The sequence below is a fragment of the Callorhinus ursinus genome, unplaced genomic scaffold (genome assembly GCF_003265705.2).
Source record: "Callorhinus ursinus isolate GAN/ISIS: 27379988/994484 unplaced genomic scaffold, GSC_fseal_2.0 scaffold52, whole genome shotgun sequence".
Classification (NCBI taxonomy): domain Eukaryota; kingdom Metazoa; phylum Chordata; class Mammalia; order Carnivora; family Otariidae; genus Callorhinus; species Callorhinus ursinus.
The window spans coordinates 5,266,803-5,383,348 of NW_027397114.1; the positions used below are offsets into that span (position 1 = coordinate 5,266,803).

The 116,546-nt window shown below is 56.5% G+C and overlaps 4 protein-coding genes across 7 annotated transcripts; 2 read left to right on the forward strand and 2 right to left on the reverse strand.

Annotated features, from left to right (window-relative positions):
• The first annotated feature begins 2,302 nt into the window (after nucleotides 1-2,302).
• On the forward strand, nucleotides 2,303-18,504 carry PPP1R9B (protein phosphatase 1 regulatory subunit 9B). The gene is made up of 10 exons (XM_025859453.2): nucleotides 2,303-4,179; nucleotides 8,092-8,224; nucleotides 9,411-9,531; nucleotides 11,355-11,459; nucleotides 12,517-12,652; nucleotides 13,241-13,393; nucleotides 13,487-13,540; nucleotides 16,029-16,258; nucleotides 16,598-16,694; nucleotides 16,895-18,504. Exons 1-10 carry the CDS (start codon nucleotides 2,803-2,805, stop codon nucleotides 16,946-16,948), a joined length of 2,460 nt encoding a protein of 819 aa, XP_025715238.1. The 5' UTR covers nucleotides 2,303-2,802; the 3' UTR covers nucleotides 16,949-18,504.
• A 3,322-nt stretch (nucleotides 18,505-21,826) lies between these two features.
• SAMD14 (sterile alpha motif domain containing 14) lies at nucleotides 21,827-38,280 on the forward strand. Of its 2 annotated transcripts, none has more exons than XM_073883760.1 (10): nucleotides 21,827-22,331; nucleotides 25,706-25,760; nucleotides 31,898-32,064; nucleotides 32,544-32,832; nucleotides 33,588-33,675; nucleotides 33,774-33,848; nucleotides 33,955-34,114; nucleotides 35,298-35,417; nucleotides 35,502-35,657; nucleotides 36,541-38,280. In XM_073883760.1, exons 2-10 carry the CDS (start codon nucleotides 25,718-25,720, stop codon nucleotides 36,694-36,696), a joined length of 1,254 nt encoding a protein of 417 aa, XP_073739861.1. In that variant the 5' UTR covers nucleotides 21,827-22,331; nucleotides 25,706-25,717; the 3' UTR covers nucleotides 36,697-38,280. The 2 variants fall into 2 exon arrangements, with proteins under 2 accessions (XP_073739861.1, XP_073739862.1); XM_073883761.1 differs by lacking the exon at nucleotides 21,827-22,331 and adding an exon at nucleotides 24,746-24,922.
• A 270-nt stretch (nucleotides 38,281-38,550) lies between these two features.
• On the reverse strand, nucleotides 38,551-54,167 carry PDK2 (pyruvate dehydrogenase kinase 2). 3 transcript variants are annotated; one of them, XM_025859390.2, is made up of 11 exons: nucleotides 53,931-54,167; nucleotides 51,911-52,052; nucleotides 45,547-45,618; nucleotides 44,967-45,151; nucleotides 44,349-44,438; nucleotides 44,075-44,152; nucleotides 41,342-41,421; nucleotides 41,151-41,249; nucleotides 40,882-40,989; nucleotides 40,219-40,332; nucleotides 38,551-39,627 (listed from the first exon to the last, which is right to left on the reverse strand). In XM_025859390.2, exons 1-11 carry the CDS (start codon nucleotides 54,046-54,048, stop codon nucleotides 39,487-39,489), a joined length of 1,227 nt encoding a protein of 408 aa, XP_025715175.1. In that variant the 5' UTR covers nucleotides 54,049-54,167; the 3' UTR covers nucleotides 38,551-39,486. The 3 variants fall into 3 exon arrangements, with proteins under 3 accessions (XP_025715175.1, XP_025715177.1, XP_025715176.1); XM_025859392.2 differs by having other exon boundaries at nucleotides 41,342-41,418; nucleotides 53,931-54,166; XM_025859391.2 differs by lacking the exons at nucleotides 51,911-52,052; nucleotides 53,931-54,167 and adding an exon at nucleotides 50,750-51,858.
• A 5,638-nt stretch (nucleotides 54,168-59,805) lies between these two features.
• On the reverse strand, nucleotides 59,806-87,261 carry ITGA3 (integrin subunit alpha 3). The gene is made up of 27 exons (XM_025859448.2): nucleotides 87,126-87,261; nucleotides 86,488-86,695; nucleotides 78,854-78,981; nucleotides 78,459-78,538; nucleotides 76,468-76,717; nucleotides 75,106-75,192; nucleotides 74,515-74,722; nucleotides 73,877-74,073; nucleotides 72,148-72,236; nucleotides 71,883-72,019; nucleotides 71,633-71,719; nucleotides 70,419-70,486; nucleotides 70,210-70,346; nucleotides 69,432-69,581; nucleotides 69,237-69,334; nucleotides 68,722-68,869; nucleotides 68,370-68,438; nucleotides 67,455-67,534; nucleotides 67,267-67,344; nucleotides 66,646-66,748; nucleotides 66,320-66,502; nucleotides 66,001-66,120; nucleotides 65,094-65,207; nucleotides 64,034-64,132; nucleotides 61,263-61,388; nucleotides 60,708-60,850; nucleotides 59,806-59,964 (listed from the first exon to the last, which is right to left on the reverse strand). Exons 1-26 carry the CDS (start codon nucleotides 87,226-87,228, stop codon nucleotides 60,740-60,742), a joined length of 3,258 nt encoding a protein of 1,085 aa, XP_025715233.2. The 5' UTR covers nucleotides 87,229-87,261; the 3' UTR covers nucleotides 59,806-59,964; nucleotides 60,708-60,739.
• Between the last annotated feature and the right edge of the window lie 29,285 nt (nucleotides 87,262-116,546).

Here is a 116,546-nt window from a genome sequence, read left to right on the forward strand (position 1 = left end):
AGCACTTATGGCTCCATAAAAGCTTCTTCGGGAATTCTGGCTGGGGGTGTCGCTGAGCTAACCAGGAGCCCATGAAATAATAATCCCACTCATTAGCCTCAGCCATTCAAGCTCAGGCGACTCCACCCTCCTGCATCCCAAAGCACTTAAAAGGGTTTCTCCTTTGGAAGTCTCAGGACAAGGGAGATCCAAGTATCCCAGCAATTCCTGTTCACCCCAAGCTGCTGCTGGAGGTGTCTGGGGTCCCAGGGTCACTGGGCCTGACTGCTGGTTCTCAGCTCCTCCCCCCCACCCTTAGGAGTTGGCTTTCCCACCTGGCCAGAAGCGTGGGCCCAGACCCTTGGGCTGCGACCAGTTAAGATGACTCACTAAAGGGTGTGGGAGATTCTGGGCAGAACACCCAGGGGCCTGCGCCCTCCTCCAGTCCACACAAGAACTTCTGGGGACAATGCCCAAACTCCCATTCCTCAACTTAGTGAGGTTTCTGTCTCCCCCAAATTCCACAGTGGGGTTGGGGGGCCTGCGGGGGAGGCAGGTTTCAAGCTCCAGACTTTGAACTTGGAAACCCAAGTCCCAAAGCTTGTTCCTGAAAGAGCTTCTAAAAAGGGTTAGGAGGGAGGGGGGGGTTGAGGATGGCTTCTTCAGTCTGTCCCATCCCAAAGTATAAAATCAGGGAGGGGGAAGCGACCTGCGCAGCTGGGCAAAGAGGCAGGTGGCCCGGGAAAGCCTGAGGTCTGGGTTCATTTCCGGTCTCTGCTCAGAGCCCAAATCTTCCCTCTCCCTTAGCCTCAAGATCCAATCCGGTGGTTCCAGGCCCCTCCCCGTCCCAATATTCAGGATTCCCAGGCAGCTTCCCACACCCCATCCCCCACACTCTTTTGCACGTGCTAACCGGCTTATATCCCGCAAAACCCACAGACACCCCTACAGTGGAGTAGTGGGAGGATTCCCTACAACAGCAATTCTAGGCAAGCTGGGGAGAGAGTGGGAGATTGGGACGAAGAGGAAGAGGATGGAAGAGAAGAGGGCGGGGGAGGAGGCAGAGACCGCAGGAAGGCCCGAGATGCAGGAAGCAGCTGGGAGTGGGGGGAGGCTTTGTGCCTGAGTTGTTCTCTGGGTCCTAGGGTCCACACTGTTCATCATTTCCTGGGCTCTGTGGAGTGAAGCGGCGCATCTGGACCTGTCACGGTCTAGGGGGTGGACCTTAACTCCCAGCCCTGGCAGCTGGGGACGGGTAGGGGGCGGCCCCAGGCTCCCTGCTGTGTATTATATGGGGGTTGGGGAGAGCATCACAACAGCTTTCTGGGTTGCCAGGACAGGGGATGTGTAGGTCACTACTATCTTTCCCCCTGCCTCCCTAACACACACTTGCAGAACAGTGGCCAGGAGCCTTTAGATCAGAGACCCAAGCTAGAGCTCTCACTGGTGAAACTTTGGCCCCAGGCCTCCAGAATTCCTCCTCCCAAACTCCTTCCTGTTTAAGAGGCAAGAGTGCCCAGGTAGGGGCTTGAGGACAGGGATTCCACCCCCTCCCTGGGTGCAGGGCAGGCTGGCGACAGGACACCCCCCCTTCAAACTGCCAAGGGGCAAAGGCCAGCTTTGGGCTGCCGCCTGGGGGATGAGGACCATTTCCTTTCTCTGTTCTCCTTCCTCCTCCACCACAAGGCCAGCAACCCTGGGCTAAGCTTTCACACCTTAGAAGATTGCAAAAGGTTCTCCATGAGAAATTGTTAAATGCAGATTCCTGGGCCGGTCTCTGAGATTCTGCTTCCCAGAGTTTGGAGGAGGGCCCAGAAATCTGAATTTAAAAAATTTTAAAGTGCCCAGCGATTTTGAGGCTGATGGTCTTGAACCACACTAGGGAACTCCAAGGGCCTGGAAGGCAACGATCCTTTGCCCCGCCCACTAATCTCCCTTCCCATTTGGGGAGGAGAGGGGCCCACACTGAGACCACTGGGGGTGGATTGCCTCCCCCAATATTTGGTGGGGCTGTGCTTTTGTGGGTTGTGATAAGCCGCAGTCAGAGGTTGGGATGGAAGGGCTGAAGAGGACAGGCCAGGACCGGAGGGGTCAGCGTCAGGCAGTCGAGAGGGACGGGCAGGGGAGGGGATACATTCGGGAGGAGGGGAAGGGGAGGGCTCACAGACTCCGGCCCCGGAAATCCGATCCCTTTAGGACCCAGAGGTGCCAGTCCCCCAGCGGCGGCGGCGAGAAGGGCAGCCGCTCGGTCTCGGGCAGCCGCCGCTCGGGCAGAGCCAGAGAAAGACCGAGGCTCGGGGCGCGGGGGGGAGGGAGGGAGGGAGGGTGGCGCGGCGGTGGAGCGGCCCGGGCCGGCGGAGCAGCCATGGGCGCCGGGGTGCCGGGCCCCCCGAAAGCCGAGGCCCCCGGCCGGGGTGGGGGACGCCCGGGCTGCCAGCCCTGCTGACACCGCCTCGGACGATGTGAGCCGGCGCCTCCGCCGCTGCTTCGCGGGCAGGGCGCGCGGTCCCACCGGCCCCGGCCGCCGCCGCTTTTCTAATTTGGGTGGGGGCGACCGTAGTAGGCCGCTCGGGCTCTGAAAGAGGGGCTGGCTGTCTGTGGCAGCTGGATTGGGGGAGGCGACCCACACAGGGCGCTCGGAGATTCCCCCCCCCTTTTTAAGCGGGGTTAACTGTTTTTGGCAGCTTGGTTTGGGGGGAGCCTAAAAAAGGCCTTCCGGGGTTTCTTTTCTCGGGGGGAGGGGGCGGTGGTCCCGACTTGGCCAGCCGCCTGTTGGAGGGGGGGAGCGGGAAGCGAGGGGATGCGCCCCCGTCTCCCCCCACCATGATGAAGACGGAGCCGCGGGGGCCCGGGGGTCCCCTCCGGAGCGCCTCCCCGCACCGCAGCGCCTACGAGGCGGGCATCCAGGCGCTGAAGCCGCCCGACGCGCCCGGGCCCGACGAGACGCCCAAGGCGGCCCACCACAAGAAATATGGCTCCAACGTCCACCGCATCAAAAGTATGTTCCTGCAGATGGGCACGACGGCGGGGCCGCCGGGCGAGGCGGGCGGCGGCGCGGGCCCCACGGAGGCCCCGCGGGCGCCCGAGCGCGGCGTGCGCCTGTCGCTGCCGCGGGCCAGCAGCCTGAACGAGAACGTGGACCACAGCGCCCTGCTCAAGCTGGGCACCAGCGTGTCGGAGCGCGTGAGCCGCTTCGACTCCAAGCCCGCGCCCTCGGCGCAGCCCGCGCCGCCGCCGCACCCGCCGTCCCGGCTGCAGGAGACGCGGAAGCTGTTCGAACGGAGCGTCCCGGCGGCCGCGGGCGGCGACAAGGAGGCCGCGGCGCGGCGGCTGCTGAGGCAGGAGCGCGCCGGCCTGCAGGACCGGAAGCTGGACGTCGTGGTGCGCTTCAACGGCAGCACCGAGGCGCTGGACAAGCTGGACGCCGACGCCGTGTCGCCGACGGTCAGCCAGCTCAGCGCCGTCTTCGAGAAGGCCGACTCGAGGACCGGCCTCCACCGTGGGCCGGGGCTCCCCAGGGCCGCGGCCGCCGGGGCTCCCCAGATCAACTCGAAGCTGGTCAGTAAGAGGTCCCGGGTGTTCCAGCCGCCGCCGCCGCCGCCGCCCGCCCCGTCGGGGGATGTGCCGGCTGAGAAGGAACGCGGCCCCGGAGGGCAGCAGCCTCCGCAGCACCGAGTGGCCCCTGCCCGGCCGCCCCCCAAGCCCCGGGAGGTGCGCAAGATCAAGCCGGTGGAGGTGGAGGAGAGCGGGGAGTCTGAGGCCGAGGCGGCGCCCGGGGAGGTGATTCACGCGGAGGTGACGGTCCACGCGGCCCTGGAGAATGGCAGCACCTTGGCAACCACTGCCAGCCCCGCGCCGCAGGAGCAGAAGGCCCAGGCGGCCCCCGAGGAGGCCACGGCGACCGTGGCGGCGCCTGAAAGAGGGGTGGGCAACGGCCGGGCCCCGGACGTGGCCCCGGAGGAGGCGGATGAGTCCAAGAAGGAGGACTTTTCGGAGGCAGACTTGGTGGACGTGAGCGCCTACAGTGGGCTGGGGGAGGACTCTGGGGGAAGTGCCCTGGAGGAGGACGACGAAGACGACGAGGAGGATGGGGAGCCCCCCTATGAGCCCGAGTCGGGGTGCGTGGAGATCCCGGGGCTCTCGGAGGAAGAGGACCCGGCCCCGAGCCGGAAGATCCATTTCAGCACGGCGCCCATCCAAGTAAGTGAGCCCCCCTCCCCGCCCCCGCGCCGCCCCTGCCACGTGCACGCCGTCGCCCCCGCCTTGCCAGCCGGGTTTGGCAGGCTGAGTCAGCCCCTGCCACCCAGCCCCCTTCCCAGAAGTTACCACCCTGAGGGGGGCGTGGGGGAGTTCCAGCTGTTTGTCAGAGGGGGACGAGTTTCAGGCCCGAGACGAGGGCGGCCTGCCCCGACCTGCCCTCAGGTTCCTCTGCTTGCTGCCTCGCCCTGGCTCCGCCGCACCCGCATCCCGGACACCTGCTTCCCCTTCCTCTCTCCCAGGCTCTCTTCCTCCAGAGGCTGCCTGAGGCTGGGGCTTGGGTGGTGGGAAGATGTGTGTCTGTGTGTGTGTCCTCAGGAGACCCTCCCCCCATTGGTCCTTACTCCACTCGGGGGGCGGGGGGAGTGGGGGAGCTTAGAAACACCCCCTGCGTTCCCCCTATAGAGGAGGGAGGAGCCAAGAACTTCCTAAAACGAAGGTGTAGGGAACCGCAACCCTCCTCCATCCTGTCTGTAGCCCCCACCCCAAGTTTGCAGAAGTGAAAGAAGGAAGCAGGTCTTTGAGGGTGAGCTGAGCTGGGACCATGTGACTGGGAGTGGGGGAGAGGCCTGGCGCTGGGGCCCTGTTCCCTGGGGTCTGTGCTGGGCCAGCTGGGGAGGTGGAGGTGTTGGCTTCCGCAGGCAGCAGGCGTCTGGCCTGGCCCCTGAGGGGGCTGGGCCTTGGGCAGGGCACCGAACAGAGGGGTGGGGCCGGGAAAGCCCCCAGGATGCCCGGCAGCTGCCACATGCCTTTGCTCTTGGCTGCTCGGTAGGGCAGACTCCCGTGGCCTTGGCAAGCTCCAAGCGCTCTTGCCACATTCTCTGGGTGCCCTGAAGGACGGATGGGAGCTGCCCCCTTTGAGGGTCTCTTCCCCCATCCCCACCACCACTCTTGGCAATTGGTGGGTGGCTTGTGCCAGTGCCCTGAGATCCTCAGAACAGTGCCAGTGCGGGTGGTGGGGACATTCCCGGGAAGAATTAAGAGCCTTAGGTCACCCCTGCTTCCTGCCACCCTCCAATCTTGGCTGGCGCATCCAGCCTAGATGGCCCTTTCTCAGTGCCCCAGGCTCAGCTGTGCCCAGCACCGGGTCCGCTGCAGGAGGGTGTCCAGTCCCCAGACTCTCCTAGGCCTGGACCCTGCCTTTACCTCTCCACAGCCAAGCCCTCGTCTGTCTGCTTAAAGTTTCCATAACTGCTCCTGGACACTGAGGCTGCCCATGATGCCTCCCAGCCCTCCTGGAGTATCAGCGGCTGCCTCTCTCCCCTGCCCCCACCCCAGCCAAGGCCTGAAAGGTGCTACTCCGCCAGGCCAGCCCTCCCCCTTCCGGGGCTGCGACCTTATAAGTCCTTTCTCCCCCCTCCCTGTCCTGAGGGCTACGGGATCCTGGAGGGAATGGAGGATGAGGGTGTTTCTTGGGACCTGAGGAGTCAGGACCCCCCCCCCCCCCCCGCCCCATCACCAGTTCTCTGGGCGGCCTGATCCAGAGATGGAGTTTGTTGGTCTTTCAGTCCTGGGCCTCTGACTGTCTATATTTGACACCTTACCCTGATTTTTGGGTAAAAAATAGCGCATGATTTGGAGCAGTGCTCCCCGGCTCCCTGGTGACTCTTGCTCACAGGAGTGCGGGAGCCGGTGGTCTGTGGTGCCGCCTTGGCGTGTCTGACTTTTGACCTTGCTGGGGATTTCCTCCTCCCCACCCTGGACAGTGGATCCCTGTTTTTCCCCCTCCCTGCCCCCATCCTGCATTGACACTGATTCCCGGGTCTGGTGCCCTGCGGATGACCCAGTTGTTGCCTTTGTGGAAGCTTCTGCTGAGGACAGAAAGACCAATTCCATGTTGTCACTTGGGGCAGGGGACAGGGCCCAAGCCACTGATTGGCTGGGCACATCATGGTGGGCAATGTGAGGGGCGGTCTGGGGCCTCTGAGCGAGGCCTGGGTTTCCTGCAGGGGGCAGGATTTGATCAGCTGAGAAGAGAGGGGAGGGCAAAGCCCAGGGCAGGCTGGGAGGGTGTTTTGGAGGTCACAGTGTGTTCGCTGCCTCGCGCACACGCATCGGGGAGGGCATGACAAAGACTGAGGGATGAAGGGACCCTGTCCCTTGGAGCAGAGGGTGAGGGTCAGGGGACTCAGATGCAAAAGTGGGCCAAAGCCTATTTGCCAAGCCCAGGGCATGAGTGCAAGGGGGGGGGGGGGGGGGGTCACAGGTGACCCACCCACCAGGGCCCAGCTGGGTACAGTCTCATCCTGCCCTGCCACTGGCTGACCCAGGTGGCCATGGCAGCAGACCTGGCATCTTATGCTGTGTGCAAACTGGATGGCCCATCCCTCCAGGGGCTCGGGGGCCAATGGCCAGATGTCAGGAGGGCAGTCCGACCACTGCCCGACTGACGGCGAGCTCTAAGGGCCTGAGCTTGGTTTCTCTGATGTAGGGAAGTTGAGGGCAGTGAATGAAGTGACCACATAGGCCCCTCCCAGCTGCACTTCTAATCTGTGAAACCCCACCGTGGGAGCGAGGCTCTGGTCGGGGGGAGTGGAGGATGACACTGAGTGAGCTCAGACAAAGGCTGGGACACAAGTCTGCTGCCTGCCAGGGTGCCCATGGGCCTGCTCCTGGAGGAGAGCGGGCCCTGGCAGGGGCCTCGGGGGACACGGAGCTCCATTCCAGCTGCTCAGGCCTCGGGTCCAACCGTCTGATAGAGCTGCTCCCACCCTTTCTCGCCCCCGCTTGGCTCCAAGTGGTGCCAACCTGTCGCTGCAGGCAATGAAGCATGAACGCATCATGGTACCCCAAATGGTGCTCATTAACCTCCCACTGGGGGTACCCCTGCCTGGACCCAGAATTAGGCACTCCCACAGAGCCCCTGCCCTAGCCTCTCTGTTCTCTGGAGGAGGTTTGGAATTCCCCTTCTCACGGCGAGACACAGGAAGAGGACAGCAGAGGGGTACAGGAGACAGCAAGGTAGGGCTGGCCTTAGGGCCCCCATGCAGACTGGGTTCGCTGGGGACAAAGTCAGAGAGGCTGCCACCTCCCTGAGCTCCTTGCTTTCACCAGGGTCCCGGGCCTCTGGCCTGGGCCTTCTAGTGCACAGGGGATAAGGGGCACACCTCAGAGCCGCTTCTCGAGAGGGAAACTGAGGCCTGGTCATGCAGGCAAGGCCACGTGGGCCTGGCATTCTCCCCCATCCACCTCCTGCCACCTGAGGGGCACCTCAAGTGGAGGGCTGCCCTTTCTGCATGGGAGGGTGGAGGTGATCTTTTCTCTTCCCTCCCCCACCCTGGCTTCCACTTCAGGTTCAGGTCAGCTGGGTCCCGGGTGCCCCTGTCTTCTGTTCCTCTCTCTCTCTCCCCTCTTCCCTCCCCTGTCCCTGCGTCTCACACCCGCTCCCCCCTCTCTCCCCATCTGGCATCCTCCAGGATCTTCTCCACTCTTCCTCCCCTCCTCCTCTGCCCCTCTGCTCCTGCTCAGCCTGTTCTTTCCACTCTCCTGCCGTCTGTCTGGCTCTCTGGCTCCCCATGCTTCTTTCTGCACCAGGCTGTTGTTGGTCCGTCTGTCTCTGAGCCCGAGGTCCGGCTTCCTGAGTCGGCCACTTTCTCAGGGATTGCCCTTTCTTTCTACGGCGGCCCCGCGTGCGGCAGGTGGGGCTGCGGGGGGCGAGGGGGGCAGGATGGTGTGCGTGGGGCAGCTGCGCCCCTTCCTCCGGGGCCCCGCGGGCTCGAGCCCTGGAAGGGCCTGCCGCCTGAGCCGGGGTCACGCTGGGGCTGGGGGAGGCCCACAGCAGGAGGGGAACGCCGATGGGCGCCGGCCACCAGCCCTGCCCCTGTCCCTGCCCCTGACCGAGCGGCGCCCCCGCAGGTGTTCAGTACCTACTCCAACGAGGACTACGACCGGCGCAACGAGGACGTGGACCCCATGGCCGCCTCGGCTGAGTACGAGCTGGAGAAGCGTGTGGAGAGGCTGGAGCTGTTCCCCGTGGAGCTGGAGAAGGGTGAGAGGCCGGGGGGGGGGGGGGGGGGGGGGGGGGGCCAGGCCGCAGGGGCGGGGCGGTGGTGGTCGCCTCTCTGGCGCCAGCTCTGCCCTGGGCCCCTGTCCGTTGCCCCCAGCCAAGCGGACTGCGGTAGCCCCCCCCCGCCCCCGCCGCACCCCATACATCCTTCGGGTGCCAGGTCCCCAGAGCCACGCGCTGAAGGGGCTGTCCCAGCTCACTTGCATGCTGCGGTAGGTGCGGGGCGGGGGCCGGGGGGGCCGCTGGGAAGTTATGCTGGCCTTGAGCTCTGAAGATGGGAACTCAGGGGAGCATACGGGAAAGAGGGGAGAGGCTTGGCTGCATTTTCATCACGAGGGCGAAAAGGGTATGCAGGGCCTAAGAGCCCCTGTGGAGGACACTGTTCTCTAAGATGGACAGGAAACCATGACAAGGCGTGGGAAAGGTATTCTAGAAGGACCACGTGAGGCTGTGCAGGGGGGAGAGGGGTCGTAAGTGGATGGAGAGAGACCATAGTGTGGGCAAGATGATGGCCATGTGGGACGTGCGTGTACTTGAGAGATCCCTGGGGGGCAGGATGTGCAGGGTCTGGTGGTTATTTGGTTCTGGCTGAGACGGTGAGGGGGAGGGAGGAGTCCAGGCGACTCCCAGGCCCCATGAGGGAGTAGCAGACGGGAAGAGCCTGTTTGTGGGGAAGATAAGAGTTTGGATGTCAGAGACCCATGAGCCAGGAGGAGATAGCTGTGCGGAGAAAAGCAGGAGGTCTTGGGTCATGGAGACTCTTAAGTATGGGTCTGTGTAGAAAAGAAGACCAGCCCCCCCCCCCATGCCTTTCCATCCCTCTGGATCCCTCATCTGTGTGTACAGTAGACTCTGGCCCCCCCAAGACGCCTGGGCGCCCCTCAGCATGCCCTGCTGCTCCTTGGTTCTTGTGAGGGGCAAAGGGCAGGGGGTGACCCAGGAGCCTCCTGGTCGGCTTGGCAAAGAGGGGGTAGACAGAACAGTGTCCCTTCCCCAGTTGTGGACCCCCCCTAAGCATGGGGACTGCTGCCTGAGGTCGGGCCGTGCCCTGGGGTGAGATTGGGGGTCGGGGGTGTCTCTCACTTTGTCCCTTGCAAGCCCTAGGCTGGGACACCTTACCTCACCCCCACCTCCCAACACCAGCCTGTCCCGACTTTCTGCTCCACAGACTCCGAGGGCCTCGGCATCAGCATCATCGGCATGGGGGCCGGGGCGGACATGGGCCTGGAGAAGCTGGGCATCTTCGTGAAGACGGTGACCGAGGGTGGTGCGGCCCACCGGGACGGCAGGTACCCCCTCCCTCACCAGCTGTTAGCTGCATGCCAGGCCACTGAGCCAGGATGGGCCCCTGTTTGTGTGGGGTTCAGGTGTTCGTGGAGCCTTACCATGCCAGGTGCTGGTCCGGGGGGACAGCAGTGAACAAACCCACTGGGAACCCTGTCCTCATGGCGCTTACATTCTTTGGGGAGTGGGGAGGGGGCCGCATGGAGGCATTGTATGTCCTGGTTTTGAGCGTGTGTGGGCTGTGGGAGGGAGAGCATGGCCATGGAGTCTGTGTTCCGGGTGGATACATCTGAGCTTTTTTTTTTTTTTTTTTCCACTTAGCAAATATTGCTGGCTCTGTGGCGGGGCTAGAGCCAGGCCCTGGGGAGTCAGTGACGGCTTCCCTTGCCCTCGGGAAGCACGTGGTGTGGTGAGGCAGACAGACATCCAAGTAGACACGCAGAAAATGTGGGAAAAGCACAGGGTGGCATGAAGGCATAAAAAGCAGGACTTGCTCTCTCTGGATAGCAGGGAAGGCTTCCTGGAGGAAGTGATGTTGGGGCTAAGGCCTGAGGATGAGCAGGACTTAGTTAGGCTGAGGGAGTAGAATGTACAAAAGGTTCCAGGAAGGGGACTGAAAGCCCGCAGGTATGGCCGGAGCCTAGAGAACAAGGGGGGGATGCAGGCATGTGGTGTACCTGTGGAGGAGGCTGCTCCTTGTGTGAGCGCATGTGTGAGCATGTGTACTTGTGTTTGGCCTCTGAGGCTGGAGGGGTCAGAAGGTTCAGGAGGCCCTCCTGGAGCCCTGGGCACCCAGCGACCCCTCCGTGGGCCACTCCACTGTGTATGTATCACAGGGGGGAAGTGGGAAGGGCTCTGGGGCATCCCCAGCATTGTTGTAAGTTGGCAGTTGATATGAGAGGAGGCTTGTGGTGGCACCTCGAAACCCAGACCGACCCCCTCCATCTGACAGAGATGAGTGGGTGTCCCTGTAGGCGCTGGCTGGCTTTCGGGTCATGTTGCTAGAGCTTTTGCCTGCTGTGGCCCAGGTGGCGTGGGGGGTGGACAAAAGGCCGGTGACAACCCGTGCTCTTTCACTACCACCCCCCCGCCCCAGCTTGGACTTCCAGAGCCGTTCCTGTGGTCCCCTGTTGGCTGTTGGCAGCGTGGGGGGTGTGTGCACGTGGGAGAGAGTGCCCACGTGCACCAGGGGGTGAACTGCTCACAATAGGCCATTTCCTCCACTTCCACAGAGGAGCCCTGACAGAAGGCCTGGAGCGCGCAGGGGGGTGGCAGTGGAGGGAGGAGGTGGCCAGGGGGCCTGCCATCCCCCTCGGTGGGCCAATCTGGCCCACCCCCATCTCTGTCCTTCTGGGGCGGAGAACCAGGGCTTCTGTTGCCACACCTAGAACGTGGTGGGGGCTGCACCCGTCTCGGGGTGCGGCGAGCCCAAGAGTATATGCCATGGGGGTCTCAGGCATTTGGGAGAAAATCTTCAGACCCGTAAGAGGACTGTGTGTCACCTGTGCTTTGGGTGTGCGTGGTGGCCACGAACTCTGTGGGTGTCACACTACTCTGTCGGGTGTGATGGAGGAGGGAACGAGGGTGTGATTATCACACGAAGTGTGCTTGGTCCGGCCTATCTGTGTCGGATTTGCTTGCCCAGGTCTCACTGCCTAGTGGTGGGTCCAGCTGATCCCTGACCCTCTGGCCCCACGCATTTTATGCAAGTAGACAAAGTACCAGGACCCAGTGGGGATTGAGCCTCAGGTTCTGATGGAGGGAGACCACTGCTCCCTCCGCTCTAGTTCCCCTGTGACGGTCCCCTAACCAGTGTGGCCTCTCCCAGGATCCAAGTGAATGATCTCCTGGTGGAGGTGGACGGCACGAGTCTGGTTGGAGTCACCCAGAGCTTTGCGGCCTCCGTGCTCCGGAACACCAAGGGTCGTGTGCGGTAAGGGCCGGCAGGGCCCGGCTGGGTGGGGAGTGGGAGCAGACGGGGGGCCTGGCCCTCATCCCGCATCTCTGCCTGCCTGCCTGCCCACGCCCAGGTAAGGCTCTGGGTGGCCCACCTTATAGAGGAGCCTCCACGGCCTCCCTGCCGGAGGGAATTCTTGTACCCATAGGCCTGCCCCATGCACTGCTGGCCACCGGTGCTCGGGCTCCAAGGCCCATGGTCTGCTGCGCCTCCCAACCTGCCCTCCTTCCCCTGCCCCTCCGTGACTCAGTCACTGAAGAACCGAGACGTGCAGGGAGAACGCCACCCACATTGGGGTCCCCCCACCAGGCACTTCATCCTTCCCTCCTCACCAGCTGTGTAATCCCGGGAGGACTCCCTTCCCCGGGCCTGGCAATCGAGGGAATTGGGTTAGAGGCTCCTTCTGTCCCTCACTGGCATAACATTCAGGGACCACTCCCTGCCCTCTCTAAAAGGGGCACTGCCCCCAGGAAAGGGCGGTGGAGAGAAACAGGATGTGGGTGGCCACGGAGAGGAGGGGCTGGTGCCTGGAAGTTCCACTGTTTCCTCTCCATCCTAATCTCCACTCACCATCATCCCGCCCCTTCCTGAAGCCTGGGGGCTTGGAGCTCACTGGAGACACCCCTCCACAGCCCCACGGCAGGGCAGTGGGCAAGCAGGCTGCCGGGACGGGTCAGCTTCACCATTCCCCGGCCTCGTCTTCGCCCCTGTGGGTGGAGGAAGAGCCCCCTGCCTTGGCAGCCCCTGAGCTCCTGTCCCCTGCAGCGCAGCAGGGGGCTTGGCTGACATCACCCCTCCCCCACAACCGGCCGCGAGGGTTAGTGGGCCTTTCTGGCTGTCCAGGGGAGGAAACCCAAGAAGGGCCCCCAGCTCCCCCCATTCATTATTAACACTCCACAGCCTCTGGACTCAGCCCTCTCATTTCACCTCCCTTGGGAGGGTCTGCGTGTGGAGAGGGGAGCACCAGCCGGGAGGATAATGGTATCACCCAGGTGAAGACAGAGGCAGGGGGGTGACGCTCGTGCCCCTGCAGGTTTATGATTGGCCGGGAGCGGCCAGGCGAGCAGAGCGAGGTGGCCCAGCTAATTCAGCAGACCCTAGAACAGGAGCGATGGCAGCGAGAGATGATGGAGCAGAGATACGCCCAGTACGGGGAGGACGACGAGGAGGTAGGCACTCCCGGCCTGGCCGGCAGCAGCATCGCCCCCTGGTGGCTGGATGGAGCATCACGCCCATCCTCTGCTGCCGCGGCTTTCCCAGGCCTCACTAAGGAGGCCAGGGCACCTTTCCCTATCCTGGGGGAGTCCCCAGACTGAGGGAGGAGATGCAGATCCTTCCTTCAAAGAACTCTTAGTTTGATGGAGGAGTCACACTCTGTCTTCAGAGAGCCTTCCTGCTCCTACAAGGAAAATGCGGTTCCCTCCGAGTCCCTGCTCTGGGGGGAAGGCATAGCCTCTACCCTCAGGGGACCTAATCTGAGGAAGGAAGTGGCTCCAGACCTCAGGGGACCCACAGTGTGAGGGGAAAAGCACAGGCGGTTTCTTCAGGGATCCCAGTCTCATGGGGGACCTACCAGGCTGTTGAGGGAAGACACAGACCATGCCACCGGGGTGGCCCCAGCCCCCTGAAGCGTGACCCACAGCCATGGGTAGCTCCCGGTCTGACACGGACAGGCTGTTGCCAGTCTAAGCCCTGCTCTTCGGGACTCAGGGAGGCGGAGGTGGGCAGGGTGCACAGCCTCCCCGCTCCCTTCGCAGACAGGAGAATATGCCACCGACGAGGATGAGGAGCTGAGCCCCACGTTCCCGGGTGGCGAGATGGCCATCGAGGTGTTCGAGCTGGCAGAAAACGAGGATGCCTTGTCCCCTGTGGACATGGAGCCCGAGAAGCTGGTGCACAAGTTCAAGGAGGTGGGAAGAGGGGGTCCCTGGGGTGGCGGAGGGCAGAGGCAGGCCATGACCAACTCCAGCCAGAGCTGAGCACCTGCCTCTCTGCCCCCACAGCTCCAGATCAAGCACGCTGTGACCGAGGCAGAGATCCAGCAGCTGAAAAGGAAGGTAAGAATGTGGCACGGGGAGGGGGGAATGAGGGCTGGGGGGATGACTCCCCCCCCCCCACACCTGCAGACACTGACACTTGTCACCTGCAGGCAGAATCAGAACAAGCTACTCTGAGGCAGGGGAGCATAGTGTTAAAAGCTTGAGCTCAGGACCCCCGTGTGCCACCGTCCACTTGCTGCCCTGTGCCTCAGTCCCCTCCCCTGTAGAATGGGATGACGGTAGTGCCCACACTGTACGTTCTGTTGTGAGGATTAAATGAGATAAGGCATATAAAATCCTTAGCACAGCACCTGGCTCATAAAAGGTGCTGAACCAAAAGCCGAGCTATTAGCTACCAGACTGAGTGACACCAGGTCACTCTGGATGTCTTCACATCGCTCCTGTCCCCCACCTGTCCTCTACGAACAGGCTCAGCAATCCTTGTAAGCTACCCAGGGATACACGCACTGACACATGCCAACCTGGACCCCAGGCCTCCTCATCGGGATGTCTGGAGACACCCACTCTGTGTGCACACGGAGACAGTGGGCCGGGCTTCACGTGACATGGTACCCAGGGGCAGCAGCCTGGATATGTAGACTCCCTCCACGTTCATCTGCTGCGAGACACACAGGCACAGCCATCTCCCCGGAAGAGTGTCACAGGACATGTGCATTCTCACGCCCCCCGATGGTGACACTCATGACATACACAAACATGCACACGTACTCTGCAGCGACACCCCCTCGAAGCCCATCGGGTGCCAGTATGCTCGCAGGCATGCCGATACGCAGGCTTCATGTGACAGGTCTGCACTGGGCCCCTGCTGGGCCTGGACATTTGGTGTCCCAACTGCCACGGGGCTTCCAGTGTGGTCGGGAGACGGCTCATGGGGGCCGCATGGCCACAGGACCCCCACCACCCATGGAGAGAGGGGAGGTCCCAGCTGAGCCTTGGGGGGCAGGCAGGGTTTAGTGCCTGAGACTGAAGAAGGGCGCCCCCCGGGGGAGAGAGGGCTGAGCCTGGAGGAGGCCGGTCGACTGTGGCAGCCATTCCCTTGGGCACGAGATGGGAGGCTGAGCGGGCCTGCGGTGGCGGGGGTGGGGGGAGCTGCGGCTGGCAGGGTCCTGACTCCCCACGAAGGACTCTGGCCTTGGTCCCGCGGCCACAGGGGGACTAGAAGGGGGAAAAGGTCACTGCCCACGAGGTGGAAGGACATGCGGGTGGGCAGGACTCGGGGGCTGGCAAAGCATTGGTGCTGGCGGTGTTCTGGGGGGAATGGTTTCCCCGGTGGCCCGGAGTGCAGGTAGAGGGTAGGAGAGGAAGGGCAGGTTGGAGCTCATTTCTGAGGTTGAGATGATAGGCCATGCCCCCCCCCCCCAGGTGGATGCAGAGCAGGAAGGGGCGGGGGGAGGGGGGGCACAAGTCAAAGGTCTGTTCAGGCTTTCAATTTGTGGACGCCTGTAGAGTGCCTTCTGAGTGCCCCACGCGGTTCCAATCCCTGCAGTGTGCAGAAGCGGATTTGAACCCTGCCCTTGTACAGCTTAGTGTGCACGCTGATGTCTGTACCGTTATCAACGGACACGGGGCTCTGCGGGAGAGTGCGGGCTTGCTGAGCTCCTAGAGCCGGGGGGGGGGGGTGTGTGCGGGGGCGGGGGCGGCGGGGGGGGGGGTCTCAGGGGACTTCTCTGGGGAAGTGAGACACACTGAGCAGAGAGCGGAGGGGTGAGCTGGTGGGAAATACTGTGTCAACAGCGGGGAGGAGGTGGGGACGGAGGTGGGGACGTTCTGAGCAGAGGGAACAGGGCAAGTCTGAGGGTCTGCAGGAAGGCCCATGTGGCTGGGGCACAGACAGCAAGTGGCATTTGCAGCCAACGAGGTTAGAGGGGCAGGCAGGGGCTTACGGCTGAGCGCCGGTGCAGCAGTGAGATCACGGGAAGGAGGAATGGAGCTGTGTGCGTGGGGTCAGGTCTGGGGCATGGAGCCTGTGAGGAGCTGGGACACAAGGCGGGGGAGGAGCCAGCGTTGTTGAAGCCACAGAGACAGGGACTGGGCAGCAGGGCCAGAGCTGCAGAGGGGACAGAGGGCGATGGTGACCCTCCCCTGGCCCGCTCTTTCACATCTACCATCTTACTGGAGCCCCGTGAGCTTGGCAAAGCAGGGATCAGTGTTGTTTCACAGAGGGGAGGACTGAGGCTGAAGCTGGAAGTTGCCTTGCCCCAGGCCACAGAGCGGGTCGGTGACTCACCCGGGCCTCTTGCCTGCTAGGAGCATGGTACAGTGTGGGGACCCTGGCTGGGGGCTCTGCGGCTGAGCCCCCACCTCTTCCCTCTCCAGCTTTTAGTTCTCAGGCTCGGCCAACAAGAGTTAGCAGTTGCGGGGGGAGGGGGGCAGTGGGCTCCAAATCTGCAGGAGTCATCCAGAGGCTGGCCCTGGTGCCAGGATTGGGGCGCTCCTCGGCTCCCTGAGGCCCCCACCAGTCCATGGCTGCTCCTTCCTCCCTCAGCTGCAGAGCCTAGAGCAGGAGAAGGGGCGGTGGCGGGTGGAGAAGGCCCAGCTGGAGCAGAGCGTGGAGGAGAACAAGGAGCGCATGGAGAAACTGGAGGGCTACTGGGGCGAGGCCCAGAGCCTGTGCCAGGCTGTGGACGAGCACCTGCGGGAGACCCAGGCCCAGTACCAGGCCCTGGAGCGCAAGTACAGCAAGGCCAAACGCCTCATCAAGGACTACCAGCAGAAGTACGTGGTCAGGGGGCTGGGAGCGGGGCTTCCTGGCCCGGGGAGGACTGAGGGGCCACTAGTGGCAGCTCTTCCCCCACCCCCAGCTGAGTAGGGAGGCAAGGAGCACAGAAGGTGGAGGACCCTCTGGTGGGGGTACCTGGGCCCAGAATGACTGGGCACTGGAGCCAGCACAGTCAGGCCCCAGAGGTTTTGGGAAGAGCTGGGGCCTCCCGACTTAAGGGAGAGGGACAGAGCTGCCCAGGTGGGCCTAAGGACAGGCCTGAGGATCCTGAGACTCCTTGGATGGAAGTCAGACTACACACCCTCACCCGTGGTCTGTCCCCTGCTGATCCCTAGGGAGATTGAGTTCCTGAAAAAGGAGACCGCACAGCGCCGGGTTCTGGAAGAGTCGGAGCTGGCTAGGAAGGAGGAGATGGATAAGCTCCTGGACAAGGTAGGCCCGGGGTGCCCTGGGGGCCGGGGCCTATAGAGGGGGCAGCAGGTAAGCTCCCCTTCAGTACCTCCTCTGTGGATCCTGGAGGGAGAGAAGGAGTCATGCTGCTGGCTCTGGGTCATGTCCCCATTAGGGGGTCAGAAGGGGCAGGGCCCACACCTGGTATCCAGGCCTGACCCCCTTTCCCTTTTGTTTGCCAGATCTCAGAACTGGAAGGAAACCTGCAAACACTGAGGAATTCCAATTCTACTTAACAGGAATCATTCCTTGACCGGACAATAATTAATCCCCTCCCATTGTCCTCCCTCCCCTGTCCTCAATAATTCACCCCGCCCCCTACCAGCCTGGGGACAGGTGCCCCGACTTCCCCACCCTCCGCCCCGCCTCCCCCAGCTTCAGGGACCAGAGGGCCTGGGCAGACAGAGGTGGCTGGAAGGACGGCCTCCTTCTTGCCCTGTGGGGCTGAGGCACAGAGGCCAAGGGATGCCGATGGTTGGCCTGGGTGGTGGATGGACACAAGGACCTGCAGACCATACTGCCAGACTTTACAACCTCCAGCCTTTGTCTCTGGACTGGAATGGGGCTGGGGGCTCTCCCAGCATCTCACCACCTGGAGGCTGCTCCCTGCCCACGGGGCTCCTAGGCGGCCCCTGGGCCTTTTGACTTGAGATTCTACCTTCTTGGCCCTTTCCCTGTCCCCCATCATTGTGCTGTCTCTGTTGCATTCTGACCCTCCTGCTGGGAGGGGCTGCCTCCACACCTCCTCCCATCCTGGTCCCCCCACCCAGGAGGGACAGAGTCTACCCCTGAGCCTGGAGGCTGGGCCTGGCCCTGCACTGATTTCTCATGCATCCCTCGGGAAAAGGGGAGAGTCCAGGACACCTGGTCCCCAGCTCCCCCTTTCCTGGGGCAGCAGCCCTCAATTTTTCCTTGTGCCTCCCCACCCCCAGGTGCCAAATAGCCATAACCTCCTTCTAGAACTGTTCTGTGGCCTCTCTGGGCTCCAGGTTTCCTGGCCAAGCCTGGGAATGCCAGGGAGGAGAGGTCAGCTTAGGGGGCCTGGGTACAGAGCCCCTGGTCTTAGGCAAGGGGAACATTTCCCACTGGAGAGCCAGGCCCTGCCCTGCCCAGGGCCACACCTGGAAGCCTTGTACTAACATGGCAAATTCAGCCTCACTCCGCCCACACCCACAATTTTCCAAGGTTTTGACTGGAGGGCAAAATTTTACTACTCATCTTTTTGGAGACCAGGGCTGCCCAGCTGGCAGCCTGCTTTCTAAGTGAAATCCGCTCCGTTTCCCCACTTTAACCCCAAATTGGGGCTTGGACCAAGGGAGGTGAGGCCCGCCCCCCCCCCCCCCCGCGTCCCCTCCTCTTTCAGGATCCATCTCTCATTTTGCCTCTTCCTCCTGCCCCTGCCCCAGACTGGATTTTTGTTCATTTTTTAAAAACAGACAGCCCCCATCACATCGTTTGGGCTTCCCGTCCCCTGTAAATAGACCACGCCATCGATCAGTATTTCTCGCCCCCGCCCCCCCGCCCCCAGACGTGCCCCTACCCCCTGAAAAAGCTGGCTGTCTCAGTGCCCGGGCCCACGCGCTTCGCCTCCTTCGCCGCCGCAGATGGAGGGGGCGGGGGCCAGGTGGGCGGGGCCGCGGAGCGCTTCCGGTTTCTCCGGCCGGCACCGCCCCTGCCCTGCCCCCCCCGCAGGACTGCGTCTCTGTATATAATATATATATGTATGTATTGTTCCCGGTTTTGTACGGACCATGCCCTCTGTCAGGTCGTCCCCATAAAAGCAGCCCCCAGAGCCTCGCTGCCTGGTTTCTTGATTCGTAGGGGAGGGACAGGGTTGTCGGCCGCTGCCCTGAGGTCCCCTCCTACGGGTGCTGACTTCACTGTGAGGATCCTTCTCGGGGATCCTATATTCCCGCTTCCAGCAAACTCCTTCTTTGCCACCATTTCCCCCATCAGCACCCATGCTTTTTTATCCATTCCTCTTGGGCAGGGCTGGGGTTTCTAGAGAGTTCCTTAGCCCCATCGCATTTCCTTTTTAGGAGGCCTCTGACAGAGTTCAGAGGATAGCTAACCAGATAAGGCGAACCGCAGGTCCCTCCCCTGAGAAGTCTAACGTCATGGGGATACTCAGCCTCTACTCTCACAAGGCGCCCTACCTGAGGTACCTGAAGAATCAAAGGTCTTCTGGGGGTGGGAGGTGACACGTCAGAGCAGGTTTGTGCCTGGGGTCCTAGAAAATTTGAATAGCCCTAGCCCCCTGCTCTGTGCCAGCATGGGTGTGTGCTAACTCACCAGCTCTGATGGAATGGGTCTGGCAGTCCAGATGCCAGGGTTCTAAAGACAAGATTTGGTGAAGTCCCAGAGAGCGGAGAGAGCAAGGGGCAGTAGGACCAAGGCTCTGGCAGTCCCCTACACCAGCCTTGCCTTGCTCTGGGTGCTGGTGTGTGTATGTGTGAGAGAACAGAAGCATAAGGCACTCGTGCAGGAGAGTGGCCTGGCCCCCAAGGGGATTCTCACATTCCCCTTTGCCCGAAGGAATGAAGTACCAACGTCAGGCTCTTCGTGGTCACTCTGATGGGTCCCTGACAACACCTGAGATGACTGGACTCTACCAGAACTCCAGGTGGCAGTCAGCACCTGAGACAGCCACTCCCTTGAGGATGGTTTTGTCACACAAGTCTCATGTCAAGCCAAATTCAGGCTTCCAACCCCTTCCTCTCAAAAATCCAAGTTCTACACTGCAGGGCCATAGAGCACCCATCCAGCCTGCCGCCCACTTGGGGGGGCGTCTGGAAACCTGGGGATAGTGACCGTGCCTCCCAAGGCATCTTCCCTGGGTGGATCCACCTTGGGATGCTTCTGGGAAGAAAGATCCAGGTGGCTGAATCCCAAGATCAGAGACCACCAAGCCACAAGGCCACAGGTCATGGCTCCAGAGACAGAGGTCACTGGGGCCCTGCTTGGGAAACCTAGCCAAGAAATTCCAAGTGAAGTGGCCCGACCAACCTGGGTGGCTTGACTGGAGCTGTTTCCAGGGTGAGGTCCTGTCCCCCCCCCCCACCCATCTGTTTTGTGTATTATGTGAGGGGCCTGCACGTTGTATATTCCAAAAGGTTGGCTAGGTGGTTCCCAGTGTCTAAGCCTGAGTATGTTGTATGGCGGGGGCGGGGGGGGGGGTGTTATGTGTGGCTTTCCTTTGAATTTCTCAGGCCTAAGATGTGATATGACCATGAGCTATGTCCACGTTTGGGGCTATGTCAAGTGGCCAGGGGTAGGCCCATGTGAGGCTTGTCACCTCAGCCCTGCCCCGTCACCTGCTCCGTTCTTAGGAGCTTGAGCAGGTTTGCCACAATCCCAACACTTGCCATAGGAGAGGGAAATCAAATGAAGGGCATTTTCTGAACTCCCAGAGATTAGGCATCACTAAGAACAGGGGGTCCTCCCAGGTCCTATAGCCTAGAAGGCACCCTCCCACAGAACCTGTCCCTGCCCCCCAGCACTGATGTTACATACCCATGATTTCCCTATTCCCTACAGGGCCTATATAACCAACCCTCCCCATCAGATCTCACCAGATGCAGGAAAACCATGTCCTCTTTCAAGACCCCAGACTTAGCCCTGTAGGATGTCACCCAGAGTCCCCACCACCTCCCCGGATCTCCACAATCTGGCCAGCACATGGCTGCCAGCAGATTCTGAAGACACACAGAGATCCCCAGACTCCCACAGATTTCTTAGGATACCTTCAGCCCTCAAAGCTTATTAATTCAGTATTCACCCACAGCCCCAAGACCATCCTGGCTCAACATGCTCCCTCCCACAGCCTCTGTGACAACAGAGACTCTAGCCAGCCCTTGGGGAACTCTTTCCCCACAGGCTGCCCACCTCCCCGCTGAGCTCTGGACCCCTCCATCCAACCTGACCGTTTGCTCTTGAACAAACCACTTTCATTCTTTGAAGTCTCTTGTTTTCCCCTCTTAAAATGGGGGTAATAGAAACAACTAGGTTTATTGTGAGAGGGACATTGACAATCGGGAAAGGGCTTACTTGGTACAATGCCTGGACCCTGTGCCATCACTGTACGGTAGCTCTTGGTTGATTAGTACACTGTCTCCCCGGGCTGGCCTGCCACAACCTCCAGCTCACCACTCCCAGGGTGATCTCATCCCCGCCCCCCTCCCTCCAGGACTCCAGCCTCAAGCCAAGGCCTCCTTCTCCCTCAGTGGCCAGCAGTCCCCAAATCTGGTCAATTTCTTCCATTCTGTATCCTGAATAGTGCTCAGCTTGATCTGTGATCTTCATGCCCACTGCCCTCATCACTCATTAGCCTCACCCCTGCCTCAGGCTGCCCTCGCCAATCCACTCTCCACAGAGGAGCCAAAGAGTTCTCCCTAAAAAGCAACTCTGAGCCCCTCACTCCTCTGTTACTTTCCCCTCGGGCTCCCAGGGCAAACTGCAAGCCCTCCCTCCACCCCTGCACCTTCGCAGCCCCACTCCTCTTCCTCTCTCGCCCTCCACCCTCCCCCCCAAGCCCCACTAACACTTCTACCCAGCCCTGGCCTGCGGGGGTAGCCAACACAGCACCTCCACCTGGAAGGCTCCCGGGTCACCTCCACCCTCACCCACCCCCAGGCCGCTCCGGCGTCCTCCGGTGCGCTGTCTCGGCGCCGCCGAAGCGTCCTCTGTGAACCGGGGCTCCGGGCACCCGGGCTGGTGAGGGCCTCCCTACTGCCCTGTTCCCCACCCCCTCCCCCGCCCCGACAACGCCGCGAGCCCCCGACGCCTCGGCCCGGGCGGTTCCGTTCCCCGCGGTGCCCTCAGGCCTTGGCGCACACGATTGCTCGATGGAAGTCCAAAGACGGGATGAATCGGGAGCCCAGACAGACCTCGCAGATGAGGCGGAAGCCCGGTGGGTCCAGAGGCGGGGCAGCTCCCACCCCCCGGACTTCCGCGGCCAGAGTAGTAGCCGCAACTCGGAATCCCCTCGCCCGGCCGCCGCGCGGGGCCGCCTCCTCCCTCCCCTCCTGCCGCCTCCGCCCCCTCTCTCTCCCTCCCTCCCTCCCGCTCTTTGTCTCCCGGCGCCGGCCTCCCCGCCACGCGCCCCCCGCACCGCCCCTTCCCGGGAGACCCCCGCAGACCCCAGCGGACGCGACGCGACGCGTGTCGGCCTGCCCGGCGGGGAGCCTGCGTCCGGCGGGGCCCGGCGGGCGGCGGGGCGGGCGGGGAGGTGGTTCCCTCCCTCTCTCCCTCTCTCCCTCCCTCCTCCCTCGCTCACACGCACACACACAAACACGCGCACACACACGCGCGCACACACGCGTACACGCGCGCGCGCACGGAGCATCCTCCCGTCAGGGCTCTGGTCCAGCCCCGCCCGCGCCTCCCGCTCCCCGCAAACCCTCTCCTTCTCTCCCGCTCCTCCCCCACATCCCCTCCGGCTCCCGGACCCTCGGCGCCCGCGCCCTCCCCTCTCCCGGGATGGAGCAGCTCGAGCCCGCCCGCAGCCCCCCGCGGCCGGGGTGACGGCCCCCCGCCCCTCCCCGCCTGGCCCGCACCCCGAGCACCATGGGCCTGAGGGGCTCCCGCGGCGCCGGACGCTGAAGATGATTGATGCTGGAGGTGAGGACCCCGACGCGGGCGGGGAAGCAGAGCCGGGGTCACCGGGGCTCGCGGCGGGACCCTGAGTGGGGTCGAATAGGGCCTTTCTTCCCCATCCCTGGGGGGGCGCGCGGAGCTGGGGTGCTGGGCTGCCGGGGGAGGGGGCGGAGATAGGATTTGTGTCCCTAATCCTCTCCCTCCTGGAGAAATTAATTTTGAAAACCTGGTGTGGGGGGAGGGGGAGAGGGCTTAACTCCTTCCTGCCCGGCGCGGAGTTGGACGGCTGGACCGGAGAGAAACTAGCCGCCCGGCCCGGGCTGGGAGTGCGGTGGGTGCCCCGGCCTCCGCGGCGCTGGGAGCGCGGTCCCACTCGCCCGTCGCCGCATCCCGGGCCTAGGGGAGGGGGCCCCGCTTTTTCCAGCTCCCTACTGCCCCCCTGCCCCCAGCCTCCCCTCCGGCCTTTCCTTCCCGGTCTTTCCCAGTTGCACTTCTTTCTTGGTCTCTTTCTCCTCTTCCCTGGCCCCTTTCCTCTTGCCTGCCCCGCCGGGCCCGCCCCTCTCCCTACAGCCGCCCCTTGGCTCTCTCCTCGCAGCCCTCCCTGGGGCCTCACTCCCGGCCGGCCCGGCCCGAGGGAGCCCGGCCTCCAGCACCGCTTCCCCCGCCCCACTCATCTCTTTCCTGCTCTTTCTTCCCTCTCTCTGTAAGTCTGTGGACAGTCTCCACCAACCTGTCTGTCCCTGTTCCTTCTTCCCACTCCCCTCTGGGGCTTGTGCACCCTTTCTCTTTCTCCTTGCCTGGCTCTCAGGAAGCCTCCCTTCCTCCCAGAGAAGAGTCAAAGGTCATAGGTGCTACTCCTCTGGGAATTGGAAGCTTTGGGAGGAAGGAGTGGCCTGGTAGCACCGGTGCCCAGACTGTGTCCAGAGGGACAGGTTCTTTTCCACCTTGGGGCAGTTCCTGGTTAAATGTGTGCCCATGAGTGTGGGGGGGGGGGGGGGGGGTGGTTTCCAAAGCTCAGTTTTGGTGAGAGGGGCCCGGTGACCTCTTGGATGGCCTGCTTCCCAGAGTTGCCCATGGAACAGTGTAGGATGGCCCCCCCCATACACACCCCAGGGAGTTAGTGGTTGAGGGAGGGAAAAAAGCCATTTATGCTGAATCAGGATGCATTAGGCACAGGTGTGAGCTGGAAGGCCCAGCCTACCTCAGAGGATACCTGAAAGTGGATTCTATCCACAAGGGGGTCTTCACCCTGGACTGGGACTTTGAATAAAGAACACATGGGATCTCCATTCTCAGCTAATCTAAGAGAGGAGGCACCACTACTGACCTCAGGGAGCCTCCATTCTGTTGGGAGAGGCCCTTCTTATCTTCAGGGAGCCCCTAATCTGATGGGGGAATACGCTCCCTTCTCCTCAGGGAGCTCCCATCTGATGCAGGGGAGATAGGACCCATTTAGGGAATCAGTGAAGTATGAAAAATCCCTATTTCCCAGTGGTTGGGGAAGGGTGAATTTAGAAATTGTGTGGACAAATGGGAGGAAGACGGTTGTCTAGGCCAAAATTCTGGAGGAGGGGGCAGCCAGGTCCTGGTCAGATGAGGCTTTGTGATTGAATGAGGGAATTTCACTCATTCTCTGGGGCAGCCTCCCTTCCAAGATGGTCCTTCAGGCAGGAAGAGAGGTTCTAGAATTTCTTTGCTCCTAGCACCCAGAGTTCAAGAATGGCAAGAGAGTTCTTGGAGGGCCCACGTCCCCTGGCCCCTTCTCATACCTCATTTCCTGCTTCTGGCCCCAAGCATCCATGGAGCTTGGGGTGGAGATGGTTTAGAAGCTTCTCCCAGTCCTAGACAGTATGGCCAGCCCCCCTTCCTGTACTTTTCTCCCTTCTCCCCGCAGGATCCTCTCCTCATGCGTACCCTCCAAAACTGCAGATCATCCCCCAGGATAGCACTGGAGGGCAGGAGACAGGTGGAGGCTGAATTCCGCCTCTTATCTCCTGCACCTCAGTTTTCCCATCTGTAAAGTGGGGATGCTAAGGATCTCAAGCCCATACAGCTCAACCGTGAGATGATGTGTATGTAATATCAGGAGAGGAATGTTGGAAAAGACTCCAGCAAGCATGAGGCCCAGCCTTCCCATGCCTGTCAAATGCATGTCCAGCCCAGCGCCCTGCCCTGCTCATGGGCACCTGAGTGTTAGCAGTCATTGGAGATCATGTCCCAGCCGTGCTGTGTGCCTCTGCTGCTGAGCTTTCCCCCGTCTCCTTGGCCAGTATTCCCCTTCCCCTCTAACCCCCAGGCTTTGGCTTAGGGCCACTGCCATCCTGCATCTGCTAGGAAGCCTGCCCAAACTGGTTCAGCTGCGTACGTCCCGCTTCCCCACCTGCCTCCCTTCTTCCCAGCAAAAAGCAAAACCAAACCAAACCCCTACCCATCACACTTCCTGCCGGAACATACTTGCATCACAGATTTGGCTGTCCACTGTTGTGCCGTGGGTACTCCTCATACCCTGCATCTGTGAGTCTGTCTGGAACTGTGAGAACTGCGAGTTTGTCAAGAACAGGGGCCTTGCTGATGGTGCCAGCTTCCTGAACAGCTCATGTTCGGGAAGGCAGGTGGTGAGCACACCAGTGATGGGGGGTGGAGGGCAGGCAGGCCCGGGTGATGGATGGGAAGACGGGTGGGTGGATAGTATGAACTGATGGATGCAGAGATGGGAGGATGGATGGATGGATGGATGGTTGGTTGGATGGATGGGCAAGTGGATGGATGGCTAAATAGGTGGGTAGGTGGATGGATAGATGGTTGGATGGATGGATGGATGGATGTTTGGATGGATGGATGGATGCAAGGACCTGGATTCTGCTCCTGATTTTGCCATTGGCTGGTTATGTGACCTTAAGCCAGTCATTCTCCCCTCTGTTTCTTTATTTGGAAAATGAGAGGATTGGATTTAATAATCTCCCACGATTTCTCCCAGGGTTGCTGTTGGACAATTTATGATCATCAAACATTTTGAGGGAATGCTGATGATGGAGAGGCCCCAGACATTGAAGTCAGGGGGCGGGGAGTTCAGTGAGCCATGTGAATGCACACAGCAAATCAGCTTGGACCAAAATCCCAGGACTCAGCCTGTGTCTACACCCGGGATTTGCTTCTGCCCCTACTCTTTTACTTCTGCCTCCTGCCCCAACTCCTACCGTCTGGAGTATGGTGCAGACAATTTCTTTTCCAAGGGGCTGGAGGAAGAGTTCTAAGGGAAGGTGAGGGACCAGAAGGCCAGGAGCAGGCAGCCAGGGGTAGCTCCCTTGTTTCCCTCCACCAACCTGAACCTCTTACCCATAATCTCTCTCTCTCTCTCTCTCTCTCTCTCTCCCCCCCCCCCCCCCCATTCTCCTCAGCTCTCTTGAGTCATGGCTTCTTCAAAGCTACGAGAACCTGCGGATGAGGTTTTTGGTAAGTTCTGTTTGCTCTAACTCTAGCCAAAGCCACAGGCACTGGGGGGGGGATTCCCCTGGGACTCCAGTATGTGTCTTTGTGTGTGTGTGGATTGTGGCCTGGCAGCCTGAGTCTCTGTCATGACACTCTATGCCGATGACAACCACAACAATCACGGTCTCCATTTAGAAAGTGCTGTCTCACTAGGCTGACACCCCCATCTCACAATGTCACTTATGCCCCACAATAAGGCCAAGAGATGTGCCCATTGTACAGACAAGGAACCGAGAGCACAGAGTGCCGGAGTGACTTGCTTTAAAGATCAGGTGGCAGGTCAGTGGCAGAGCTGGGACTAGAAGTCCGGACTGGGCGGCTGTACACCTGAATCCCCGCCCAGGTGACAGCCATGGCCTCCACATCACATGGTAACGGCCCTCAGCCTGCAGGGTATGCGTGGAAATCAAATGCACAGAACACAGAGCCTCAGTGCCCGCAGGCCCACCCCAGCTCCGTACACACCGGGGGGCATGCACACGCCTGCCTGCGCCATCATGTACCCCCTGCGGTCTTGCTGTTGGGTGGTGTGGGGAAAAGCCCACCCTGGCAGGGCAGAGCTCCCAGCATGCAGTGGGGTGGAAAGGCTGGTTCCCAGCTGGATTTGGTGGAGGAGTCAGGGAGCAAGGGACAGGGAGGGTCATGAGGAACATGGAGGGAGAGGTGGAGACAGAAGCTGTTGCCCGAAGCCTGTAGCATGTGCGCAGACTCTCATGTTGATGTGCGCAGCCTCAAGGGGCTCCTGGCTTCTCCTTGTCTCTCCCTTCCCTCCCCTCCCCTCCCCTCCTCCCTCTCCCCAGCTCACCCCCTTCTCCCCTGTGCAGCCGTATGCCCTGGCAAAGCCAGGAAGTGCTGCCTCCCGGCTCCTGGGAATGCTGTTTTCCCAGCCTCCCTGCGGCCCATGGAATGGAGGGTTTGCCTCCAGGACTCCTCCAGCCTCCAGCCGCCTTTGGGCCTCAGACTCTAGGGTCCCACCATCTGCACCCGGGCCTGGCCTGACAGAAGTGAGCTCCCCCTGTCCTAGGCTTCTGGGCCGCCATTCCCACCCCCCAACCCCAACTCTTCCTGTGTTCCTTCTCCCGGACCTGCTGAGGTAGCTGGAGGTAGCTGGCCGCCTTGCCTGCTTCCTGATGTGAAAGGCAATGAAATATTCATGACTCCCCACTGCCCAGGGCTGGGGAGAGAAAGACAGAGAGACAGACCTGCACAGAGATGGAGGGAGGCCAGGGAGCCAAGTAGAGCAGGGGCCAGAGGGGAGGCCAGTCCCACCTTGCCTCGAAAATACCTCAGCTCCCTAGGACTTCCTTTGCTGCCTACACCCTCCAAGGTAAGCCGCCCCGAAGTCCTGATGTGGCCCAGAGTCAGGAGAAGGGCCCTTCTCCCTGGCTTTGGGGGGCTGGGCACCCGGTGAGGGCTGGAGGTAGAGGGGGTGTTCCACAGCTCCCTGCCCCGCCGCCCAGGACAGCGAGACCACCAGTCCGGGAGCCAGGAGGCCTGGATGCTGTCCTTAACTCCCTCTCCACTCCTGGCCAAACCTTTCCTCTCTGAGTCCCAGTTTCCCCACCTGTAAAATGAGGGGTTGGACTCACGACTCACCCCCATCTCTGCCTCAGAGGAGGTGTAGCAGGCTTGATGGTTACACACTGAGCCTCGGGAGCCAGACTGCCTGTAACGCTGGCCACTCTCTTCAGTGGCCAGATGCCCTGGGGCAGATTAAGGCTGCCCTGGGGATTCCTGGAGTGTCTTCCTCCTAGGGTTGTGGGGAGTTTAAATGAGCTAGTAATTGTGAAGCACTTAGAATGGGTGCCTAGCACAGTGAGAACTCAATAAGGATTAGCAATTATTATTCTGTGGTTCGGTCCTCAATCCTTGCTGCTTGCAGATAATGCTTGGAGATGCTGTGTCGTGTCGTTGGGGAGCCGGGGATGGAGGAGGGCTCCCTCCCTCAGCTCAGCCGCAGGGCCTGGAAACACCAGAAACAAAGCAGGGGCAGTGAAGGAGCTAGAGGAGTGGTGTCAAGCCTGGGGTCCCAAATAGCAGTCCTTTGACAGGCCCTCTCCCCTCGCCAAGGCCCCATCGCTGCCCCAGGACACCTGCACAGGCCCTGTGGGGGTCCACCCTCCCCTGCCCCCTGGGGCCAGGCCAGTCCCCTCCCCTTGCAGGCTCCACTGGCCCACACCATCCCTTCCCCTTAGAAAGCTCCTTCTTGTTCTTCCTACAACCTTGGCTCTCTCCTCAGCCTGGCTGCCTCATCTAAAATAGAGCCCCCAGCCCCTGCCTGTCTCTTTCTCCCCCTCCACAAATACCACGGAGCCCCTTCCGTGTGCCAGGCTCTGTGTGAGGACCCAGGGAGACAGTCACTGCCCTCGTGGGGACTGAGTGCCAGGGCGGGGGCAAGCAGGGGGCCGACCCTGGGGCACACATGACCCATGATGAGGAACATGTCCTGGGGAGGAGTGCTCCTCAGAGGGGCGCGGGGTATGGATGTGATGGAGTGTGGGCAGCAGCGCTTCTCTGTGCCTTGAGGCCATCTCTGCCTGGCTGTGCCCTGGCCCTGAAGCGTGACTTGGCTTCATCAACATCAACTGAGCCCCTGCTCTCTGCCAGGCCCAGCACCGGGCTCTCTCGGTCCCCAGGGGACAGCGAAGGGCTCGCCCCTCTGCAGTGCGCAGACTGGCAAACGGGATGGTCGCTTCTGACCAGATGTTGTGCCAGGCCTGCAGAGGTGCAGCTGTCCCGTGGGGCTGGGGAAGGAGGGATTTGAGGGGACAGACGAGGGGGTGGGGGGGCAGTGGAGCCGAGAGAGCCGCGCGCGGTCAGAGGCAGGAAAGGAAGGTGGAGGCCGGGATCCGGGAGTGGTCAGGAGCTTAGTGCCGCATGCCGCCCTGCGCCCCGGCAGCTCATGCCTGCTCATAGCCACGGGCATTCTGGCGAAGCGCTTTATCTGGGTTACCTTATTTGACGCTCACACAACCCTGGAAGGAAGATATTCCTCTTATGACCCCATTTTACTGATGAGGAAGCCAGCCTATAAATGTAAGGAACTTCTCCAGAGTCACCCAGTTGGCAAATGGCAGAACTGGACTCAGCCCTGGCCAGCTGGCTCTTACCCGTGGTCCTTGCAAGAGCATGCTGTGCTGAGGAGGAAATGTGGGGAACACAGAAAGGGGGAGCTGGGACCCCCCAACCCCGAGCCTGACTGGAGGGCTGAGGAGCATGCACTTTATGTTATTGGCTTTGGGACCCGCTCCCCACCCCCCCACCTCAGCCCTGCCATTATAGGACGCAGTCAGAAATGTGCTTTAGAAAGTTTCTTCTGGCTTGTGGGAATTGGGGAGGGAGGCAGACCCCGGAGGCAGGGAGCACAGGATGGCTGGAGGCTGAGCCATGCTTAGCGGGCAGGGCTTGGGGGAGGGCCTGGTGAAGACCTGAGTAAGGCAGTTCAGTCCGAGGGAGAGGAGAGGCCATGGAGAGGCCACGTTCCAGGGCTGTGAGGAAGGCAAATCAACAGAACTGTGTGTGAGGGGTTTTTTGGCCATTAAAATCATATTTACTAAGCACCTACTATGTGCCAGACACCACCCTGGGTTAGAGCAGTGAACAAAATAGAGGAATGTCTGCCCTCACGGAGCTGACATTCTAACGAGTGGAGAGACAATAAATTAAGTAAGTAAAATATACAGCATGCCAGAGAATGACACACGACGTAGGGAAAAACCAGGTTGGGGTTCTGGGGGGAACTGTACATTGAGTGGTCAGTAAGGTCCTCAGGGATAGAAAGCATTTAAGCAGAGGTCTGAAGGAGGCAAAGGAGAGAACCCTGCAGAGATCTGTGGCAAGAACCTTGCAGGAAATGGGAAGAGGAAGCGCAAAGGCCCTGAGGTACAGGGAGGCTTATGTGAGGAAGAGCCAGGAGGCGGCCGGGGAGGAGGGAGCAAGAGGGAGAGAAGTAGAAGCTCAGAGAGGTAAGGGGAGCACAGACTGAGTCTGGAAGGCCCCTGGGAGAACTTGGCACTTACTCTGTGTGAGATGGAAGTCCCCAGAGGGTTCTGAGTAGAGCAGTGACAAGGGCTGACATGTTTTATCAGGATCACTCTGGCTGCTGCGGTGTTGAAAATAGACTGTAAGTGGGAAAGGGAGGAAAAGGGAAGACCAGCCGGGAGGCTTTTGTAATAATTGAGGCAGGAGGTGATGGCGATCTAGACCAGGGAGGCTGCGTGTCCCCCTCTCCTCTCCCCTCCCCTCCCCTCCATTCCGCTCCTCTTCTCTCTTCCTCCCCTACTCTGTCTCCTCTCCCGCCAGTACGCGCGCACACGCACGCACACACACGCACACGCACACACACACACACACACAGAAACAGCAACGTTCCTGCCGGGAGTGAGGAGTACAGGGATGGGCCTGATGCATCCCACCGTGCGTTCTGCTACTGTCGCTCCATGGTCATCGGGTCGTGGGCAGCCAGCCATCTCTCCCCACTCCTGTTCCCCGGGATTATTTTGAACCTAATCCAAAACATCGTACCACCTCACCATCAATATCTCAGTATGTCTGCATACATTTCGAAGGTAGAGCTCACAGGAACTGTGGCTAGATGAGTGGGGGGGGTGGGAGGGAAAGAGAGTCCAGGGCGACTCCAGCGCTTGGCCTGAGCTGCGGGAGCAGCCAGTCACAGCTGGACACGGACGCCGACGCTGCCCGTGACACATCCAAGGGGAGGGGGCCAGGAGGCGGCGGGACTCTTGAACCACCAGCTGGGCCTGGGGCTGGGGGCGAACGGTAGCTCGGGGCTGTCTGCATTGGGTGGACAATGGGGCCTTTCATGGAGCCGAGGAACAAAGGGGAAGCCGGTCTGAAGCAAGGTGGTGGGTTCATCCCGATAGATATTTTGGGGACCCAGGTGCCTTTGAGACGGCAAGTTCCCTGGTGGGTGCTGAGGTGCCCGGGCTTGGAATTCAGGGAGGGCTTAGGGCTGAACCAATAGGTGATAGGGAAGCCAGGCCAGCAACTGGGGTGGGTGGCTTAGGGGGTATCTGCCGACAAGAATAAGAGGAAGAGGCAAGGCAGGGCCAGCATGAGGGATGAGATGGCAGAACCCCGAGATCATGGGGCGGGGGGGCGTGGGGAACAGAGGTCTTAACCCATTCTGAGGTCTGGGAAGAGACTCTTCTGTATGGAGACCCCAAGCTTGGGGACTTCATTCCCCGGAGCAAGTAAGAAGAGAACCTAGGAGCAGCAGGGTTTGTGCACGATCCATTGGGTTTGCCTACTCTTCTTCCATGTCTTCATCCCACTTCAACCCAGCCCCACACCACTGACCCCAGGATGGGAGAGGCAGGCCGTGTGGGGACTGGGGTTTTCTTGATGCCGCTGCTATGTTCCCGTCAGCAGGGCTGGGTCTGAGGGCAGCCCTGGGCATGGCACAGCAAGCCAGGGTCGCAGTGCGGCCAGTCTCTGGAGCCACACTAGTCAGGCTCAGAGCCAGCCTGGACCACCGCTAGCTGGTGGCTGCAGGCAAGGGACTGAACCTCTCTGAGCCTTAGTTGGCGCAGCTATAAAATGCGTAAAATGTGCATAATAGCTGTCCCCAGCTCCCTGGGTTGTTTTGAGTAGATGAGGTGCTGTATGAACATTCTGGCATGTAGTAGGCGCGTCTTAAACGGTAGCTCTTATTACCATGATTGGTCTGGTCTCATCCCAGCCCTCCTCTCCACAGACCTACCCTTCAGGTGCCCTGGAAGGGCCCCCCCCCCGCCCCCCTGCACTTCCCTACTTCCCAGCATTGCATATACCATCTCACCAACCGCCTCTCTTGTAAACTCCCACCCAGACCTTAGACCAGCTGTGGTGCTTCCTCCCCTGACCCATCCAAACAGGACAGTCCTGTGCTCCTGCGTGCCCGTCAGAGACCCCACCACACTGCTGTGTTTCCTGCCTCCGAGACTGTGAGGGACCCCGTTCTCCATCTCATCTGTACCCCCAGCGCGGGGCACTCAGAAACGTCTGCCGGATGTCTGGGGTGTGAGTGCGGGAGGCCTGAGGCGCTCACAGGCCTGCTGTCCTCACGTGTCTGGTCTCTGCCCCCTTCACCTGGTTCACAGACCTGGACTTGGCTGTGCCAGAGACCGTCAGACTGGACAGCAGTTTACACAAGGCCCGAGCCCAACTACTGGCCAAGGGCCGGAGACACCGGCCCTCCCGCTCCAGGCTTCGGGACAGCGCCAGCTCTGCAGAGGATGGTGAAGGCTCCGACGGGCCCGGAGGCAAGGTTGGGGCAACCCACCCAATCACTAATACCCTACCCACCCTCTCCGCCCCGGACAATCCCCCCAAACCCTTTTCCAGGGAAACCACACTCCCAGACTTCTGCCATAGTAATGCCAACAAAGATTACCTGCATTCACTCTGGCTTGGGTGAAACCTTTAAGGGAGGCATTATTATTCCCATCTTACACGTGGGGAAACTGAGGCTCCGAGCGGTTCAGTAACAAGGTCACCCAGTTAGGAAGTGAGGGAAGTGGGATTCAACCCCAGCCTACGTGGCTGAAGGCCCCCCAGCGCCCACCTCTCACTGCCCAGCCACCCCCAGGGGCATGAGGACAACCCTTCCTTCCAGGTCCCCCAAGGACCCGAGTCCGGGCTCCTCCCTCGGGGGGCTCCCTCGCAGTTTGCCGGGTGAAAGCAACTCCCAGCCTCTCGGGGAAGCGGGGAGGAGGGTTGGCAGTGAGCGGCCACCCCCTCCCCCAGGTGACCGACGGCTGCGGGAGCCCCCTGCACCGGCTGCGCTCGCCTCTGCACTCGGGCCCGGGGTCCCCGGCCGGGGGCTCTTTCTGCCTGGAGCCTCCGGGGTTACGGCGCAGTCTGGACGAAGACGAGCCCCCGCCCTCGCCGCTCACACGCTACCGGCCCCTGCACAACGCCGCCTCGCACGAGGGCCTGGCCGCCGCGTCCTGCTCGCCGCCGCGCTCCGCGCCCTCCTCGGACAGCTCGCCCAGCTTCGTGCGCCGCCACCCGCGCGCTGAGCCCCACAGCGAAGGTGCGCGGCCGTCGGCGCGGCGCCCCCTGCTGGCGAGTGCCGGGACTGCAGCGGCCCCCGAAGGGGAGGGCTGGACCAAGTGGGGCAAGGCGGCTTGGGCACGAGGGGGCGAGGGGGCGGGGGACACACTGCGGCTCCCGCCGTCACTTCCTGAGCACCTACTATGTACCAGACACTCTTGGGCACTGGGACTCACAAGTAAGGAAACAGAGGCAGTCTTTGCGGTCACGAGGCTTGCAGTTTTGGGGAGAAACAATCTAATAATTCCTCATAGTTTAAGGGAGAAGTGATCAAATAATCCCTTAATTAAATGTATAGTTACAAGTCATAATAAGTGCTATGTGAGAAACGTGCACAGTTGCGTCGGGGGTGCGGGGACACGTAGTGGGGGGTAAAGACCTGGTGGGGAGCCTCCTGTAAGGCTTCTCTGAGGAGGTGACATGTGAGCCAAGATTGGAAGGCTGGTTAGAAGTCAGGATAAAATGAACAGTGAGTAGTAGCGGTCCCTACTTTTTCATGGTTTGCATAAAACTTCCATAAATATTCCATGAAATAGGCAGGTGTTCGTGTGGGTCAGGGGTTATCCCCATATTTGAGATGAAGGAAGCTCAGAGAGGTAGAGTGATTTGTCCAAAGTCACACAGCTAGTGAAGGGCACCCGAGCCAACTTGCCTGCTTCTAAGTCAAAAGAGGCAGCGGAAGGAGGCAGGCAAGCCACCACAATGGGCTATTTCCTTCCCCCTCTTCCCCAAAAGATGACAGCCGGGATGCCAGCCCGCCTGAGCCTGCCAGCCCCACCATCGGCCTGGATAAGAAGACTCGCCGGAAGTTCCTGGACCTGGGGTGAGTGGAGAAGGGGCCAGAAGCAAAGGCTTGGAGCTTGGGGGTGCAGGGTAGCACAGTGGGCAGCACTGCCCCACTCCCCCCTGCCCTCCGCACAGGGTCACCTTACGCCGAGCATCCACTAGCAAGAGCCGGAAGGACAAGGGCAGCAACCGCTTGTCCATGGGCAGCAGGTAAGCCATCCGCGCTGTGCCTCAGCCACAGCTTCTGCCCGGAGTTCCCCTGGGGGCCCGGCCCTCCCCATGGTGCCCACGCCCGTGCTGGGTGCTCTCTCCACAGGGAGTCAGTGGAGGGGTCCGGCAGGTCAGGGGGCTCCCCGTTCCTGCCCTTTTCCTGGTTCACAGACAGCGGCAAGGGCTCGGCGTCCTCTGGCAGCACCACCTCGCCCGCCTGCTCCCCTAAACACGAGGGCTTCAGCCCTAAGAAGTCAGCTTCTCAGGTGAGTCCATGGCCTCCCTGCTCCCGTACTGGCCCCAGACTCAGGTGACATGAGGGGGTGGCACTTCCCCCTGGCTGGGGCTGGGATCCAGGCACTCCTGGAGTCCATTTGTCTGTCCATGGAGCCATTCAACGATTCATTCGTTCATCCGTTCTCTGAGTTCATTCGTTCGCTTGTTCCCTCGTTCATATTCTGAGTAGTTCCTCCATGGAGTCATTCACCACATTCAACACACTGAACACTAGTCCCCCCCTCGCCCCGTTATCCACCCAGCCTGAGGCCTCCTCCATGCACCCTAACTCTTCTGCCTGGCCCCCCACATCCTGAATCAGCCGCTGGGCTACCTGTGTGGCGGGGTGAGGCTTGGAGGGAACTGGGATGAAGGGGGCGCAAACTAGCTAGTGCTCAGGAAGTGGGGAGAAGTCGGGGACAGAAGCAGCCACAAGTGTGTCCTGCTCACGCCGCACTCTACACCATACAAGGCCCCAAGTGCTGCTTGTGCTTTCCCGTCAGAAAGCGCAGGCACGTGTAGCCCGGTTGTCCAGGTGAACGAATGAAGGCCAGAGAGAAGGGACTTGGCGCGTGGGTTTGCTGCCAGGCTCCAGGCCGGCTCTGTGGTCGTTCCTTATGTGCTGCTGGGGCAGAGGAGATCGGAAAGCTGGGAATATTCAGGGGAGAAAGAGTTCCATCTGACTTGGGACCTCCTGATTTCCTCACTCCCTGCACAGACTCCCTCCGTCTCTTCCTTCCCTCGTGCATGGTGAACAGGCAGCCCAGGGCCTCATGGAGCTTATCATCTCTGCCCAGGCACTTAGAAGCCAGGGTGCTAGAGGCTATGATGGGGAGGCACAAGGGGAGGACCCCTGACCTAGCCTCGGGGAATCCTGGTCGGCTGCCTGCAGGAGGGGACACCTAATCTGAGACCTCTGCCATCCCTGCTAACTATTCTGCCTCACTTCTAGCCCCACGACCTCCTAGAAGCCTTAACATCCTGCTGCCTCCCATGAGTCGCCACGTCCTATGTGCCTGCCCAGCTCCTGGTTTACGCACAGGAGGCACTGAGCAACTCCTGGTGCTCAGTTCCCAACTTCAGCTCCATTCAAGTGGGAGCAGTGGGTTGGGGGGACTCCCTTTGGCTTGGGGGTGAGCTCTCTCCTCAGTGGCTCGCACCCCTCCTCTCTAGGAATCCACCCTGAGTGATGACTCCACACCCCCTAGCAGCAGCCCCAAGATCCCAAGTGGGCCCCGGCAGGAGACCAAATGCTCCTACCCCTACCACACACTGTCCCAGTCTTCGGATGAGGTAAGCAAGCCCTGCCCTCTGAGCGTCGGGGGTGCAGGCCACGGGCCGTGTCTTCCCCCTCACCGTCCTTGGTCTCCACCCCAGTTCCTGGATGAACCTCTCCCCACTGTCCACCACTGGACCAGCCAGCAGGTGGGCCAGTGGCTGCACAGCCTCAACCTGGAGCAGTATGCCGCCGAGTTCGCTGCGCGGCAGGTGGATGGGCCCCAGCTCCTGCAGCTGGATGGAAGCAAACTGAAGGTGGGTCAGAGGAGCAGAGCCGTGACCCAGCCGGAGCCCAAGGCAACCTTCCAGGATTGGGATTCCCCACGCCCCCGCCCCCCCCCCCCCGGATCTTTCATTGCCTCTAAGGCCACTGCCCTGACCTCTGACCTCTGGGCAAGGTCCTCAGCCTGATCTTTGCACTCTAGCATGGGTCCCCCGTCGGACTCGAAACTCGAGCCCCATCCTTCAGTTTGACCTTCAAGCCCCAGCCCAAGTCTCCAGGTTAACATTGAACTAGGACCATCATATCACCTGGCTCTTGATTCTGAGTTACTTCCTGTCAGAGGAAACCGGGCCTCTCCTTAATCACCTTGCCTGATTCTCAGTGTTAGAGGCTGCTGGTAGTCAGGGGAGGTTTGGGGGGGGGCGGGGGTGCTCAAATCTCTGTGCTGGGAGGTTTCTGGCCTGTTCCCCACCCTCCAATACATTATTTAGGCAAGAGGTGGTGAGGAGAGGCTCCCAGGGAGTCTGTGGAGTGGGGAGGGGCCTCAGCCACTGTCTAGCAGTGTGACCTTGGGCAAGTCATTCCCTATCTGTGGGCCTCAGGGGGCTGGGCAGGATCGTGCCAAGGCTGAACTCCTGAGTGGAGGAACGGGAGCCGAGGATTGCCGGGGGTGGGGGCAGGGGGGCAAAAGTTCTCGTACACTCCATCAGCATCTTTCCCAAACGCTCGCATTCAGAATTCTTGCCCTGAGCATTCTGATCCCCGGGCCAGTCTGGGAGGTGGAAGCCACATTTCTGGGAGGACTGGCCGAGCTCCAGGCAGGGTACACCTGGGGCACAGAGAACCGGGGGCTGGGGTTGGCCAGGGCCCAAGTGCTTCTGGGGCTCTTTCCCTCACCCTTGAATTCCTCCCCAGAGCCTGGGGCTCAGCAACTCGCATGACCGGACGCTAGTGAAGCGGAAGGTAAAGGAGCTGGCAGCAGCCGCTGAGAAGGAGCGCAAGGCCCAGGAGAAAGCTGCACGGCAGCGTGAGAAGCTCCGGCGCAGGGAGCAGGAGGCCAAGAAGAGCTAGGGGATGGCGGGGGGGCAGGCACTGGCACCCAGGCGCTGGTGGCCGCCGGGCTCGGTGGGCACAGGCCTCAGTGGGCAGGCGGGGCCTGGGCGCCAAGCTTGGGCTGGCCCGGCCCCACACTCTCGGGGGGTACATGCCCTCTCTCACCCTGTCACTGTCTGGACCCAGATCCCCCAGAAAAGGAGACCCCAGGAGAAGGCCCAGGAATAAATCCAGTTTTAAGGACTTGTTTGGCACAGAATTCCTAGGGGAGCTGGCAGGTTATGGGCAGAGGACAGAGAGGCCAGGGCCAAAGCAAGTCTGGGAACCCTGAGGCACCTGGGTCAGTCTGACCCTCTACCCTCAGGCCACGGCGGTGCTGGCCGGCAGTGAGCTAGGACACCTGCCGGCCTGCCTGCGTTCTAGAGGCTCTGAGATGGGGCCCGGGTCCTAGGGCTTAGAGAGGTAGGAAGCATCTCGGCAGGAGCGGGTGGACAGAGTTGCTCCTCTCCAGCTCTCCAAGGGGGCTGTGTGCTGGGAGAGCTGGCTTCCGCTCCCAAGGGAGGCTGGTAGGCGCTGCAGCAACCTGCACTCAGGGTAGACTCCCAGTCTGCACTCAGCGGGAGAGCAGAGAGAGCCACATGGTTATCCCAGGCGATCTTTGCCAGGACTTTCGGAGCAGGGAGGGACGGTGAAAACGTCCTTCGCCTTCCCCTTCCCTGTCCTGTGGTCCCAATGGTGAGATGACATCCATACAGGTCTGCCCCTCCTGGGGCCCACTCAAGGCCTGGTCTTTGACCTGCTGTCTAACACAGGGCCCGCTTCTGTTGCTCCCTCGGAGGACAGCTGAGCCCTCTCTGGGGACAGAGCAAACTTGGGAGCTGGGGGGGGGGTGGTGACAGAGGACACCCCCCACCAATGCCTAGGTGGCACTGAATGGGTGAATCCTCACCCCAGCCAGGTAGAGAGGCAAAATCTGGGAGTTCCCCTGGAATCTACTGGAAGGGTTCATCAGCCTTCCCCCATCTGCTCTGGTCCCTGTCAGGGCCTCAGTGGGTTCCAGAACCGGCAGACCGTGCAGGCTCTGGTTCGGTGGGCCCCAAGGAAGGGTGGGTCAGGCCGCTGGGTGGGGGTGGGAATCTATCCCAGCAGCCCAGGGATGACACCTATCCTTGTAAGGAGGGAGCCTTCAGGTACCGTGCGGGCCCGCAGCTTTTGGAGGATTGGCCAGTGACCAATGGGGCTGGGGGCCCTCTGTTTAGAAGTCCCTCTCCACCTCCACCTGCCTGGAGTGGCGGACAGGACCCAGTGCATGCCAGCTCCCCTCGTTCCTGCTCAGGGGCTGTGGCTTCGAGGCCACCCCTGCTCTGGCCACGGTCCCGTCCCTGGGACTCAGCCCTTTATCCCTCTCTGCTGTCCGTGCGGGGAGAGGAGCTGCCGTGGAAACTGAGACATGGGGGCATCGGCACCATCGGGGCCTGTTGGAGGGGCTGGTGCGGAGGGTGGAAGGCACCCAGGCCTTTGAAACTATCAGGAGCTATAGGGGCACCCACCTGCATGTGAAGGGGGGTGGTACTCAATTTATTTCAATAAACACTTATGATGTGCCAGTGACCTCTGTCTGCCCCCACTGGGAGGCTGGGCCCTGAGTGTGTGGGGGGGTAACGTCTGTCCCCAGCGGCCGCCCTATCAGGTGTTCAGGACGGGATGGCTCTGCCTGGTGGTGTGCTCGTGGAACACACTGAGTCATGCCCCGGGCTGGGTGTCCCGAGCGCATCATATGGTAGTCACGGGGCCTGCACTCTGCGTGGTTTGTGCCTGCCCCCCCCCCCCCCCCCCCCGCTGCCGCCCCCGGGGAAAGCAGCCAGGCCACGGTCTCATTCAGTCTCCTTTTTATTGTGGATGTCACGGCCATCATCCCAGCCACTGGGGGGAGCACACAACTTTAACCCCTGTGTGCTGAGGGGAAGGGTGAGGGCTTTCGGGGCTATAAAACTAGGTATGTACATAGAGCCTTCTAGGGAGAAAGCCACCCCAAGCACGTGCGTGTCCAGGCACGGGGGGAGTGGGGGTCTGGAGCTCAGGCAGGACCGTGTGGGTGTGGGGCGGGCAAGTGGCCGTGTGCATGTGAGGACATGCTGGGGAAAGGTTTGGGAGGCACCTGAGGGGCTCTGAGCAGCTTGGCTGGGCAGCTGATCTCCAAGTCCTCCCAGGTTCCTTCACATTAAGGGTGAGCCCTGGGTGAGAACCTCCCCCTCCTAACCTTGACCTTCCAGCTTAGGGTGGAGGGAGAGGCTGCAGGACCAGGTCCCCAACCAGGGGCCCGAGGGTGCAACCCCCTTCTCTACCCAGGGACACCCAGCCCCTTGCTAACACTGACCCAGGGCCAGGGCCTGGGTGCCTGCACGGGCCGGGCGATAAGGCAAGCAGGGTGTCCACTTGGAAGGCCAGGGCTGTGGAGGGCAGTGAGGGGGACCCTGGACCCCTGGCAGAAAAGTGGCAGCTCTGGTCTCAGAAGGAGGACTGCCATGGAAACATGGCTCTGGGGACTCCCCCCCCCCATCAGGATAGAGACGTCCCCCATCCTTAGGCATCGCCCACAGAGACTGAGCAGCAGGGAGACCACCAAGGGATCTGCGTGGAGACGGAGACTGGCACTTAGCCCACAGACTGGTCACCACAGAGATTTTCATAGAAGCTGGTCGTCAGGGAGGGCCACTCCCCACCTGGGGGGGATGAGGAGGGGCACCGTGGTGGCCAGTCCTGGAGACAGCAGTCTCTCCTCTCCGGTGCAGGGGAGTCCGGCGGCCCTTAGCTGACACGGTACGTGGACGTGTTCTTCGGCTCTGTGCTGGGCACACACCAGTCGCCAGCCTCCTGGATGGTCTGGTAGTGGCGCCAGGCTGACTTGTTGTAGACGGGCAGGCGTTCCACCGAGTCCGTGGACAGGGCCTGGAGAGCACCGGGGTCAGCCGGTCCCACTTCCCCGTGCCTCACCCACTTCTCAGTCAGGCACCCTTTGCCCAGGGTGGGTTGTGGTGGTGTCAGACCGTGGCCCCCGCGTCCCACCCTGTGTCTGAGTCAGCCCAGCTAGCTGCCAGACACTGGCCGAGACAACGAACCCCGGCCCAGAAAGACCCATGAAAGGACCTGTCGCTTCTTTGCCTTGCTCCTGCCCATTCCAGAAGGCTACTCACTCAAAGAGTCAGGGAGGTAGAGGGAAGGTGGGCTGTGACCTTGAAGAAGGTCACCAATTCTGGGCCTCAGTCGGCCCCTGAGCTGAATGACAAGTTCTCTATGGTACCCCCCCTTCCTTCTGTGTATAAGAAGTCCAAGGTCCCCAGAACAGGGGTCTTAGTCATGGGCCAGGGACTTCCTTGAACTGCCTGCCGAGCTGGGAGTGTCTGCAGGCTGTGGAACTGCAGCTTTGCTCTGATTCCCAGTCTGGAATGAGGAAAGGAGTGCAGGGGTGGAGACGAAACCTACCAGCGGGCTGACCGGCCCGCACACCCCGCTAGCTGGGCCCTGCGCCAGGACCCTCACCTTGAGATAGATGACAGCGTCGGTCCCAAAGCCCTCCATGGAGAAGAGCTGCAGGTCTCCCTGGAAGTACTTGGCATAGAGGCGGGAGATGGGGAGCCCGTACCCGAAGCCAGCCTACAAGGGGGTAGGAAGGGAGCGTGACCAGGAGGCTGGTGCTGGGCTTCCTGGAGCCAAGGGACCAATGCACTGAGTTGGGGTCGGGCCAGGGGCTTCCCAGAATCCCCCGGGGGTGAGGGCAGTCAGTCTGGTGGGGCCAGAAAGGCGGAACAGTCCCAGCTGTGGGTGGTAGTCAGCGGGTGTGGACAGGTCACGGGGCTCCTGGGTCTCAAGTTCCCAAACCCAGCCCCCCCTGCTCTGCTGGGCGTGGCAGAGAGGTGCTGATGAGTGAACTTCATGGGGTACCAAAGGGAGAGGGAGAATTGAGGAAAGGTGACAGAGAGACACCGGCAGCTCAGGTGGGAAGGCAGCGGCTGCAGGCTCGCGGGGGTGTGAGGAGCAGAGGGGCCGGGACCCGGAGAGGTGACTGACACCACATACAGCCACACAAGAATGAAGACCATGCGAGGTGAGGCGAAAGATGGGGAGAGGGACAGTTTGATGAGAAGAGGTGAAGAGACAGGCATCCTTTAGGAGGTGGGGGGCACCGGAGGGAGACCATCTCACCAGTGGGGTCCCTCCGGTGCCGGGCTGGGGAGTGGGCGCTGTGGAGTACATGTAGCTAAAGAGTCGCTCGATCTTCCTCAGGGGAACTCCCCCACCTCGGTCACTCATCTGGGGGAGACAGACGTGGCTTCAGGCTCACGCCCCCCGCCCCCTGACACCCCTGAGCTCTTGGTCGTCCGCATCCCCAGGGTCTTCTCTGAGCCCATGTCCTGGCAGGAGGGAAGTCCCCGCCCCACTGCTCTCTGGCCCCCAAATCAAGCGTCACATACTTTGATGGACAGATCTTCCTCACCCAAGGCCACCATGACCTTGATAGGTGGGAGGACAAGGCTGGACTCGTGGCTTTCCACGGTTGCACGCATGGCATTCTGTGCAGGGAAAGGCGGGAGAGATGAGTCAGAGCGGCCTAGCCCTAACCAGCCCCAGCGCCGCGGAGGACCATCACCCCCCACCTCCTTACCTTGAAGAGTTCGAAAAGCATGTGATAGAGGTGGGAGGGGACATAGACCATGTGAATTGGCTGTTTGGAGTTGGATGCTGCTGGGGAAGTCAAGACCAAGGATCAGGAAATTGTCAAGAGGTCACCATTCAGCATTCACTGACTCAGCACCTAGCACCCAGCACTCAACCACCCATTTATCTTCCAGCCATCTGCCGGGCCATTCACCCAGCATTTATTCATCCAGCTATCCGTTCATTCGGTGTCCATTCAGCCATCTATCCATACAGTATCCATCACTATACAATGTCCATCCATCCACCCGTCCACCCCTCCATCCAACCACTATATCAACATCCACTAATTCCTCTATCTACCCATCCAGCATCCATTCAACCATCCGACTGTCCCTCAACTGTGCATCTGTTCAAACATCCATCCTTCTTCCCATCTACCCATTCATTCACAGAGTCCAGATCCGGCCTTCCATGTATCCGCTGTTTATCTAGCCCCTTCAACCATTCAAAAAATATCTATCCAGCCTATATTCAGCCTACTAGCATTCGCCTGGACCCCAGAACCCCTGGAGAGCTTTTTAATCCAGTGCGGAGAGGGGAGGGGTGCTGCACATGATTCTGACCCCAGCACTCGGCCTCTCAAGAATCGCTGTAGCCTGGAGAGCTTCCTGGTGTGAATGACTGCCTGTCTTCTCCTGGTGCCTGGCACACAGCTTTGTCTGCAGTGGGCGCTCGATAAATGTGCAATGGATTCGCGAATGAAGGAATCTCAGGCCCTGTACTGGGCAGTGGGGCATAAAGATGAATAAAATTCGGCCCTACCTGCTTGGAAATTCAAGTCTAGACAAAGGCACAACTGACTTTTACATTAAGTGCTGTACCCAGAGCTACGTGCCAGGCCCTGCGCTTGACCCTAGGGATACTGAAGTAACATGGCCTGTCTCTGTCCTTCCATCTCTGCCTCCGAGAAATTAATTAATTTAGTCATTTATTAAAAATTTTATTTATTTGACACAGAGAGAGCGAGAGCGAGAGAGAGAGAGAGCACAAGCAGGGGAAGAGGGAGAAGCAGACCCCCCGCGGAGCAGGGAGCCCGATGCGGGGCTCGCTCCCAGGACCCTGGGATCATGACCCAAGCCGAAGGCAGGCACCCAAACAACTGAGCCACCCGGGTGCCCCATACCTCCAAGCCATTCAGGCATTACAGAGGTACGCCCCAGGAAGCTGGGTGCCTAACCATTTTTTCTGGGAAGTCCAGGAAGGCTTTTCGGAGGACCTGGACTTGAATTGGGCCTTTCAGATGTGGGCAGCGTGACTTCCAGGCACGAAAGGCCTCAGGTTTCTGGCGCACAGGCAGGGGGTGGCTAAGGAGCAGGTGTGGGAGGGGAAGGGTAGAGAAACTTCCAGATCCCTGATCCCCCTTTCCCCTATGCCCCTGGTTCATCAGCAGGTCCTGACCTCTCTACCTCCAAGATATTTATCAAATCTACCCCCTTCTTTCCACCTCCGCTGCCTTCCCCTCCCCTGGATTCCTGCAGGGACCCCCTGACTGGCCTTCCTGACGTCTCGCCTGCCCCCTCCAACCTCTAAATATCTTTGGAATGAACGTCAGACCCTGGCATCACCGCTGCTTCGAACCCTTCAGCGGGCTTCCCCGCTGCACACAATGTCCCGGCTCCTGTCTGTGGCCCACGGGCCCTGCCTGCCTTGGCCTGTCTCCAACCCCTCTCTGCCCGTCTCCCAGCCCCCTCACTGGTCCTGCTGGTGCCTGCCCACCCACCCCACCCAAAGCAGGACCCCTGCAGCCATCCTCTCGTGTCCGTTCTCCCCCTCCTCTTGTCAGAGACACAGCCTCCCCCGAAGTTCTAACGGGCCGCTGGCTGCCCAGCTATAGAGACTGAATTGCCGGCCTCCCTGGCAGCTAGACCTGGCCAGGTGACTTAGGGGAGCGACTGTCCAACCCCTGGGTCCTGCCTTCTCCATCCTCCTCCCCTTCTCCAGCTGGGCCTGAGACATGAGGCTGGGGAGCCGGCTTTGCTGCTCCACCCCAGGGGCTGGAAAGAGGGAAACCTCTCTTTGAATGAAGCCACTGTTATCTGGATTCTGAAAAGGCAGCCAAGCTGATACCCTAGTAAATACACTGCTCCGCCCCATCACTGTCACATGACCTCATCTCGTTTCCTCCCTGTCCCTTGTCACCATCTGAAATTAGCTTGTTGGGGCGCCTGGGTGGTTCAGTCGTTAAGCGTCTGCCTTCGGCTCGGGTCATGATCCCAGGGTCCTGGGAGCGAGCCCCGCATCAGGCTCCCTGCTCCGCGGGAAGCCTGCTCCTCCCTCTCCCACTCCCCCGGCTTGTGTTCCCTCTCTCGCTGTGTCTCTGTCAAATAAATAAATATTTTTTTAAAAAAGAAATTAGCTTGTTGATTATTTGCTCACTGGCTAACAGCCCCCTTCCCCAGCCTCCCCAGAATGAAGAATGTAACCTCCATGAGAACAGGGACCTTCCTTGGCATGTTCACTGCTTAATAAATACTTAGCAAATAAATCAGTAATAATAGTGCTAATAATAAGTCAATAATAGCTCTGCTTCTGTCCCATCCGTTTCTTTTCCTTTTTCTTTTTTTTCCAGTTCCTTTCCTGACTCCCCATCTCACCTTCCTCTCCAGAGCCCTTAGACAGACAGACATGCACACGCGCATGCACACGCACGCACGCACACACACACACACTTGCTCACTATTGATCTCCTGGATCTCCAAGTCGGGCGAGGCCATGTAATACTTGTCACACAGGAGCTTGGCCATATCGTAGGCATCTGAGAGAAGAGAGGGGCCGTTCAGGGAATGGGTCGGTCCACCCAGCAGGCACTCCTCGTGCTTGGCACTGGCACAGGGCATCGCCAACATTAAACCCAAGCGGACGAGGCCCCCACCCACGGGGGGATGACACATCCTCAGGCCAGGCAGCTGGGAGGGGGTCTCTGGGGCTCCTCTGTGCTGGGGACGGCTTACCCTTCACCACCTCGGAGACATTGCAACTGGGGTCGATGCTGCCGATGTGTTTGGGGTGGGCTGGGTTGGTGCTGCCGTCAAAAATCAGGGCTGTGGGTGAGAAGGTAGGGAGCTGTTGGTGGGGCTCCCCTCGTGCCCCCAGGACTCTCCAACTCCATCCCTACATGTAACACCTCTTCTCCCATTCCCCGGGCCCCTCCATCCCCGGCTCGGGCCATGTTTGGACTGTCCACAGACCTGAAGTATTCCTCTCAGCGGGCCTAGTCCACCACACAGCCCACATGACATTTCTTCTTCCTTTCGCTACAGCATTTAAAAATCATTTTACTGTCCTGCATCTGAACTTATCTGAGCATGAGGAACTCCTTTAATCTTCAATCGGTTATAATTTCTCAACAATCACAGTGAACACTCCGGGACTAAGGAACTCGAAACAACAAACAATTTCTGAATATAACAGAGTTGTGACGAATACCACATTGAACGCTTTTGAAAGAGGCGATGTCATTTTGCCTTCTGTAAGCGTTCACAACAAGGCACTTCCACGCTGCTGCCTTCCTCCTCCACTGTGGAGCCAGGGAGGTGCTCTTGGGTCCTGAGCCCCCCAGCCCCGCTCACTGTGCTGGTTGATGAGCATGCGGATGGAGATGCGGCTGAGGTAGAAGCGGTCCAGAAAGTACTGGATGTTCTGGTTGGAGACCGGGTCGTCGCCATAGGTGTCCTTGTACTCAAGCACGCCCTGTGCCATGGTGGGCACCACGTCGTTGTGGCGGTTCCGGATGGTGACCAGGGCATCAGTGAACCTGCAGGGCACGGCAGCTGTTGGCCCTCACCCAGCCCCAACCCTGGGGCACCCTCAGACTCTCCCCTACTTCGGACCTCTTCCCCACACGTCTTCATTCACAGGACCCTTCCCAACCTGACAGACCCACAGTGCCCTCCCCACGGCTTCCCAAGCCCACCCTGCATCTTCCACCGCCTGCCCGACAGCAGGGGGCACTCCTCAGGGGCAGGAGCTTGGATCCCGCCAATCAGACTCAAGGACACGGAGGCCAAGGGTTAATTCCCCCTCAGACTAGATATCCTTGAGGACAGGGATCATTTCTTCCATCCTCCTGGCCATTTCTGCCTCAGGGCTGTGACCCAGTGCCCGTCACCTGCACCTGCCCTCCTGCCCCCCACTGGGGCCCTCACTCACTGGCTTAGGGTACGATGGTCCTCAGGGTCCTTGTCCAGAAACTCCATGATGTCCAGGAGACTTTGGACATACCTGTGTGCAGTGGAGGGGGAGGACATCACCTCAGCGCCAGGCCAGGCCTGGCCCCCTTCCCAACTGACTCAGCTGCCCCCACACCTGCCCCGCCCCTACCGTGGGCAGCGGCACACAGAGCTGCCCCCACACCGGCCTCACCCCTGCCCGCACAGAGCTGCCCTGCTTGACAGGCTACACCACACTTTTTCTCAATTCCTTTCATCTGTATGCGAGTCTCCCTGACAACACAGTAAGTTATGCAAGAACAGCTCTCATTTGCTGGTCCCCCTCATAGCACCTTTGCTGTGAAATCTAAGAATAGCAGTCTTTGAAGGGCACTGGGGATCATCCCATCCCTGGGGTCTCGTGGATTATTGACCAAGAGAGAAGGCTGGGGCAAGTCGCTTAACCTCCCTGAGCCCCTTCATGGAAACCGGTCCTAACATTTGTCCTGCAGGGTTACTGTTGCAGCCCATGGGGCACGGCTGGCAGAGTGACTGGCCCAGGGCACGTCACAGAGCAGGGGCTCAGTGAGGATTATAGCCTAACGCTCTGGGCCCCTAACCAGGGGCCGTGCACTCTGCCTAGGGAAGTGGATTTTAAATGGTGGGTGGGAAGGACACAGGAGCGGGGCAGGCATGGCCAGCTCTGACCGTGGGTGAGGCTGGAGCCCACGGAGAGCCAGGACAGCTCACTCCACTCCGAAGGCCCGGCAGGAGTGCGTGGCCCCCTGCTGTCCCCCCATCTGCAGGCCTAGTTGAGAGGCCGATTTCCCCAGGACCTAGAAGAGCTGCGGAACCAGGGGAGTGGTGGGAAGCCCCGAACTTGGGGCAGCAGGGGGCCAGCCTGTGCAAGGGAGTCAGGCTCACCTGTGGCAGCAGCCCGTGCCAACCTAGAGCCACTGTCCCCCTGCCCTGTGAGCCAGGACCCCCACTGCTTCCTGCTACCGTGTCCAGCCCACGGGTTGTTCTCCTGGGGAAGGCCACAAAGCCGAGCCTCTCTCTGGTAGAAGCACTTGTAGCCAGCAGGAAGGAGGGGCTGCCAAGAGCCCTGGGACAGAGGGCTCTGTGGCCTAATGGTCTTGCTAGAAAAGGCCCCTCCACGGTAGATGCATCCTATGGACACAGTGCTTTGACCTTGACAGGTAAGAAGGGCAGGCATTAGCCCCATTTCACAGGCTCCTCGACTGAGGCCCGAAGCAGTCATCAGGCCGGGAGGCAGGGTAGTGAAGACTCAATCCTCCGCACTCTTGCTACCCGGCAGCGCTGGCTCTGCTCAGAATGCTCACCTCCGCGTCCCTGCCGGTTCTCTGCCCAGAATACCCTTCCCCCTCCACCTCCCCCCCACACTGCTCTTCCCTCTCTCGCTTCAGACACTAGAGGAGCGGGTGGGGGTGCTGGCTGGGGGGCTGGCTCTGCTGATTCCTCCTCCTGGCTTTTCCACTCAGGGCTGTGTGGCCCAGGTAAGTCATGGAGCCTCTCTGGGCCTGAGTTTCCCCGTCAGGAAAGTGGAGGGTTTCGTACTACCGTACTACCGCTATCACTGCCTTTCAGTGAAGGTCAAAGGTCATACCTAGCACCGTGCCTAGCACGCAGTGAGCACTCTCCAGATGTGCACCCTTGCTCTGAACGGTGGTTTACATATCAGAGCCACAGCTAAGTGCATCCTCTGAGCCCCCACACGGCACCCGACACCCTCCTCCTGGTCATACCGGGCGTAGGCTCTGAGTCCCGTTTTAATCATGCTCTGGACAGCCACCATGCTAGGGATGGCAGGAATGGGGCCTTTCCAGCCCTGGTGCTCCCCGCCTGTCCTCCCCACCCAGCAGAAGAGACCAGCCTGCCCCGTCCCCCGCCCCCCATGCCTGCAGCCCCAGCAGACAATCACAGAGGCATTCTAAAGGCCAGGCCTCAAGCTCCCTGGAGAGTGGTAACAGGCGGGCTGACTCTGCTACGGAGTGATGAGGGCTAGAGCCTTCCTGTTGCCGAGTCTACCCAGGGTTTCCCATCCCCCAGCAGCCTTGAGGAGCATGTGGTTCTTCCCCTTTCTGTAGACGGAAACCAGCTCAGGGAAAGCAGGTGATACGGCCCAGGCCCCACGGTCAAGGGCCGTGCTGGGATTCGAACCCATGTCTGTCTGACTCCCAGTCCACACCACGCGGCCAACTGCTCACCATCCACACTGGTCCCAGCAGTGACATGACGGCTGCCGCCAGCGTCGGACAGGGCTCGGCTCTGTGCTTGCCTGGCCCCCTACTTTCGCCTCCGTGATACCCTGTGATGTGGGTGCTCCCGCTTCCCCACTCTACAGATGAGGCGGTCACCATGCAGAGCTGGGCTTCTCTCTCGCAGGCTATGTGCCCCCAAATCCCTGCCCCCCTCCCCCATGCCCAGGATAAATCTTCAAGGGAGAAAACCTGCAAGTGTGCAAGGCTGGGGTAGGTAGAGAGAGGAAGGGGAAGAAACTGGCTGGAGAGTGGGGCCCAGAACCCCTTCCTAAGATGGGGTGGGGGGGCAGGCAGGGAGGGAGAGGGTGGAAGCTGGGAGGCCCTGCCCGCTGCGCCAGGAGATGAAGGGGCAGGGACAGTGTCCCAGCGCAGGCGTAGGCCCAGCGCCCTAGCTACTGGCCCCACCCCTCCGAGGCTGCCTGCCGCACCCTAGAGAACAGAAGTGGGGCCTGGTCACATGGCCAGTGAAGTAAAGGGCGCCAGGACGGACGGACAATGGGCAGTCCCCGCCAGCACAGGCATTCAAAGGGCCGCCAGCCTCAGGCCTCGGTCTCCTGGACTATGAAGCAGCGTTAGGCCCCCTACCCGCCTCCCTCAAAGGGCCACTCCTGCCAGGGAGTGGGTCCACATGGGCTCTCGGGAGGGAGAGGACAAGATGGGAAGGATCTTCCCAGAGGACCCTGGGCCTGGCCTGAAGCCCGCTGAGGCCTGGTACCCCAGATGTCACCCTCAGGCAAGATCTGGTCCTACAGGGAGAGACACTGAGAAAGGAGTGACCCTGGCTCCTGGGCTGCTCCCACACTGACCACCAGAGAAAGAACTGGGCTCGGACCTAGGAGGCCCGAAGTAGCGGTGCACTGGCACATGTGGCATTGACTCCCCCCCTCCCCCGCAGCAGGCTGTGGGGGCCCAATATAGCTGCCCTAGGGAAGGCCTGGGCCTGCAGACCTCAGCAGCAAATCAGGCACCCAGGACTCCTGCCTTCTGGGGCTTTCTAGCCTGCCCAGAGCCCTGGATTTGGGAGGCAGGGGGTAGAATGTGGAGGAAGGTAGAGGGGCGTGTGCATGGTAGCGCGCGCGCGTGCGTGTGTGTGTGTGTGTGTGTGTGTGTGCGCGCACCAGCCACTAGTGTCCACAGCCACTGCGGATAAGGAGTGTGAACAAGGCAGTGGCCGTTTGAGGAGGGGGAGGTGGCAGACCTGTCCCGCGTCTGGAAGCTGCTCTCCGGAGGGGAGCCAAATGCAGGCCCTGAGCCGGGCAGACTCGGGCCCTGTGGCCGGCTGGGCCCTACAGAGGCCACTGAGCCGCTCCGGTACCCGGCTCGGAAATGGGGTTCACTGCAGTACCACTCTGACATCCTCAGTCTCAAGCCCGGTTATGGAAGGAGAGGCCAAGGGGTTTGGTGAGGATGGGATTCAAGCCTCGGCTCCATGCCTGGTGCGGCGCGGGCCACGGGTGCCACTGCCACGGTGCTGGTTCTTCTCAAGAGCTGTGGTTCCTGCAGGGTGGGGGTGTGGGTCCCTCGCAGGTGGGGGAGGTTCGAGAGAAGGTGCTGGCCCCACTGGCCCCTGCCCCTTTCCCTACAACCCCTGCAAGACCCTTAGTGACAGGAGTGACTCACTGTCATCTGATTCTACTCTGCAACTCTCGCTCAACCCCTACCCCCACCCCCCACTTTCTGGAAGCACACTCCTACCAGCTCCACGCCCTCCTCCGGCTGACTTTCTCACCTAGAACTTCTCTGTGGCTGAGTAACAACTCCATTCGCCTTCACCACGTCATTATCGCCACTACTGCGAACAGCATGCGTACCCGACTTTTCCATTTTCCAAACAGGAGCATTTGCTCCTTATTCGTCAGACTCTGAGGGTAGAGGCCCTCTTGCCAGGCTCCGTGGTACACTGTCCCCCTCCTCTCGTGCAAAGCCTACCCACCTCCACCACCTCCACATCCAAGCTGGTAGTGGGTTCTCCTGGAGGGGGGTCTGCACTAACAGGTGGCCACCTCGTCCCCGTCAGAAAGTCCCTCCTCCCCTCAGATCTCAGTCTCTCTTGCTGCAGCCGATGATGCCCATTCCCTAGAAACAACCTCACCAGGCTCCAGTCAGTGCATCAGGACATTCCAGAAATCCCATGGCCTGTTCTCCTCTAAGCTGAACCAACCACTGGGAAGTGCTCTCTCTTGTCTAACTTCGCTCTGTCCTGCTGTTGCTGGACATTACTTCCAAGCTTTGAGGAAAGAAAGACCAGGCCAAGCCCACACATGCGTAACTGATTTTCAGAAATGGCCTCCACTGGGGCCTGGGGGCCTTACAGGCAGTCCAGCAGTTCCCTGCTCCCCCACACCCTGACACACATCCCCCAGCTCTCCTAGGAACACAGCGTCCAGGGAAGGGCCTGCGAGGGCCTGTCCTGGCGTCAGGGGCCTGCTGGAGAGGTAGCCAGGCCAGCCAGCCGGGCAGAGCTGGAGGAGAAGCAGGCAAACAGATGGCACCTCCTGCCTCCTCCCCACCACTTCCCCACCACCCCGTGGTGGGAAATGCTGGTTGGCTCAGAGGTCTTGGACCTCCAAGGGCCAGGGCCCAGTGAGGGGTGACCTGGCTGGGCTGCAGGAATGCCAGGCCCTGCCCTCTCCCCCCGGCCCCCTTCGCAGCTTGCACCGAAAGCACTGCAGGTGCAGAGTGAGGTCGCAGAGGCCCTGGCTGGGCCCTTGCCTGCCTCCACGCCCTGGCACAAGCAGTCCCAAGGCCTGGAATGCCCTTCCCTCCTTTCTAGGTCTAAGCTCACTCCTGGCCCCCTGGAAGGCCCAGTGACGTGCCACCTCCTCTATGTGTCCATCTCAACTTCCCCACAACTCTGCTTCAACTGACATCCAGTGCGTGCCTACTGGGAGCCTGGCCTTGTGCACAAAATGCTTTCCTTACCGTATCTCATTACATCGGAGTAAGTTCTGCCTGTGCGGGTATCCATGCATAGCAACGGTGCTAGAAGGGCCCCACTAAGACCTTCTGAAACCCTACCAGTGTTTGGTTATGGCGTGGAGGGGAGTGGATGGCTTTCTCTTCTATTTTTCTGTGTCTTCCAGAAAATACTTCCATGATGAGTAGGAAAAGAACCCCAATCCATGTTACTTTTTAAATAACATTTTGGTTCTTTAGTAAGAGTAACTCTTCGGCAGCTCGCTGCTCCCACCACGATCTATGTAGCTCTCAGTTTACCCACTCTCCTGCTCCCCGCGAGCTCCCAGGCTCCTGGAGGGGAGCTGTGGCTGCCGCTTTTCTGCTCCGGGCATGGCACCGGGCTCACAGCAGGTGTGGACCCCTGCTCCTGAACCCAACAGTGAACCACAGCCATGCCACACCACAGCCAGGAGGACTGGCAAAGCCTTCCGGCGCAGGTGCCACCAAAGACCAACCAGGATTAACCATCCGCACGCCTCTCACACAGCAAACTCTTGTTTGTTCTTCATGTGACCGGCCATTGGTTCATGTCATCCAGTTACGTAACCTGGGACAGAGTTCTAGAGGGACCTTTACTGAGGATTTCCCCCTGCTACTGCTGCAACTTTTGGTCTTTGCCCCTCCAAAGTTCCTGGGGGTCGGTAGTGTGCCATCCCTGCGTCTGAGTGTTTTCCAACATCCAAAACAGTCCGACTTGTAGCTTGGATTAAAACATTTGGAAATTCATTTCTTCCTGTTTCTCTTTCCCTACAATGTTGCCCCCAGGTAAATATTACCCAGTAGGTGCTGGGTTTCCAGAACCAGAGCTGGTGGTGAATGCCGGTATTAGCATGGTTTGGGTTTTGGCTGCGTAAACAATTCCCCAGGTGGATCCTGGGTTTCTGGAGAAAGAAGAGTGGTAAGAATAGGGCCGGCCCACAGGCGTGGAGGCTAGGAGCTTTATCTTGGTCCCTGATCTGGCCTAGCGTTCCACCTGACCTTGGGCAACTCTCCAGCCTCTTGGAGCCCCTGTGCTTCCTCTCTGTCCCCACCTCTCTCAAGGCTACTGGGAGCACAGAGGCTCTGGGAGCCCAGGGGCATCTGGCAGCGGAGTGGGAGGTGCAGGGGCCTGGCCAGGGGTCTCACCAGCTCTGGACCAGCTGCACCGAGGGTGTGCTCAGCACTCGGTCTGGAAGCAGGTTGATCTCTTTCATGATGTTGGCCAGGCGCACAGGCAGCTCCTGCCTGAGGAAGGTGAATGAGGTTTTCTCACAGGCATTGCTGGACCCTGGTGGGAGGGAGAGAGACAGAGGTGAGCCCACAGAGCTGCAAACCCCTGGAGCCAGAGGTCATCTCAGGGGTCAGGTCGATTAAATCCTTCATTTCCTGAGGGTTCAGAGAAGTGACCGGGGGCACAGAGCAAAGCACCTCTCCTAATCCCCTGCAGGGCTCCCACCTCCATGCCACCCTGCCTAACCCTCTCCAAGCTTGCGTCCCCTCGCCCCCAGCCTGCTTGCCTTCAACCACAGGGGACAGGGCCACTCCCAGGTCCACTTGGGGCTTTCTCTGGCCTCAGTTACCTTACTTCTTCACTTTCTGTCCTTCCTAGCAGACACTCGCTTTGAGGGGTGGAAGGGGTAGGGTGGGGTGGATTGGGTGGGCAGAGGAGCCTGGGAAAACCACCCCTTCCCGGGTCTGGGCCTGGCTGAGGGGCGCTATGCCTGGACCATGGCAGCTGCGGGGTCCCAGGTCATTTCTGGCCCAGTCTGTCTTCACCCAGGCTGGTCTTGATGACAACTGTAGAGTTGACCCTGCATTAATGCCCACGTGGGAGGCGCACAGGACCCAAGGATGGGAGTCTAAATATCTTGGTCCTTGGTCTGGCTTCAAGATGAAGACGGAGTGGTAGACTGAGGCCATGGCCTAGAGTAAGAAGAGTCAGATGCTAGTCTAAGTTCTGCTTCCAAGTCTGCCACCTAGGGCATGTGACTACCCTTCTGAAGATCTGTTTTCCCCACGGCACTACAAGTGGACCAAATTCGACTGTGAACCCCACCCAGTCCATTTCTATAACTGGGGTCCAGTTTGGACCAGACAGCTACTGGTGGCTGGGAATGCGCCCAGGGGGCTTTCTTACATAGGACAGCTCAAAAAGGGCAGGGGGACAGGCAGACAAGTCCTGGGTAACAGGGGCCCTGTGTCCTAGATGCCACCTCCCCACCCCCTCCCATCAGTGACGCAGCTGTAACTTGAGCCAGACACTGTCTCTTCAACTCCTGAGAAACCTGGGCACCCCCTCCTAATCCCTAGCTGGCACCATGGAAATACCGCGTAGACATGGCCCACACAATGCCTGTTTCAATGGCCCCAGTGGCACGGTCTTGCTTCTGCTCCCAAGGCGCCCCCAGGGCGTTGCTGGTGGGTGATCCTGGCCCAAGAACCTAGGGACGGCCAAGGCTGCAAGCCTCCCGACTGCACCTCATGGTGCTCCAAGCCTCAGCCTGGGAGGGGACAGGGAGCCAGGCCCAAACAGATTTGCTCTTCAAGTGTCCTTGTGTACTGGGCCAGCTGGGGGTCAGCTTCTTCAGTGGGTGGAGGTATACTGATCAGCGACCTCCCTCCTGTTGACATTTTTCTGAAAGAGCCCAGTCCCCACCTGACCCCTGGGTGCCCAGCCCAGCCCAGGTCTCTTTCCAGATGTTTGCACCTCCTAATCCCGCCTTGTTACTCCCACCAGCGTCCCAGCCCCATTTCCTCTCCATCTCCTACTCATTGAGTCACGAGGACAACCACCTTTAACCCTTTCTGTCGGGATATACCCCACTCCCCTCCTGCCCTAACATCACCTCCTGGCTCTCCCTTACTCTCCAAGACCTCTCACAAAGCCCAGCAAGGTATTTAGACCCCTCCTTCTCACTGCCCCCACTTCCCATTGACAGCCCAGTATACAGCTCTTCCCCAGGATACCTTAACCCTTTCAGGGCCAGTCCCTGCCCCTCCCCCCCCGCCTTAACCCTTTCCTGCCTGTGCCCCAGCAACCCTTCCCTGTCACGCAGGGCCTCTCCTCTCCTCCGCGTTAATCCTTCGTGGCCAGAGCTCCCTCCCTCACTGCCCCCCGCGCCCTGCGGGCCCCCACGGCCAGCCCCCCCCCCCCCACACTCCATACCAAAGTCCAGAAACTGCTTTATGGACAGCGGGGACGGGGAGAACTTGCTGAAGTGTTCGATATACTTGGGCGCCCCTGCCAGCGACGCATTCTTCAGCAGCGCGCGGACCCAGCGCATGGCGGCGGCGGCGGCGGCGGCGGCGGCCGCAGCTCGGACTCGGGCTCGGGTCCCCCGGCGGACAGCGCTGGCGCTCAACTCGGCCCAGCCCGGCCCAGCGACGGGGACGGGCCACCTCCTCCCCGCCCCGGCCCGGGCAGTCCTCCAAACCCTGGCCAATCGGCTCGTTGCGACGCCCCGACGTCGCCAATGGCCGCTCACAAACAACGCCGGCAGAGCCAATCGCCTCTCGCCCCGGCACGTGGCTTTCCCCCCCCCCCGGGCCCACCCCCTTAACCCCGTCCTTGCCGGGGGCAGCCAGTTGTTTTCGGGAGGCTGCGCCATGAGCCCGCCTCCCGAGCGTTCGCTCCGCCCTTTCCTCCTCCAGGCCAAGCCCGGCTTAACCCCTGTCTCCCCAGAGGTCCGTCATTCCTTCTCCCTTTTCATTTCTTCCTCTCCCGCGCCCTCCCAAATCTTCTTCGCTCGCCTTCCCTAAAATTGTGCGGGTAGCTCTCCACGAATCCGTTCCCTCTCAAAGGGACCTGTTTCACCCGGCCTGATCCCCACTTGCGCTCCCTGAGGGGGACGATCTGGTGGGTTCCCAGTCCGGATGACAGTGACTCGGACTGGGAAAGTTTGCAAACTTCGGGATCAGGATGCAAGCCCATGTTAATCCCTCATACAGACGTGCACCCCACCCACTTCCACAAAGATCCAAGCGGCTCAGGAAAAGACCGCACCCAGAGTCAAAACCCTAACTAACGACTGGCGGCGGTGGAGGCAGCCCTTAACATCAGCGCTATGCGTGCAGTTCTCAAAACACTTTTATTATTCTCTACTCATTTGACCTGAGAAAGCGACCATCTTCGTACTGGGCTGCCTTAGAGAAAGGTCCTGCCAGGTGATCTGCGCGGGGGGCCGGGGAGCCTGCCCTTCCCCAGCCGCCCTGCGCCTCTTGTGGTGGAATGCGGTACGTCCTGATCCCCCCACCTCTCCCCCTCCCCCCAGTCTTGTCCCTTTGATGTTTTCGCTCTTTCACTGTTCAGTCCCTGGGCCCCACTGACCAAGTGCTCAGTATGTGCCGGGCTTTGTGCTGGGAACAGGAAACACAGAAAGGATAAGGAGGTAGTCTTTTCATTTCTTAGTTTGGGAGGTCGCTGCCGAAGTAAATAAGTAGTTACTGTGTAACAGAATGTGATTACAGTCAACACTGAGCTATGCGCAAGGCTTCCCAATGGAAGGGACTCTTAGCTGGATGAATAATAACATATGTGCCAGGCACTGTTTGCATGCATTATCTCCTTTAATTCTCCAGACGGCTCTCTGGTGCTATTATTATCCCCATTATATAGATGAGGAAACAGGCTCAGGGATCATTCTCAAAAGCAAATCTGAACTTGTTACTTCCCTTGCTCACAGACTTTCAGTGGCTCCCTGCTTCTTACTGGCGTCTTTCCAGCTCTTGCACGATCGGCTTTGGCTTAACTCTCCAGCCTCCTCTTTCCACATTCCCTTACTCAACTCCCAGCCATACTTATCTACTGCCTTGAACCAGCCTCCAGTCTCTAAGCCGTTGCAAATGCTGTCTCTTCTGTCGGAATCATTCTCTCTTCTCACCACCTATCCATTCTTCAAGTCTCCGACCCTACCAGGCCAGGTTTGGGGCTCCCTCTAAGGGCTCCTTAGACCTCCCCAATCTTAGCACCACTTGGCTCCTCTCACACTGAGTGGAAATCATCTGCTGAGTCATCTGTCTCCTCCACTAAACTTTAAGCTCCAGGAAGGCAGGGCTGTCTGTGTCTGTATAATTCACTGCTCTATCTCCAGCACCAGGCACAGCACCTGGCACACAGAAGGGAAAAGAGTGTGAAAAAAGAATTGGGACCACCAGGGAGACATAGCACAGAGTCATCAGGGAGGACCACCAAACACCCTTCCAGCTAGCAATTAAATCATTGATGATGTTGGTGAGTGTAGTCTTCAAGTTGTCCAGAAGAGCATAAAGGATATTTATGTAAAAAGCCCGGCCCTGTACCTGGCACATAGTAAATAATCAATCAATAGCAGCTATTACTATTGTCAAAATTTAAGTAAGGAGGGGCGCCTGGGTGGCTCAGTCAGTTGAGCATCGGACTCGTGGTTTTGGCTCAGATCATGATCTCAGGGTCGTGAGATCGAGCCCCATGCTGGGCTCAGTGGGGAATCTGCTTGAGGATTCTCTCCCTCTCCCCCTGCCCCCTCCCTGCTCTCTCTCTCTGTCTCTCAATTAATTGAATAAGTCTTTAAAAATGTTTAAGTAATGAGGAAAAGGCTGTAAACTCTGAGGCTAGGTGTAGGAGAGATTTCCCGTGATCCTCTCCTTAGTGCTGGACTTCTATATTGTGGCTCTGTGCTTGGATCAAAATTCCTTCTGCAGGGATTGCTGCAGGGTGATAATGGGAGTGGCATGGTGTGGTCAAGCTAAGTTAGAGATGCTGAGGTTAGACTCCTCCCCACCCCACCATGCCCAGATTTCCTACTCCATGTACAAGGCAGGTTGGTGGTGGGAGGGGGACTCTCAGGGACTCAGACTGACAGACATTTTATCTCAAGGCAGGCTTCTACAGCAGCTGAATCAGGAAAGCAGAACTGTGGGGACTCTCATCCAACATTTAATGGTCTCAGCCCAGAATTGAGGCACGTCCCTCCTGCTCACAACTGATTGGCCAGAATTAGTCACATGACCTCATACGCCCAGGAGGGCCCAGGAAGTGCAATCCAGCCTTGTGTCCAGAGGGGGAGAATCACCTTATAGGTCCTTTTAGTGACTCAAAAGCGAAAACCCTCTTTGGGAACGGTCTGGAGGTGCTACAGTTCCAAGGAGCTCCAGAAGCTTGACATTATTGAGGACCTTTTTATATAAAGTGGGCATTGCTGCATCTCTGCCATTGTTTCTTTTTTTTAAATAAAATCTTTCAAGATTTTTTAAAATTTATTTATTTGACAGAGAGCAGGAGAGAACACAAGCAAGGGAAGGAGCAGAGGGAGAGGGACAAGCAGACTCCCCACTCAGCAGAGATCCCCTTGCGAGACTGGATCCCAGGACCCCGCGATCATAACCTGAGCCAAAGGCAGCCGCTTAACCAACTGAGCCACCCAGGCGCCCCTACCATTATGTTTCTTTCATAAAAGTATAGCACCAGTCCTGAAAATGATTACTTATACTGCAGGATGTGTGTGCATATGTGTGTGTATGTGAGAGGGAGAGACTGTTCTCATCCAAGCATAAACAGTCTGTCACTCACACACACACACACACACACACACACACCCCAAGACTGGGGGCTGAGCCTGTGGAGCTGGCCAGAGGGATGTGTAGATCCCTAGATCCTACCTTTTTCTTAAGCAGGAGGTGTCTGCAAAGGACATGACTGAGCTGGCCTGAGCTCTGCTCAACCTGAGCTGGGTTTGCCAACCCACGTGTGGTATTACTCCTGACTGAGTGAATAACCCAGGTTTTGGAAAAGGACCTGGGGATTCTGATTACTGGTTCTGAGAGCGCCAGGTAGGGGCTGGGGTTTTCCTGGAGGAACTGGACCTTCCACTGTTAATAATCCACCCTGGAAAGGGCAGGCTCAGCACAGAAAGTGAGGGGCGGGGAGGTGTGGGCTCTGGTGGGGGTAGCAGAGGGCAGACGCTGCCAGGGAGGCAGGTTGGGGGACACCGAGGCAGACATCGGGAGGGGCTCCTGGGAGAATAGCCTGGGTCTGTGGGCTCTCAGAGCAGCTGAATCAAGGATCTGCCACTGGGCTTCTCTGAGTAGTAATTTTCAGCCTTCAGTGAAGTCTTCCAAAGGTCATAGCTTTGAGGACAACTAACAGAAGGATCTATGCCACAATTTAGGACAAAGAAGTTATGGGGGGAATGCAGCCCTGCTCCATCCTCCCAGGCCTGTGTGGAAGGGTGACCTTGGGAAGCAGAGGACTTGATCCAATGCTGTGGGCTATGGGGGCTCAGGACTGAGGCACCCTTGGAAGAATGGCCACAAGACTAGGACTCCAGGTACCCATGCCCAGACACTGGGGAATACCAGACCTTTCAATCTTTCCAGTCTCGGGTCACTGGTTCACCCCCTGATCTACTCATCGTGGTGTCTAGGGGTGGGCGTGGGGGTGGAATTAAGGCAGAGAAGCGGGCTTTTATCTGAATCCAGACAATGGATGGGGGCTCTTGGCTCTCCACCCTTGCACCCAGCCTCCCTCCACTACTATCCAGGACTACCTGCTTCTACAGCCAAGTAGCTTTCTGCCTCTTCTGGACCCTGCACACCACCACCTTTACCTCCCTCCTCCCTCCCCGGGGCCAGCACACTGTCCACCATTTTGGATTCTATCCAGTATACTCAGGTCTTTTCCCAGACTTTACGTTCTGGATGACCATCCCTTAGATCAGGACATCCCTGAGAGCAGCGACTGGTTTGTCCCGCATACATTTTCACCCTCCCAACCTCTATGATCCCTGCCCCTGGCTTTGTCCACCTAGGGGTCAGCTAGATGACATCACTATCCAACAGACTGAACTGGGGTTGGGATGGGGGTGAGGGTGGGGTGGTGAATGGAAGCCGATGCAGAGCATACAAACTGGGAGCTGTTTATTGGTTGCCGTGAGAAGCCTATATACAAAGAAGGCACAAGGGGGAGGAGGGAGCTCCCCTGCTACAGTACCGTGGAAGTGGGTAGGGACTGGAAAAGGGGACTGCCAAAAGGCAGGGGTCAGGAGAGGTTTCCTGGAACCAGCCTCGACTTCTAGAATGGGCCTCAGGACTTAGCCCGTGGGGTGAGGAGGCAGAGCTAAGTTGGTTCTGAAAGCCAAGGACCGCCAAGAACCCCACTTCTAGGCCCCTTACCCATGGGCAGTGAGGGCAGAGGAGGTTCCAGCCGATGGGGCAGGGACAGGGTTCCCTCCCCGTTCTACATTCAAGTGTCGCTCCCTCCGTGATCTTGGGGGGTGTGGGGTCTCTCCGGGCCTTCAGAGCCCTGGATAGTAGTGGTCAGTGAGAAGTAGGATCTCCTCTCTCCTTCCAACAGCTCCTTGGCCCAGGACTGGTCCCCTCCTCTGCTGAGCATTCCTCCATGCTCCCGGGGCCGTCCCGTCACAGGCAGTCTGCTGCGCTGTCCAGTGGCTTGTCCGTCTTTGTTCCTTCAGACTGCGTTCCTTGTCAGAAGGGAATCTCCCCCGAGGAGAGAGGCTTCACAGAGATCTGTGAAGGAAAGGAATCCTGGGGACCTTCCTTCTAGTCCACTCTGCTCTTGGGTCTGAGCATGCCAGGTCCTGCAAATGCCACCACTGTGGGCAACCTGAGGTGGGTGCCAGGAGCCATGGCTGGGGGTGCCTGGGGCGCTGTTCCCTGTGGTAGTAGTTGTAGTCTCAACAGCAGAGTCAATCCAGTGACTATGGCTCAAGATGGGTCCAGTGTGAAAGGTGGGGGTGGGGGTGTTACCACAGTGGGGGCCTTTTCCTCCTGGCTCTGGTGCAGGCCCTTTGGCTTGGTTTTGGCCCAGGCAGGGGTGGTGCCCGGCACAGTCCACAGGTGGCGGGCCCCCCGCGTGTCCAGGCCCACGGCCCCCGCGCTCCTGCGGGGAGAAGCCCGCAGCCAGATGCACATGCCTGTGCTAGCAGGGCTGTGTCTGCCCGGACTTGCTGGCGCCGGCCAAAGGCAGTGGCCCCTGTGGCCTGTCGGGGGCATAACATATGATAAATAGAAGGGGCACTGGGGGAGCAGGGGTGGGATCAGGGAGGATGTCAGTAGTATCGGTCCCGCGTCTGCCAGCTGGTCACCCAGTGCTTCTTGGTAGGCACGGTGCTCCCTGGGGGTGGGTAGCGCTCCTCCTCCCGGATCCGCACCGCGTGGTACTTGGGCATGATCCGGTAATAGCGGGTCCGCTTAAAGAAGTCACACTGCGGGGGGGGGGAGGGGCGGAGAAGAGGAAGGGCATCAGCATCCAGCCCTCGAGGTTGCCGGAAGATGTGCCTAGCCCCTTCCCCACCCCCCACCCAGAGGCTCTCAAAGCCAGGACCCCTGACCCAAACACATGCCATCTCCCTGCACTGTGACAGAGAGGGCGAGGTTGCCCACCCTCGGCCCCAGAGGAAGGAGGAATTGAGGAAGGCAGAGAGGAGAGGGGGAGGCAGCTGGAGACAGAGGGACAGTCACTGAGGTTGCTGACAGGATGGCTAGGAAGCGTCGTGGTCTGCCCTGATCGCACTATGGGGGTGGGGGGCCAGCGTGTCACCCCAGAGGGGCTCTGAGGAGGAAAGGTACTAGTTCCAGAAGGACTCCTAGTCCCCTCCTTCCCTGGAGGTGGAAATGGAGGCGCAGAATCACTCTGGGTATTTGCTGTGTGGCCCAGAGATGGGGCCTAGCCTTGGCCAGGGCCCTTTTCTGATTCCCAGAAAGCAAAGGGGGCATGGGGAGCATTTTCTGGCTCCCTCTTGGGGCCCCAAATCTTCAGGGGAGGCGGTGAGAAGACATCTTGAGCTCTCCCAGGGTGTGGAGGGAGACCATGGGCTGCTCTTTGGGCTGATGCCAGGGGCAGAGTGAAGTGCGGCGAGGGCCCGTGAGGAAGAAAAGCAGATAGGACAGAGTCAGAGGCCCCGGCCAGCTGCAGGGCTCAGGGAAGAGGGCCCGGAGGCCGCGTTACCCAGGCGGGCCGGGGGCAGGGGGCTGCCCCCCTCAGTAGTCGTCGGTCAGCCTCTCTGTCTCTGACGGCTGGCTCTTCATCTCCGCCTTCTGCCTCTTAGCTTCATACAGGGCGCGAGTGCGGGCTCGCTTGAAGAAGCCGCACTGCGGAGGGGAGGAGGTGGGGATGGGCCATCAGGGGGCGCTGGGGGGGCCTGGCCGGCAGCACTCATGGCCTGGGGCTTAGGGCTGGAGAGCCTGGATGCCTGGGTCCCAGCCCCTGCTTGGTGGTGTGGCCAGAAGCCAGAGCTCCTGGCTTCCCCTTTCCAGCTTGCAGATCCCACCCCACCCCACCCCCGGCCCCATTAACCAGGCAGGAATGTCCTGGTGGGTGAGGTGAGGATGGGGGGTGGGGAGGCAGGGGATGAGACCAGAAGCTGGGGAGAAGGTGGGCACAATGTGGGAGAAGGGTGGGGGGTGGGGTGGAAGCAGGAATGGGATGAAGGGAGAGCTGGTGAGGGTCTGCTGGCAGGAGGTCCCAGAGCGGGGGTCCCAGTGGTGGTCTGGGGGTCCTAACCTTCCACAGCAGGAGGATGATCAGCCCCAGGAGCAGCAGCCCCGCACCCACAGCCACGAGCACCAGCCACAGCTCGATCTCCGCTGGTAGCTCCTCCACCAGGTCAGAGTCAATGTCCACGGAGAACTGGCAGCGGTGAGAAGGGGCTCAGCCCTGTGTCCGCCCCCTTTAGACCCCATGCTCAGCCATCCCGTCCCAGTGGGGCCCAGGACCCTGCTGTTTGACCTACTACCAGCAGGGGGCACTCAGGGACCAGAAAAAAAACCCTGCCTGCCCACTGCCGGCCACAGATCCCTCCGTCCTCTGGTTTTCCCCAGGAGCAGACCTGGCTCCAAAGGACCAGCTTCAGATCTGGGACGCAGCCTGGAGTCTGGGTTTGTAGCCCACACACCCAGGCTTGAGTACCAGCTCCATCCTTGAGGAGCTGTGTGGCCTTGGACAAGTAAATTCACCTCTCTGAATCTCCATTTCATGGTCTCTGATAAAGGAGATCACAATGCCTACCTCATGGTATAGCAAAGTGGTCAAGAGCATGGGTTCTGGGGCCAGACTACCTGGGCTCAAGCGCCAGCTGCGCTGTTCACTAGCTGTGTGACCTTGGGCAAATCACTTAACCTCTCTGTTGTTCATCTGTAAACTGGGGATTATGAGAATGATACCTACTTCATAGGTCACTGGTGAGGATTAAATGTGTTTACTATCAGGAAACTGCTTTGAGCAATACCTGGTACATAACCAGCATTCCTAAATATTTACAAAAAAACAAAGAATGCAGAGCATATAGTACCATTATTTTTCTTCCCCTACAGTGGAGATATATATATATACACACACACACTCATATACATAATTATACATTATAATATATTATAAAATATATATTATAATGTATAATATATTATATAATTTATCTTATGTTATGTTACATATAATATATATTAACATATATATTATGCAATATTGTATATTATATAATATTGTAATATTATGATCCATTACATAGCATATAAGTGTTATATAATATGTAATATGTATTATAACAAAATTATGTTACATATAATGTATTTTATATATACTGAGAGAAAATTTTTCTCTGACTATACATGATTATTTCTTTAAAAATTATTTTGATTATTATTTTTGCTTACATACAGATGATATCGAGAAAACTAAAGGTTCCCAGTAATTTTACTCCCTGGAAATAACTCTTCAACATTTTGGTGACTCTCTTTCCATAGTTTTTAATGCCCATGTTAAACACACATCCTTTCTTCTTCCACATAAACGGGGTCTCTGTGTGCTGCACATGCCCTCCTGCGGCCTGACCTGACCCCTCTTTCAGCTACAATCATCATCTCTTGATGTCAATTAAGAAAGATCAACCTAATCTCTGATGACTGCATAGTCATTCTAGAAAACGTACCACAATTTATTGAACCAATCTCCTACCGAAAGAGAGGTAGAGTGTTTCCAATTTCATGCCATTATAAACCACGCTTTCAAATATCCCCATATATTTATATTCGCATATTTGTCCTATTAGCTCCTTAAGATATATTACCATGGGCTGGATCAAAGGAAGTGTGCATTTTAAACTCTAACAGATATTGACAAATTCATTTCCAAAAAGAATCCATCCATTTATACTTGAACCAATAGCATTTCCTTCTACCTCATCGGCACCAGACAGCCTTAGTGTCTTTAATCTTTTCCAATCTGATAGGGAAAAAAATCTTGTGGCTGTTATTTTTATCTCCTCACTACCAAGGTGACCATTTCTAGTTCACCCTGTGTATACTGCCTGTCTATGTTTATGCTGCCCTTTACCTTGACATACTAAAAAAATGTATCAATCCTTCGTCGTATACGCTAGAAACTTTTTTAAAAGCAATCTATTGTTTGCCCTTCTAGTTTCTTTTTATCATCTCTTTCGCTGTATACAGGTTTAAAATGTCATACAATCTAATTGGTCAAGTGTCTTCCTTTGCAACTTCTGGGTTTAGTAAAATAACTCCCTCTCCCCATAATTAAAGATTATTATTAAATTATTTTCTGAATTTTCTTCTGGTATATTAAGTTTTATTTCCTCTATTGAAATACTTAATCTAACTCCACTGTAGTTTTGGTTATCGTGTGAGGTAAGGGTCTGTCTTTACTTTCCAAATACGTTCTCCCAACACCACTTCATAACCTAACTTTCTCTATTGGTTAAAAATGCCATCTGTATAATAACATAAATTTCTATTCTGTTCCATTGGTCTTTCTGGCCCTTCCTCCACTACCTTAATTTATTTTGGGCGATACACAACAATGCATTTAAGCAACCCTCTCTTCGTCTCCTGTATGATGCCCCCTCCATAGCTCCACTATAGCCTTTTCACGAAAAAATTGACAATTTTGTCATTTTTTTTCCCCTCTCCGATGAAACTGAGAATCAAGTTTGAGAACTTTGTTTTCAAGTTTCCACGGAGATGGAACATCTTCACAGAGAAGTTGCGCAGATCAAATAAACTCCAGCAGAGGTTCTCAGCCCTGGTTGTACCTTAGAGTCACTGGGGGACTTGTAAACCTCCCCTACCTGGGGTCTCACCTCCACGGACTCATTTCATTGCTTAGGGGTATAGTCCAGACACCAGAAGTCCTCCAGAGGAGTCCCATGTGCTGCCAGGATTGAGAACCCTGTAGCTAAGGTGTGAGCGAGTGCTCTGAAAAACTGCCCTGCGCTCCCATGCCCTGGCCAGGCACTGTGGCTCCTCAACATGCTCACTCACCCACACGGTCTTGTTCTCCATGTTGATGGTAGGGATGCTCGTTCGGAGGAACAGGGTAGCCCAGCCGGATACACTGACTCTGTCAAAGTCTCTGTAATCCTGGATGGGGGCAAGGGGTGGGTCCAAAGAAGTAGCTGAAGCCCCTCTGAGCCTCCCTCTTGACCCTGAGCATCCTCCCCAGGGCACCCTCCCACCACACAGCATCTTTAAGCAGCACCCCAAGGGATCCGAGAGCCAGGCATCTGCACACACAAATGCACATCATTCATGCGGCGGGTCCTATGCCGGATGCGGGGGACAGCAGAGACAAGGAAGGTCACAGTCTAGGGTCAGGTCTCTGGGCTAAATCTGGCCCGTCACATGCTTTTGTAAATAAAATGTTTTTGGCACACAGCCACGCCTGTTCGTTTCTACGTTGTTTATGGCAGCTTATGCCCAATGGCAGAACTGAAGACTTGCAGCAGAAACTGCACGCCCCACAAAAGCTGAAAAGATTGATAATCTCGTCCTTTGCAGAAAAACTGGGTCTAGGTGGCTGGCATGTGAGTAAGTGCAACCCAGAGCAGAGCGTGATCGGTGGCATGCGCGGCTTCTGAGAAAGTTCTGTGGGTGTCTGGAGAGGTCGTCTGCAGCTGGGAACCTCAGGAAAGCCCTCACTGGTGGTGAAGCAGCTGGGGAGAGCCTGAAGGCTGAAGAGGAATTTACAGGCAGAGATAACAGAAGGGGAGCTGGCCTTCCAGGGGGAGGGAGCGGCACCGCAAAGACGTGGGCGTGGGAAAGAAACAGGCGCCGGACGGAATAATGGACACCCGGGAGAAGGTCCTTCTGGCTGGAGACGGACATGACATCATGCCCATACGCAGACACACAAACTAACGCTGACAGGCATACAGTGACAGGAGTACAATGGCTTCTGGGTAAAGTCCGATGTTGTCACTGACCCACGCACGCACACACGGGCACACGTGACCCTGGCTGTGACCTCAGCCTCACCTTCTCCCTGTTGCTTTCCCCACCCTGGCGGGGGGGGCAGTAGAGACCTGCAGACCCAGGCACTGACCTCAATGAAGGTGCTATTCCATACTCGGGCCTGCACTGTCACATTGGTGATGCCAGGGGTATCAGGAATGGGGCACTCCAGCCACACACAACGGGCCTGGTCACTGCCACACTTCTGGGGTGGGCGGGGAAAACAGGACGTGAGACAGTCTGGGGCTCCACATTCTTCCTGCTTCACCCCTTCCCTTTGGCTCTTCCCCTGGCTTAGTCCCACCCATGGCTGACCCCAAGGGGCCCTACCTCACCCCTTCTCTCATGCAGACCACCCCACCCCCACACTTACACATCAAGGTCCCGTTCTTTAGGCCAAGCACATATAGATGCCACGGACGTAGATAACATGAAATCTGGTCCCTTTGTATATAAATGGGGCCCAGCACCCGACACCCCCTTTCCACCCCCGGTCCCTCACTGAGCCTTTGTTCAAGCCAGTTCCCGCCACCTGGGACACCACCTCCTCCCTCTCCACTCAGCTAGGCCTCAACTTGCTTCCCACGCCTGTTCCTTTCTCCCTTCCAACAGAGGGCGCCCTGCACCACCCATATCTCCCTGCCTCCCCTCCATCCTGCCTCTCCCATTCCCCAGCTCCAGCGTCTAAGACTTTGAGCGACTGTATCACCCCCGACAGGATGGGGCTCTGGGGAATAAAGCCGGTGTCTCTTCCTTTGGCCCACTGAACTGGCTGCCCCCACAAGGGCAAGAGCAGTGGGATGCCCACTGAGGGAGGAGAGGAGTCTTCCTCCCTCTGACTAGGGGCGCCTCACGGCACAGGGGTCAGTCACATCACCCCATCGCACCAGGGTCTCCTGGTGACTGGCGCCCAACCCCCCTTGCTGCGGTGCCCCCTGGTGCCCACACGCCCTGCGATGGTGGGGACGATCCCTTCCAACCTTGTCCTGGCCACTCACCAGCTTTGTCTCGGACTTGGCTTTCTTGGTAGCAGCCAGAGTGACTGGTGGGGGGGCCGGGCCTCCCCCTGGGTCCAGCTGTCTCCGCCTGCGCTGTGGAGATGGCCCGTCGCCAGGGACCTGAGAGGGAAGAAGATGTTGGCTGGGAGGAAGGAGCTGGAGCAGAGTCGGGGGAGAGGCAGAAAGGCAGAGGGGCGGCAGGCTCCTAAAGGTGCACGAAGCGGGGGAGGGCAAGACACTGGCCTTTCTGCCCTGCAGCATGCAAATGAGATACGATGCAAATGAGATGTAAATGAAAGGCCCCCAGTGGTGTCCTTACAGAGAGAGTGAGATTCAGAGGGTTGATGAGGTCTCCAGGTGGCCGGCAGGGCCAGGACCCATTGCCGTGGATGGTGATGTCTGTAGGGTACAACAGCCACTTGCCATTGATGACTTCGTAGGGCCACTCCAGCCCTAGGGCCAGGGTCCCCAGGGCTGCCAGCCCTTCCCCCATGGGGCCCACCTGTGGGCACAACGGATGTCACGGCCACTGCCTCCTGGCAAACCCCCTTCATCTCACCCATCCCCAACCCACACACCCACAGACCCCAGGCCCATCCCTGCCTTCCCAAGAGTTCCCACCCAGGGTCCCCGTGGCCCCCTTACCTGGAACTCATACTTGAGGGGGCTTCCCACATCCTCCACAGTTTTCATGCCAGACTCGCCCATCACTGTCCCTCCGAAGAAGCTTTGTAGCCGGTAATTCACACTAAGGGTAAGAAAGATGCTAGAGTCTGAGGGGGTGGGAGGGGCTCTGGCAGAAGGCGCGGGCACCAAGGTAGGCAAACTCCAGCTCCTCTGACATCAGGCAGACCTGAGATAGACCCCTGCTTTGCATGTATTCGCTGTGTGCTAATTATTGCTCAAGCAAGTTATGTATCCTCCCAGAGCCTCGGTTTCCCCATCTGTAAAATGGTTGCTATATCATGGGGCTGTTGTGGGAAGCCAATGAGCTGCTATATATAAAATTCCTAGCACGATGAGCCCTCATGAAATGCTAGGGCCACACCAACACCTTGGCCCCAGGGTGGCTGACTCCTCCATGGCCCCCTGCCTTACAAGGGGACAAATAATAGCAACAATAATGATAGTGATTGCTGTTGAGGGAAGGGGTGACCCAGAGGAAGCGCAGGCCTAGACAGGTATGTCCGAGGAGCTCAGGAGCCACGCTGGGGACAGGCAGGCCCACGCACAGACACAGCAGGCTGGGGGACGGGTGGTACCCACATGCTGAGCGAGGCCTGGAGTGTGTAGTCCACCAGCAGAGTCAGGGTCATGGGCCACAGGTTGTCCTGGTGACTTGACCTGGGGAGGGAATGCAGGCGGTAGGCAAGAGGTGTCAGCTGAGGCCCAGGCTGGAGGAGGTCCCAGGGCGCCTCACCCCTGCCGCAGACTGGCTTCTTGAGGTCACTCACGTGGAGAGCTGCAGCTGTGCCTGGAGTTCTCTTGTGTGCAGGGTCACTCCGGTGACCTCGAAGGCGATGAGCAGCTCCATCTGCCATGAGGACCAGGGAGGCAGAGAGAGGCGTTTGGAGCCGGGCAGGGGTGATGCCATACGGGAGAGAGGGGCTGAACGCTATGCGAGGGAGTTGGTTCTCTGCCCCCCCCCCTTCTGGGCAAGGAGTCTCTGCCTGGCCACCCGGGTCCACTCTTTCACCTTGCTAGCCTCATCCTGTTCCCGTTTCCCCTTCTTCTCTGTCCATGACATCTCTGCTACTTTCAACTATGACCTTGAACAAGTTACTATAACTTTCTTTTTTAAAAAGGGATTTATTTACTTATTTTAGAGAAAGAGAGAGCGCGTGCAGGGAGAGGGGCAGAGGGGGAGGGAGAGGCAGAGAATCTCAAGCAGACTCCACGCTGAGTGCAGAGTCCCAAGGGGAGCTTGATCTCATGACCCTGAGATCATGACCTGAGCCAAAATCAAGAGTCAGGCACTTAACCGACTGAGCTACCCAGGTGCCCGAGTTATTGTAACTCTCTAAGCCTATATTTTCTTTCTGTAAAACAGCATCTACCTCCTCAAAAGGTTGTGAGAATTGCAGCATAAAAAAAAGTGTGAAGTGTTGGACTCCGGGCCTGGCATATAGTAGGTGTTCAGCAAAATCCAGTTCCTCACCTCCACCTGCTCTAGTTTTGGGCATCGCTAGTGGCCCCATTTTTCTTAGTCTCTGGGCCTCTCCCCATGCCCTCCTGTATCTCCCTGTCCCCTCTCCTGGCTCTTTGCTTTGAGGAAGCCTGGGAAGCAGGCAGGCAGACGCAAGGTTAAGAAGCTCATCAGAGTAGCAGGCTGGGACCCACAGGCCTGGGAAGGTGTGGCCAGCACTCACCCTCTGGTTCCGTTTGAAGGGGTTCCCCAGCTCACAGACAATGGTCTCATTGGCCTGGCACATCCCAGCCTGAGGAAAGAAGACAAATCAGGTCTGGGTGGTCAGAGCAGGGACCTCCAGCCCCCTCCCTGTGGCACTGGGTCTGATGCCTAGAGGCTTGAGCACCGGGTGCTCCTGGCATTAGAGACGCTGCAGACACCTGAAGAAGCCCAGCCGAGAGGAAGCGGGGTGGACACAGGACAAATGAGAACACATGTAAATGACATGTATATAAGGATGTAAATGCTCACCGAGCCCTGTCTGGGCTCTGAGCCCTGCGGGGGGCCCGCGCCGGGGGGGGGGGGGCACTCACGGGGCGCACTGAGGACAGCAGCAGGGCGGGAGGCACCGCCAGGGTGAGCAGCGCCTCGTGGGCGTCTTCCCCAGCGCGCTCCCTGCTCGGGGTATTGGTCACGTTGATGCTCAGGAGCAGTTTCCGGCCATCTCTGCTGTACTGCAGCCTGAGCGGAGGGAAGGACCCCGGGACTGAGACCAGAACCCCGCCCCAGGCCCGCCCCGGATCAACTAGGCCCTGCCCCTCAGGTCTATTGAGTGAAGAAAGTCCCTTCTCGGAACAGCCAAGCCGGGCCCTCTGGCCTCCCCTGGAGAAGAAAGCCCCTTTCCTTGTCCGCGAAGGCCCCCTAAGCATCCACCTGGCCAATTAACGTCCCTGCTCTCAACTCGCCTCTCCCCTAGGCCCCTCCCCTCAGATCTTCCAGGGTCCCGGGGAATCGACCAGACCCGCAGGGCCCCGCCCCTCACCTCCGGTTAGCCAATGAAGCCCCGCCCCGCCCCGCCCTTGGCCAATCAGCGCGGCCCAGAGCGCACCTGCTCAGGGGCTGCCCCAGCTCCGACACGAAGGCCGCCTGCATCTGCAAGTTGCTGTCGCATTTGTTGTCCTGGCCGCACTCTTTCTGGAAGTGGACCTGGGGGTGGCCGGAGGCGTGAGAGCCCATCCTCCACAGCGCCCTCTCGCCCCACAGGCCTCCCGGCCCCCGCCCTTCCGGCCCGGGCCCCACCCACCTCGGTGTGGTTCTCCAAGGCCTGCGCCTGGTTCAGCACCGGATAGGGGTCTAGGGACCGCAGCCCCAGCCGGGGGCGCTCGGGCATCCTCAAAGGTAAAGAGTAGTTCATCGAGATGATGATGGGACGGAGTTTGTCGCGGACGTTATCCTGGGGAAGGAGGGGGAGCTAAGCCCAGCGCTGCGCTCCCCTCCCCCCTCCCCAAGTTGACTCTTCACACCACCCTGAACCCTCAAGGAGGAGCTGAACCCCCACCCACCTTGAAAAACCCCAGTAGGGCTGAACCCCCTCTGGTCCTATCATCAGATTGACTCCCTTCCTACAACTTTGACCTACAAGCAAGATGATGGGACTCCTTCTCCCCAGAGATGGGGGCGGGGGGGGTGTATTGGGGGTCAGGGGTTTGTTGAGCCTCCCTTCATCCCCGAGGTCCCTAGGATGAGCTCTTTCAACCGTGATATCCTAGAGAGGGGCTGAGCTGGTCCCGCACTCACGGGCCCCTTTCCCCCCAGACACCAACTAAGCCAAGAGTCTCACGCACCTCACTTTTCTCAGAGGTGATGAGCCCTTTGGCGCCCATCCCCATTCCGAGGCTCTCTGTCTCTTTCTACCAGATTCTGTGCACTGTACCCACTGCAGACCTATGGCCTCCCAGGCCCACCTCCCCCGCCTCTGTCTCTGGGGAGACTCCAGTCCCTCGCCCCTGATCTGGGGGTACTCTGGCTAACCTCCTCCAGAGATCTTGGAGCCGGCGTCCCGCCCCTGGCCCCTCCCTCACCATCAGGAGCAGTTCCAGCGTCTGGCAGCGCATGTCGGGCATGGAGAAGAAGCCGTGGAAGACGGCTGACTGGCTGCGTGCAAAGCGAAGCCGAGGCGGTCTGCGGTCCCGGTCGGCCTCCAGCGTGTAGGCCAGGGCTGGAGGTGGATGGGGTGTTATCAAGTGGCCAGGCAAGCATACCCCTCCCTTCCCCACACCCCCGTACTCACTGATGTTTCGCTTGTAGTTGGGGTTCCCGGCACTCTGGTTGTAAGCAAAGCACAGCTCCACCTGCACGCTGTTGGGAGGCGGGAGACAGGAGGAGGTCACAGTGGGACCCACTTATCCATGCCCTGGCCTTCACCCCTGTACTGGGCCAGGGGAAACCAGGGCCCTTAGGAGGAAAGGCAGGGGCAAACGTGGGGAATCCACAGAGCTGGTTAGGGTGTCTTTGGCCTCCTCCCTCCCAACTCCCATGAAAGCCACAGAAAACAGGGTTAGAGGGGTGCCTGGGTGGCGCAGTTCGTTAAGCATCTGACTCTTGGTTTTGGCTCTGGTCTTGAGCTCAGAGTCATGAGATCGAGCCCCTCATTGAGCTCTGCACTCAGCGGGGAGTCTGCTTGAGACTCTCTCTCCCTCTCCCTCTCCGCTCCCCCTCCCTCTAAAATAAATAAATTAGATCTTAAAAAAAAATTAAACTGGGTTAGAGGTCACCAATGGGGAAACTGAGGCCCTGAGAGCAGAAGGAGTTGCCTGAAGTTATCGGTTGGCTGGTACCCTGCCCAGTCTTGTACAGGGTACACTATCCAGATCTCCTCCCACTCACCCCTGCTTTCTGCTCTGGGTCCCTTTGCCTTCTGATCCAGGCCTCATTCATGCAAAGGCCTCGGGGCCATCACCATCATTACTGTGACCATGTTAGCAACTAACATATTCTGAGCACTTGAGGTGGATAAGGCCCCATGTGAAGGGCTTTGTGTACATCATCTCATTTAATTATCACAATAATCCCATAAATTCGTTGTTACTATTATTAACTTTGTTTTATAGGCAATGAACCTGAGACTCAGAGAGATAACAATTTGTTCAGGGTGGCTCTCTCTCCCGTCCACTTAAGTGTCTCCCTCTTCCCTCCTCCTCCGGGACCTCCCTCCCCAGAGCCCACCCTTACCACTGCAGTGGGCAGAGCTGGGATTTGAACAAGGCCGTCCAGAGCCCCCACTCCTAACCACCATGCTCTCCTACCCCTCCAATTTGCCCATTACCTCCTGCAAGGAAGTTGGCTTTTTAATGAGGTTGGGTAGGAGGGGCAACGCTTACCCCAGGAATCAACCCTCTAAGGGTGGGAAATCAGTTGCCAGGGGAGGGGTTTGGGAGCCAGGGTCCTTCCTGGCATGCCCATACATAAGGAGTACGTGGACAGAGCAGGGGCTGAGAGTCTCACCAGGAGGTGGTTGTGCAGAGCGCAGGGTCCAGCACAGATGGCCTGGCCACCAAGGTCTTGTGGAGGATATTGATGACAGGCCGTGCCCTGCATAGAAAACAGACATCAGTCCTTCCTGCCCAGCCCCTGCCAGTCCAGGCCTGGGGCTCAGGCTTGCGTGGACCTGGTGCCAAAGGTGGATGGAGCTGGGGAGCCATGCAGACAGGGCTGGAGGGGAGAAAGGCCCCTATCTACCATCGCCCTGGCTTACCGAAGCAGCACGATGCGGTCTGACAGGCTCCCCACCAGCAGGTCTGGGTAGAAGTTCTCATCCACGTCCATCCGCCCACTCAGTGAGTAGCCAAAGGTGGCCAAGCCGGGCAGTCCCAGCTCCTCCCCCTGGATTACCTGGGGGTAAGGGGGAAGCAGTGGGGACAGGCTCAGGGTGAGCTCTGGGGAGTGGGGCCCAGGGGGGATGGGGAGAGGGTGGGTGAGGGGAAGGAGGGAAAGCCCCCTTTGTTCCTGTCCACCCATACCTGCTGCGGCCGTCCCGGGAGCCCCCTGGAGCTGCTATGATAGATGTACACTTTGCCCAAGCCCTCGAACGGGGCTCCCACAGCAATGTCTGGGGAAGAGAGGCAGGAGAGGTCACCCTGAGTCCTGCGGGCCCCATGTCTCCCCGACCTGGAACTCCAGGCCACAGGGTCCAGCAGGAAACAGAACTCACACTGCCAGGCAGCGCTCAGAACATCAGGGAACAGAGCTCTACAGCTCAGGATTAAAACTGGGACCACTGTGAGCCCAGCTGCCTCCTTTTACATTGTGGGAAGGTAGGTCTAGGAGAGACAAGGGACCTACCCAGACACACAGCAAGTTAATGTCACAGGCACGCCTACACTCCAGATTCCTGAGCACTGGCCTAGTGTTTGTTTTCCCTAACTATGGCACCTTGCATCTCCTCCATCAACCTCCCCTTCAGACACCCAGTTCTTCTAATGACATTTACCAGCAGGGTCACAAAAGGAAGTGTTCCCCATTGGTGACTCTGCCAGCTAGTTATCAAGCACTGCTCTCATTTAATCCTGACGAGACTGCTGGGTTTAGGTACTGCTGTCCCGTTTTATAGACGAGGAAGCAGACTCAGAAAACCCAAAGCCACACAGCTCATGAGTAGAAAGAGGATATTGAGTCCATGTCTGTCTAACACCAGGGGCTGGAATTTTAATCACACTATCACTTTCCTTATTAAAGTTCCTTAGACTTTTAAAATTCTAACCATTATTTCCACAAATAAACCCCAAATGTTTTATTATCTTAACCTTTACTCAACTCTTTCTAGTTCGCTACTTTTGATCTGATAAGGCCTAGGTAACCGGAAAGCCAAGCTTATTAGAAAAGTATGTAAAGGAAAAGTAAGTAGGTCCTGAGTAGAAACCAGATGACTCTTCTATCAGTAAATGCTTGGGCTTTGCTACCTGAACTTTCTAGCACCTACTTTGGCTCTTTAGAGACTCCTCTGCCTTCCTTTCGGTTCTCAGGTATGTTCTGGGAAACCGAGGTCGTCAGAAAAAGTGGTTTCCAGATAAGCCGGGCGCTTTCATGGCAACCAGCCTCTTGCTTACTCTGTCTCTTTGCTTGATACCCCAGGTCTGACTGATCCCCAAGTCCTGCACAGCACTGGATATCCTCTCCACCTGGGGCTCCACTTTGTCCCAGCCTTTCGCATCCCACACTTGATAGAATACATTCTTGGCCTTAACATCCCCAGCCTCTCTCTCCCCCATCCATCCCATATTACCCTCCAGAACCATCTTTCAAGGTACCAAGTTATCATATCACATTCCCTGCCCCAAACCTTCTCTGGACACCCACCCCTCCGCCATTACCCAAAGGTAAAGCCCCAGGTCCTCTGCCTGGCTTTCGAAGCACCCACCCCATCTCCACACTGCTGCTCCAGCCTCATTCATTTTTGATGTGAACACCCCACGTCCACTAAATTTGGGTAGATCGAGAAATCACGCGATACCCCTTTTGTTCCCCTCCATTGTGCACACTCAGCTCAGCATCTGATGCCCAGTGGTACGTCCACTCCTCCGGGAGGCCCACCGAGCTCGCTGCTGGTGGCTTCCTCTGCACGGCCTCTCCCTATTACTGCTGTGAACTCCCTGGGCCTGGGCCCCATCCCGTCCTCTCTTCGGGCCCTGTCAAGCCTGGTATGGAGCTGGCACTCAGTGGGTGTGCTGGGGCAGGACTGCTGGCTCATACCCTGGAATCCGTCCTGGTTGATGTCACCAATGCTGGCCACGGAGAAACCAAAGGCGGAGCGACTGGGGCCGTGGAGAAGGAGGGAGGGGTGGGCAGGGAAGGAGGTGCCTGCCTGGTTCATGAAGACATAGAGGGCACCCCCTACCTCTTCTTTCCGCTCAAAGTAGTATGGGGCGCCCACCAGGAGGTCCTGCCACCTGCACGGGAGAGAAGGAGGGAGAAATGGGACAACATAACTCTTGTTTAGTGGGCACAACTGCGCCAGGGCGCATGGCTATACAAATGGCATCTCTGGCCATGGTTCACGGGAAGGACATGGAAATGCCAACATGACCCGTCTGACAGAGGACACACGTCACGGGGAAGCCAGGGAGCGCGGATCACACCCAAACAACCCACATCCATGAGAACCATACAAGGACAAAAGGAGATGCAGGTGTCATGCAATTGACGTGTAAATACCCAGAATCTCATCAAGGCTAATTGCAAATCAACATGCAAATCAACAAGCAAATCCCTGTAAAGAGCATGCAAACAAAGGAGCAATCGGGACCTTCCATTTCTCTGCCCTGGTTTGGGCAAGACTGCCCCCCCCTTGCTGTTCTCCCTGGCCCCAGAAAACGTCCCTGGATCCTCACCCATCATTGTTCAGGTCTGCCAGGGCAATGGCGCTGCCAAAATAGGCGCCCACCTGCGTGCCCTCCAGCACCTGCCTCCTGCGCAGGTCTCCGCCTGCCTCCTGGCTCAGCAAGAAGACAGCGCCCATATGTCGGTGCCGTGGGGCACCTGTCACGATGGTGATGTCTGTGGGGTGCAGGATGGCGCTGCCCACCTGCACTGTGTATCCTGGGATGGGGGAGAAGGTGGTCAAGCAAGGCCCAGTAAACTTTGTCCCCTTCCACTCTGCCCCCCAGACTTCCCAAATATCTTCTCTTCCTCTCTTCCAAGTTGGGCAAGAAAGTGGATCCTGGACACCCAGCCTCCAGTCCTGCCTGCACACAGGACTATGACTTCCATGAAGGTAGGAACTTTGCATTTTGGGTGCTCAGAACAGCCCTGGCATACAGGTGGTACTCAGCAAGTATGTGCTAGTCAAGCTAAATGCCACTAGTCACACCTGCACCGTGGCCTCGCTCTTCCACCAGGCACCGAGGGTGAGAGGCCAGCATGCTAGGAACTGAGCCCCCTCCTTCCTCCACCACCCCATGAGCCACCACAGCTGGACTCACCAATATAGAGGTTCCCTTGGTCCTCTGGGTCCTTATAACTATATTCGGATAAATCCCAGTCCTTCCGCTGAATCATATAGCTGTTTCCTTTCGGGAGGGAGAGGGGAGGAGTTTAAGTCAGCACTCCCTTCCACCACCACGTCCACGTCCCCCTGCTAACCTCACCCGATAAGGACATAATAACCCCTTTTATGTGTGAGCACTTTGCCATTGGCAAATCACGTCCGCTTTATTTTAATAATTCTGTGGAGTAGAATGATGATGCCCGTTTTGCAGATGAGAAAAGCAAGGCTCAGGGATAGGGAGTAGTTGTTGAGCCAGGGCTGGAATCTGGTCATCCGGGCCCTTGGATTCGAAATGACATTTCCCTCACTCTAGACACCGAGGCCAGACTCCAAGCCATCATCTCCTGGTCCTGGCCCCAAACTCGGGCTGCCTACCTGTTCCCTGTTCCCTGGGGCTGCTGTGGGAGAGTCCCTGCCACCCTGCCAAGGTTCTAAAGGACCAGGGGGTGGGGGAGGACCAGAGGACGGAGGAGAGGCCTCAGCCTCTGGTGAGTCTGGAGCTACAACTACGCCCTGGGCTACCTGTTGGTCAAGAGGAGGAGATTCGGGGCTCCCTCTGCCTGTCGATTCTGCAATTAACAAGGATGCAGTAAGGAGAGGAGGCTCACTGGGGCTACAACCTGTGTGGCGGAGAGAGGCAGAGATGGAGTGGGCTGTGAGCCTCAGACACCCCAGCAGTGCGGCCACAGCCGTTACCGGCTCGGCTCTTAATACAGAGAAATACTCCACAAGCCCCCAAAGATTGCCCTCTATGTATCCATGAGAAAAAAATGCCCCTAGATTACTGATAAGTGGGAAGAGAAAGTAGCAGAAGAGCATGTGTAGTGTGATGCTGTGTGCGTGTGTGTGTGTTACAAAGATATTTATGTAGTCTAAGATAAGTCAGAGGCTCGGCAAGACACTCGGTAGTCTGCACGGGGAAACAGGACAAGGGAGGGGGGTGGGAGAGGAGGGGCACTTTCACTCTTTGTTTCACCAAATCCCACTGTCCCAGTTAGTAGTTGTACCAGGAGCATGTTTTATTTTCTTAATAAGGTTTTCAGTGCTTGAAGTGGAGTCAGATGGACCTGCATTCCAGTTCAGGTTTCGTCACTTACTGTTAGCAACTTGGGCAACTGACTTCACTTCTCTGAGGCTCAGTGTTCTGTAAAATGGGTGTAGGGACGCTTGCCTCGTACGAGTAGTTTAAGTTTGATTAACATAATGAGCGCTTGAGGTGCCATGGGGCAAAGAGGTCTCTTCTGCCCTCTGGGAGTGGGCGCTCTCCGCTCCTCCCCCCGTCCCCCGCGGCCCCTACCTTGCCAGTTGTAGGCCCCAGGAGCGCCGAAGTACACGGTATTGTGGGTGAAGCCGCCGCTGGTGCCCAACTGGCACATGCCTGTCGCCAGGTAGTCGGTGTTGCTGTTGCACATCTCATTGTGGTAGGTCTGCCAGTCATCGGTGGGGTCCAGCTCGAGGTCATTGCCCCGCACGTAGCACTTGCCCACCATGCGCCGCTGGTCCTCCGACCCTGACCATAGCACCTGGGTGTAGCGGTGGGCGCAGACCTGGGGACACACACAGCCTGAGACCACGGCAGGGACCGAAGGCCGGCTGTCTCCTTGGCCCTGGGCGCCTCTGGCTTTGCTGGAGAGGAGCTGGAAGACGTCTCCCAGCTTTTCTGTCTTCCCACAGTGATGCCTGGAACTACGTCTGCTTCCCAGGATTCGGAAATCTGCTCTGAAGGTTGGGAACACTTTTTGGGAAGGCCAGGAGGTCCTGGGTTTGAGAGTGGCTTACGGATCTTGACAAAAGGAAAAGGGGAAAGGATGAGGGAATGTGGGGTCCGGGCTCTCGGGTCTAAAAGGAGCAGATGAAGGAACTTACTTCTCTGCTCTGCCCTCTTCGTGGATAGGCCATTATTAAAATAATAATAGCAATGATACCATAATAATAGCAGTTAACACCTACTGAGTGCTTACTATACACCGGACAGAAGTCTAAGCTCCTCACGATATTGATATTAACTCCAGTATGCCTCCCAACACCACTGTGGAGCAGGGACAATTTCCACCCCACCCCCCATTGTAGACAAGGGGCACAGAGGCACAGAGAACTAAGTCTCTAAGATCTCACATCCAGAGAGATGCAGAAAATCCTTAAACCAAGGCTGCCAGGCTCCTGAGTCTGAGCTCCCAAGCACTAGGCAGCTCCTGCCTCTCTCCTAGCTCCCCCTGCACACTGGAGGGGCTCGACAAACAGTTGTGGGACAAGTCAATCAGATCAGGGTGTTTGTAAAACAGCCAGCCGCCAGGCAAAATCCAGAACTGGGCCTGGGTCTTGTCTGCTTGCTTTCTGTGTCTCCTTCCGGCTGTGAGCTCCACCAGCAGCAGGCCGGACTCACTGCTAAGCTGCTAGTGCTAGCAGAGGCAGGGCACACAGTAGGTGCTCACTGAACATCTGTCGAGTGGGTACCCAGGATCTAGACCTGCCCTAAATGGAATGCTAGACCGCATGCCTTCCATAACACGGTTCTAAAAGGGCGTTACAGGGAACTGATGCAAACCCAGAGCTTAAAATGGTGTTCAAAGGTGACAGAAATTGCAACAGAGAGGACTGGGGGGGTGGCGATTGATTGGATGGGGGCACACTTTCTGGAGTGATGTAAATATTTCTTTAATGGGTATCAGTTACATAGGTGTTTCGTTGGTCAGACCTCATTAAAACTTAAAATCTGTACGTTTCGCTGTCTGTAAATTTCCCATCGAATTAAAAAAAAAAAAAAAGAATTGCCTATCTGGGATTCAGAAACTGAGACCCCAGGGGCCGACCCTGAAGAAGGCAGCCAGGAAGTGACAAGTGACAGCAGGGAGTGGCCCTCAAACCCCAGGGGGTGAGCCGGGGTCAGCAGGGCTGTGCCTCATCCGCCAGCCAGCCTGTCAGGAAGGAGCAGGCCCAGGCCGCACTGCCCCGGGCTCTCTCTGCCCTTTCCTCCTCACAGTTCCCTCAGCTCGTTCCCACGCAGGGTGAGCACCCCGGGAGGGGGGTGGCGGGGGCAGGGGAAGGAAGTGAGTGGTTCACACAGGACCCAGGCCATGCCAGGCCCTGGAAGCACATCATAAGCGCAAGATCGAGGGGACACTCAGGCCCGTGGAGACTTCCGGCCACTGAAATAGACACCTGCGAGGTCCCAGCTCACTCACCGAAGACCCCTCTCCTGCCCTCTGCTTCCCTCCCCAGCTCCTGGGAAATGAAGGAGAGGGCTGGGGTGCGGGGGAGAGGGGGAGCTGACAGCGCGTGCCCACTTACCAGTACTCTGCCCGCAGGGCCCTGGCTGGCCACCGTCACCCCGAGCCACATGTCCTCAATAATGTGACGGTCAGGGTCACCTGTGGGCATGGGAGGGGTCATGAGCCGGGGCACTCATCCTCCCCATGCTCGGAACCTCCAGAGGATAGGGTTGGTCTTCCTGGCCCTCCACTCCTGCAGGCCACCCTCCCTATGCCCTTCTCCAGCCTGCCATGAATCTCAGCTCCGCCGATCCCATGTGGTCCCACTTTCCTCTAGCACCCCCTCCTCCCAGCTGGACAAGAAGGGACTGGAAATTGCCCAGGTAAGCCTGATCACTGCTCCAGGTCACCCTCTGTGCTACCCCCTCCACCAGACTCCTGACCCAGTGCTGATCCCCAGTGCCTTGCCCTCACTTTTCTCCGAGATGTCCATCCGCTCACAGTCATCCTTGTGGGCAGTGAGTGGGCACAGGTACACAGCACCAGTCCGGTTGGTGTAGCCATCAGGCATGGTGAGGTCCTGGGGGGCACCAGCCAGGAGCCTGCGGGGAAGGGGTTCGGGATGCAATGAGGTTGAGCACATGAGCTCAACCTGGGTAGGAGGGGCATTTGGTGGGACCAGGCTCAGACTCCCCAAAGCCTGCTTCGAACAACTTTCTGTTCAACATGTTTACCGAGCACCTGCTGTGTCCCCAGTGCCAAGCTGTGTGCCAGGCTCTGGGGTCAGGAGATGAATGGATCCTGGCCCCCATCCTCTGGGAGTGGCCAATACAGGAAGGGCGGGCAAGAAAACAGACGTCTGCAGTAAGTGCCTCCAGGGAGGAAAGCAGGGCACAAACCTGCCCAGATGCGGTGTGGGGAGTAGTCCGGGAGAAGGGGGTCCTCACAGAAGGGGGAACCCGGGCTGAGTCTGAGGATGATGACCAGGGCTCACCGGGAGAAAGGGAGGAAGGGCACTGTAGGCAAAGGTATGATCTGCAGGAGGGCCAGGAAGCATGAGCAAGCAGGGTGACTCAGGATCCCCTCGGCCCTAAGTATGGTGGGAGCTGGGAACATGAGTGGAGGGGTTGTCGGGGCGAGAGACACACAGGAGGGCAGCGTGGGAAGGGAGTTTTAAGCAAGGGAGTAACGTGATCAGATCTGGGTTTGGGAAGGGATGCTTTGGCCTCTGAGGTGAAGGTAGACGGGAAGAGAGAATGACTGGGGGAATCCTGGCATGACCTTCAACTTCCAGGGGGCCTGGGGGAGATGATGCTGGAGGCCTGGGTCCTTCCTCTCTAAATTATATGAGGACTCGGGTCTAGCGGCTAGCACTGAAGAATAGGAGCAGGAGGTGACACTGGACGCAGAGAGTGTCCCCCACAGCGGAGCCAGGTGAGCTGGGGTCAGCAGGGCCCTTAAGTGACCTGGGTGATGCTACTCTTCCCCTCGCAGAACACCACCACCACCTTGAGACAGGCATACAAGGTATGGGGGGGGGCTGGGCACCGGACACTTTGGACAATGGGGCCACAGGGCTGAGTTCTTGGCAGGTGGGCCCGAGAGTGGGGATCGCCCCCAGCCTGCCCAGAACCCATCTTTGGGGACATTGACTGCAAGTCCCTACAAGGGTGCTTAGAGCCCTGGCCACCCACCCCATCCCACACAGGCGGCTAGAGGGGAGGAAGGCAGGTCAGCCTGGGCGCAGTATCTCTGGAGATGGTCCTCGGCCCACCAGCATCAGAAATCCCTGGCCTATTTGTTAAAAATCGGCAAACTCCTCAGCCTGCCACAGACCATCTAAATTAAATCTGGGGGTGGACCCCTGGAACCTGCCTAATTAACAAGTGCCCCAAATACCGTGCACCTCGGTTTGAGAAGACAGCTCAACCACCCTTTGCTCCCCAGGCATCATCTCTCCCTGAAGCCTCTGGACGTTCTGCCCGGACTGCTTCCCGGATCCTGATGGACGCGGCCTTCTGGGTGGCAGGTACCTCCTAGGTACCCCTCCATCTGGCCCCAGCAACACTATCACCCTGAGGCTCCCAGCTCAGAACCCGGGCCCTGGGCTGCCCGCCAGAGTCTGGAGGTACACAGCAACGCCCTGCCTGAAGCTCCCGCCCGGGACCTGTGAGTGAGGGCCCCCGGAGAGAGAGCAGGGCAGGGCCTGGGCATGCCTGGACCTGGGGTGCCTCCGCCCACTGGCTGTCAGGAATGCACCGCCTGGGGGTGCTGGGAAGGGGGCGGGACTTCTGCCTGCGCCTCACATCTCACATCTCTGGCTCCGACCTGGAGCTGGGAAGCGTCCCTGGGGGCAGGGGTGCAGCTTCTCCAAGCAGAGCAGTGCTAGGAGCTGCCGGCAAGGCGGGCAGGGCGCCAGGGTGGCAGCCAGGCCCGGTTAGTCACCCTCTGTCTGGCCTGGAGAGGGTGCCTGGTGAGCCCGCTGCCTGACCACCCATGGACCTCTGCCCCCCGCACGACTGCCAGGTGAGGGAGCGAAGCAAAAGCCCGTGGGAAAGGAACCGAAGAGCCTGGTTCTCGGGTTTGTTCTGCCTCGTGAGGGCAATTTCTTTTCCCTCTCTGAGCTGTGAGTGCCTCATCAGTGAAATGGGGACAGCAGATGTCCCACCAAACTCAAGGGTTGTTGAGGGGAACAAATGGGTTCATTCTTCAAAAGGGCTGACTGTGAAGTCATGGCCAACGTGAGCACTCGGTCTGACTTCTGGCGGCATCAGGGACTGGCCTTCGCTCACCCCCAGGTGTTCCTCCAAGCACCCGGGAATTTTTGCCCCACCTGGTTAGGGAGTCTGGAACAGAGGGCAAAGAGCAGGCTAGTTGTTTAGAGGGAGCCGAAGATGGGACCTGGGAGTCCTTCCATGGCGGTGGAATCCCTGGGGTGGGGGTGGGGCACCAGCAGAGTCATGCTGGCGCGGTTGCCCAGATTTGGCTGGAGGCAGAGGCTCAGGGTTGGCTACGGTGAACTTGAAGGGGTAGCTCCAGGCCTCAGGGGACGAGGCGTCCCTGGGCAGCCCAGGCTGCGTTCCAGGGTGTGACATGCAGTGGAAGTGTTGCTGTACCCCAGCTGCAGCCCTGACCAAGTTGTGGGGGCATGAGGTGGCTGGGGAGCAGGGTGGCCATGACCTCCCAGCTTTGCTCATCTCAGAGGGAGTGGGCTAAGGGACCCCTCCTCTCAGCCTCCGGGGGTACCGAGCAGGCAAAGCCGGGCATGGGTGGCATTTGGGATTGCAATCAATCCCTTTACCACCTATACCCACTCAGCCCTCACCCTGCCCTAGCCTTGTGCCCACTGATGGGCGGTGGGGCAGGGCGGGTGCCCTAATTCCAGCCCCACATCCGAGGCTCCTCCCTCCCCAGAGAGTCCACAGGGAGCCCCCCTCCAACCCCCCCTGGGGTATTTTTAGCTCCTACTTGGCCTGCTCAGAGGCCCTTTAAGGCCCTCTGGCTCCCATCCCGGGATCCAATGGGTCTCCAGCCAGAGGACTGGGAGTTGGATGGGGGAAGGCATGTGCAGAGGGTCAGGTCCAGCTCCCTCAAGCCACAGCCAGGTGTGGGAGAGGCCTTCCTGGCACAGAAATGAAATGTAAAATAACCATGCAAATGAGCATCTCTGCTGCCTGCTGTTGGGGCTGGTCCAGGTCAGTGAGTCCAAAAGCTGACCCCTCCCAGACCACCAGTGAGTCCAACCTCCAGGCAGCAGTCAGAGGGAGGCTAGCAGGATGCTTTGCCCAGTTCTTGCAGCACAGAAGAAAGGAGATCTGACTTTCCCTCTCCTGGAGCCGGCCTGGGTCCCTCCGGGAGCTAAGGGGATGGATGAAATGACCTCTCAAGGGCTTTCCAACAGCTCCTCGGCCTCATCTTTGGCTCCAGCCAGACAGCCCCTCCTGGCCTCTGGGGAGCCCATGAACTCCAAGTTCCATAAAAGCACTTCCTCACCCCCGTTCCATCCCTCTTCCTGGGGGGGGGGGGGCGCTCAAAGCTAATGTAACAGCCAAGCCGAAAACAGCAGAATCAGAGGAGGCTGGGGAATGGGGCCCAGGAGCATTCAAGGCACCAGGTTGGCTCACCCCGAAGAGAAGAAGGCTCCCTGGGGGGCACTGGGGTGGGGTGATGCTCAGAGATACCGCCTGTAAGATTCAGGGAGGCGCCTGGGAAGCTTCCAGTTAACCTGGAGGGTAACAGGGGCCAGCACTCAGACCACAGGCCCCCATGCCTCACTCCTCAGGGTTCCCTGCCACTTCAGGCTGGGAGGCCGGTGGCGCCGGGCGCTGCTTCGGCTCTGAGACCAGGGGTGCGGGAGGGGCAGCTCTCAGATGCTGGATCCCAGCTCTGTGCCCATCCTGCTGCCCGAATTAGCCATCTCCCCAGAGGCTCCCGCTCCCATGGCAGCGGACTCGCAGGCCTCTCCATCCTCCCCCTACGTCGCCCTGACGCTGCCCACCCAGCCCCCTCTCCCCTCTGGTGACTCAGCTCTAGAACCAGAGCAACAGGCTGGAGGAAGCAAGAGAATGAGAGAGGACTGGAGAAAGAGGCCTTGGCCCCAAACAAGCCTGTTTTTCTCACTTCTTCTCCCTCTTGCTGACTCCTTAGTATCTTTTCCATATTTGATCCCTTGGGGTGTTCTCCGTATCATCTACCCTCCATCCCTTGTGCTGCAATAGACATCTTCTTCCTCCTTTGTTCAGCTCTGGCCAACCCCCTTCCACTTCTTTTTCTACAAGATCAGGCTTCCCCTGCCTCCTGCCCAATTTCAAGCGCCTTGGCCTGGGCTGGTCACTGGAGAGAGCCAGAGGAACGGGGCGCTCCGTGTGCAGGCCTTCTGCCCGCAGCCACAGCTGTTCTGCCCATTTCCTCTGGCACGAGAAAGAGGCTGCCAGGTGCCTGCCCCTGCCCAGGGAAACATGTTTTAGGAGAGAACGGAAGGTAAGCCCCGCTCCTACCTACCTCAGATATGACCTCATCGGCCAGGAGCCACATCCACCCCCACCCCAGGCTCCGCAGACACCCTCAATTCCACACAAGGGCAAAGGGGAGAGAGAGAGAGAGCCCCAGAGGTATCTTCCATAGCCCACAAGGTCAGGCCAGACCAGGACAACTGGATTCCCAGGAGGGAGCGACAGGGCAGGTGCTGAGGGCTGGGGGTCAGGGACCAGCTCCCAGAGGAATAGTCTCTCTGCTTCCCCAGGGCTTGTCACACATCTCACCCAGAAGCCCAAAGCACCTTGGTCCTTGGCCCTGCTCCTCACCCCTCACTTCTGGTGACTGGGAAGTCGGGGCCTGGGTTGGGGTGAACTCTGATGTTGTGGGAGTTCCCTAACTCTGGCCCAGAGATAAAGACAATGGGGAACGAAGAGGGCCCCCACCTGGGTCTTTAACCATTTCTAGAATAAGTCCTTCTTTGAGAGTAGGATGAACGCTATGCTCTTCCCCTCCCCGTGCCCCCAGACACATGATTTTCATGTATTTGCAGGAGCCCCCCGCATCTCCTGCAGACCTTCTAGGAACCCCAGGCTAAGAGTCTGTTCAGGATCAGGAAACCTCTCCTCTTTTCCAAAAGGGCTTGTAGGCTAACAGAAAATAAGACCTGACTTGTTGTTTCCCCTAAGCTGTGCACTCAGGCAGCTGTTCACATCTGGCTACACAGCTGGCCCAGCTGGCCCTCCCAAAGGGCCAAGGGGCAGAATTCAGTGAGAGGAGGAGATGAGCCAAGATAGAGAACCACCCCTCGGGAAAGAGAGGATACCTGAGAGAATGGCCCAGAACTCTATCTAGAACTACCTGCCTCTCCACGGTTCATGAGTTTTAGAACCTTCTAGGCTCTTAGCAGGCGTAATGCTATCTCTAGCCGCCCAGGAAGAAAAGTAGAGCCCCTCTGCTCAGCCATCTTGGGTGAGGCCCATGGGTAATACTGGCCTGGCTTTGGCACAAGAGCCCTAAACTTCTCCCCCGAGATGCAGGCACGTGCAGAGCGGCTTACACACACTGGAGCCCCACTGGCAGCTCATGAAGAAGGCATGTTGTCCCCCCCACCACCCTCCTGCCCCGTGGAGACATTAAGACTCAGATATTAGTGACAGATCCAAGACTGGAAACTGGCAGGGGGACTCTGGTGCCTCTTCTCCCTCCCCAGTGCCGGGTTGCCTCTTAGAGGCCAACAGAGGCAGGAAGGAGAATATAGATCCAGGTCCAACCCCTCTTTGCAGAAAAGTGGCCCAGAGAAGGGAAATATCTTGCTCAAGGTCACATAGTGGGTAGGGGGGTGGGGGGTGGGGTTTACAGAGTCCATTATCTACTCCAGCTTTTCATTATTTACTCTCGCTTTCCTGATCTTTTTACACTGCGTTCCCTCATGTCATGCAGATTCAGTATTGAAAGTCTAAAAAATCTGGGGCACCCGGCTGGCTCAGTCAGTTAAGCGTCTGCCTTTGGCTCAGGTCATGATCCTGGGGTCCTGGGATCGAGCCCCACGCCAGGCTCCCTGCTCAGCGGGGAATCTGCTTCTCCCTCTGCCCCTCCCCCTGCTCGTGCGCACTTGTTTTCTCTCTCTCTCTCTCTCTCTCAAATAAGTAAATAAAATCTTGGGAAAAAAAAGAAATTCTAAAAATCTTTTTCTGGGCTGGGGCAGAAAGAGCACCAATATAAAAACTTGTGCTGATGGTCACTTTTAGGGTCTCCGAAGGATGAAGGGCTGGCCGAGGGCAGCCCGCACTTGTGGGCACTGAGCTGGGAAGGGTGTGGTGGCTTTAGCCTCTGCAGAACGTAGACAGAGGCCGAGTAGGTAGGTAGATTGCACAGGGGCTGGGCCAGCAGGGCAGAGGCCAAGGCTGGGGCAGAGTTTGAACTTTGGACATTCCAAGGTTCCTCAAGTTTCTGCAGGCCCCAGCCAGAGCTGGGAAAGGTTTCAATACACCCTGTATCAGACCACATCCTCTTGCTCAGCAGAGTTAGACACCAGGTAGGGGTAGATGTCTGGTAGGTCCCCTGACCCAAAGAGGTAGGTGGGACCTGCCTGACCTGTCCTAACTCCTTCCCTCCTGGGATAGCCTCCCCTCCCCCAGCTGCCAACCTGAGCACCGGAGCCCAGGGCAGAAAAGCTTCTGAAACCTAGACTTGCCCCTCTAGGCAGGAGTATGTCCGTGGCAGCGGGGGGTGGGGGGGTGACATGGACAGCTGGATGCAATCTCCTTTGCTCCTCTCCCCTGTGGGTAGCTCTTCCCCTCCTTCTCCTTACAGCTGTCGGGGAAGGGGAACAGAAGAGAAAAACACCATTTCACTCTTCAAACCAAAACAAACACACTCAGGGTTGAAGATTCAACATGAATCTGTGGAATGCAGGGAAGATGTCTGGTGGCAGGGCGTCCCTGCTGGGGGTGAGGTGGGGGGCAGGAGACCAAGGAGGAGTTGGGACAGCTCCCTCTACTTCCCCATCCTCAAGGGGTCAGAGGGAGCTCCTGGACAGTTCCAAATGTCTAGACTCATGCATCACCTCACCCTGCAACAGCCAAGCACCAAGCAGCAGCGAAGGCCCTCCAGTCTGGCTCTGCAGAGGGTGTGGCTGGCAGGGCCGGGTGACTAAACACGAGGTGCAAAGGCCCGTGTGCGCTTAAATACATATGCCCACAGGTTCTTCCCAGGAAATCGGGAAGAGGGATTCACTGGGTGTTCACCTTGCAGTTTTTCCCAGGTCCCAGCCCTGGAGAGAAGTATTTGTACATTCGTTAAGGTCGACAGAGTGCGAGGAGGCTCAGGAAACGGGGATCCCACTTCTACTTTCAGGAGAGGTTTAAAGGGCTGAGGGGCTGAGTTTAGACAGGCTCTGGCCGGGTCAGCACTTGCCAGTGATTGCTGACCCCATCCCACACCCAATTCCTCCACTTCCCGCCAGACCTGGGCAGGGCAGGGTTGCCCACGTCCCCCCGCCCCCTTAATTCCCGTTCACTACAGCCCGCCGCCCGCGGGCCTGGAAGCCAGGCTGCGACTCGGCTCTGGATGGACCCGCAACCTGCACACACACTCTCCCCGCCCCCCCAACCCCCGCCGGCCTCACTTACAGGTAGCGCTGCTGCCGCTCCGTCTGCCGGTGGAGGGCGACCGAGTAGCCGAAGAGGCTGCCCGGGTTCCTGGCCTCCTTCACCACCAGGAATCGGGTGTCCAGGTTGAAGGCGGAGGCGACGCTGCCGCCGGCGGCTACCATCAAGGCGAGCGCGCAGAGCATCGGGCGCGGGACGCAGGCGGCGCGGCGGGGGCCGGGGCCCATGGCTGCGGGGGCGGGGGCCGGGGCGAGAGCGCGTGAGGGCGTGGAGCCTGGAGTGAGGACCGGTTCACCTGCTCCCCGCGCCACCGGAGAACACTGGGGCGGGCTGCGTCGCTGAGCCCGGCAGCGCTGAGAAGTTTCTGGCCCCCAGCCCCGGTCAGTTTCACGTCCGCTCAGGGTCTGCGCTCTCAGATTCCTCTCCGGGGTTCGCGGGTCTAATCTCCCGCCCGCCCGGCCGGCGGGTCACCGCCCCCCGCCCCGGGCACCCTGCCCCCAGCTCGTCCCGGCCGCGCCCCCTCGGCCGCACTATAGCCTTCGATCCCGGCTCGGCGGCGGATCTGGGAACGCAGAGCCGTCGACCGCAAGGAAGACCGGAGGGAGCGGTCCCCTCCGCGCGCGCCCCGCCTCCCCACGCCCAAGCCCGCACCTCCCCACCTTGCGCGCCCAGCCCGGGCTCCGCTTTCCTTCCGGGGAAAGAGAAAAGGTCTCGGCTCCGCCACCGCCTCTTAAAGGGGCAGCACGGCCCCTCCCTCCTCATCCTCCCTAACCAGGCTCCGCCCTCTCCCCCAAACACCTGCCGGGAGCCCCCAAAAGCTTGGATTTCCCCCCTCCGCCCCTTGCTTCTCCCAGGAAGCGTCACCTCCCGAGCAAGATGGATTGGACGGGCGGGGCCGGGGGTGGGATTAGTCCGGCTGCTTTGCTCCGGCTGCTACTGCGGCTGGAAAGGCCGTTGCAGGCGCGGCCACCTCTGCGGGCCCGCTGGAGAGCCCCGGCGGTGGCGCATCTGGGAAGAGGCGTCCGCGCGCCTCTGGGTGGAATGCCGGCATCGCCTCCGCCGCGCTGGGAGTCCCTGAGAGGCGGTTGGCGGTCTCTGGGCGTTCTTCCTCGCACCCAGGCCCTTCGCTGTCCTTGTCGAGATGTGTTTCTCTTGCCCACCCGCCCCCACCCACCCTGATCCGGGCTGGATATGGTCCCTCAGCAAAGCCAGACAGATATTTATTTATTCAGTGGTACTAACCAAGCATTGCTAATTGTGATAAGCGACAAGACAGCGCTTCCCCCTAAGGGCTCCGCCTTCTGGTATCCCTTATAAACCCTTCGGAGTGGAAATGAGTCCCTTCTCCTTAGAATGCACTGTGTGGCCAGGGAGCTGGGCCCACACTGTACCCATATCTCATACACTCCTGCCTTCAGGGACCAGCCCCACAGATTCCCAAAAGTCTTCTCCTCCTTCTACCCAGGCTCAGCCTGAGTGTTTGGAGACTGGGCGGGGACGCCAGCCTCCATAGGTGTGTAGTGGGTGGCGCCAGGTGGAGGTAAGTGGGCGGGGCCCAAAGGTCCCGTCATCCTCAGAAGAACCTAACTGAAAGGGAACTTCAAGAGGTCACTATGTACTTTCTTGAATCGAACTCGGATTTCTCATAGTGCAGCACAAAGACCCACTTCCCCTGAATATTCTTTTCTTCAGGCTGAAGGAATTTTTTTCTTTTGGCCCAGAAATTCAGCCTTCAGCCCTCACTCTTGCAGTTTGATTTAGAGTCCCTGTCTCTGAAAGTTTATAATAATAAAAAACAACTATGTAGAAAGTGCTCCCCCCCCAAAAAAAAGTGCTCATGCAGCGGGAACTATGCTAAGTGCTTTAAAAGATTATTAGATTAAATCTTCACAACAATCTTTGAGGGTTATCTGCTTTAAGACGAGAAACCTGAGGTTCAGAGAGGTTAAGCAACTCGGTGAAGACCACACAGCTTAGATTTTAGTCCTGTATTATCTGACCTCGGAGTCCTTCTTGACCTCTTACGCAAATCATTGACATTTGTACGATACTCAGGGCAGGTCTAGGCTTGGGGGGGCCTGAAGTTTGTACAATTTGACACCCTCCCTAAGGAAAGGAAGAAAGAGTCAGAGTACAAAATTAGACTGAGAGCCTGGCAGGGGACTTGAACATTATAGTTAATGAATCATTTCACGTGCAGACTCTTATTTCATCCTCCTGTCCTCCCTGTGAGGTTAGGATTATCAGCCTCATTTGACTTAGGAGGAAACCTGGATGTCCAAGGTCTGACAGCTTGCAGAGGGGCAGAGCTAGGACGGGAAGCTACTCACCACAGCTGCATCTGTAAGTGACGAGTCCCAGGCAGATGTTGGTCAGACAGCCAGATGCATCTGAACAAAAGCAACTGCAATAACAGCATTCTCTGTGGTGTTCATCCCTGTCTGCCCTTAGGATAGCATTTGTTCCCAAGCTGGGACTCCCAGAGCCACCCAGCCCCTCCCCGTGGGTCTGCCTTGTGGCCCATGGCCTGCAGTGTTAGGAGACATCTGGGGGCAAGGAACAGAAAAGCTGACCTGTATGGAAGTTGACCAGTTACCCTGTTCTCCTTTGGGCTGGTTGCTGGGTCCTCCACCTTATTCCTGGAGAAGAGGAGACAGCTGGGGCCAGGAGGGCAGGGGCCAGGGTGGATGCTCTGTGTGGGCAAGGAGTCCCACCTGAAACAGCTTTGAGAATCCTGTGATGGCAGATGGGCTCTATGCCAGGCATTATCTCTTTGGCCATCCCAAACAGGAATGACCAGTATGTCCGATCCCAGGGCTGGGAGCCGGAAAAGGATGAGGGATGGTTTTTCCACTCCAGGGGAGTATCCTGAGGGAATGTGGGAGTGGGAGCAGGGTGTCTGAGAGCGGCGGAGGGCTCGAGTGAAGGAATGTGGGGGAGTGTCAGAGAGATCTGGGGGAGACGGCATAGAGATGGAAGGAGACGTGGGCACTGGAAGGGTCTCTGAGCTGGAGAGATGCAGAAAGAGAAACTTCAAGTTCATGATGATGGTCTGAAGTCCCCTGGTTCCAGTGACATATCATCCACAGCCTGATCTCATCCCTCAGTTGACTTTGTCATATCAACTCTTCTCCGTGGAGAAGGGCCCCACCTGGAAAAGTAGAGAGAGAGAAACAAGGGCACATGAATAACACATGTGAAAAGGAATCAGAGTCCCTTTTTTTTTGATGTTTGACAGCTTGTAAGCCCCACCTCTCCCCCTTTGCCCCACAGCTGGACAAGCTGATAACAAAGCCTGGGGGCCATGTTCCCTTCTTTGGTGGCCATGGGGGATTTGAACCTCTTTCCCGCACAAATGCTCACCTTGATCTCAGTCCCTAACCACAATAAGGCCATCTCCTCTCCTTGCTTTCTCAGGCCATTTCAGACCTTGCTCAACAGGCCAGCCCTGCTCTCCCCAGAGACCTCAATTATGTAAATAATAAACTTTTTAATACCCTCTTGGCCTGTGTGTGGCATCATCAGTCTTGACATCAAGCAAAATCTTGGGTGGGGTCTGTCTGCTTCTGCGAGGGACAGTGAAAACAAGCCAACTACGGGTTCTGCTGTGGAGGCAGGGAGGCTTCTTGGAGGAGGAATATATGGATAAGGGAGAAGGGAAGGACTAGCAGGACGGAGCCTCGGGAGAGAAGAAAGCAGAAGAGTTACTGGGGCCTGGTTTGGGCTGAAGTTTTCTCAGTCACCACGAGACAACGTCAAGATTCTATAAAGGTGCCTTGGTTTATTCAGCACTTGCTAGGTTTGCATTAGCCTCCCTCTGGGGGACCCCCCCCTCCATCTCCCTCTCTCAGAGCCCCGGAGCACACTGCTTGCTCACTCACTCCTCACAGGAAGGTCGGAGTGCAGACAGGTTGTGCATGGGCAGCTGGAGGAGAGAGAGATGGAGCAGAATTGAGGTGCCTTGTGTGTTGAGTGCGGGCTCTCTTCAGCCCTCTCACCTTGGGCAAGTTACTTTACTCCCCCAAGCCTCGATTTCCCCATCTGTGCAATGAAAGGGCTGGAGGAGATGTCTCCTTATTTCCCAGCCGGCATCTTGTGTATCCCAAGGCTCCTAAGATTTGTTGAACTAAGTGGACCAAAGCTTTGCTATTGAATTAAGACTCAGGTCTCTATCTCTGATCTGAGTTGAAAATGCAAATTACTGAGGAGGGAGGGAGGAGCAATGAAGCATGAATGGGTTTATCAGATTTCCTTTCTCCTGTGACCTAGATACGTTCAGGCAGGCGCCCCGTCCTTGGCTCAGAATCTGTCAGCTTCCAACATTCACTGACACCCTACTAGGTACCGGCCCAGAGCTGAGAACCCTCAGGGGTGTCAAAGATGAAGCAGGGCATCTTTGGGGGAGGCCGAGCTTTCATCCTGACCCCACATTCGGAGAGCTCTCAAATGTAAACAACCTAAACCTGCACCACATTGCATTTTAGGGCTAGTGCTTGTGGGGCAATGGCGGCGGGGGGGGCACGGTGGGGGTGACCTGCAGTCACTCTCGAATCTTCCAGCCCATCCAATGAATTCTAGTCTGGGTTTGCAGTGTGATTATAGATACCAGACTCACAGGTTTGTGGGAAAATAGCAGAACTGGGGCCAAGAAGTCGCTCACGACATGGTACTTGTGTTCACTGTTGACAACACCCGAGTTTCCAGCAGCCATGACAGTCCCTCAGACACAGGAGGTCTCCAACCACTGCATGTCCAGCTGAATTCAATTGGCCACATACACTTCATGGCCCTAAAACAGAGAACCCAGGAGAGGTGAGTGGGAGGCCAACTCTGTCTCATAAATAGCCTCTTGCCACTGTCCCCTCCCCAAGCCTAGATCCTGTTGGGACAAATGTCTTGGCTCAGTGGGTTGAAAAGGAAAGTCGGAGTTCTGAGGCATGAATCGCTGTGCCCACTGACTCACTTCCTCCTCCCCACCCACTCCGGACCCAGCTGGTCCCCGAGTAACAGGTTGGAGCCTCCTCCCTGGCCTTGCTCCTCCTCCCAGCACCCCACCCCGCTGGGGCCTGACTGTGGACCTCACCCCTGTGTGAACCACTACAGTGGGGCAGTGAAGCCAGCTACCCCTGATTTGCAATCTGCCTGCAGTGAGCTAAGGAGCAAACTACAGGGCAGCAGGGGTGGGGAGGAGGGGTGCGGCAGGGGGAGGGCACAAGCCCTGCTCTCAGCGCCGCGCCCCCCAGTCTGATGTGCGAGGCAGGGCACCCTGGAGTTTGATCTGGGAGGTAGTAGAAATTCCGTCCTTCATTAAGGGCCCTTTCCTTTCCTGCCAGGATCACAGAAATTCTCACCATTAGGCAACCTTTCTGTGGCCTAAGGCCTTGTCTCCCGAAGGTTCCTATTAAAAGGCGGGGAGCTGTACCTGGTGGGGTAGCACGTGGGCTCCCTGGCAGGGACCGGGCAGGATGTTACAGCATTGCTCACAGAAACCGGGCCCTGGGGGATAAATGAATCAGGCAGCATGAAGGTAGGAGGAGGGAGGGAAAAAGCCAGAGCTGGGACAAAGAATGATTTCATGGGGATGGGAGGGGCGGGCAGGGGTTCCAGACAGGCCCCTGGCACTGCCCTCCCTGGTTAACTGTTAGCGTGATGGGATAATGAGGGAGGGATTTCACTTTCCTGCAAAACAGTGCCCAGAGTCCTGGTCTTTTCCCTCTGGAGGTGCCCTTTGCCACCTTGTCCTGGACTCCTCTGAAGAGTCGCTTGAGGGATGACAAGGCCACTCCCTCAGTGGCAGAACTGCTCTGGGCAGCCCTCCCAACAATAGCTGGGAGGCTCGACTGCGGAGCCAGATGGAACCCAGTGGTATGGCATGGGGGAGGACAAGCCGGCGCACAGAAGGGCCCGGGCCTAGTGACGTGCCGTGGGCTGGGCAGCGGGGCAGTGATCACAAGCACAGAGGCTGGAAGGGACATGCTCAGCAAAGGCTTCAGCTTGCTGGCCTTGGAACTGAAGGGAACGGATGGGTTCCCACCTGACCATGAGCTGAGAGCCTTTGTGGATTCGAAAGACCCATCTGGGGCTGATGCAGGGAGGGACCTGAGAAAGCATGAGGCCCTGCCCTATTGCAGAGATAGACATAGACGCCTATTGGGTGAGCTGGTGGCTGGTGGGTGCAGGGGACAGACGCGGGGATAGGTCAGTGGCCGGGATGGCTCATGCGTCTGCGGGACCTCTAGGGCCTCCTAGGTGGAGGTGCAAGTCTGCCCGGCCATCTGCCAGAGGCCCCAGGACAGGGGTGGAGAGAGACAAGGAGACCAGAGCCCAGGATGGACCCCAAAGTGGTGCATCCAAACCTACCAGCAGAGGGAAGTTCTTAGGGGCCTTTCCCCAGAAGCATTAGCCTCAGCCTGGATGTCAACCGGGCCATGGCAGCCTGGCTCCTTGCAGTCAGGCTGGGGCCACAGCAAGCTACCCTGAGATGGTCCCCGGGGCCCCAACTGCCACAGGCCATGCTCCACCTGCACCCGGGACTCCAGGTCCCCCAGCTCTGTCCTTTCTTCCATCTAGCTCTCTTATTGTTCTTGCTCTCTTGGTGACTTCGGTTACAACCCCAAAGGCCCCCACTTCATTCATTCCATGTCTGCCCTACTCTGTGCTCCCACAGACAGCCTTAGGGTTCAGTACACTGTATCCCTACACTCGCCAGGCAGTGGGATCCGCTACCCTAATGCATATCAGCCTCTAACTCACTTTTGGTCACCTCTGAGCCTCAATTTCTTTGCAAAGAGGTGATGATCATGCCCAACCCTGGGACAGCTAGGAGATTGACTGAGATCATACCTGGGGAGCACCTGGCATGGGACCACACACTGTGCCCTTCCCCTCTCTTCCCTTAGACAATCATTATCTGGCTGCAGAGGCCCTCCTACCCTGACCCTATTCAAAACCAACCTTGGGGTGCCTGGGTGGCTCGGTCAGTTAAGCATCTGCTTTTGGCTCAAGTCCTGGGATCAAGCCCCAAGTTGGGCTCTCTGCTCAGCGGGGATTCTGCTTCTCCTTCTGCTCCCCACCCAGCTCATGCTCGTGCTCTCTCTCTGTCTCTCAAATAAATAAACAAAATCTTAAAAACAAAAAACGACCTTGGACAAGTTACAGAACCAAGCCTAAAAAACTCAGCTGCGCAGCTCAGCCTGAGTCTTCAGGTCCTCCATGACCGCCTGCTTACCTTTGGTCCTCGCACTCCACGCTCCCATCCTTTCCCCATGGCCCCAGCCTGGGGGGGCGGGGGGGATCTTCATCTCCAAATCCTGCTCACCCCTTTCTCAAGAAAAGGGTGTGCCTAGGGTGTTCCTTCCACCTGCAAGCAACACCCCAACATCTTCCTGCCCATTGACAGCTCCCCTTCCATCAAAGCCAATTGAGAATTGAGGTCCACTGTCTTTCTGGCTCCCTGGGCCTCCACAGATGCTTTCTGCTCCAGGATAACCCTGTTTTTCCCTCAGATAGAGCGCTTGTCACGTTGGGCCATATGTCACTTATTAGCTTGGGCAAAGTCGCTTAAGCTCTCTGTGACTCAGTCTCTCCATCTGCACACTGGAGTTAATAGCACGCTAACCACAGAGTCAGGGTGGAGAGTAAATGAGAATTGCACAGTGCCTGCCACATAGTAAATAGGTCAATAAATGTTATTTTTTATTGAGATGGTGGTGGGGGTGACAGTAGTTGTCTATCTCCCAACAGTCCTGACTCCCAGGAAAAGCAAGCTGAGACCCTCTCTCTCTCACCACCCTGCCAATAGCTACTACTACAGTGCTCTGCTTGGGTTGGAAGTCAATGATATGCATCATTGAATCTTCTCTGGTCCATCAAACAACTCATCGTGCTCCTTGTGGGTTCCCTTTGACTCCATTCATTTGGGGCATGGACATTTCTATGTCCAGGAAGTGGAACCCTAAGAGCTAGCAGGGGTATCAGCACCTGGGGAACCCCATCTCAACACCCCAGGATCACAGAGGAGCCTGGTTGGCCTTCCCCAGGGCTCAGAGTGGGACTCCAACACAGGGGTGGGGAGACAGTGGAGAGTGGGCATCGTAGAAGACTTCCTGGAGGAGGAAAATGGGGAGAACTGGCCTGAGAAAAGGGATAGCCGTTTTTATTGGGTGTCTCACTGGGCCAAGCCCTTCATGTAGATTACGACCTTTATTCTTCATGACAAGCCTGTGGGGTCAGTCCTATTATCTCCCTTTCCAGAAGAAAACAAAGGCCCAGACTGGCAAAGTGGCATGCCCAAAGTCACAGCACTGGTGAGGGGAGCAGGATTCTAATCCAGATCTGGGGGGCTCTGAGGGGAGGGCCCAGCGGAGAGGCAGCCCAAACAGGGAATGGTGGGAGGATTCCAGCCTCGGGCCAGCTGCCCACGCATCCAGGGAGGCGGTGGGCGGGGCGGAAACAGCCACCAGAAGCCAGGGGCACGCGGCAAACAAGGGTGCCAGGAAGTCAACCGGACCCGGGGTCCTTCCTCCCGGCCCGCCCTGTGCCCCTGGCCAACTGCCGCCTCCCATTCCCGGTGCTCTCTGCAAGAGAACAGAGAAAGCTGGGCTGGAGCCCAGGGATGGCCAGGAGGGTCTTGAAGCCCAGGAGGAGCCCTACAAGACCTAAGCCCCCACTGTCCCAGGAGGAGAGACAGAGCGGGATTCTAGGGGTCTTGTCCTGTTTGCCTTGGATGGAGCTCAGACTGGCACAGGGCGCAGAGAAGGCACTAGATAGATGTGTGTTGAAAGGAGGGACGGCGGGTGGCAAGTGTGGTGTCAAAACTGCCAGGCTGGAGGTGAAGAGACTTGGTCCTGACACGGTTTCTGCCCCCCACCTTGTGACCCTGGACGAGTCTCAGAACCTCCCTATCCATCAGATTAAGTTGTTATCCTGGAATGCCCATCACAGCTTGGGTCCCTTCCAGCTCTGACAATGCAGTTCTATTAATTCTTCTACTCACTCACTAATTTGTTATTTCAGCGAAATACATAGTAGAGCTCAGTAAATATATTTTGGTACTAATGAAGTGGTGGGCAGAGTGGCAGTAATAAGCAAAGGTTGTGGGAGGGTGGTGATTTGTTAAGAGCAAGATGGCCTGGATTCAAATTCTCCCTCCATCACCTGCTGATTGAGTAACCTCGGGCAAGTTCCTTACTCATGTTCAACTTCAACTTCCTCATCTATAAGAGGGAGATAATAGGAGTATATACTTCACAGGATTATTGTAAAAATTAAATGAGATAATGCAAATAATTTGCTTAGGAAAATGGTACGTAGCAAGTGCCCAATAAATGTTAGCTATTATTATTTCTTAGAGATGAGTGAATTTCAGCAGGCAAAGATGGGTGGGGTGTGTGTGTGTGTGTGTGTGTGTGTGTGTGTGTGTGTGTGCAGGGCTGGGGTTTGGTGGGGGAAGCATCAGAACAGTGTGTCCTTAGATACAGAGGCAGGAAAACCCAGTAGGAGCCTGAGGAGCCACAGGAGGCCAGTCCAGACAAGGTGGAAAGAAGTAAGTTGGGTGCAGAGGGTGAAGGGCTTTGGTTAGGCTAAGAAACTTGGATCTGATCTTGTAGATTGGCATTTCCCAACTAGTGCTCCCCCAGAGTTCCATGAGCTGCTATTGGATGTTTTATAAATACATCCAGTATTTATATGTATAAATACATCGTGGGGAGGGGGCGGGAAACGGGGAGCCTGGGTGGCTCAGTCGGTTAAGCATCTACCTTCAGCTCAGGTCATGATCTCAGGGTCCTGGGATCGAGCCCTGCAGTGGGCTCCATGCTCGGCGGGGAGTTAGCTTCTCCCTCTCCCTTTGTGTGTGCTCTCTCTCTCTCTCTAGCTCTCACTCTCTCTCAAATAAATAAATAAAATCTTAAAATATATATATATATACACAAAGGGGAATGGCGGAGAGGACTAGATGTCCACAGGCAAAAGAACGATGCTGGACCCCTACTTCAGACCACAGACAAAAATTAACTCAAAATGGATCAAAGATCTAAATGCAAGAGCTACACCTATAAAACTCTTAGGAGAAAACACAGGGGTAAATCTTTATGATCTTGGATTTGGCAATGGATTCTCAGATGCGACACCAAAAGCACAAGCAACAAAAGAAAATAGAAGGAAACCAAATGCCAGTGTCTGAATGTTTGCGTCCGGCCCCTCCTCCTCTCCCCCGACCCTCCTTGACATTCATATGTTAAAATACTAATCCCCAACGTGGAGGTATTAGGAGGTGGGGCCTTTGAGAGGTGATTAGGTAGAGAGAGCAGAGCTTCATAATTGGGATTAGTGCCCGTAGAGAAGAGGCTCCCTAGCCTCGTGTGAGGCTACAGGGAGAAATCTGCACCTGCAAGAAGGCCTCACCCCACCATGCTCATGCCCTGATCTTCTACTTCCAGCCTCCAGAATTGTGAGCCGCAAATGTCTGTTGTTTACAATCTTCCCCATCTGTGGTATTTTGCCACAACATCCCCGAATGGACGAAGACACTGCGCTTCACACTTTAAAACTTCCAAGTGCTTCAAAGGACACCTTCACCATAGCAAAAAGATAACCCCTAGGATGGAATAAAATAGTTCTAAATCATGTATCTGATAAGAGATTGGTATCTAGAATATATAAGGAACTCTTAAAACTCAATAATAAAGAGACGAGTAATTCAGCTTGAAAAACGGGCAAAGGATCTGAATAGATATTTCTCCAAACAAGGCAGAGAGACGGCCCACAAGCCTAGAAGAAGATGCTAGTCATTAGGGAAATGCAAGTGAAAGCCACACTGAAATACCACTTCACGCTCACGAGGATGGCTAGAACCAAAAAATCAGATAAGTGTCGGTCTGCTGAGCACTCGGAGCCGTTGTGCACCATTGGTGGGGGATGTTAAATGATGTCATTGCTTCAAAACACAGTCTGGCATTTCCTCAAAGAGTTAAATATTGAGTCACCCTTTGGTCCAGCAATTCCTCTCCCTGGTGTACATCCAAGAGAAACGAACACATACATCTCCACAAAAGCTTGTACACGGATGTTCATAGCAGCCTTGCTCATAATAGCCTCGAAGTAAAACTCACCCGAATGTCCATCAGCTGATGAATGGACAAGCAAAATGTATCACGTCCACACACCGGACGGTTATTTGACCATAAAGAGGAATGAAGTGCTGATACACGTTACAGTATGGTCGAACCTTGGAGACATTTTGCTGAGAGAAAGAAGCCAGTCATGAAAGGCTGTATATAGTATGATTCCATTTATATGAAATGTCCAGAATGGGCAAAGGGGGAGACACAAAACACATTAGCAGTTGCCTAGGGTCCAGGGGGGGAATGGGGGAGCAGGTTGGGGATGATGGCTAAAGGGGATGTATGGGGTTTCTTTTTGGGGTGAGGAAGATGTTCCAAAGTCAATTGCAGTGAGGGCTGCATGACTGCGAATATACTCAAAGCCGCTGAATTGTATGTGTTGAGCGAGTTGTATGACACGTGAACTGTATCTCAGTAACGCTGTAAAACAGAAGATACAAGGCAGGGTGTGAAGCTATCAGCATGTTCATTTAGGAAATTCTGGGTCCGGGCGGGGAGTTTTTGCTTGGGGCACGCTTTGAACCGACACGCGTTGGCCAACTTGGAGTGTGTTTGAGTTTGCAGCATTTCCCAAGACGATGACCATAGTTTACCATGGAACCATTTCCAGAGGAACTTCTCTTTGCTTTTTCCAAAACACGTTTCACAGAACACAGTTTGGCAAGTTTGGCCACAAGCAATGGGAAGCCATTGAATGTTCACGCAGTGGGGGAGCGTCTGGCTAAAGCTGGGCTCCAAGGGAGAACAGGGGAGATTGGAAGGAGGAAGGACAGCCTAACGACTTGGTGACAGAAAGGTGGTTTAAAAGCATCTGAATACACTTTCCTCCAAAGAAGATACACAAATGGCCAATAAGCACTTAGGAAAATGTTCAGCATTATTAGTCATCAGGGAAAGGCAAATCAAAACCACAGTGAGATACCACTTCACACCCGCTGTGTGTGCAGGCAGGTGCAGGGGTCTGAACATGACCTTTGGTGTGTGTGTGTGTGTTGGGGGGAGCATTCTGCCTCATCTCTCTTTGGCTCCTGGAAAGGGTGCTTCCCTCCTCCCTGGGTTCCCCCACCCAAGCCCTAGGAAGTCCCAGACCCTCCCTGACCCAGACAGGAGCTCCCCACCATCCTGGTGCTTCCGGAGAGGATGCTGGGAGCTCTCATTCATCCTGTGTTTATGTCCCTTTTCCTGGAAGTGGGATGGGCATCAGCCTGGCAAGGCTGGAGGGGGTTGGGGGAAGGCACCAGATCTGGAGACCTAGAGGAGCCAGGGCGGTGGGGGGCAATAGTGGGTAGGAGCAGGTTGACCTGATCAGAGCCAGGTTGGAGCAGGAGCCTGTCCGGTCCCAGAGTACCTTAATTCCTGCATAGCCCCCCTCCCCCAGGCCATGAGAAGCACACCCAGAGCTCAGGGCTGAGAGAACTTGGGGAATTTGGCTTTTAAGTCTTGAAAACCTCAGTCATAATGGTTAACATTTATTGTGTACTTAGTGTATACTCTATCCCACGCTAAGTGCCCCTCATCTGCCCCTTAAAGCAATCCTATGAAGCAGGTACTCTTATTACCCCCATTTTACAGATGAGGAAACTGAGCTCTAAAGCTCTGCAATAACTTGCCTGATTTTACAGAATGAGACAGTGGGCCAAGGCAGTCTCATGAAATGAGGTTAGATATCGAGCTCTAGACAAGGGAGCGACGTTGGAAAAGCGCACGCAGCTGCCTTCTTCCCAGCCCTGACCCCAGCGTTCCTGTCCCACAGCCCAGCCCAGTGCAGCCCTGCATCCACAGCCTCTCCTGGATCCCCAGGAGTGTGGGCAGGGAGCACCCTGAGACTACTTCAGCCATCCCCCTGCAGCAGGTAAACTCTCAGCTGCCTGCTGTGGGAGCTGTCCAGAGATGTCCTCCAAAAGACATCCTCGTTCGTTATCTGAATCTGACACCCTAGGAAAGTGGAAAGATCCCCCTGTGTGTTCCCCTCCAGGCTCCTGGTGGGGCAGGGAAGGGGACCCCCAAGGAGTTTCGGGGCTTCTGCCCAGGGATCAACCCTTCCAGCCAGAGTGACAACAGGCAGACAACTCCCCAGAAAGGGGCACAGTAGAGCAGAGTGAGGACCATAGTTTATTTTCCAAAGACCGGACGGGTTCATTTCCATCCCAATACCAAGTTGAGGGCTCCCAGAAGGGCAGCAGCTAGATTTCAGAAAGAACTCCCATCAGCAAAGGATTCTGTACCCGAGAGAGAAGGCTTGGGTCTCCCAGCTGGAGCCGACTCTGTCCAGCCTAGAGGCAGGGGGACGGCTGATGCGGTGCCACTGTGGGTAGAGAGGAAGAGCGTGTTCCTGTCTGTGGCCGGACCTGGTCGAGTGCCCAGCCGATCCTTGATGCTGATCCCAGCTCGGAGGCAGGGGGATGCCCACCGCGGCCTCCTGTTCCCGCGAGCCTTCTGTGGCTGCAGGAAAGAGTCGGCTGTGTACAGAGGGGCGGGCAACATTCACTCCCCAAATATTTACGGACAGTGTTCCTAGTGCTGGGCCCGGAGCCAAGGCTCTTGGGTCAGGCCCTGGCTGCGTCCATTACTCTTGTCTCACGCGGGCAAGGAGACTCTGGACACAGGGAGGGGAAGCTGGAGGAGGCAGGAGCCTGGCTCACCCCACGTGGGGGATGGGACACACAGAAGAACAGTAGCTACTGGCCGCAGATCCCTCCCACAGCCCACCCTCCCGGCAGGAATCTGGCTGCCGCCCAGAAGCCTCAGGCCTGCTCTCAGAGGAGAGACTGGGAAACTGGGGGCAGGAAGGGGGCCTCCCAGGCTCCCAGGATGGGGGTAGGAGCGATCTCTCTGGTCTCCCTGGTTCACATTATCCAGGCCCCCAAGAGCGGGGGCTCCGCCAGGGCCAGGCTGGGTCAGATAAGCGGCTGCCTGCCTTCCATCCCGGGTGGGAGGCTGTCCCTCAAGGCAGAGCTGACGGGAAAAGATAATCATGGAGCTTGACAGGAGTGGGGGGCACAGCCCTGAGCCGGTGGGCAGCCACCTCCCAAAGTACGGTCCCATCACCCACGACGGCCCCGGGACACATACCCAGAACCACCTGCAAGGGCGGGGCAGGCCCCAGGAAAGTGAAGACCCAGGCTGTGGGCAGTGGACGGGGGCTGGACCTGTGCAGCTCCCCACCTCTGGGCCAGGATGCAGGGCAGCGCTGCTCCACTCCCAGGGCCCTTCTGGAGCCTTCTCCCTCGCCCCCTCCTTCGGCTCTGTCACCCTACTTCCGCCCTCTTGTCCTGGCTCCCTCCTTGTCTCTGTCCCCCCCAGTCCTCATCTCTCATCTCCATCTCTGCACAGACAGGCTGGGACAGGAACCCAGGCCCACCTACAAGGCTTGGGGGAAGGAGTGGGGCTAGGCCAGGAAAAGCAGTTGTGGTTTCTTCGGAAGTGTTGAGGGCCAGACCCTCGGCCTTCTCTGTGTCTGCATTCCCCCCCCCCCCAACCCCCCCCCCGCCCATGCCTGGGAGGTTTGGGGCAGTCGCACAGGAACAAACAGCATCTCTCTCTCTCTCATGGTGTGCTTTAGGTAGCTAAATCTGAACTTCAGCCAAGTCTCTCCTGACCAGGTAAACACCTGCTCCCCTTTCCTGCAAGGCCACCCTTTCCCCACAAACGCCCCTGAAGACAATGGGAGGAGTTGCCCACCTGCCCCTGGAGGAGCCCCCATCTGTTCATGGTCAGTGCGGGAAGGGAATGTCAGTCTGCAGTCCTGAGGGACTCAGGTCCCACGGGGTCCAGGGCGCTGGTAAAGGACAGGCCCTCTGCCTCACCATGGCCTCTCCTTCCCCAGACCCAGGCTTCCCTGGCTGGGACTGGTCAGGGGAGTAGGCCTGTCCTTTCACAACTTTTGGGGGTTCCCAGCCAGGGCAGCAAGAGTAGGTCCACCCTAGACTTGGGGTGTTTGGTGGGAAATGTGGCTGTCACAGCAGGTGTGAGCACTCCTTCCCAACACTCAGGTCCCCTCATCTCTCTACCCTTTCCCCCCAAAATCTGGAAGGTGCTCTGGCCTCTCCCAAGCTCCAGGGCTCCCTCCCTCAGGAAGTCTTCCAGGTGGAGCTGACCCCTCTCAGGCTGACTCAGAAAGTGCTGGTAAGCACCTGCCTTGTGCCTACCCATCCAGCCATCTTGGCCCTTAGCCACTGACATTCTGCACATGTCTGTGTCATGTCTGACCGAGAGGGCCTGACCTGCTGCAGTCCTGCACCAGTGCAGAAAGGGGCTAAGGGGAAGTTCGAGGAGCGGATGGCCCTATGCCACATCTAATCTCCCCTGCTCACTTCACATGAAACTCCAGGGTCAGTCGCCCAGGTTTGAGAGCTCTCTAGACTTCCAGACTCAGTCAGCCCCTCCCATGTGAAAATCCGTGCTGGGGTTTTAAGTTTCATCCCTCATCCTGAGGGGCCTGTATGTTCCCTCTCCCTCTGATTTCCACCAATCGCCAGATGTTCCGTGTCTTCTCTGCCCCTCTCCCGTGGGCTGTTGGTTCTGTATCAGTCAGGCCCTCCCTCTTTAATCCCTCCCTAAATACGGTTCACCGGGCAGTGAGGGAGGGCATCATTTCTGAGGGGTTGGGGGTACGTTCCCACCCACCACTGACTACCAGACAGCACTGGTGTCCAAGCACCCAGCTGCCTCTCCTCCCACGGCCATGCTCCATCTCACCCTGGTTACCCATCATCCTGTGATCTTGTTGGCTCTTTGTCCTCTGCTGTGTCTGTCTCTGTCTCCTCCCAACCACACTGCCCAAGATTCATCTACATTGTTTCTTCCAGTTCTAGTTTGTTCCTTCACATTGTATAGTATGCCACCATATGAATAGACCACCCGTTATGGATCTAGTCTACCGCTGATGGACATCTGGGTGTTTTAGTTCGGGGCTGCTCGCAATAGTGCTGTGGTGAACATCCTTGTGTGTATCTTTTGGAACATAGTGTATGCTTTTCATGTTGGACACATGCCCAGAGGTGGAAATGCTAGACCATGGGGGCTGAATATGTTCAGCTTTAATTGATGCTGTCATAAAATTTCCCAAAGTGGTTCTGCCAACTTACCCCTCCTCGGCCAGGTATGAAAGTGTTATATACTTCATATCCCTGCCATGTATTTCATTGGTCTTTTCATTTTAGCTCATTGTGGCTTTTGAATTTTCCTAGTGACAAGATGTCTAGCACCTTCCCTTATGTTCACAGGCCACATTTGAAAAGTGCCTGTTCAAGTCTTTCGCCCATTTTCCATTGGGTAGTCCATCTTACTTTCATCGATCTGTAAGAGTTCTTTATATATTCTAGATACAATCCCTATGTGTTGCAAATACCTTCTCCAACTCTCTAGCTTTCCTTTTCACTTTCTTAATGGTACTTTTGATAAACAGAAGTTCTTCGTTTTAATGGAGAATAATTTATCAAGTTTTTTCCATTATGGTTAGTGATTTTTGTGTCCCATAAGAAAACTTTGCCTACCCCAAACTTATGAAGATATTTTAATGTTTTCTTCTCATTGTTTTACCTTTTTATATTTAGATCTGTATTCTATCTAAAATTTATTTCTGTGTGTGATGTGAAGTAAGGCTCAAGATACCTTTTTTTCCATATGAATATCCAATCAACCCAGCACCATTTATTGAGAAGACCATGCTTTTCTCCATATAGTGAAGCAACAATATCTGTGTCAAAAATCAAGTTGCCATTTTTGTGTGGATCTGTTTCAGGGCTCTCTATTGTGTTCTACTGGTCTATCCTTTCACTAATACCACACTGTCTTAATATCTGGTACTAGGAGTCCTCCAACTTTTCTCTTCTTCAGAAGTATCTTGGGGCACCTGGATGGCTCAGTTGGTTAAGCATCCAACTCTTGATTTCAGCTCAAGTCATGATCTCAAGGTTGTGAGATCAAGCCTTGTGTCGGGCTCCACACCGGCCATGGAGGCTGCTTAAGATTCTCTCTCTCCCTCTGCCCCTCTCCCTCCCCTCTCTAAAAAAAAAAAAAAGCATGTCTTGGCTATTCTTGGTCTTTTGTATTTCCATATATATTTTAGGATCAACTTGTTGATACAAACACACAAACATTTCTGCTAGGATTTTGATTGGGATTGCATTAAATCTATAGATTGATTTGTGAAGAATTAATACTTCTACAATATTGAGTCTTCCAATCCATGAACACGGTATACCCCTCTGTTAATATAGATATTTTACAGTATTTCTCAATGGTGTTTTATGGTTTTCTGTGTATTGAGTTACGGTATTTTACATTTCTGGTTAGATTTATTTCTCAATAAGAATTTGATATTTTAGGGGCACCTGGGTGGCTCAGTCATTAAGCATCTGCCTTCGGCTCTGGTCATGATCCCAGGGTCCTGTGATCGAGCCCCACATTGGGTTCCCTGCTCAGTGGTGGGAGGCCTGCTTCTCCCTCTCCCACTCCCCCTGCTTGTCTCTGTCTGTGAAATAAATAAATAAAATGTTTTTTTAAAAAAGAATTCCATATTTTAATGGTATGTAAATGATGTTGTCTTTTGAATTCCTTTCTCTAATTGTGCATTGGTAGTATATTGAAAAACATTTGATTTTTTATACTGAGCTTGTATGCAGTGACCTTGCTAAATTCATTTATTTATTCTAATAGTTTGTGTATTTTTTCTGTGTACCATTATGTCATCTAAATATTGGCAGTTTAATTTTTCCTTTGCAATTCTCATTACTTCTTTCTCTTGACATATTGCCCTGTCCGGGACTTTCAAGTGTAATCCTGGACAGAAGTGAGAATAGGGAGATTCTTGTCTGGCTTCTGACCTCAGTAGAAAAGCTTTCAATATTTCACCATTAAGCTTCATGTTGGCTGTGTGTATTTGGAGATACTCTTCATAGTACTACTCTTTTGGACATTTTTCTGATAAGAGAATGGTCTAAGGGTTTGGAGTAGAGAACACTGCGCGGGAGGGGAGCCCCTGGGAGTAGCCTGCTCCACACTCAAAAAACAAAAAGGAGTTGTCTCCAAAAGGGAAACACCTCCGTAATGACTCCCCTCATGTCTTCCATCTAAGCTTCAGTCTAGGGGCGCCTGGGTGGCTCAGCCGTTAAGCGTCTGCCTTCGGCTCAGGTCATGGTCCCAGGGTCCTGGGATCGAGCCCCACATCGGGCTCCCTGCTCCGCGGGAAGACTGCTTCTCCCTCTCCCACTCCCCCTGCTTGTGTTCCTGCTCTCACTATCTCTCTCTCTGTCAAATAAATAAATAAAATTAAAAAAAAAAACCACACACACACACAACCAAAACCTCAGTCTAGTCTAGGTCTCTGGGTGTTCCCCTTTGGCTCTGGAACATGAGATGACCAGTCAACTCCGGTTATTTCTCAGGTAATTACAGCTCAGAGTAGGGTAGTGACTAGCTTCAGATCAGGCAGTGAGTTGGTAGCAGAACCAGAAATTAAACTCAAGGTTGTTAGATTCCAGCCCCCCCTTCAACCACCACTCTGGTCAGGAGTTGGGAGGTGGCCAGAAGGCAGAGGGATGTGCATGTGTTTTAGGAATAGAACAACTTTGTCCAAGTACTGGACCATACCCACAGATGCTGTGTAAAGCAGGTGGGAAGGCAGCAAGAGAGGGAGGGGGTCTGGGCTGGGTAGAGGAGACAGTGGAGGAGCTGACCCTCACTTCCGTCCTCTGCAGTTTGAAGGGACGCTTTGAGGAACTCTCTCCAGGGCAGACCTGGACCATCACTCTGAGAAGACCTTAGAGATCAAAGACTCAGACCCCAGAACCCCAGCACTCAAGGGGTAGGATGAGCCCATGACCAGAGAGGGCAAGTCCTGGGAAGTGGTGTTGAGCTGGGGCCAGACCAAACCCTGAGTTCTTGAGTGCCTAGAACAGGAACAAAGGCCCTGCAGAGAACCCCAGCCTGGTCTCCTCCTGGGAGGAGAAAGTCCCCCCACTTTCTACTACAAATCTGAGAGAGGGAAGAGAAAATGGAGGGAAAGGAAGAACAGAACAGACCAGAAGAGGATGAGGAGCTAGACACAGAGACCAAGATGCAAGGGGCTGAGAGGCACCTGAGCACTGGGTGGGGTGTGGGAGATGGAGGGGAGAAACTGGAGTATCCCGAGACCGAGACCGGGGATATTGAAGTCAAGCAGCATTCTCCTCTTCTGGCCAGCCCCCCGCCCCCGCCCAGGAGGAATGTTCGGAATGTGATGAGCTGATAAGATTGGGACTCCCACTCCACCTGGCACAGGGTACTGGACGTGGGATCCTTTGCCACCCCCACTTATCAGAGGGGGTTTTCTTCTTGGGGATGGGGTGGGGAAGTTGTCAATGGACATAATCTTCATGGAGGCACTTGGTGGAAGGTTTGAGGAAGGGGTGCCTCTCATTCAGGGCCAATAGGCCAGATGCCAGGGCCATGGGCATGGCCAGATGCTTTCCAGCTGAGCTGCACAGTGAGTCAGAAGGCACGGGGCCTGGGCTGAGGGAGGGGGTTCCCAGTTGCCAGGGAAGCCGGGGCAAGAGGAGAGGGGGGAAGGAAATAAGGCAGAACAGTGGCTGGCACTCTTCCAGAGGATGGGGCTCCATGGCTGACGGCCGAGGAAGCCATCTGGGGGCCCTGTCCAAAAAGTGACCCCGGTAGGTACCACCCCATCCCTGCTGGCTCTGGAGTCCCAGTGCGTAAGGAGCAGCCTGAGGTTCCTGCGATCCTCACTGAATCCGGTGCATGGGGGGCCTCTGATTCAATTCAGGGCGGTTACTCTCAGGTGTGTTCTTAGCCTAGCTTAGCCAAGCTTACCCCTGCCCACCCTGCCTTTCTGTGGAATCTGTGGGGCCTCCCTCTGGCAGAAGGGGTACAGCGACCCCAAGACCCCCAGGCCTTGGGCCTGCTCCAGATGCCCACTTCCTGCTCTCTGCGTGGACACTCCAGAGAAGTTGCTGGGAACAGAGCAAAGGGAAGGGAGGGCCAGGGGAGAGGAGGAACCGGTGGTTTGAGGTTGGGCCTGGTTGGAAGAAGAACAGAAATGGAGAAAACCTCAGCCCCAGGGACCAGTGTGCGGCTGCACCTGAGACCCGCTGTGGGCGACCTGAGATCGGGATGGGAAGCAATCCAAACCTTGCTCAGGGCCTGCTGCCCGTTGGCTCTCGCTGAATGAGAACGGAGGACAAGGGGCACCATTCCATGAGGCTTCGGTGGGAACAGACCCAGGCAGCAGGCCTGCCCCGCAGACACCAGCCACCACTATGGACCCTCGTCTGGGCATTTGACCTGCTGCTAGGTAGGGAGGAGTTATGCAGGTGCCTAGAAAACAGTCTTGGCTGCTTGCTTCTTCCCCACACTTAGCAAAATGCCTGCTGGCACGTATGAGGAGTCCAAAGTGCTTGGGGAATAAAATCTTGAATGAATAAATGATGGATAAATAAATCTATCAACCAATTTGAGTTCCCCCCAGCCAGAGTCCTCAGCATTTAGAAATGGGCAGGCCTGCCACCTGGCGGCGACTGTGCTAACTGCAGCCCATGGTCAGGGCACAGCGCCCTGGCCCGAGGGCAGAGCCCTGGATTATAACAATTTCCTTGCACCTCCTCCTGCCACCAGGCCACACCACCTTGTTTTTCAGCATACTCGGGCAGTTTTCTCTTATTTTTAAAACCTCCCGGCCACCTGGGTGGCTCAGTCGGCTCAAGTCATGATCTGGGGGTCCTGGAATCAAGCCCCATATCGGGGTCCCTGCTCAGCGAGGAGCCTACTTCTCCCTCTCCCTCAGCTCCCCCCCACCTCTCTCTCTCTCTCTCTCTCTCAAATAAATAAATAAATAAAATCCTTTAAAAAAATGAATAAAAGCTCCAAGGAAAGGTTTGCTCCCTAACCTTTGCTCCTGAGAAAATCCTACTTATGGTCTGACCTTCGTGGTTTCCTCCTTTCCCTCTTGTCCTCAAGACAGGCAGAGAACCAGAGGGCTCCCCTCCCCTCACTCAGACTGCAAGGTCAGCCTGGGGAGGGGCCACCTGATTTTGCAAATACAGGGTTGTTTGCATATTGTCTGTGGCTGCTTTCTTGTTGTAATGGAGAACACACTGCCTCCAAAGGCTAAAATACTCTCTACCTGGCCCTTCCCAAAGTTTGTCAACCTCTGTGGTAGCTGTTCTGCTGATTCACTCATCGAACAATTGATAAGCACCTACTATACGCCAGCCCTGGGATAAACTCTGGCTAGAGTCGCAGAGATAAGGGACATGGCACCTGCACCCTTGGCGCTCACATTCCACAGGGAGAAACCGGCAAGTAGAGAGACCACCTGCCTAAGCAGAGGCTTTACCACAGGAAGTCAAATTGCTGTCAAGTCCAACAGGGGCCACACAATCAAATGCATCACTGAAAGGACTGGATGAACAGGGGGGATAGAAGGCAGGGAAGAGCAAAGCACAGGGCTCTCGGCTGGGGGTTGAGCCCTCATAGAGGGCTTCTTCTTGGAGATAAGCTGATCGATCTCCCAGGACAAGAAGGAGTCAGCCACCTGAAGAAGGAGGGCAGACACCAAGAAAGGCCCTTGGCAGGGCTGGAGCCGCAGAGAATGAGCAGAGCAGCTGCTGGGCCAGAGCCTGCAGGTGCTGCTGGTGTGGCTGGAAGGTGAAGGTGACAGGTGACAGGAAGCACCGAGGGACAGGCTGAGGGAGGCCTGGACCAGGATGCCTACTGTACCATTGGGGGAGGGGTGCAGAGGCCGGGCAGTGGGATGAGGCGAGCGGGGACATCCAGAGGTATCTGGGAGACAGGATCAAAAACACATGTGTTGGGTGGGGGTGGGGGGAGAGAGTCCTGGGTGGCTCGATGGGTTAAGCGTCTGCCTTCGGCTCGGGTCGTGGTCCCGGGGTCCTGGGATCGAGTCCCGCATTGGGCTCCCTGCTCAGTGGAGAGCCTGCTTCTCCCTCTGCTTGCCCTCCCCCTGCTTGCGCTCTCTCTCTCTCTCTCTGTCAAATAAATAAATAAATTCTCTTAAAACAAAAACAAAAACAAAACCAACACGTGGGGGTAGACCGATGTTGGCAGGTGAGGGCAAAGTAAGTTGAGTGACCAATGGTCCCTGAGAAAGGGAGCAGTGGAGGAGGAGAATGTTAATGTTTAGGGGATAAAGACAGGAGGTTCGATTTCCAACATAGTTTGAGCTACCTGTGGGATGTCCAAGTTAGAGCGTCCAGAAGGCAGTAGGAAACCCAGCTCTGGACCCAAGGGGAAGACCTGTGCGGGAGCTGTCGTTGAAAGCCACAGAAGCAGAAGAGATTGTGCAAGGAACAAGTGAACTGAGGGCTGAGAACAGAGGCAAGAATGGGATCCCGGGGCGTCCATGATGTGCCTGGCTGAGTGCAAGGTGCAGGGGACAGAGCAGGAATCAGACATGGCCCCTGTCCTTGAGAAACTCGCTGTCCAATCAGTAAGAGAGACACAGTGACAGATCATCTCAATATAATACGATAAGTGATAAAATGGATGCATGTTTGTTTGGCTCCAGGGAGCTGGTCCAAAGCGATTTAGCAGAGAGCACTTTGGCTGGCCACCGAGAGAGTAATGGATGGCTAAGTATGCTTTTGCCTGCACAGCATCTATCCCCTCTTCTGGGAAGAGTCCCGGGTTTCCCTTTCCCTTTGCCTCTTCTCCACCTTCAAGTTGTCCTTGAGGGAGCGGGCTCCCTCCAGGTTCCCTCCGGCTCTGGGGAGAGCTGATAACCCCGGCTCCGTCACTACATGGTAAGTGGTTCAGGGACAGGCGTGTCAACTCAGGGCACCCACTGAGACACAATTCCAGGACTGTGTCAGAGGAAGCGCTTTCCTGGCTAGGACTGGAGTCACACAGAGAGCAGATGGAGAGAGGAGTAGACCTCATTTGAGCTCTGTGAAGCTCCGGGCTTCCAGAAGGCAGTGAAGTCCCTCAGCCATAATGACTAGCTTTTTAGAGGACCAATCTTTTTAGAGGGTTGCAGCCATACCAGAAAAAAACAAAAAAGAAAACGTGATAATATATGATCTAAGCATGTTTTATGACTTTAACATAAAAGTATGAAAATAGTTATTTATTTGAAATTATGTTATTCTCTTATTATTTTCTTTCCTGGTCCATAAATGCTGTTATTTAAATGAAATAATAGGACTAGTTAAAAGAGGCAATTAGTGCCAAATGAGAATAGGACCAATTAAATAATATGTGTGAGAAAAATACAACAATATTTTTAAGACGTCTCTTTTTACCTGATATAGAAAAATTTATTTAGAACTCTTTAGAACTCTTTGCTGGGCATTTAAATTCTGTGGGCTATATGATTATGTATTCTTAAAGATTTGGGTTTATTCATTTATTTAAGTAATCTCTATGCCCAATGTGGGCCTCGAACTCACAACCCTGAGACCAAGAGTTGCATGCTCTTCCAACTGAGCCAGCCAGGCACCGCTGATTGCATATTCTTAAGATACATAAGTGTAAGACTTTAAAAATGAGAACATAAATGTAATAGGACAAATTAAGCAGATCTTGCTCATACTTGATAATAATAATAATAAAACAATGGCATGTTTCTGTCTGACCCATGACATGGTAGGATAATGTGACTCTGTTTTCTATTCCAATAATACTTCTCTGAACTTCCTGCAGCCTTTTTTAGGGCAGCCTCCTTTTCTTTTATGTAGTGCTGAAACTTCACATAGTCAAATGTAAAATTCACTTGGACCCACAGCCCTGCGCTTATCAAGCCCACATCATATTGATTCCTTATGTCCGTCCAGTGTAATAATTTCCAACTAAATCCGCCCTCAACAAGAAGACGTGAGCATGGAATACTTAGGATTTTACTTACTTGCAACAGCAGGTTTTTAGACTTGTGGGAATCCATTATGGCTCCTCAAAAATTTCCATCTACTTTGTATCTACAGGCTTGTTTTGGTAGACCAGCTGTTTATCAATTGGTCCTTTGTGTCTATGAATTTATCATACAGACTAGCCACGTCTAAAATGTCCATCATTTTTAAATACTCAGATGTCATTCGAAGGTTGACTTCTTTCTTAGGGAAAATGGTTTTAAAACACAGAGGTGAGGGGTGCCTGGGTGGCTCAGTCATTAAATGTCTGCCTTCCACTCAAGTCATGATCCCAGGGTCCTGGGATAGAGCCCCACATTGGGCTCCTTGCTCAGCGGGAAACATGCTTCTCCCTCTCCCACTCCCCCTGCTTGTGTTCCCTCTCTCACTGTGTCTCTGTCAAATAAATAAATAAAATCTTTAAAAAAAAAAAACCACAGAGGTTATGTGGGGGCACTTGGGTGGGTCAGTCAGTTAAGCATCTGACTTGATTTGGGCTCAGGTCATGATCTCAGGATTGTGAGATTGAGCCCGTGGGGCTCACAGTCAGTGGGGAGTCTGCTTGAGATTCTTTTCCTCTGTCCCTCCCCACTCTCTCTCTCTCTCGTGTGCTCTCTCTCTCTTAAATAAATAAATACATCTTTTAAAAAAACCCACAGAGGTGATCTGAACTGTGAAATCCAAGTTGGATTGTATGATGATTAATTTTATGTCAGCTGAATCGGGTCATGGGGTGCCCAGGTGTTTGGTTAAACATTATTCTGGTTGGTGGTTTGCGGAGGGGGGCAGTGGAGGGAGGGTCCCTGCATCCAATCTGTTGAAGTCCTGCATAGAATAAAAGGTTGAGGAAGAGAGAGGAGGCTCTCTCCTCTGGCTATCTTCAGGTTGGGACACGAGTCTTCACCTGCCTTCACACTGGAACTTATATCATCCCGTGCTCCTGGGTCTCAGGCCTTAGAACTCAGGCTGAACCCTCAAGCTCTCGTTGATCTTCAGCTTGCTAACTGCAGACCTTGGGATTCCATCTGCCATAACTACTTGAGCCAATTCCTTATAACAGTTAGATGATAGATGATAGAGAGAGAGAGAGAGAGAGAGAGAGACAGATATCATGTTGGTTCTGTTCTCTGGAGAACCCAGACTAATGCAGATTTCAAATAAGTTACAGTTCTTATTTAAAAAATTAAGAAAGTCTTGGGGGTTTTGTTGTTGTTGTTTGTTTGTTTGTTTTTGCTGAAGCAGTCTTATTTCCTAAATATGAGTCTTTTTTTTCCTGTACGAGTTTTTGTCACAACATACATATGATATTGAACAACTCAAATGCAGTCAGTTCATCCTTCTGTAGGCTCCTTATGGCCTCTACAAAGATCATCAATTTTGGAGAGATAGCATATACATTTTCATTTTACTGTGATCCCTTTCATTTTTTTGAAGATTTTATTTATTTATTTGAGAGAGTGAGAGAGAGAGAGAGATGGGGGAGGGACAGAGGGGGAGAGAGAAGCAGACTCCCCACTGAGTATGGAGCCAGCTCCAGACCTGATCCCAGGACTCTGAGATCATGACCTGAGCCAAAGTCAAACACTTAAACAACTGAGCCACCCAGGTGCCCCTCCTTTCTTCATTTTTGCCTTTCATATGCTCCCAAATTAGAGAAGGGCATTCCTCTTCTCTCACCCTTTAAAAATGACTTTACAGGCCGACATTCTAACATCTCTGCCATGGACAGCAGTACTGATAATCATGTAGGCATGTGTCTAAGGACGATCTCCTTCTATGTGTATAAGGTCAGTAATCTCACTAAGTGCTTCTGCACATTTTGAAGAAACTGAAACATGACTAAAAATGTTTGTTATGGGGGCGCCTGGGTGGCTCAATTGGTTAAGTGTCTGCTTTTGGGTCAGGTCGTGATCCCAGGATCCGGGGATCAAGCCCCATGTCTGGCTCTCTGCTCAGTGGGGAGTCTGCTTCTCCCTCTCCCTCTGCCTGCTACTCTGCCTGCTTGTGCTCTGTGTGTGTGTGTGTGTGTGTGTGTGTGTGTGTCTGTGTCTGTGTCAAATAAATAAATAAATAAATATTTAAAAATAATAAAAAATAAAAATGTTGTGAAAGCCTCAGTATTGCAAGTAAGTACATCATTTCCCCTTTTAGCAGCATTGTGCACAAGATGTGCAGGACATATCGCAGGTGAGATTTTTCCTATTTTCTGGTAAGAAGTTTATACACTGAATGGCATTTGCTAAAATATCAGAGTCGACACTTCATTGATCACACATGACAAGGAATATAGTCCTTGCGAAAAAGAGTTTGGAAAAGTCCCTGAACAAATGGATGACTGCATCCCACAGCAAACAACAACAACAAATCCTGGAAAGAAAGAGAAATCTGATTTCCAGAGGTACCACATTATAAAACTCAAAGTACTTAGTTCCAACAACAAAATTACAAGGCCCATAAAGAAATGAACTATGGTCCATTCGCAGGAAAAGAAACTAACAGGAAGGAAGCACAGGCATCAGGCTTACCAAAACCAAAAACAAACAAAGACGTGGACCTTACTAGACAAAGACCTCAACTGTTTTTAAAATATGCCCAAAGAGCTAAAGAAAAGCACGGACAAATAGCAAAAGGAAACAAAGAGAATGGTGTCTGAACAAATAGAGAATATCAATGAAGAGATAGAAATTATAAAATGAAACCAAATAGAAATTCTGGAGCTTAAAAGTACAATACCTGAAATGAAAAATTCCCTAGAGGGATTCAATAGTAGATTTGAACAAGGAGAAGAATTGGTGATGGAAAGAAAGTCAATTGAAATCATCCAGCCTGATGGACAGAAAGAAAAAAGAATAAGAACAAAAAAGTACAGAGCCTAAGAGAACTGTGGGACACCATCAATATACTAACATGTATACATTATGGAAGTCCCAGATGGAGAAGGGGGACAGAAAGAATATTTGAACAATGGCCAAAAATGGCCCAAATTTGGTGAAAGACATGAATCCACACATCCAAGAATCTCAAAGCATTCCAAGTAGGATAAATTTGAATCCACACTGAGACACATTCCAATAAAAAAAAAAAAAAAAAAACAAGTCAGACTATGTCACCCCTCTGCTCACAATTCTGCAATGGCACCTCATCTCACTTAGAGTAAAAATCAAAGTCCTTACCACATCTGTGAGACCCTACCTAATCCCTCCATCCCTGTTACATCACCTCTCTGTCTTCATCTTCTGGCACTCTTGCTCACTCTCTCTCCAACCACACTGGCCTCTTTGCTGTTCTTCAACCCCGTTCATAACTCAAACTCAATCACTAATGAAGGTGTGTTGAAGCCTCTAACTATAATAGCAATTTGTCTTTTTCTTCTTTTTTTAAAAAAAGATTTTATTTATTTATTTGACAGAGAGAGACACAGCGAGGGAGAGAACATATGCAGGGGGAGTGGGAGAGGGAGAAGCTGGCTTCCCACTGAGCGGGGAGCCCGATGCGGGGCTCGATCCCAGGACCCTGGGATCATGACCTGAGCAGAAGGCAGACAATTAACGACTGAGCCACCCAGGCGCCCTTGTCTTTTCTTCTTGTCATTCAATTATTTTTTTGCCTCGCATATTTTGACACTCCTGTTAGGTGCATATACATCAAAGATTGTTATGTCTTCTTGGAGGATTAACCCCTTTATCATAATATAATGCCCCTCTTTACCCCTGATTATTTTCCTTGTTCTGAAGTTTGCTTAGTCTGAAACTAATATAGCTACTCCAGCTTTCTTTTGATGATTGTTAGCATGGTATATCTTTCTTGATTCTTGTATGTTTAATCAACTGTATCTTTATATTTAAAGTGGGTTTCTTATAAACAACACATGGTGGGGTTTTGTTTTGTTTTGTTTTGTTTTTTATTCACTCTGTCAGTCTCTGTCTTTCAATAGATGTATTTATATCTTTCACATTTAAACGATTATTGATATAGTTGGATTAATATCTGCCATATCGGTGGCTATTTTCTATTTATTGCACTTGAGATCTGTCCCCTCTTTTTCTACATTCTCTGGCTTTAGTTGGGCATTCTGTATTATTCCATTTCCTCTCCTCTCTAAAATACCAATTATACTTCTTTTAAAAATCTTTTTAGTTGTTGCCCTAGAGTTTGTGATATACACTTAAACTGATCCAAGTCCATTTTCAAACGATACTATTCTGCTTCGTGGCCAGTACAGGTACCTTATAACAGAATATTCTGTATTTCTCCCTCCTGTCCCTTATAACTTTGCTGTAATTCATTTCACTTATCCATAAGCTGTAATTACCCAATATATTATTGCTATTATTATACATGTTTCTCTTAGATAAACTAAGAATAAGAAAAATAAAATACTTTATTTTATCTTCATTTATTCCTTTTCTTATGCTCTTCCTTTCTTTACATAGAACTGCTGTTTTTACTTTTACCATTTTCCTTCTCCCTGAAGAACTTCTTTTAGCATTTCTTCCAAAGCAGGTCTGCTGGCAAGAAATACCCTCAGTCTTTGTTTGACTGAGAAAATACTTATTTATGTTCACTTTTGAAGGATATTTTCACTAGATACAGAATGCTATGGGTTTTTTTTTTCTTTCAACACCGAAGATGTCACTCCACTCTCTTCTTGCTTGTGTGGTTTCTGAGACATCGAATATAATTCGTGTATATATATATTTTAACTTTTTTAAAATTTCGTTTATTTTTTTAAGTAAGCTCTACACCCAATATAGAGCCTGAACTCATGACCTTGAGATCAAGAGTTGCATGCTCTACCAACTGAGCTAGCCAGGTGCCCCTATAATTCATATATTTGTTCTTCTATAAATAAGGTGGTATTTTCCCCTTGACTTCATTCAAGATTTTCTCTTCTTCTTTCGTTTTCTGCAGTTTGAATAAATTCCAACCTCCTGCTCTTTGAACCCAAGATTACTCCCTCCGTCATGCCCTTGCTGCCTCCCTGTGATCAGGTGGGGACTTCCAGCTTGGACCTTTCTTCCACTTCTCCACAAATCACCCCATTCTTCACTTCCTTCTTTTCTCAACTTGGACTCCCCTAGAAACCACTTGGGCAACCACTTTTCTAATGTCTGCTTCTCCCTTGCCTTTCCAACAAACCTCCACCCTGGTCAACCCAACCGTCTTTTCACAGCCAGCCACAGAGCCCCACTGGAGAGGAGCCCACCATCTGGGATGACCCCCACCATGCACCCTGGGTCACTACAACCTCAGAGTCTCCCACCACAGAGAGGACTGTGACAACCCAAGGTTCTTCTATGTCCCTAATCAGTCCTTGTCCTGGTCCCCATGGCAAATGCTACACTTCAGACTTGCTCACCTTTCTGCACTTTCTTTGAGCCTCTGGTCCCACCACCTCCCCTCTCCTCAGCTGTTAACTTCACACCGACCTTGCATACATACCCATACGGGAACCCCCAAATACCTCGAACCATTCTTTTTACTCTGAAATCTTTCAAATATCCGGAAAGGTACAGAGAATGACATAGCAAACACCCATGTGTCCTGTACCCAATGCAATCAAATTATCTTCTGAGGGGTGTTTGGCTGGCTCAGTAGAGCATCTGACTCTTGATCCTGGGGTTGTGAGTTTGGGTCCCACATTGGGTGTAGAGATTACTTAAAAACATTTTTTTTTCATTTACTTCTGACTCAAAACCTGCAAACATACCTGTGTCCTATAGAGGTTAAAAATCAGACTGCCTGGGTTCAAATCTTGAATGCATCACTTACTTAGCCTATCTGTGCCTCAGTTTCCCCTCTGTCAAAAGGTAGAAATGAGAGTGCCCACCTCATAGAGTGGTGGGGCAAGTGCTCCTGAAAGCCAGCCTTTATCATCGCTTTATCATTGCTCCCTCTTGACTCGGCGGGAGGGAGAATCTACTGTGAGTCTAACTCCTTGGGTGGGGCTCCAGATCCTTCCCCTCCCACCTACTCAGGGATGGATCTCTTGATTAACCCCTCTCTACTGACTGCTTTAAATGACATCTAAACAAGCTTGCTTCCATTTAACACACACACACACACACACACACACACACACACACACACACACACA

Coding starts and splice junctions, on each gene's coding strand:
- PDK2 (XM_025859390.2), bottom strand. CDS start 54,048: ATGCGCTGGGTCCGCGCGCTGCTGAAGAATGCGTCGCTGGCAGGGGCG. Junction 45,619..51,910: donor GTGCAGCTGGTCCAGAGCTG/GTGAGACCCCTG, acceptor CACTGCACACAG/GTATGTCCAAAGTCTCCTGG. Junction 40,990..41,150: donor AGGAAGATCTGTCCATCAAA/GTATGTGACGCT, acceptor TGTCTCCCCCAG/ATGAGTGACCGAGGTGGGGG.
- ITGA3 (XM_025859448.2), bottom strand. CDS start 87,228: ATGAGGAGGGAGGGGCCGTGCTGCCCCTTTAAGAGGCGGTGGCGGAGC. Junction 71,720..71,882: donor GACCGCATCGTGCTGCTTCG/GTAAGCCAGGGC, acceptor TTTTCTATGCAG/GGCACGGCCTGTCATCAATA. Junction 69,335..69,431: donor CCTTGGAGAACCACACCGAG/GTGGGTGGGGCC, acceptor GGCCACCCCCAG/GTCCACTTCCAGAAAGAGTG.
- SAMD14 (XM_073883760.1), top strand. CDS start 25,718: ATGGCTTCTTCAAAGCTACGAGAACCTGCGGATGAGGTTTTTG. Junction 33,676..33,773: donor CGGAAGTTCCTGGACCTGGG/GTGAGTGGAGAA, acceptor CCCTCCGCACAG/GGTCACCTTACGCCGAGCAT. Junction 35,658..36,540: donor TGGATGGAAGCAAACTGAAG/GTGGGTCAGAGG, acceptor ATTCCTCCCCAG/AGCCTGGGGCTCAGCAACTC.
- PPP1R9B (XM_025859453.2), top strand. CDS start 2,803: ATGATGAAGACGGAGCCGCGGGGGCCCGGGGGTCCCCTCCGGAGCGCC. Junction 4,180..8,091: donor TCAGCACGGCGCCCATCCAA/GTAAGTGAGCCC, acceptor GCGCCCCCGCAG/GTGTTCAGTACCTACTCCAA. Junction 16,695..16,894: donor TGGATAAGCTCCTGGACAAG/GTAGGCCCGGGG, acceptor TTTGTTTGCCAG/ATCTCAGAACTGGAAGGAAA.